At 36.4% G+C, this 118,808-nt stretch overlaps 3 protein-coding genes across 4 annotated transcripts in view; 1 reads left to right on the plus strand and 2 right to left on the minus strand.

Annotated features, from left to right (window-relative positions):
- eral1 (Era-like 12S mitochondrial rRNA chaperone 1) overlaps positions 1-544 on the minus strand; it is a 12,568-nt gene extending 12,024 nt beyond the window's left edge. Inside the window, exons 1-2 of the mRNA XM_056458214.1 lie at positions 294-544; positions 1-79 (exon numbers count right to left, since the gene is read on the minus strand). The exon at positions 1-79 is cut by the window's left edge and continues 83 nt beyond it. Of these exons, the coding sequence (XP_056314189.1) occupies positions 1-79; positions 294-405 (191 nt within the window). The 5' untranslated portion in view covers positions 406-544. The remainder of the gene's footprint in view (positions 80-293) is intronic.
- An 11,876-nt stretch (positions 545-12,420) lies between these two features.
- Positions 12,421-94,276, plus strand: fam222ba (family with sequence similarity 222 member Ba). Of its 2 annotated transcripts, none has more exons than XM_056458212.1 (3): positions 12,421-12,597; positions 73,509-73,725; positions 90,486-94,276. In XM_056458212.1, exons 2-3 carry the CDS (start codon positions 73,644-73,646, stop codon positions 92,189-92,191), a joined length of 1,788 nt encoding a protein of 595 aa, XP_056314187.1. In that variant the 5' UTR covers positions 12,421-12,597; positions 73,509-73,643; the 3' UTR covers positions 92,192-94,276. The 2 variants fall into 2 exon arrangements, with proteins under 2 accessions (XP_056314187.1, XP_056314186.1); XM_056458211.1 differs by lacking the exon at positions 12,421-12,597 and adding an exon at positions 13,898-14,065.
- A 4,507-nt stretch (positions 94,277-98,783) lies between these two features.
- Positions 98,784-117,076, minus strand: trpv1 (transient receptor potential cation channel, subfamily V, member 1). Its single transcript, XM_056458210.1, has 16 exons — positions 116,894-117,076; positions 112,026-112,238; positions 110,513-110,670; positions 109,858-110,010; positions 109,560-109,697; positions 108,671-108,969; positions 107,220-107,390; positions 106,887-107,057; positions 105,739-105,840; positions 105,581-105,651; positions 105,067-105,232; positions 104,885-104,951; positions 102,261-102,694; positions 102,005-102,126; positions 99,063-99,166; positions 98,784-98,977 (listed from the first exon to the last, which is right to left on the minus strand). Exons 2-16 carry the CDS (start codon positions 112,211-112,213, stop codon positions 98,865-98,867), a joined length of 2,457 nt encoding a protein of 818 aa, XP_056314185.1. The 5' UTR covers positions 112,214-112,238; positions 116,894-117,076; the 3' UTR covers positions 98,784-98,864.
- Between the last annotated feature and the right edge of the window lie 1,732 nt (positions 117,077-118,808).

Here is a 118,808-nt window from a genome sequence, read left to right on the forward strand (position 1 = left end):
ACACCTTGGGACACCGTGCAGGCCGGGGTCCAGTGAAAGAGACATTTCCTCACTGTCTGTGGACGAAAAACTGAGCAACCTGTGAGCAAGAAAAAGACAAGACACAGGTAAAGCGAGAGACTGCGTGAATGACGTTGTTGTTGTTGTGGTTTGTCAATGCGTTCGGTTTCATTTCTGGTGGCGAATAATACAAGAAACGAAAAACCTGTCATCTATTATATTTAACACACAAATCAGCACGCCGACATGACATACAAAGACAGTGAACAGATTTTGTGTAATCTATAAATCACCTGATGACACACGCAGATACAGCTGCTCGTGCTCGGGGGTGGCTGTCAGATTGAGGACCGTCGAGAATCGCAGAGATCTGCGTAAAAACGTCTCGCAGCACCGCAAAGTCATCGCTGAAATCAGCTTTCTCTACACACAGTGGATGTTTATACGGTGTTTCGATTAAGTTAACCCTTGTGTAAGGTTATTGTACTCTCCATGTTTGTTTTCGCGTGTGTTGAGGGCGCAGACATGTTGCTTCAGCCGAGTGAAATTGAGGGATGAATCTATATATGTTACACACTACCGCCATCTGCTGTTCAGGCGACATAAACCGACCCCTGGTCTTCTTTGTCTTTAAAAATGATTAGTAATTTTAATACTTTCAGCCACCGCTTAAGTTAAAAGAGCAGGTTATGGGGTAGTAATATGTGTTTGACGGCCTCTGAAATATATTTTGAGGTTGTAGAGAATTGTTATTGCCGGTCTAGTATAAAACAGACAGGCGTACTGAATCAACTCTGTTGTCAGGTTTGCGGTAAACTGAGGCATTTAGGACCAGAGAGCTGAGAATATGATCCCTAATCAGAGCCCCTGGCAATGTGTGTATGTTGTTTTTATCAGCTTAGGTAAAATTATAGAGAACAGATGTGTTTTTCCATCTCCTGTCGAAATCTAGTCCACCAGGAGTAGCACAGTACGGAAAACACTTCCTCTGGAGAGAAGAAAGGATATCAGCTGGCTCACAATCTGCCAGCATATCAGCTCAGAGAAGACTCACAAAACCCACATACAGCACACAAGGAAATGAGGGTTCTAACTAAAGCAGAAATTTGTTTTATTGTGAAATGGCCATGTTAAATGGCAGAATAAGGCACACGAATCAGATACAATGTACTGTTTCAACCACAAAAACATTCAACGTTCATTAAAACTAAACATATTCTCACATGGGATTGGTCTACCACATTTTTACCCTGCAGTCAAAGAAAATTGCACAATCTTTCCATAACAGATTGTTAGAGAAAGTGGGTCATTGAAGGGACAAAATAAGGAAAGAGTTTATAATCTGACATAAAAACAATCATTCTCTAATATTTGTAATTAAAATTATTAACAGGGTATTTTGTATTTATATTATGCTGTTTTACATGAGGGTGACGTGGTGGCACAGTAGGTAGTGCTGTTGCCTCACAGCAAGAAGGTCGCTGGTTCAAGCCTCGGCTGGGTCAGTTAGTGTTTCTGTGTGGGGTTTGCGTGTTCTCCCTGCATTCGCGTGGGTTTCCTCCGGGTGCTCCGGTTTCCCCCACAGTCCAAAGACATGCGGTACAGGTGAATTGGGTAGGCTAAATTGTCCATAATGTATGTATTTGTGCGAATGAGTGTGTATGGGTTTCCCAGTGATGGGTTGCAGCTAGAAGGGCATCCGCTGTATAAGTTGGATAAGCTGGATAAGTTGGTGGCTCATTCCGCTGTGACGACCCCAGATTAATAAATGGACTAAGCCGAAAAGAAAATAAATTAATGAATGTCTTACATGAAAGCATGATGTGACATATATGATGTTAAATATATTATTTAAAAAAACAAGCATGGAGGTCCACCCCAAAATCGGAGGTGTCAGAACCTACAAAAACATAAAGATTAGGTTTTATAAATATTTTGTTAATACTTGAGCTAAATGGTTGCAGATTTGCCACAATATCATGCAGAATAATTGAGATTAACATTTTGTTCTGCAGCAGCAACCATGAAATTTAGGTGAAATTTCTCATTTTTATCCTGCCGAAACATTTATTTTCTGTATTTTCAGAATGCATTTATCCATCTATTTTAATCTTCACCATATAGTTTATTTTTTGAGGTTTTGGTAGTTTTACATTGGCCACACTCAGGCAACCATAAAATCTTTTTCAACTTCAAAACTAGGTCAACATTAGCAAACCCATTTAGATGTGCTACTACCACATTGATGTTTTTGAATAACAATCTCTTCACCACTCATTACAGCCTACATGCGTATTGTAACTTTAAGCATGCGATAAACCACACACACACACACACGCACACACATACACACACACACACACACACACACACACACACACACACGCACACACACACACACGTGACTACAGCTATTTTTCCTGAAGACCAGATTTCTATAGTTTTTTTATTGACCTAACTATCCACTCACCCACTCAGACTTGCAGCATTTCATATAAACATTATTTAGCATTTTTAATAATTGACTGACTGATCCCAACGATGTCAAACCGTGACCCTGTGTTTGTACTCTGTGTACTGAACTCTAATTGAAACTGTTGGTTGTTGGTTAGTCTCTTTGTTCTCATCTGTCAAAATTCTCCTTTTTTTGCATGAGCTCTGTGAAATGACCTTTTTTTAGTCAGCGTCTGTGAGATTTTATATGTCTTCCACTTCCTGGAAACTCAATCCTGCTAATTTAGCCCTCACTTCTAAGAAACCACTTCATTGTTATTGCAGTCTTATGACAATCTGAATATTCATCCAGACAAAATGTGAGAGCTTCTGGAAAACAAGAACAAAACATAACACAATCCTTAATGACAAGTTAAAATGATTCATTTGAGTTTCATAATTACAAAAACAAACCTCATTGGGAGATTTGTAAGCATGATGGGTTTCATCTCGGATGATTTCATGTGCATTATTAAAAAATAGTGCACGTCTCCATTCACATGTAGCTTCTAATGGACTTCAACATTTATTGTCAGAGGTCACAGTGACTTGCAATGTACCACAGTATATGAGAATTAATAGAAATATAATCCCCTTATTTTAATCTTGAGGAATTGTTACATGACAGATTCAAGCACCTTCACGGTAAATTTGAAGCTCCAAAAACATATCACAAAAATATCAGTATTAAACAGACAGTTCATCCCAAAATGAAAATTTACTCATTTACTCTCCCTCAAGTGGTTCCAAAACTTTACAAGTTTTCTTTTTCTGTTGAACACAAAAGAAGAATTTTGATGAATGTCTGTAACCACTAATTCTATAGTAGGGAAAACAAATACTACTATGTAAGTCTGGTTTCAAAAATGTTTTAAAATATCTTCTTGAACTCAAACATGTTTGTGACAAGTGAAGGTTTTGGCTGAACTATAGCTTTAATTCATTTGTGATTGACAGTCAGAAGAAATATGACAAAAAGGGTTTGGTTTCCCGTGGAAGAATGCACAACTAGTAGCTTGTGTGGATTTTAGCAGACGCAGCTGGTGGTGTACATTGAGTCAGTTTACAAAGGTCAGGGTTAGCAGTCATAATCAGGAAACCCAGATCAGCATAAAATGACAGCTTTGTCCCTGTGTGTGGTTTGTGTTGCTTGTGCCATTATTGTTTAGGAGCTGTGGGTGCTGAATAACTGCTGTCATGTCAAATATTTCAGCAGGCCTCGTCATCTTTGGCAGTGAAGACAGATATGCACACTGACACACACACACACACACACACACACACACACACACACACACAGATAGAAATGCCCTGCAGTTACAGCACAGCACTGCGACCTTTCTGCAGGCAAGGAGGAATAACAAAGCTGCGGAGATGTTGAATGTACGACAGGCGTGTGACAGGAGCTGGTAGAGCCATGCTGGGTAGCTGCTACTCAGGCAGAGACGCGGATCCAACTAGCTCAGCCATTGCACATGATTGCAGCACAGCACACAAAGCCACGCAGCCGGGGCATCCTCTGTCACGTCCTCATCAAAATGCGTTTTAAAAAGCACCCACAGGTCATATTTTCAAGCCCTGATTCGAAGTTCGCCCTCTGATTGCAGAGAGAGAAGGACGAAGAGAGCTAGACGAAAAAGAAAGTCAAACTCTTATCAGGATTTCGCAATCAATACAACTTGTCTGTGAAGTGGATCAATAATGCATCTCTTTTGAAACCGCCGATCACGTCAGGGTTGGATATAAAAAGCGTAATTAGGACCACCGTTCCTTAAACATCCTGCCTTGACGTCTTTCAGGGCCGAAGAAAGACACCATTCTGTGCCATTAACGTTGTATTATTGTGTGATGAAGCACACTGCTGAGCACTTCCCCTCAGCTGCCTGCGGCCCTGCGGGTGCGGAATGACTTTTTTATACTGGTCTAGGATCAGCCATCGCAATCCTAATAATTCCACACACAAAAAAATCTGAATTTGCGCGTTAAAAGCTTCATGCTCAATAATATTCCATTATTCCACTGCGCATAGTGGCGTTTTCTTTTAAGAAAGTCTTGTGACCCCAATATGATTTCTGTGCATCTTAAATGGCCTGCTACCAAAGCTGCGTTTTCTCTCCTTCTTTCTTTCTTTCTTTTGTCCAGTGGCAAGGATGAGAATAATAAGCCTTGATCACCATGTTGTTCTGCCTGCTCACCATCACACAATGCCTGGGTAATGATAATCACGATGACAACAGATTTAGAGAGGATGTGCGTCATGTAGAAATGGATGGCATATCATATCAGCATAAAGCATCAATATATCATTTCCTCTGCTCTTTCATAACTGCATCAGTACTATATTGTTTGATGATTGCATTATATTAATGTTGCTACTTAAAGACCCTATAATGAATGGTCAGATATGAAGATTACACGAGTGGAATGAGAGAAACAGGGAAACGTGACATTTTAGATAATGAGAAGGAAGTGTTAATTATTACAGGAATAGTTGATTCAAAAATGACAATTCAAGTAAATGATGACTGAATTTTTTGTTTTTGCGTGAACGGTCTCTTTAAACACTTATCGAAATAAGAGGGTTCTTGCGGAGCTCTTGCATAGTTCACGTATAGAACTTGAGCCCAATAGAAAATAAGAACTAAAGAGTCTGAGAAACAAATTACACTTGAGCAATGCATGCTACTTTATTCTCCAAAAGAGGCATCTTGAAGCTGTCATTACCAAAAATGCCTTTTATACAAAGTATTAAATACATTTTAATAGCTCAGTACCTTCTCCTTATGTCGTTCCATTGTTATTACACATAACGTACGTTCATTTTCAGTTTTATTTCATTTGTATGTTGGGGTTTTTATCAAAATCTGGTCAAATATCATTTTAGCAACACCATTAGAAATATATTTACCAGGAAGACTTCAACTCAATTTTGGAAATAGGCTCATTTTACATGATACCTAAATAAGTTTCACTATTTTTGAATCCATTCAGCTGATCTTCGAGTCTAGCGGAGCACTTTTAGCTTAGCTTGAATATTTTTATCCATTTGTCAATGAATTCTTCCTGACTCGCTCCTTCAAAACACCCCATAGTGGCTGAATAATATTTAGATCTCGTGACTCTGCAGGCAATGGGAGATGTTCAGCTTCACTTTCATGTCCATCAAACCACTCTGTTACCAGTCTTGCTGTGTCCATTGGTGCATTATCATCCTGATACATGACACCCCCTTCAGGATGCAGTGTTTGAACCATTGGGTGCACATGGTCCTCCAGAATGGGTTGGTAGTCCTTGGCAGTGATGCGCCCATCTAGAAAAAGTATTGGGCCTAGGAAGTGCCATGATATTGCAGCCCAAACCATCACTGATCCACCCCATGTTTCACTCTGGACATGCAACAGTCTGGGTGGGATGCTTCTTTGGGGCTTCTCCACACCATAACTCTCCCGGATGTGGGAAAGACAGTGAAGGGTGGATTCATCAGAGATCAATACATGTCTCATATTGTCCACAACCCAAGATTTCTGCCGCTGGCACTATTGAAAACAACATTTGGCACTGGCATGAGTGACCAAAGGTTTGACTGTAGTAGCCCGGCCATGTATATTGACCCTGTGGAGCTCCCAATGAACAGTTTTGGTGGAAACAGGAGAGTTGAGGTGCTCATTAAATTCTGCAGTAATTTGGGTAGCTGCTGTGGTTTTATGTTTTTTGGAAACAATCCAGGTTAGCACCCGAGCATCCCTTTCAGTCTGCTTCCTCTTTCGTCCAGTTATCCCTGTTGGATGTGTCATTCTTGATGGTATGCTGACATTTCTCTGGATAAATGTGGCTCTTGATACATCACAAAGATTTGCTGTCTTGGTCACAGATCCACCAGCGAGACGTGCTGATATGTCACCAATAATGTTGTGTGCATTACAATATGCTTAAGCAAAACTGTGCTAATACTCTGTTAATTAAACCTTGGCACTCTGCTCTTACTGGTGGAATCTGCAATCAATTAAGATTGGCCACCAGGCTTATCAAATTTTGCTATGAAACCGCCAACACGAAATTGGCCAGTGTTTCAGTGTCCAACCCCTGTATATTTAAAGTGTGCATGTTTAGGGGGTGTATAATATAATTCTCTTTACAAACTAGTATAGTGGAAATGAGCATTCACAATTATAAAAGTAATATATATATATTATAACAATATATATATACAGCTGGTATATACTGTATATAATCTAACCTTGACGATACACCATTATGTAAGGAAGGTCTAATTTGATAGATATTCATTCATTCATTCATGTTCTTTTTGGCTTTGTCCCTTTATTAATCAGGGGTCGCCACAGTGGAATGAACCACCAAATTATCCAGCGCCATGTTTTATGCAGTGGATGCCCTGGGAAATACCCATACAGTCTTGCATTCACGCACACACATTACGGCCAATTTAACTTACCCAATTCACTTATTGTGCATATCTTTTGACTGTGAGGGAAACTGGAGCACCCGGAGGAAACCCACACGAACACGGGGAAAACATGCAAACTCCACACAGAAATGCCAATTGACCCAGCTGGGGCTCGAACCAGTGACCTTCTTGCTTTGAGGCTATCATGCCTCTGTGCTACCGTGCTGCCCAGTTTATAGATATGTAAATATAAAATATAAATAGTTTATTAGATACATTGCACTAGTGAAATTCAGATTAAAAAGAAATGTAATACCCTTAGTGGAAACTTTAAGGAAAGTTGGTAGCAATAGGTCTGTTCAGCTTCAAGCAAGGGATCAGAATGTTTTAATCCAGTTTAAGGGTTGACTTCCTGACAAGATATAACTATTATTCCTCCAGTGCTGAGCTGTTTTAGTTGTCAGCACACAGGACATGAAGCAGGAGTGTGCAGATGGAAAATGAGATGTGAAATATATGATGGGGAGAGCATTATAAATGTCAAGTGACTGATGGGATCCACTGTTGTAATTGAGCTGCTTTCCATGGTGCGGCGTGTATGGAGGATGTCAAGTACAACTGAAAGCACAGGACGTACAAAAATACACAGCGAGCAGAAAGTTTGATGTGTGGAGGCATTGCAGGCATGTGGGAACAGAAATGACGGGAGAAATATTTTGACAGGGCTTGTGTGGGATGGAGTCAGAGGCTCTAACGCTATCCATCTTCTGTAACCAGGAAATCGTTAGTGGTGAATACAGAAGATTTCTTGGCCTTCTATTAGCAAAATGATAAATATAGCTGAGATGCATCTGAGAGGATCCACTGAGATCAAAACTTTTTTGGAAGCAGCTTCAGAGTCTGTTCAATTTATTCATGATATGCACACACACACACACACACACACACTCTCTCTCTCCCTCTCTCTCTCTCTTTGTGAAAATTTGCAGCGTCTGAGTATTAGCATAATGGGAATTACATGAGCATACACTACTTTCACCGTGTATTAAATGATTTGGTGGAATGAAAAGAGCCCTGTAGATAAAAAATAGGTATTTAGTGAACTCAAGTATACACCTTGTTAGTGGGAAATGAGTATGGATTGAAGACAAAATGTTTAGCCTTCGTTGGCATGGTGGCTAAGTGGTTAGCACTGTCGCCTCACAGCAAGAAGGTCACTGATTCGAGTCCAGGCAGGGCCAGTTGGCATTTCTGTGTGGAGTTTGCATGTTCTCCCCGTGTTAGCGTGTGTTTCCCTCCAGGTGCTCCGGTTTCCCCCACAGTCCAAAGACATGCGGTATAGGTGAAGTGGGTAAACAAAAATGGCTGTAGTGTATTAATGCGTGTGTGGATGTGAGAATGTATGGGTGTTTCCCAGTACTTCCAGGGTTGTGCCTGGAAGGTCAATCCGCTGCATAAAACATATGTCGGAATAGTTGGCGGTTCATTCCGCTGTGGTGACCCCTGATAACTAAGGGTCTAAACCAGGGGTGGGCAAACTCAGTCCTGGAGGGCTGGTGTCCTGCACAGTTTAGTTCCAACTCTGATCAAACACACCTGCTTATAAATATTTAGTGATCTTGGAGACACTGATTAGCTTGTTCTGGTGTGTTTGATTAGAGTTGAAGCTAAACTATGCAAGACACCAGCCCTCCAGGACTGAGTTTGCCCACCTCTGGACCAAGCTAAGGGAAAATAATGTATGAATGATTAGCCCTCCTGTGGTTTTATTATTTAAGTGTTTAACAGAGCAAAGACATTTTTCACAGTATTTCTTATTATGTTTTCTTCTGAAGAAAGTCGTATTTATTCATTCATTCATTGCTTAGTCCCTTTATTAATCAGGGGTCACCACAACAGAATGAACCGCCAACTTATCCAGCATATGCTTTACACATCGGACGCCCTTCCAGCCGCATCCCAAGGTGAAACATCCATACACTTTCATTCACTACAGCCAATTTAGCTTATTCAATTCACCTATAGCGCATGTCTTTGGACTGTGTGGGAAACCAGAGCACCCGGAGGAAGCCCACGTAAACATAGGAAGAACATGCAAACTCCACACAGAAATGCTAACTGACCCAGTCAGAACTCAAACCAGTGACCTTCTTTCTGAGAGGCGACAGCGCTAACCACTGAGCCACTGTGTCGCCCCTATTTATTTATTTTTGGATTGCTACATAGCAACTGTTGTTCAATTATGACTTGCCTAATTGACTAACTTGCATAATTAACCTAATTAACCTATAGTTAAACCTTTAAATTACTCTTTAAGCTTAGCTAAACAACTAGTAATATATTATGTACTGTCATCATGACAAAAACAAAACAAATTAGTTATTAGAAATATTACATTTGAAATGTGTTAAATGTGTTTCTCTCTGTTTAACAGCACTTGAGAAATGCTTGAAAAAGAATAAAGTTTTAACTTTCAATTGGGATGTTGCCTACATTTTTGAAACAGCATTAAATGAGCAGTTCACTTCCAGAAGAAAAATCTGTCATAATTTACTGAGCACCCTCTTTTGTTTCAAACCTGTATGAGTGTCTTTCTTCTGCTGAACATTCATTCATTTTCCTTCTGCTTAGTCCCTTTATCAGGGGTCACCACAGTGGAATGAACCACCAACTTATCCAGCATATGTTTTACACAGCGGATGCCCTTTCAGCTGCAACCCAGTACTATGAAACATCCATACATACTCATTCACACACATACAGGCAATTTAGTTCCTCCAGTTGACCTATAGCGCATCTCTTTGGACTTGTGGGAGAAACCGGAGCACCCGGAGGAAACCCACCGGAACACGGGGAGAACTTGCAAACTCCACACAGAAATGCCAACTGCAGCCTGGACTCGAACCAGGGACCTTCTTGCTGTGAGGCGAAAGTGCTAATCACTGAGCCTCTGCTGAACACAAAAGGATATATTTTGTAAAACGTTTGGTATAACAGTTGATGGCCACCTTTGACTTTCATAGTAAGAATACAAAATACTAGTCAGCGGAGACCAGTCATTCCATAGCAGTAAATTATACCCCTTTAATTCAGGCAGTTAAACACTGGGTCATATAGGGTCAATTCTAAACGGGTGTCTCAAGTTTAGGCTTAAATACAGTCTTAATTGCGTTTCTTGTCCACACATTTGATGTATCCTGTTTTGTTGTTATCAATCAAACAATAAACTGAGAGATAAAACCACTAGGAAAAAACATTTCAACAAATCTACATGTCTCACAGAAAAAAATATGTTGCCTTTCTTGTTCGTAATCAGCCTATAGAGAGTTCAGTTAAGAAATGTTGGGAAATTAAATTTTAAATTAGAGATTGGATTGTGAATAATAAAAAAAGCCAATGTATTACTGTATTGATTGAAAAGTATTAATTCTACTTTAATAGATTATATTTTTTTAACTGAAAGCATATGGAAGAATCAAGATGCTTACTATAGAAGATATAAGATATTTCAAAAGCTGCAATAAATGGTTCAGTGTTTCATTCTTGATCTCACAAAATGATCAAGAACTGTGAACATCCATATATTTTGCCATAATACCATTCACATGGCATTTACTATATAAAAATATTAGTAAAAAAAACATATTTACAAATGCGGAAACCTCCTCCTTAAAATTCATGTTAAACGATGCAGAACAACAACAATAAGATGTATTCTATCACACCCATTTGGAAATTAAGTCAGGTTGCACTATACACCGATAGGTGGCGACATTCCCACTTCACGTTCTTTTCACCAGAAATCAACAAAAGAAGAAGAGGGCTTCCGGCAAAATGGCGTATGACGAGTGATTGTTTTGTTGAGCTCTAGAAAATATCATTATTTAGTCATTTCCTCTTCTACTATAGCAAATTCACACATTTAAACATCTGTTTCTGTTCTGTTTGAAGCGTCGTCGTCTGTCTGGTAGTTTTAGGAGAATTGTAATATCAATGTGGGTTATTTTGTTCGCATCCGTTAATGATTTCTAAACGAGAGTTTAATTTACGCCATTCCCGTGAATTTTACGATAAGATTTCCAGTTCAGCTCTCAAAATCGCACTGATAAAAACATCAAAACAATGTAATGTTATATTAAGATTAAAGTGTATCAAATGCCATTATTTGGTCAATTGCCGAGTAATTAATCTATTACAAATTAAACATCATTTGATTCATTAAGTATGCTTTATAGTTTAATAGCATTTTAAATACGTAATTAAATTTACGCTAATTTATCTTCCGGGTTTACATCAGGTTCCAGCACATTAGTAAGCAACCACGTGCTTTATGAAGTAGTACGTGTAGTTTGTATGTCAAAATAATAAAAGGCTGTTTCCACTTAGTGTTTACTAAATCTGTTAAGTTTTATTTAATTTGCATATGTTACTTATAAATTATTTGTGCTAGAACCTATATTTTGTTTTGTTCTAATGTGCTGACTGATTTTCTCCGTTCTCAAACCTACAGTAGACGTGAGGTTATAATTGTGGGGAATCTGTTGAAGTGTGTTAAATATAAAGATTCTAGCAAACGGGAACAGAGTGTTTGGTTGATATTCTACAAGAAAATTAATCATACATAAGCTACAGCTTACATATAAGTAATAAAGCAAAATATGGGGTAACACAGTGGCTCAGTGGTTAGCACTGTCAGCTCACAGCAAGAAAGTCGCTGGTTTGAGTTCTGGCTGGGTCAGTTGGCATTTCTCTGTGGAGTTTGCAAGTTTTCTCTGTGTTGGCGTGGGTTTCCTCTGAGTTCTCCGGTTTCCACCACAGTCCAAAGATATGCGCTAAGTGAATTGAATAAGCCAAATTGGCTGTATGGGTGTTTCTCAGGACTGGGTTGCGGCTGGTAGGGCATTCGCTGTGTAAAACATATGCTGGATGAGTTTGCGGTTCATTCTGCTGTGGCGACCCCAGATTAATAAAGGGACTAAGCTGATGGCAAGTGAAGGAATTAAAAAAATATTTTATGCAATAAAACATTCAATCTTGGACAAAAATCTGTGCATTATTTCTAAACTATATTTCCGACAGATTTTGATTTTATAAACTATTACAACACCTAAATTAGATTCCTTGTTACTTTGGAGAAAATGAAATAGATCATTAATCAGAGGAGAAAAGGCTCACAAAGATAGGCAGCTATCATGGTTAGAGAATGATAAACCACGACTATCTTTACAGTAATAGCTGATAGGAAAAATATCAAAGGCACATTACATAAGGCTCATGCTATATTTCCAGAAATCAAACAAGATATGCTGCTACAACAATATTTACACCCGAATAATCAAATAAGCCATATTCAGATTTATAAACAGGTCAAATACGCCGTTTGCATAAATGTTAACGCTGTTCTCTGAAGCGGTGTGATTTATTTATACATGTAATATTTTAGTTTGTGTAACGTTCACATTATTATTAATAATCAATCGAATTTTGCACATGTAAATAAAGAAAATGCTTGGACCGCAGCCATTGTCTGTGACGCGAGCGCTGTAGCGCATGCGCCGGAAGTTGCTGCCGCAGACAGCAACACTGATTCGGCAACGCAGAGCAACAACACTAGGGGAAAAAAATCAAAACACAGTATCCAAATAATACTAATCCAATGCGATGTTCTGAACAATGTGTAATTCCATGATCCAAGAAGAGTAAGTATAGCGTTTAATTGATTTAACGGTACTGCTTTTGCGCACGATTTCTCTATCCATCTTTCCATCAAGCTTTAGAAAGCAACAAAGGAGTCAGCTCTCTGTTTCATGTAGTGTGTGAGAGATGGTTAACAAGCTTTTGGCCTTGTATTTTAGGCCAAAACAAGAGATTAAAGTCAGTAATCATAAATATTAGTGAACACAGAATATCCACTTATGTTGTTGATCTAGAGCAAGCAATGCATTTATTTCAGTGTTTGTTTGTGGGCTATACTACAGTGAATTTGCATGAATGAATGGACGTTAGATTATTATTATTATTTTGCAGCTGTGATTGCATTGTACGTCGGTTTGCTCACGCGTTACTTGCAATAAGCTTGTTTTGTCGGTAAATGTTTAGTTTTTCTAAACGAGACTGCATTTTTCTGGGTGCTTGGTGTTGTTACAGTGCCTTTTAGTAGGCAGACTGCAGATTGCGCATTTGATCCTCTCGGAAAAAAATGATATAAATTTATGGCCGTGACCTTTGCTGAATATCAAAGGCGTTGTCTCGAAATGTCACCGGGGATTTCTCCGCCGAGAAGCAGTGCGGCATTTGAAGCTGGGGGTTTTGACAGCCGACGGCAGATTGGCTGGTGGGTGGAAAGTTATAAAGTCTCTTATCATTAGAGGGTTTATTGTGGTTTGACTGAGATCCTCATACATGCACGACTTTTTCTGAACGACGCCTGACCATTTGGATAGCAATGTACAGTTGCTCTGTCATAAATCTCAGCTGTAGTCTAGCCAGATGGAGTCGTTATTAAGCTTTTGAGTCGACAGAAATCGCACAAAATCGCATGCTTTATGTAACATCGCAGGCCGCTCTTGCAGAAGGATGTAGCCTTTGCTAAATTAAAATGAACAATCAAAGTGATTTACAGATTGCACCTGCTCCGTTTATGATCCCCATTCTTTAAGTCTCGAATTGATCTTTGCGCGAAACTAAACCCATCCAACAAGCGTCCTAAAGTGCATCGTCTGCACAAATATGCTTATGAATTGATACGCCATGTTGTAGACTCGTAAATAAGTGCTGTTTCAGATGAAAGGGGTCGGCAAGGTAACAAAGGGTTGACGTCATGCATCGCATCCGCCCGCATGACTTCCAACTCCGAGTCCCGCCCCTTCTTATTCGGAAAAATAGGACGATTGGACGAACGCCTTGGTAGACGCGTCCTAGTCGCAGCTCGAGCCAATCGGAAGAAGGCTTCCGTGTTGATGTCAAGCGGTGGGCGGGGCTAGTTGGCGGAGAAACCAGTGCGATAGACGCTACCGCTCAATCTGGTGTAGGTGTCTCCACGGCTATTCGTGTTGAATTGGCCACTTTCTGTCGCGGTCCGGGGGATCTCTAACCATGCATTTCGGTCTTGTGGATTGGTGCTAAATGATTTCGTCGAATGTCACCCGTAAATAACTGGATCCCGGGGTAAGACTGAAGCTTATGTGTATGAGCAGACTTACTGTGCTTTTTATTGGCCATATGTTGTGATCTCCGACCGCCTTACGTGTTTTCATGCAGTCAGCAGACTCTTGGCAGCACTGAGCTTTTCCCATCTGTGTAACTGGCAAACAACATGATTCACTGCGATAAACATTCCTGCATTGCTTCCTCGCATTTCTATTGTATGCAAAAGTTTAGCTTTGTTTTGTAGATGAACGTTATACAATAATGGTAAGGTTGCAGACTTTGCATGTAATGTGCAGAATAATCATAACATCCGATTCTGAAGCGTTTATATTCATTATTGTATATTAGTATGTTTTAATTTTGTGGATTCGTTTAAACCACTCTTAAAGAGCGCATTTACCCAAGGCTAGAGGGTGTTTATTTGATTTACGGCTCCAGTAACGTATCTTGTGCTCACTCAGTTAAAGCCAGAGCTTGACATTAGTTACCCACTGAGTGCAGTTTTATATCATTGCGCTGTCTTCTGTCTGCCCTACATTTTCCAAAGGCTGGATAATTAAATTTCAGACTCCTATTTCCAGAGAAACACGGTCTCCTATTCTCAGTACAATTATCGAGCGTGGTGAAGGATCATTTTGACATTTGGGTGTAACGTTTCTCTTTTTCTATCAAAGGCTATTATGTGATTTGCCTTTTTGAATGGATCACAGAGGCAGAGCTTTCAAATATGCATGGCTACTCATACATGAATATATTTTCACTCGTGCATTTCTCCTTTTTCCTGTCACAAAACTCGCTACTTTTTGTCAGAGTACTCCATTTGCTGCCATTGGGTTTGCTGTAATCTGCAGGCTGATTCATAATTTGATTAAACCTTTTTGGTAGGGCTGGGCGATTTGGCCCAAAATCAAAATCGTAATTGATTGAACATTTGAACTCAATTACGATTAATGAACAATTGTTTTATTTTATTTATGTGCATTTTTTTTGCCCCTCATAGTTTACAGACAGGTTTCGTACACTAAATATGTTCACATATTACAAGTGACAGATTTATGAATGAAGGGGACATTACTTGATTTTAAAATAATTGAGGGAAGCACACACTATCTACATATATATATGATAACTTATTGAACATCAACGTTGAACAACTGAATCACGTATTGCCTAAAACCAAATTTTCCTATAAAAAAGTAAAAATAAAAAATAAGATAAAAAAAATAAAAAAGAAAATAAGTAACTTGCGCTTTTAGAAAAAAATTAATTATTTTCAATGTTTTTCATATTAAAAGTAGAAAATAAGCAGTATCTCTTCTGAATAAATATCTCTGGTATATCCTGTAAATAATATTTTAACAGTGCGTTTTCTACATCTTCTGTAAACAAATATTTTAATGTAAATAATAATTTTAATGTAATGGAAAGTATGCCGTCTCAAAGCATCTCTGGCGCAGCTTCCAATCATCGTCAGTGTAGTGCCAAGTAAGGCTCAAGAATAGGTCCATCGTCCTACAGAGATCAGATGTGGCTGCAAACCCTTGACTTCAAACGCAGCAGGGAAAGTAATTAAAAGAATTGACCTGGATTTTGGTCGATTACAGGTTAGTTTTTTATGATACTTGGCAATTTTGCTTAAAACTACTTAGTTTTACCAATTTGAATGACTTCTTTCACTAAAAGCAAAACACGTTGTTCAGCTATTAAATTTATAAAGGCAAATACAGATTTATCGTTCAAATAGCAGTTTGATGACTTGAATATTCATGTAGATTATTATATAATAAAATCATTATTTAATTATATAAATAAATCATGCTTTATTGCATACTGGAAGCTCAGTATCCTCTTAATTTCAGAGCCATTATTCGATTTAATATTCTTACTGCAGACCACTGTATTAGAATAGCAGGGACAATACTGGGAGTTCTTATGTTGGTCCAACATGTTTTTTTTTAATATGTGGTTTTTAAGTAGGCATGGGATTTTTACGGTATGATAAAAATATCATGGTTTCACGGTGTTGTGGTTACTGCTTTAAAATATGCCATTTTTAAATGTCTGGGTAAAAAACTAAAACTTTTTCCCCCTTTGAACATAATATATTATATTTAAGAAACATTTGAAATATTTTGTTACAGTAAACATGTCAGGCTAAATAATGAAAGGGAATCATTGACTTCTGCTGTCTTCATTAGTTTTAAAAACACTGATTTCTTTCATTTAAAACAGCATCTTTGGATATCTTTTCTGCTGGAGATACTGTTGTCCTAAAAAACAAACAAACATAAATGCAAAAACAAAATCTTATATTTATATATGCATCATAGGAACGGTATAGCAGAAAAATTTGGTGGTTTTAAAAAGCAGTAAATCACAGCTGTGCTTGTGTTAAGAACAGTATTGCTTTTGCTCGGGTAATATTGCTTAAATGTCAGTATCAACTGTGTAGTAAGTAACCTCTGCTAATGGAATAACAGTGTGGTCACGATGTTAAAATGTCTCCAGGTGCTTAGTTTTGCAACCCATAGCAACCCGCTAATGCATCTGATAATTAACGCATTCCTCTATGAGTGTGCATGGACGGCTTATGGCTGCGTTCTCCTCTTTAAGTGGTTTATGTTTAATTGACCTGCCTGCGCGAACCCAGAGATAAATAGAGAGGGAGCAGGCTTGATTTTCAGCGTTTGTCTTTAATGTTTGCCATTAATCGTAAGACAGAATCATTCATTATAGAGGAAATGCCAAAGTGGTAACCTGTTTTTATGAATGCCATCATTTTTTTTTTTTATCTCATTGCAGTTAGACGAGATAATGAACATTTTGACCCCTTGCTTATCACTGATCATATGCTCTTATTGAATAACTTTGTGGTATGTGTGGTTAGTAAGTTGTATGGGAAATTCTAGCATGAGGAAAGTGCCTGAAACATGCAGTCATGTGATTTTTGGATTCTGGCTGTTGGTTCATGTCCTTTGCCTGCAAGGCTTAGTGTCATGTTGTAAATACGGATAGTAATTGCTGAGAAGGAGACGCAGACAATTTTGTGATTTTTGAAGATCAGCTGTACGGGGTCCAAGTAAACAGATTTCTCAGCTGAGGGACAAGCAATCACAGCATGTGAGTCAACAGATGATGAATTGCAGTGCACGTTATAGAGAGGAACCCAAGAGGCGGTAGTGAAGGAGATGGAGAGGATGATAACTTATGGGCTGTGTGTTCATCTGAACCTGAATGTGATGATTTATGTTGGTTCATTTTAACACACTGATCTGCTGCAGTTATTATGTGCTTCATATCTCAGGGAAATAATCTAAAAAAATGTTTCTGTTTACTTTGAATATTCTGATTTTTTTTTTTATTTTTATTAAAACAAAAGTTATTGAACCTTTTTAAAAACATCGAAATGACTTAAAACGTAAAAAGTCTGAGAGACATTTAAGTGCCTCATTAAGCTTTTTCAGATATGAGCTCTGATGCAGTTGTGTGTGATTGTAACAGGTCTGCACTGTTTCAATGATCAGTTATTGAAAGAATTGAGTAAATAGGGGATTTTGCACTGGAGGAACTTTTTTCAGTTCCTAGAACTATCCAACACTATTGGAACCACATAGATGTCAGTTTATGCTGATAGGACAAATGTGTGCCATGTGAAATACCACCAATATTTTATAAATATTTTAAAGTGTCTAAGCATTACACAAGCGAGACAATGCAGTATTAGTATAGTTTATTGGTCCTTATGCATGACTCTTTCCCATGGATTCATGCTTTTTATCACTTCTTTAATTAAGCAGTTTTAATTATTCAGTAATTTCAGTCAAATTGCTGATATAAAATTAGCCAACAGTATTAATAATATGAACCACTAACCAACATTATTAAAAAGAAGACTATAATTGTTAAACATCATTTGTGTTTCAGTGTGTCCACTGGGATTTTCTCAAGCTGTGGTGGCAGGCCTTTTACACAGATCTTCCAACTACCTATGGTGTTATTTCAAAGACAAATGTTGTCAGTGCAGTATTAAAAGTCGAGATCACATTCATGTAATACAAGCACGCTAATCTCTTTGCTTGAGCGCCAATTTCCTCTGTTCGTGCACAAAACTTCTTGCACACCCTCAAATATATGCTGCTCAAGTGCAGATTTTCTTGTGTGCTCTCAAATAAACGCTGCTGAAGTGCAATTTAGTGCGTCTATGTAACAAGTATGTCTCCAACATTTATTAGATTTGCGAGGAGTATTTATGAATGTCTCCAATAGACCTACAGAGCGGCATTGATGCGTCCTGAAGTAAAGTGAAACGGATATAAACTCCAGCAAGATAAAGTCATTGTATGCAGAGCCAGAGACCTTTATCTATAAAGTATAAGTATTGAAACTGTGTTCATCCTAACTGAAAGCTACGTCATGTTTGCTGGGCTCACGCATCACGCACGTCAGTCAGTCAGCATGTCACCTTAAAGGGTTAAACAAATAATGCACAGCACATCTACGATTACAGAAAAGTTTGCGTTGTTATAATTCACTTACCTTTTAATATGTTTTGGTGCGATTATAACCCTCTATTAAAAAAAAAAACAGACTGAATGTTTTAAATGAGAAGCTGTAATGTAGCCAAGATAAATTTTGGTGTGGCACCCCACTACAGAGGAATTAATGAAGCGGAAACCATGTGTTATTATAATGCAGCACAGGATATTATTTTAGTCTAAATTGTGCTATATACTATACTTGGTATTTTATACTATAAACAGAGCACCTCAGGTATCCCCTTAGAGATTTTTGTTTTTAATATATTGAAGCCAGCTCAACACACTTGACTAGCCCTCTACTGAGACCGCTCTCCCTCACAGCTAATTAGCATTTAGCATCATTGCTAAACAACCAATACAATCGTCCAAATTTGCTGTGCTGTGCCGATGAGAAGGCGTTGATGCAGGCTTGTGGGTGTGTAGATTCTCATAGCTTGTGGAAATAGCTAGGATCAGAATATTGAGCACAGCTCAGGAGCATGCAGGTATAATATCACAACAATAATATTTCAGGATTTTTGAGGGCAGTCAGCCCAGGGCCCCCCACATTCCAGAGCCCTATGCACTCAGTCACCTTTCCCCCCCTCTAGCGACACCCCTGAATATACATTACCCGCTGCCTTGGTGTGCGGCGTTGTGTTCTTTTTAATGATATGTAGCGCAAGTTGTCATAGGAGATTGGTTCTGCTTTTTGCAGGTTCAGTATCATAACTTATATGTTCATGTCCGCGCGTGTCAGATGAAAACACCATAAAGTCAACCTTCAATTTTTTTCTGCCAGTTTTGATTATGTAACATTTTTTATTTGGCTTGCAAGGAAGCCTGATAGAGCTTTCCATTCAAAGCTTGCACATTCAGCCTGTGTGTGTTTGTGTTGTGCATGCACATTTGCACAGCTGTTTTCCACTGCACGTCACTTGGAGAAAAATGCATGTAAACAGGTCTGTGTCTCATATCTTTCCCCACCTATTGAGAGAGTGAGAGAGAGTTAAACTCCCAGCTGTAAAACCAGGCCACACACACACACACACACATTTTTAGTTCTCAACATCTTTAGTTACACTAGGGCCATAAAGCCTCACTGCCGTCTCTCTCCCATGCCTGCCCTTTATATCACTTCAAACAGACCAAATCTCTCTCTTCTCTACCCTAAAGCAAGGAGCTGTGGCCTGACTCATAAAATCCCTTTGTATGAGGGCAAACTGCAGGTCTGAAGAGATCAGCTGAGAAAGAGACTCCGATAAGCCTGTTAGATGAGAATGAGGCCAATTGGGCCATATGCTTTTAGTGGACAGGTCTGGGTTGTCTTACAGGCCTTCAGTGATTGGGATGCCTACCGGCTTTCTGTTTTGTTTATGGCTGGACTTTGTTTGTTGTCTATCTTGTTAGATAAAGGAAGGGAATGTGCTTGAAAAGGATTTTTACTGGAATTTATGTAACAGTTAGCTCTTAAAAATAAGGGCTTTTTATTTTCATGTATGGTTCCACAAAGAACTTATGAAAAGAATTTATGAAATCTGTCATTTGCACAAACTCTAGGGTTCTGTATGGTGGTAAAAGCTTTTTTGGATTATTGAATTTATTTAGAAAAGTGAAAATATGTTCCTTGCAATATGTTTTAAGATTCCTTTTGTGAACCTAAATGTTTTCTATGGTAAATCTGTGAAAGCCAGTCTTGCTGCACTGTAACTTTAAGTTTAAAGCCATGGTCACACTAGAGTTTGAGGTTGCGATAATCTTTCATATGAGGCTGCGATAATCTTTCATATGATGCTATGAAGTGGGACAGGATAAAACAAGGTGTTTAGACTTAAATAAGGTGAACGATTGCTCCATGTTTTAAATTTCTGTACAGAGAGGTCATGTTTTGATCTTTTTAATTGTTCTCACGCAATCACGTGAATCGTTTTCACAGGTCAGAGTTCACCAAGCTTGAACTTTAAGCAGTGACATGCGAAACTTGTCGCCGGAGCTTGCGTTTCCAGTCTGCCGCATTCGCTTGCATATGAATGGAAGTCGATGGGGCGAAAAGTGCAGTGCAGTAAAACATTTATGAAAATTGGCAAAGAAAACAAGAGATCATTGTGGAGAAGGACATGGCTTTTTATTGTGTATATATTCAAAAGATGAATCAGCACTAAATTACTTCAGTCAATGCAGATTTGCAACAAAAAAGCAGTGACTGATGAAGTTTTACCCATGCCAGAAATCATATCTGTGAACTATCCATAAACAAAACGCGTGAAATCATTATATTGCCATGTTGTCATGTTACAAAAATGATTTAAAAAAGTTTGCATTGCTAATCAAAGGTTGTCTTGAATTTTTAATTGTAATGTACAAAAATGTTCATTAGCACTCCTTACACATTTGGTGGTTTACAGTAAATAAATGTAAATTATATTTAGTAAAAGAAGTGGGTAGCAAAGTTTGTCATGACACCTTTGAAACCGTATTGTTCAACGAGGAAGAATGGATAACATCTGCTAACTGGTAAAGTCATGAGGCGTGACACTGTTCAGACAAAAACGCAGGAGCGCAGTGTTTTTGTCATGTAAAAACCGTGTCATGTGACGGTGATATTCTGCAGGCATGACTGCTGATTTAATGCAGTGACACATTAAAAATAATTGCTCGGTGAAGCTAAATGGCACATAATTTAGTGCAATTTCAGGTCACACCTCATGATAATTTGTTTTATAATACATGTTGATAAAATGTAGGATTAATAACTAAACAAATAACAGTAATTGCAGTCATCATTTTTTAATTCAGTTTTCAACACGATATGTTTAACTAATCCCAGATTTAATGTGACAATGTGTTGTGTGTGTGGATGAGCTCTCAGCAGTTCGTAATAAGCTTTATGCTGAACATCACATGAACAAGCAGAAGAAAATTGGTCTCATGCTTGTTGGAGGAAGTGTTGGGGTCAAAGATGATTAAAAGGGATTTTCAAGCATCAAAACAATAAAGATGTAATATTTACAATAGAGTAGATCGTTTTTTTTTTAGCAATAAATAAAAACAACCATTAACCACGATTTACAAAAGACAGCTACTAAATTAGATAGTAGCATAATTAGATCAAACATTACTTGATGACTTTGTAGACCCCCCCCCCCCCCCACACACACACACACACACCTTTTACTACTGTTAAAATCATTAGGTTTTACACACTTGTGTGGAATAATAAAAAAGTTAAATGCAATAAAATGTATTTGTACATATTGTATGTACATTGGTTATGCTGAACTTGGGTGTTTTATATGAAAGCGTAATATAAAAGGGCATTGTATTTAATTAAACATACAAAGGCCTGCTGAATACTTAATTTTACAATATTTAATACTCTCAATTAATCAAAACTTAAAGGGATAGTTCACTCAAAAATGAAAATTGTCATTATTTACACACCCTTGACCTGTTTCAAACCAGTTTGAGTTTTTTTTTTGTTCTGTTGATCACCAAAGGAGATATTTTGAAGAATGTTGGAAACCTGTGACCACAAACTTCCATTGTAATTGTTTTTCTTACTATGCATGTCAATGGTTACAGATTTGTTCAAAAAATCTACTTTTGTGTTCAACAGAACAAAGTATGGCTGAGTTTCAGTTTCAGATGAACTATCCTTTTAATATCTATCAGTAGGTCGGTGAGTATATGATATTTGTCATTGGCTTTTGTTTTGTTTTGTTGTTGTTTCAGAAAGTATGTTGCCACACAATGACACGACACAATGATAATGAAAAAAAAAACAAGAACTTGACAAAACATGAAATTGAAAAATCGCTACTAAAAACCTGTACAAAATGACTACTGATTTTTCATGTGGCGTTCTCATAGAATAAGAAATTAGTTAATGTTAAAAATCTTGATCTGTAGTTTACAACCGAGACACCACAAACAAAAAGAGACTGTCTCCCTTTTGTTGTGAAAGCAGAATCATGGTACCTGTGAAGGGGAAGTGTGTGTGCGTGCATGTGCTCAACTGATAGGCCAGTATAATGACACTTCTTCTACAGCATGGATTAGATCAGTATTTTGGAAGGGTGTATGTGTGTGTGTCATGCCGTAGAACTGGAACGTGTTTATCCCCTGTGTCAGTGCATCTGTCTGTAAGTTGAGCAGTAGGGCAGCAGTCATCTGCTCTTATCTGTTTACGGCTCTAGATAAGACCTCTGGAACGGGATATCTGACCCTCCCTTCTGTCTCTGCCCTGCTGCATAATGAGGGTTTGCTTGGCAAATTGCATATCTGTCCGGTGTAATCTGAAAAGATGCCATTAGCGTGGCAGTGCACTCATCTGGTGCCCGGACGGCCTGCTGCGCGTTTGGCACCTCTGAGCTCAAGCAACACTGAGCTGTAGTTGAGAAGAGCAGAAAGTGTGATCATCAGATTGAACAAATCAGTCGGGAAGTGTCTGAAGTTTTGTGAGTTTCAGAGTGTTTTTTTTTTTTCACTTCATAGCTAAATGCACAGGCCATCTAGTTGTGTTATACGATTCTGCTTTTACTTTGTCCAGAAATTATACAGTGACTGATTTACACATTCCCCTCATTTATAATATGTATATTTAATATTTATATATAATAAATGTAAATATTATAGGGCCCTTTATTCATGATGATGATGATGATGATGATGATCGTCATAATTATATTCATCATAATTGTTAATAGATTTACTAATGACATATAGCATAACTCAAATGGTTAATTAGGAATGTCAGAGTATAAATATAATAAGAGCATAATTACACTGTAAAACCCAACTGTGACAATCATTAAATGAAATAAGTCAGTCTAATTTATAATAAAATTTTTTTACTTTGGGGCGACGCAGTGGTGCAGTAGGTAGTGCTGTCGCCTCACAGCAGGAAGGTCGTTGGTTCGAGCCTCGGCTGGGTCAGTTGGCATTTCTGTGTGGAGTTTGCATGTTCTCCCTGCGTTCGAGTGGGTTTCCTCTGGGTTCTCTGGTTTCCCCCGCAGTCCAAAGACATGTGGAACAGGTGAATTGGGTAAACTAAATTGTCCAGAGTGCATGAGTGTGAATGAGAGTGTGTGGATGTTTCCCAGAGATGGGTTGCGGCTGGAAGGGCATTCGCTGCATGAAACATGCTGGACAAATTGGCGGTTCATTCCGCTTTGGCGACCCCGGATTAATAAAGGGACCAAGCTGAAAAGAAAATGAATGAATGAAAATTACATTGACTTAATGAAAAAGAGTTATGGTAAGCTGATTATATTCAGCAGGACTTAAAGAGTTATGAATTTAATTAATTCTATATTTTCTGTTAACTGTAATCTAATACCGAACCATTTGAATAGCTATATAGTTGTTTGGACTCAATTCTGAGCTCAATTGAATAACTGAATTTAAAACGTTTAATTTACTAATGCTCTAAATGTTTGAAGACATCAACACAAATAATATTTGTGTAAATGACTCGATATATACAGTGCTTAGCATATATAAGTACACTCCTCACAGATCTCTCTTTTAAATTCATATTTTTAATAGGAAGCTATACAATATTATATTTGTGCATATACATTAGATTAGTCAGTACTGAAGCCAAATCTGGAGCACAAATATAAATACAAATTTAATTAGGAGGAAAAATCAAGAGAAACAAAAAAATTAAAACATTTGTTGAATTTTTGTAGGTTGTAATGAATTTTTGCAATATTTAGCTTGTATTGTATTATCTTTCAATTTCTAAAGATGTTTGGTGACTAAAATATTATTTTAATAACTATATCTGTTTAATAAATCTGTTTTGTTTAAATGCACCAAAATACATCGCCTAAATTCACTGAGAAATGGATACAAATATTCATTTTCAAATGGGGTGTACACAATGACACTGAGCTTTGTATGTAGAGTCATATACACATATATTATTTGTGTTGAAAACTTAAATGGTTTGGCACAGTCGGTTTCCTCAAACAGTTTGATTCGAACGTATCAGTTTTTACAGTGTAATTATCATTTTAATTGATAATTGCATTGGAAAACAATGTTAATTAGGTTATTAGGTTAAATCAGATGTCATAATATTATTATAACTTATTTAGTGTTGTTGGTAGTAATAATGATAATAACATTATGAATGACCTTAGCTTTGCTTAAGTTTTTATTAAGTTGTTGCGTTTTGCTAATTATAGCAATTATAATAATGTATTTTAAAGAATAAATTATATTTAGCTTAGTAATTGTCAACCAAAATAGATAATAGATAATAATATTACAATTGTTATTATTCAGTTTTCCTAATAATGATGGTGATAATAATATATTGCAGCTGGAAGGGCATCCACCGCATAAAACGTATGCTGGATAAGTTGGTGGTTCATTCCGCTGTGGTGACCCCTGATTAATAAAGGTACTAAGCCAAAAAGAAAATGAATGAATGAATAACTTTTTTTTTCTTTAAGAATGTCCTATCTGTAGCTGTGCATTTATCAATCAAAATGTCATAATAATTTAGTTGTTATTCAGTTTTGCAAATAATAATAATAGGTATTATTGTTGTGAGGTATAATTCAAATATTTATAAACAATTGAAATTATTATGTAATAATAATAATGTAATAATAATTTATTATCATTATTATTATTATTTACATTTTGGGGTTTAAAATATAAATGTGAATTAAATAAAATATTAAATGTTTATGATATAATTTTAATAAAAACTGAAGTGTAGTAGTAAAAAAGTAAATTTAAATAGTCCTTTGGTGACATTGAATTAAAATGCGTTTCATCTTTCCTGGATTGTTTCACAAAGAGACAAATGTATAGCTTCTACAGTTTAGAAAATATTGTTGAAAGACACATTTTTGCATAAATCATCGGGGTTTTCATCATTTTGAGGGATTTGAATGTTGTGTTGACAGTCATGTTGACATGCTTGTTCATCTTCATCCTTCATCCGTCCTTTGCCAATCAGGCTGATTTGCATACCCGCAGATAGCCGCGCTTCTATAACGACAGACAGACAGATTGACATAAATCTGGCATATTTTTGCAAGTGTTTTGGACAGAAGCTATCATTTTTTTGGTCTGTTTTCCATTTAAACAGAAGCCACATGGATTTCTGTGCGTGTGTTTCATCTGTGCTTTATGGTCTTTTGTTGAGCGAGGATAATAAATAATACATTTGCAATACATGAATGTGACAGGATGATGGGAGAGTTGATTCCTGCAGGATTAGAGAACAATATGGTGAAACATCAAGAGGTTAATGTCGGGTTACGTGGAGCAGGTTGATTCAGCTGACAGTTGGAGAGATACAGAGGCGAGGAGGGGGTGCGCTGTGGGTATTTGGCATGTCTGTTACATTTTATCATGCCAGCCTCTGCTCTGCCACTCATAAAAGCTCTTTGATGAATGTTCCTTGCCACAGGCGAGTACTTAGTGTCAGCCTTTGCTATTGGTTGCCTTTTTTTATCAGAGGCTGACGCCATTGGCTGTTGAAGTTCAGAAGCCCCTCAGGTCAAACTCAGGCTGTCACACCAGTCAGCCCTGCAGCTTTTCTGGAAATTACTTGCAGCTCAGATCTGTGAGAGTTTGGAAGCCTGCGTTTTTTTATTGTATACATGTTCTTATTTCTGTCCTTTTGTTTTACTTTAGCCCTTGTTTTTTGCTTCATAATAAAAGTGGAAAACACAGACTTTTTTGTGTTATCTTGTGTTTGCCACTAGTCTTGCATGATATTTATACACAAAAAAACCATACATTTTGCAATGGTTTTGGAGATTTAAGTACCTGACCAGTATAGCAAAGGGTTTAGTGTTCAGTTAATTTTGTGCTGTAAAGCTTATAGATTGGTACGTGAAATTTGTTAACGTATTAAGTTTCTAAATAAAATTTGTCTATCAAATTTGCGCCATTAATTTTTGTGCTGTTTAGCGGTAGATGATTTGTGGAAAATTTGATATTATGGTTTTCTCAATGTGTTATGCTCAGATGAACTGTTGTAGAATGAGTATTTTATGATTAGTGTTTCTGATTTCCGTAGAGTACATATGTGACGTTTCAGTTAAAAATACTAAAGAAATAAAGTGTTAAAACTCTTTGAAACTGTCCCTTTTAGGCTTTGATATTAATCCTGCCATTTCAGGCACTGTTGCATTTAAATTCATATGAAGTTGTGATCTTTTCAAAACAGGGCTACAAATGCCTGTGTGTCAGCATAGTGGCAGATTCAAAAACAAGACTGACGTCCTATACACTGTATAAAATGGCCGTGATTTCAACGGTAAATAACTGTAAAAATGCTACAGTACAAATCCGTAACCTGGTTAACGGTATGTTTCCTTAATATATACGGCGAATAGCCTTAAATTGATTAAACAATGTTTATTTCATGACTTTAATTTTATGTGTTTAACCATACTGGTGTTTAGTAGCTGTGTGAATGACGCTGAGCACTTTCTATATACTGATACACTTTTCTGCTTGTGGGAAACTGTGTTTGTGATGATCATTGGTTCATTATGTAACTTCCTCATCACCACCTGCATATGGGTGTGTTAATGTGTCAACTCTGTACCAAAAGATGTGTAGATGTTGGTAATTCAAAATACAGAAATATTACCTGTATAAATTAATAAAATACAGTAGTTGACTGTAAAAATTAGAAATTACTTTTACGGTTTGTACCGTATTTTTAACTGTAAAGTACTGGCAACCACAGCTGCTGTTTTTTTACCGTAAATTTTACGGATTTATTTTTTACAGTGTACTTATGAGGGAGAGATCGTCACTAATGAGTGGGGCTTTCTCCCTCACAATAAAGAACGTCAATCAAAGTAGTTCTGCAGACTGTTTTTATCAAGTGTGACTATAGAAAATAAAATTAATACATTTTTACCATTAGAAGCTGGTTATATTTACAGACTGTTGCAAACAGTCTTTTTGTACATGAAATAGAGTAAGATTATTAGATTATTCATATAATGTTTGAGTGGTTCACCTGGCATCAGAACAAGAACATCTACTAAATTTGGTTGCCTATAATCTAAAGTGCTCACATGGCGCTAAAAACGGTTAACCTTTTAATATATATTACAGTTTAAACATTCAATAAAGATGCAGATTTCAATGTTTTGACATAAAACAAGTCTTTATCTCAGCCATGCCAAAAAAAGAACATGGGCTTAAAAGACCAGTGATTACATACTGTATGGGATGGTTTTCAAAATGAACTCCTGAAAGAATTGTAAAGTTAAAAATAATGCTTTTAATGTTTTTTTTGTATCATCTCTTATTGTAATATGGTTTTATCTAGATTGATCTTGCTATGAAATAATAGCCATAAGTGGCAATAAATATGTGGCAATAAATAAACAACAACAAAAAAATATATACATACTGAGTGCATTCTTCATGTATATCATTCTACACCACAACATTGAGTACGTTTACATGGACACCAATAATCCGATTTTAATATGATTAAGACAATACTCTGATTAAGAGTATACCATGTAAACAGCGATTTTTGATTAATCCGATTAAGGTCATAATCGAACTAAACAGAAATCGAATTAAGACATGGAGTATGCTGATTTTAGTAGCATCATTGAAGTGCAGCACAGACATGTAAACACCTTAATCAAACTATTACTGTCGTGTAGGAGTTTCGCTGCGTTTTGCACCAGGATAGTTGATACACACACGGCTTTTTGTCACTATTCTCTGCACCCATCGAGTCAGTAAAAGACCACAGACACATACACCGCGAAATGCAGAGGTTTTTTCTCCCATTTGGCCTGTGGTATCAAATTTCATTAAAACAACACTCTTCCAGCAGTTCATACTCTCATCCAATATCTCGTTTGTCACAGGGGGCATGCAGGAAATGTTCCTGAATTAGAGTGAAACTACCAAACTGCAGTTAGAGTCAACAAATTAAAAATGAAACACCCAAAATTACATGAAACTCTGGAGGAAATGACGTTAATTGCAATGACGTTAATCGAATTATGTGCTATGGAAATGGGATCATGAAGAAACCTTCAAAAAGCAACTCATGTTAACACCTTATTCAGATTAAGGCAAATAATTCAATCACTGATGTCCATGTAAACATAGCCACTGTTCATTGTTTCAAGCAGGCATGAATATTTGTATAAATTAAAGCGATTAATCAGAATTATTAGTGTTTTTTTTTGTTTTGTCGTTTGATTAACATTAATGACACACGCTAGCAGATTTATTAGGCATATACTGATAAATTTATGACATTCTCCAAACTTTTAACATCCATCTAAAGAATAAATGACTGTTAATATCAATGTTTGTCAAGGTGGACATTTTGTGTGATTTAATTGAATTTCCACAAATTGTCCCTCCCTGACATTTTCATCTTTTATCTAATTGTTATCAAAAATATCAGCTTAATTCCTGTCATTTTTTTGTCCCTTTTTATCTTAAAAATTAAAAACGTATGATGAACATTTTTGTCAACAAAATCAGCATTTATTGCATTAATTTTTGCATTTTCCTTGTTTTAAAATGCCAAAACAGTAGTTGATTTTCTTTTGGTAAAAAAGTAACAATGCATTAATAATTATTAGATTAATATCTGCTTTTTAAAGCTGAAATATTCAACCGTTTAACAAATCTAATTTAACTACACAAATCAACCCATGATCATTTTTTTGTCTACAGTTCATTACCAGACACCAAAATATTGGTATTGATCCAGTCCTTTTTGCCACACATCTGTTAGCACTGAGCCTATTAAAAACACGTCGGAGGATTAGCGCCGTCTGTTTCTGTCACTATCTCTTCATTTCACTTTCAACCTAGCTTTTGTGAGCCTTCTTTCCACACAAAAATCTCTGAAGCCACGTTTAATGTGCATGTGTATTTATTTCACATTGCAAAGTGACGGTAAAAGTCGAAAGAGTACTGACCTGGATGCCCTGTAAACCACTTTGGTTGTGCTGGGCCACCATTATGCCAGCGTGCATGTGTGTAAGTGTTTGTTTAGCATGTATGTGTGTGCAGATTTCAGAGCATGCGTGTTATTTCAGCGTGAGGGATCTAGAGAAGAGAATAGGGGCCCTTTATGTGGCCGGCGAATCAGTGCTCCTGTTAAGACCCATTGTTGAGATTGCTGAATACCAAATGTTGAATGCTATCTCTGCACACAGCGAAATGGACTGATGGCATTATTCTGTTGGTAGAACGAGCCCAGCGGAAGGCACTGCTTTAACCGCAGTGTTTATTTTTTTATTTAGTGAAAGTAGGAGAGAGGGCATGAATGAATAACAGGGCTTGTATGTAATGTAAGAGTGGAGGTGAAGGGTAAGCGCTGACCTTCAGTGAAAGAAGTGCTCGTGAATGGATGTTTGTGTCGAGAGCTGGAAGTAGTGTGTGCTGCGTGTTCATTCTGAGAGAGACTTCCTCTACGTAAGATTAACCTCAGCACCTCTGGCTGCTCCCTTTCCTTCATGTGTTTTTGAGATTGGGTTCGATGGCTGTTCATAATGACGTATTAACTGCGTTTATTGGTTTATTGTGTTATGGCAAAAATGAATCGTGGTTAATCGCATCCAAAATAAAAGTTTGTTTCGACTTCAAATATGTATGTGTACTGTGTGTATTTATAATGTATAAATGCACACATGCATGTAAAGATTTGAGAAACTGTTTAATTATATAAAATATGTATATGATACAAATTCAATATTTAAATATCTATGGGCTGGGCGATTAATCGAAAAGTAATCGAAATCGACATTCAGAACCTATGTTTTTTAGGTCAATTTTTTCAATTACTTTTCCTACCGTGTGTGGAGTCACGTGACCCCGCTCTGTTACGGCTAATTTATTATATTAACTTCTAAATTCTAATTTATACTTACTATATTATTCTGATATTATACCTCAGCCAAGCATATATGTACGGTCTGCTGCAGCCTTCGCACACCCGCACACCTCTCAAAAAAATTTAACTACACGTCACAGCGATGCCTAGCACAAGCTTTGTGATTGGTCAGTTTGGTAGCAGTGACAATGGTGGGCGGTGCGGAGAGCCGTGTTTTAGGCAATGCGTGGTTTAATTTCAGTTGCTCAGCGTTTATGTTCAATAAATATTCATGGATTATTATTTACTTCAATTATTTTAAAATCAAGTAATGCACCCTTCATTCAAAAATCTCATTCAAGTAATATGTGAGCATATTTACTGTATGAAACTTGTCAGTGAACTATGAGGGCAAAAACTAAATGAAATAATCGTTCATTAATCGTAATCGAGTTAAAAAGTTTTGATTTAGATTTTAGGACAAATCACCCAGCCCTATATCTATGTAACAAAATATTTTGTATAGGTTTGTTTCTATCACATATACATGATATATAATACACACACATATATTGTCAAAACAAACTTTTATTTTGGATGCAATTAATCACAGTTAACCATTGTCATTTTATGTGGTGCAGTCAAAGTTGAAATTGAGAGTTATTTTGATGACAGGACGGGTATTTTGGTCTGTTCTCTTAACTGCAGTTACTAAGTTTTCTACGTGGGTATTTATTTAGTTTTTTCTGTGTTTGTGTTTTTTTGAGTCTAAAATGCTGGTTGACTAGCATTTTTTGAATCATCGAGAACCACGGTTTGGGGTAAAGATTTCACATTAAAAATGTGTTTCATCAAACAAGAATGCATTGAGAATTTATTAAAAGGGATTTAAAATGTTTTTTTCGTCATATAACCCTGAAAAAATGTTTTACATTTTCCACAAAAATATTGTGAAATGATAACAGATTTTGAAATGATAACATATTATGGTGATTTTGTACGGCATTGTACAACTGCGTTGGTAAAACTAAATACAGTTTGAATTGGTTTGCTTTTCCATTGCGGTTTAGTAATGCTTCAGTTGTGGGTGGGATTATCTAATATCTACAATACAATACTTCTACAGATTACCTACAAAGTTAAATTCTCACACACTGTGCCCCTTCCTCTCATTTTTGGCCATGAGGATATTCCTCTAGGTTAAGTCTATCATTATTGTACGGGACATGGTTGCTCTGCCGGTGAATGTTAACTTTGCCTTTAATTTTTATGTTTACCAGAGTGTTTATTTCCTTTTCTAGCTGCACTTTCAAATGTATTTTTGTCATTTTCATTATAGTGGGTTTGATATCTCATATAGCTAATCCAGTGGTGCTGGAAGTGATGATTTACTCTGGCAAATCAGTGAATTGGAGGTTTACATGTTACATTTTGGTAATGATACAGCTTGTTTGGAACATCAGCCGAGATGATAAACTGCAAAGAAAAAAACATATGACAAAAAGTCAAAATGTTTTTATCAGGGCTGTTAAAGTTAAGGCATTAATTGTGCTTTACTGTTGATGCAAATAAACTTTTAACAGTGTTAATTAACACATGATTAACGCAGCACAGTTGGAAAAATATGCAGCCATAATGCAGCACTCTCAGAAATAATGGTACAAGAGTTGTCACTGCATGGTACCTTTTCAAATGGTACATATTTGTACTTAAACGGTATATTTTGGTACCTCAAAGGTATATGTTGCTACCTAAAAATTTCAAGAGGTACACTTTTGTACTTTTTAGGTACGAATATGTACCCTTGAGGTATTAATAAGGACCCTTTCCGTACAAATATGTACCTTTCAAAAAGGTACCACCCCAGTGACAGCTCTTGTACCTTTATTTCTTAGAGTGCACCTATTGCAAATGATGAATAAAAAAGCTTCAAACGGTAAAATTATTTACACAACACTGTCTGATGATTCTGTCAACAAGAAAAAGTTATTAGCTTTTATTGTCGATGTGAATTAAGTTATCAACACATCGCATCGAGTGATGCAGAGAACTTCTCTCCCCCTCATCAGCAGACCAATTTCCCCCCATTCATAGAGAGCTTCACTAAGCAATATTTGTAGCACATCTGGCATCAAGGTTAATTTCAATTTGAAACAAAGAGTCAGATCTCAATGGATTTTTATTTTCATGCAGAAAATGTGTGAAGTCCTTTATTACAATGACTGCCGTGTCAACCATCTCAACAAGCACAAAAACTAATGTTGCAACTCACAAAACTTTATATTTTCATTGTTGGTCATTGAGCTGAAAGGCTTTTAGTTCATGCCATAAACAAGATCATGAAATGTACTACCCCTGTAATTGCCCAGTCTGACTCATCCGGTCTCTCTGCTCTCTACATTTACTTTAACAAGATATTCATCCCTCATGCTCCGCTCAAAGCCCTCAGATTCTCGTAAACTTTCCTCCAAAAAGATCAACTGTTATGACAACTGTGAGGCCTCATAGAGACTGTTATCTGCTATGAGGGTTTATTAAATGCAGGCTGCAAGCTAACTAACGTCTCTGTTTACTAGCCTGTCTACAGCACATGGTCTCACTTTCTTAGCTTCCTAATCCTGGAATGTGTCTCCACGCTGGATGCGCTCAGATCAGGAGATCACGTTGCCCTATAATGACAAGTCAGAGTTGAGGAGTGTACAAATGGACAGCCAGGTCAAAAATCGGGTGCTGTTATGCAGAACTGGCCATCTTTGGCAAAGTTAAATGTTAGTGACAGTTTATTCAGGATCAGTGGCAATTCTTTGAGCTTATCAGGGGTTTTCTTTAAAAAAAACCTGTAGCCTGAGGGAAGGGCAAAATAACTAGAGCTTCTCTTAATGTTGGTTCAAGTGTAAACAGTTTAATATTGTTTACTCTACAAATAATGTTAAAGCTACAGCTGAATCCTCCTGCAACCTAATGGGTTACAAAAATGAACATTTACAGAAATAAATCACAGATGTGTGATATACTTGTCAGAATTAGCCTTAATTTACAGTTGTAAAAGGAGTTTTCTGTTGGTACATTTTGTGATATACACAATACACCTAAGGTTGATTGTAAGATTTTTGTAATTGATTTTTGCTTGTAAGAAGGTATTGTTTATGCTCACCAAAAGGGTGCATTTGGGTTGATCAAAAAACAGTAATTTTATTCCTGTTATGTCAAGTTATTACTCCAGTCTTTAATATCAAATGATCCTTTAGAAATCATTCTAATATATATATACACAGTTAAAGTCAGAATTATTAGCCCCCCTGTTAATTTTTTTTCCCCAATTTCTGTTTAACTGAGAGAAGATTTTTTAAAACACATTTTTAAACATAATAGTTTTAATAACTCATTTCTAATAACTGATTTATTTTATCTTTGCCATGATGACAGTAAATAATATTTTACTAGATTTTTTCAAGACACTTCTATACAGCTTAAAGTGACATTTAAAGGCTTAACTAGGTTAATTAGGCCAACTAGGCAGGTTAGGGTAATTAGGCAAGTTATTGTGTAACGATGGTTTGTTCTGTAGACTATCAAAAAAAAATTGCTTAAAGGGGCTAATAATTTTGACCTTAAAATGGTGTTTAAAAAATGAAAAAGTGCTTTCATTCTAGCCGAAATAAAACAAATAAGACTTTCTCCTGAAGAAAAAATATTATCAGACATACTGTGAAAATTTCTTGCTCTGTTAAACATCGTTTGAGAAATATTTAAAAAAAGAAAAAAAAATCTAAGGGGGGCTAATAATTCTGACTTATGACTTATATATATACGGGTAAAAAATGACATAGGTGGGTAGTGTAAAATTGAGCGGCTTTGTAACAGCATGCCCACCAGCCCCGGTCTTCACTTATAAACCTGTTAAGATCCCCCAAAGAGGTGCCATAGCCTCTCCACATACAAACGCCTACAACAGTTGTGATCTCCCAACGAGACTACAGATTTTTGAGCGATGCCTTTTAGTTTTCAGCAGATTTTAGGCTGGAAACAGTCAGCTACATCTGGCAACACTGGTTCTCGGAAGTAAACAAACAGCTGGCGGTCAGCTCACGTGTGATTTCGCGGCCGCAATTACAGTACATCATTACATGAAGACAGAAATAAATTTTTTGGGTGAATTATACCTATAAATACAGTATGTGACACTTTTAACGCCATTTGAAGGTGTCAATGTTGCTGCGAAGATTTGTGCGACTGCCTTGCTTCTCTCCTGACCTTGAAAATATAATAGGCTGAATGGTAGAAAAAGCTGAATTAAGATCATGTGTAGGGTCGAATCGAGATTGTGATCTTTTTTCGATTAATCGTGCAGCCCTAGTGTGTGTTTCATTCAATTGTTTTAAACTCAAGTAATGCACCCTTCATTCAAAAAGCTCTCACTGGTGATATGTGAGAATATTGACTGTACAAAACCTGTCGCTAAACTATGAGGGCAAAAACGTTACAAATAAATAAAATAATCGTTCATTAATCATAATCGAGTTAAAATGTTCAATTAATCGAGATGTTGATTAAAGGCTAAATCACCCAGCTCTACATTGATCACAAAATTAGACCATTTAATTTTAGGATTGAGTCGATCTATACAATTGAATAAAATACAAATTTATCAATAAAATATTAGTTTCTCAGTCATTTATAATAAATCTGAAGATCCTGACTAGCTGATTCAGGTGTGCTTAATACCTAGAGGCTAAACACTGCAGGACAATGGCCTTCCAAAAACAGGTTTGGACACCCCTGAACTACAGCCACATCCATCAAAAACAAGCGTGCAAAAAATGTACTTAAACTAAATGCGAACACGGCAAGCTAATAAATCAGATGTGTTTTCTGAAGGTGGCGAGAGGCGAGATCTTCTCCAGGCTTTCGGGTCTCCCGCTGATTCATGCAGGCAGCTCAGTGGTTCTCAATCTCACGCAGGATCAGACACGGGTCTGGCTCAGAGGACGCTCACTCCCGCGCTCTCCGAAGAGAAAGAGAGAGTTGTTCGCAGAAGCAGGTGCAGAGAGGTGCGCTGACAGACATGAGGGTGGCTTAATATCCTGTCAAAAGATGAAGGTGCCTTCTAGGCTTCTGCCGTCCTGCTTGAAATCTTGCAAAAACAAGTTGATCCGGTGAGCTTTATTACTTTAGTGCGCTATTAATGGATACAAAAAGCTACACACACACACACAAAGGTCTTGCCTGAGAAGTGTAGTGCTTGGGTGAATGAGTGTTGGAGTGGCTGCGGGGGCAAGCAGAGACCTTTTGTCAGGCGTCTCTCGATGATCAATGAAGGGTACACCTTCAGCCATTTCCCTCTTTTGTGTCGCCGATGAGAATGCAGGGTTACTTTAAGAAACCGTCCATTACTAGAAGCTCTTTTGTGTGTGTTTGTTGATGCTAGCTCTTTTTTGTTTAGTGCTTGCGTGCATGTGAAAGCGTATTTGAAGTAGCCTGCCAACCCTATTCATAGACTGATGTATTTCCACAGCTATTAAAATAAATCTCGGCATTTTCCTTTTTGTTTTGCTTTTTTAAGGGACATATCTCTATTTTATTGAAGTCTATTACTATACCACGGAAGCCTGGAAATAAAAAACAAAACAAAAATGTCATTGCAAGATTTTATCAATGCAATTCTGAGTTTTAATATTAGGATTCATCATCTTTTTTTTAATTTTGAGAAAAAATATCTGAACTACGAGATGAAAGTTTTGCTAAATTATGAGTTAACATCTTGCAATTCTGACTCCATAGGCTCCATCATTTTTAAAAGTCAGCTCGGAGCATAAAACGTGGAGTCGTTTGATGAAAAGCCATTCATGTGACCTAGTTTCTGAAATGCGGCATAGCCTGGCTGGCAGTGAGTAAGACCTACACGGGCAGCATTACAGAGCCTGATTGAAGAGGATGAGAGGGAGCTCTGTGTGTGTGTTGGAGAATGAGAATGTGTGTGTCTGCATTCAGTCACGGTTGGGCCATTTGTCTTCCTATAGTTGATGTTCCAGGGTCTCATTGCGTGCTGACTGTCCCTCTGTGGCGGCTTCCTGTAATTAATAGGGGCTCCTGCCCGAAGTCATCTGAGAGCAGGTGTTTCTGTGAAGGGGAGTAGCGTTATCTCCGTGACCCGACAAAAATTCATCCTCTCATATCATCGAACACGGCCTCCATCCACAAATCAGTTTCAGTTTAGTGACTACAGAGAAGGCTTATTAGTGCTGCTGTCAAAGCTAGGGACAAGAATATCATATAGACTTGTTGGTGGATGCTTTTGACTCTGAAACCTTGACGTGACAACGTGCTTCTGCATCTATAGTGCCGTTTGGTTTCAGAACAACTGACTCAGCTAAGCTAGATCTTTTTGATGAATCAAAATTGTGGTTTGTAATCATTCGTGATATCAGAATTGCTGTTTTAACTGTTTGCTTGTTTACATTGTCACTCACTTTTTATCATTTTTCTGATTAAGCGAGGAGCAACACTGACATTGATTTTATACAACATTTCAACAAAACAAGTTTACAGAGATACATTTTTAGACAACATTTAGTCTTCTTTTCCCAATCAAAATAGTTTTTGCTGTGAAGCTGGAGCAGTGATTCATTCATAAGACAGTCAAATCTTTTTGTTTTTTTAATAAATGAATCATTTGCTTCGTACACATCATTTGAATCAATGATTCAATCACTTACTGATTAAAACTGCTCCACACACAATGAGTATGATGAGAATTTGTCACAAACGCTGCCTGATGTTTGTAATATTTTGGACATCATGTGCTTTGAACGGTTTAGTTTGCCCACTGTGTTAACCCATACCTGAGCCGTTCTTTCACAGTCTGAAAATAATTATATTTATTTAAATAAATCTGTTTTCCCAGTGATGGGTTGCAGCTGGTAGGGCATCCGCTGTGTAAAACACATGCTGGATAAGTTGGCGGTTCATTCCGCTGTGGCGAACCCAGATTAATAAAGGGACTGAGCTGAAAAGAAAATTAATAAATGAATAAAATAAAATGTATCTGAAACTCCATTGTGAACAAGAACACAGAATTTTATCAAAGTTTAACAGCAAAAGTACAGACACAGGACACTGACAAATGTTCCTAGTATTCATTCACCCTATCGTGGGAGTATACCCTCACTGGTCACTTTATTAGGTACACCTGACTAATACCGGGTTGGACTCGCTTTTGCCTTCAGAACGGCCTTAATCCTTAAAGGCATAGATTCAGCATGGATTTTGCTCCATGTAGACATGATAGCATCAAGCAGTTGCTGCAGATCCATGATGCGAATCTCCCGTTCCACCACATCCCAAAGTTGCTCTATTGAATTGAGATCTGGTGACTGTGGAGGTTTTGAGTACAGTGAACGTTAATGAGCAGTTGGACAAGTGTACCTAATAAAGTGGCCTAAAAAAAGTAGTTTTAACACTTTTTGTTCTACATGGGAAAACAATTGTATCAGTAGTAAGGCTGTGCATTACTGAAATTAGGGCTGCATGATATTGGAAAAGTCTGACATAGTGATTTAAAAAAAAAAAAAAGTTTTATTATTATTATTTTTTTATTCTGCGCTATATATTGTGATATGAACACAATTTCACTAGATCGTTGAATATCTATTTGGAAAGAATTTCTAATTTTAGATGGACTGACATGATTCTGTGGAGGAGTGCATAAAATACAATAAACAATCTACAAGCATAAAGAAATTCAATAAAGAAAGACATCCAAATTAAATAAACAGCATTTAACTTTTTTCCAAGGAGTCAAACTGTATTCAGGTATAAAGTAATTGAATTATTAAATGTAAAGGAATACTCCATAGTATTCAGTTTATTAACAAAATCAATCGTTGTTAATTTGTCGAAGTTACAAACTTATGTCCTACTGTAGTAAGAAAGAGGGCATATTCACATACAAGGATCTCATTTTAAGTTGAAAGAACATTGTAAAAACAAAGACAATTTTTCATTCCTGTCCTATCATTTTGGTAGTCATGCATCTAAAATCAGTATTCCTGATTCAATTCTCGGCCGCTCAAATGACCCAACACTTTGGCGTTGTTTGTATGTTCTAAAGGACTTTAACAGGCGTTTAATCCATTCACCTCAGTCTTGTTTCACAGAAATGTTTCACTGTTTGAGGCTGATATGTTGAGAGCAGCTTTTAAATCCTAGCTGTGCCCTCAGCCTTTCCAGCCAGAACTGATCAGCCGTGGCCTGCCAGAACCAGCCACTGTAATATTCATGATCTAATTATTCAGGGAGAGGTTAGTGTGCGGAACTGTAACGTGTGATTTAACCTCTTGTCAGGGGCTATAAAAGGAAGGCGGGTTAATCTTTCTGGCAACCGTCTCTCCACCCTTGGGAGAGCGCCTCAATTTCCCTTCCTGTGCCCTGGAGGCTGCAGAGAAAGAGAGGCAGATAAAGCATATTACACACACACACACACACACACACACACGCATATATATATATATATATATATATATATATATATATATATATATATATATATATATATATATATATATATATATATATATATATAAATGTGCTGGGGCATATGCATGCACTTCACACTCAAGGTGTTGCTGACACTCAACGTCTAATGCTTTTCTCTGGAGAAATAAAAATGAAGTGACCTTTGATTGCTGTTGACAGCAGCTGCCAGTCTGTCAGATACAGTCAGATACTCTCATCTGACACCCAAGTTGAGTTCTGGCATATTTTCAATTCTAAGCACTGGCGCAAACCCATTTAATGTAGAATTGAGTTGTCGTTGTTGTTTTTAAAGGGGTGTGAGTTCATCTAGATGAAAAGGAATCACTCCATCAAGGACACATTGTCTTTGTTTGTTTTAATTGGCTTGTGCTTATGACATTAAAACATTTTTGTGTGCTAAATACATAGTTACAGAACTATTCAGTCTTTGAATCTGAAGGGCAGCAGTTAAAATAAAGACTTAAAAGCACCGAAATCAAGTGTTAGGACGTCTCAGTGGGCACAGTTGTTTCAATTACTGAGGAAGTGGAAAATGCATCAAACCACTCAGGCAAAGAAAAGGTTGTTCTGTATTAGAGGGTGGCATAAAATACACTTGTCTTTGCTTGGTATCACTTTACAATGAGATATTCTTTACCTATATTCCAACTACATATTGCAATAATTATCACCCATATTTATTTATTTATTTATTTTACAATAAAAGTTAGTGGTAATTTATATTCTAATAGCAGATCAAAGCTCATTTTTTACAGCTGAAGCAAAGGCTCTATTTCTGGCTCTGGAACACATTGAAAATGCTGAAGAACACAATTTTATTATTTTTTCTAACTCAAAATCTTGTCTTTAAAATATAATTTTTTTAAACTTGAGCATCCCATGATTTTTGACGTTTTTATTAAAGTGAATGAGCTACAGATAAAATTATAATATAATATTACATTATATAAAATATATTAAATATTTTATAATGATAATAATATTTGAAAATTTATATAAAATATAATATAGTTTTCAGCTAAATCCCAGGACATGTTGGACTATTTAAAAATTACAAGCCGACAAAACTGCCTAAAAAACCCTTAAACAAATAAGATTAAGGAGTGCAAAATCCCACCTTCAGATTTAAAGCCACTAATAAAAGGCTACATTCTTAACAACTGGCAAAAAGGATGGTTTCAGTGCCCAAAAACGAAACATTTTGTGAATGAATATGCATATATATTTTTTAAAACTTAATACATGATGAGATTGTTTACAGAAGATGCTGTATCAGATACACAAGACTCACACATGAACATTTACTCAAAGGAGAAGAACCCCCAAAATGTTAATATTGCAACAAAAATCAAACTGTTCAACATATTCTTGTGCAATGTCCCATTTTTTTTTTATCAGACATGACCTGTTATTAGACAACATATTTCATCTGGAGAGACTTAAAATGAAATATTTTTAAATGTGAATCCTTCTAAAATTGTACAAAATAAACCTTAAAAACGGTTTTAGATTTTTATCTTATATATTATCATTATTTATGCATTTTATCTTGTGTATTATTTATTGCTGTTGAGGACTTTTAATTGTCAGAATATGTTTATAATTATAGAAAAGTGTTATTAATAAAATGTCATATGTCATGATGACATAGAAGCTGATATGGCAATAAACTCAAAATTCTCTCTCTAGTGGTACCGAAGGTTGCCGAAGATTCTGTAGTAAGATGAGACCAAGAAAGAGTGTTTTGGCAGCTGTTCAAAGCCTTAGTATGGTACAAGTCTGATATAATCCAAACCTTAAAACTCTAGCAGTGAACTGTTGTAGTTCATCATGTTTTGTTGCTGAAAATAGAGGGCAGTACTGAGAGAGGTTTCAGTTTGCTTAAAAACCTGAAGCTTTAGAGAAGTTTCTTTTTCCAGCAGGACATTGATCCCGAACACAAGGTTCAAATGAACAATATAGTAGTTCAAGAAACACAAGATTAACGTTATGTAATGGCTTAATCAAAGCACTGACCTCAGCCTTTTGTCTGAATTTGTCTAAAAGCAGTGTACAATAGTACAGCTAAACTAAACAAGAGGATCTGTCTGATAGTCGACCAAAACTACACTTTCACTGTGAGCAAACTGCAAAGCATATACATTACAATGCGAATGTTTGGTTTTAGTCAATTTTCATGGACGCAATAAATGAATGAATGAAAGTATCCTGAAATATGCACAATTAATTTGCAGTAGTTTGTTTACTGGATAAATTCAGTCAAATCATTAAATAGTATGTGGGAAAAGTCCCATAAGCAGTTCATTTGGAGTAATATCTATATAGTGTGCTGACAAGTCATATTTGTTTTAGTTACAGCTGAAGCTTTTTTCTTTTTTTAAATATTTAATAGTTTTTCACTCTCAAACAGCTAGTTTATTCTCTGTGAAGCATTCCAGTTTGCTTTTGTATGTGAGAATATAAAGGGACAAAACATTAAAAATGTTTAATAGCACTTTAGGGGTTTAATATTTAGTAACATGAAATGCAGTTGAAAGTTTTGCAATCCCATGTCACATTTGCAGCAAAATCAAATTGTCCTTGTATAAAAAGCTCCACATAAAAGGCCATTTGCTTATATAATCATTCATTATCTTTGTTGTATCGATAATTCTGTTGACGTCTATTGTGTATATATAACAAAACAATAACTAGTACTTAATAAACATGCATATATGGCTGTGAGAACCACAGGCTTGAACCCAGTGAACCCGACTGCCATCACCACCCAGAGTTTAATCCACACTAAAACCTATGCTGCTGGATCCATTTCTCCAGCATGGCGCTCCACAGGGCTCTCTCCACAGAGACATTTCAATCCGATTCATCACGGAAGCACCATTTGTATTCGCTTCACTACCTGCTCTTTATTTCGGCACTGCTTTTCACATACAAACAACAGTTTGGGTTTTCGAAGATTACTATTCAATTATACCTGGCCTCCATAGAAAATTATGCAGGCGCAATTACTGAGAACTAGTGTGCTCGCACAAGCATGAGGATCTCAAATTCACTTCTTTTGTTGGATGATTCACCAACCCACATGCCTTTGTTAGCAGCACTCTACACAATAGCGGACCCACACAAGCCACTGGCCTCTGCCTCCGCATCAAACCCTTCCTGATCTGATGTTGGACCTGCAGCCTGTTCTTCTGAGAATCACAGTCATCTAGGATCAGCACTCTCGCTGAGCTCGTCCAACCCTGTTACTGTGTGATCAGAGAGAAACTGACCCGTCTTATGAAATGTAATCTGACTGGAGGGGAGGGTGGGGGGGATCTTGCCCACTGCTGGTGGTGTTTCAATCAGATACGCTGCTGTTTTCTGCATGCCTGGCTTACCCCACTATATCACTCTCATCACATACCGAGAGTTATGGCGTCTGGAAGCAGCCGCATTAGTCTCTGGGTGGGCTTATGGTTTAGGAGCACCAGGAATGTTACACTTCCAGGTCAGAGTATCACCTCGACATGGGTCAGATCCCTCAGAGGCATTTGGTGGCTCGTGTTAAGTTGAAGGAGGTCTGCAATGCCTTGAGAAAGCTATCCGTTTAATCTCTATGGCAGTTGCTCAGCTGGCGAAGGACCTCCCGCAAATATGTAATTTTGTTCATGGGAGCTCAGTTGTGGAATTGAGTGGTGTGTTTTTTTGTTTGTTTGTTTTTGAGCCATTTTCACACTGAAAAAAAAAGATTTTGTGGATTTATTACGTTTTTTTAAGGTAACTGGTTGCAAACAATTTATATGGGATGACTTGAAACAAACTAATTTGTTTGTTTAAATTCAGTTAATATACATTGTTTGCAACCAGTTACCTTAAAAATAGTAGGTCAAATGAATAATTTTTTTTAAGTGTATAAATCAAATTTTTTGTTATTACTAAATCATCATTTTAGTTTATGGAGATGAATTAAATTGATCAAAATCGTCATCAGTATTTACAGAAGGATATATCAGTGGCCATGCACAATGCAGTTAAACTTGGTTGTCATTTCTGCTTTTAGTTCTTTTTAGCTTTTTTTTTTGACAGATTTCAGAAGATTACAGAGTAACACGTCACTTTCTACAAGAAACTCTACTCCAGAAAAATAATAGTGACATCCTGCCTTTATAAGAATTATGTGGTGTGTACAGAACTGTACTGTACCATCAAGTAACTGATGTCGCTTTTTTGTGTATGTTTCATATGTGCATGTATTCAATGTCATCAGTGACACAATCTAAGATGACAGGGGCCAGATAGAATCTACGGACATTTTTGCTATTTCTGCGGAAAATTTTGAAAAAATCAGCAGATTTCTGCGGAATCATTTTAGGAGTATCATAACTAAAAACTTAACACATGAAATAAAAAACAATACTTTTTAAACTTTTATTTAATGTTTACAATGCAAATCCTTTTAGATCCACTTAATTGGTAAACAAAGCAAGTCTCTCATTTAATATATCTACTAAAAGACAGAACATATTACTTTACAAACTGTATTGTAGATGAATCATATGAATATTTTAATATTAGTATTATTATATCAAAAATAATATATTAGTGAAATTAATTTAAAAACTGGTTAAATATAAATTTACACACATTTACACAAGTAAATACATAGACTCAATGATGGGCTCAAATTTTGCGGATTTCTGCGCGCAGATTTCATGTGGGCCTACTTGTGACTGATGCATTTACTCTTCAGTGTTTTAACTTTCAGCAGTGAAAATTAAACCACACTAAACCGAACTAGACTGAACTCCAACTCTGAAAACTGAGACAGAATTTACATTGTAAAATAAATAAATAGAAATAAAGGTGAATTGAACAATCTATTGCAGGAATAAACATACAAAATTTGGTTTTGAGGGCTTAAAATAGTGTAAATGATTATGATAGCATATTTATCTAATGGAATAAAGGAACAATACTGAATATAAATTAATATGTCCTAAAATACTACTTGTCAACTGATTATTGACCTCAGTTATCTAGGTTAATTTTACATAATTAATATAAAACCTCTTTTGTAATTCTTTAAAATACAGTGGTGATATTTAGGCAGTATGGTGTCATGAACCTCTCACCTGTTTAATGTTGCTGATCTTACTAAAAAAACATCAAATACAAACAACACTGTAAAAAATGCAGGGTTCCACACAATTCCTACATGTTGTACCAACACAAATTGATTCAATTAACAAACAAATTACAACTTTAAGTGGATTGAACATAAAACAATTAAGTTGTCGTAAAGGAAACTCGATAATTGTGTTGTTTCAACTCATTTTAAATGAGTAGTTTAAACGCGAGTCATTTTTTGAGTGGAGCGGACAGAAAACAAATTCAAATGTTTTGTTTTTGTAAAAAATAGGCACAAGAGACTTAAAAAAACGAAAGAATTAAAAAAAAAAAACTTTAAATTTTTAAATATAAGTTATAAGATTTCAAAAACATTAACTTTAAACATTTAATGTCTGTTTAGATGTGACATAAAAAGCAGCAGACTGAGAAAATGAACTAAATGTAAACTGGCTTGATGTACTGTTCGTTCTTGCAGTTTTATAGAATGACAGTTGGTGAAGATTCTTTTGGCAGGCAGATGGTTTATCTACCAGCAGGGACTAACCGGGACATGCTAATCAGCCACTCTTTGACCCCTTAGTTAAGTGTAATTTATGGCTAATGGGTCTAGTGAGGAATGATTACGTGCTGAGATCAGTGTGTCTGTTCGCAGCAGAGCAAATGTTTCTGTACGCTTCACATTGTACCACGGCGTTCTTATTAATTTGCAGCTTTGCTCTTATCGGTGTGCAGTAAAGCGTTGCACTGAATCATACTGCAGCATCACACAGTATCTCATATGATGCTCAAGGATGTACAGCACACTGTTGCAATTTAACAAACGGAAAAAAACACACACAGCTACATAATGAAAAGTCAAATCGGTTCATGTGAAGGCCAAAATCGGTCATGTAGCCGAGTGAAAATAAGGATGAATCACTAGCTCTGTCTGATTACTGTGAACCACTACAGAGAGAGCACTTCACAATCACTGAGGCCTTATTTCTCAAAGACTTCTCTGTATGAGGCCAAAGATTCACAGCTCACAAGATTCATGAGCCCTGACCTGACTGCAGAATTCCCTCTGGATAATTTGATTGAATCTGTAGAAATCAGGATGCGAAAAGCACAGCATTACTTTAAATAGCTCAGTTAAAGGGGATGGGTTACCCAGAAAATACAATTCTGTCATCCTTTACACACTCTTGACTTGTTATAAACCTGTTTTTTTCTCTTGAAAATAAAAGATATTTTGAAGAATGTTGGAAATCTGTAACCATTGACGCTGTAAAATCAGAGCATTTATATTAAATAATAATATAGCCTCTAAAGTCAATGAGATTCGTTAGATTTCAATATTTACCTCACTCAAATGAAAATAAATTTAAAAGAAACACAGCATATTAATATTTAAATGTCTTGATCAAATAAATGTAGCCTTGGCGAGCATGCAGACTTATTTAAAAAAAAAATTGTATAATAGTATAGTAGTATAAACTGCTCATATGTGATTGATTGATTCGTTATGCATTGCAGAACATTAATTTGCAACAATTTAAACTTAATTGAAATGGTTTTTGTAAATTCTTATCCATAAATCAATCACAAAGGAATGGAAAGGTCATGGGAATCTATCAGTTTATCATTGTTTTGATTAACTTTATATTGTTATTCACCATTGTTTTGATTAGTTTATATATTCCCAACCTGGGGGGAAACGATGCTTTAAATTATATATCTCAATAATTATGCTACTGTATACAGGGAAAAATAATATAAATGCAGATTGCTAAATTGAAAAAGCTCCATCATAGATGACCATTATAAACCAAATGCTCGATTTAGCTTTTTTGCATTAAGAGCGCCTGTGTGTATTGTGTGTATAATGTATCAACAATAAGGTGATTTTTATCTTTTGTAGATCATCACAATGTTTTTAGAGGTTGAAATGTTGCAGCAGGAGATTTGCTGGTTGTCTAGATATTTTTATATTTATTGTTCTTTTTTGGGCTCTAAACAAATGGAAACTTGACAGGTCTCTACTTGAATTCTCCAGTCACGGGACTGAAAAAAAAAAGTATCTGTAGTTTTGACATGCTAAGGTCCTGTTTACACCTGATATTAAGATGTATTTTGTCAGTGTGATCGCTAGAGGGTTACATTATATCAAAGACTATAAAATACACAAAACATGCCACTCGTACAGTTTTAAATGAGGGAAAAATATAATGGTCAGTATGGACAATGTAGTGAAGAAAACCTCACCTTCTAATGAAGGAGTCGATCAATCAATCGCTATTGTTGATTCTCCAGGTATGGCTCTCGGTAAGGCTGGGCGTTAAAATCGGTATTGATATTTATTGACCGATGTCAATATCGATAAAAAATTATTCGGTATGTAGTTTCGGTGTTAAGCGCTATAGTTTTATTATAATATGGCTGCTGAGCGTGAAGCAATGCCAATAAGCTTAGGGTGTAAGTTCCAATAAGGGCGCGCGACTTGCACGTCACGCATACAGTATGGGAGCGACTCGCACATGTTGTGCAAGCGGCGCACATGTGATTCGCATGCTTTTTCCAGGCGCACCTTGATGAAAACATGTAAACTTTTCCGAATGCTGCTAGCACACCTCAATTCATGTAAGTAGAAATAACCAATCTGCTTTACACTTTATATGGAGTATACACATTTCTGTAATGGCAGACCTTATTACCTCAGACTAACCCAGCGCACTCAAACACTGCAGTGCTTTTAACTTTTCTTCATAAACTAGTCACCCTCTGAGAAAACGCTTGATGGTCGCTTACCAGAGACGCCAGGGGAGCGTGAGCACAAAGCCCATTGTAATGATCAAGGAAACCAAGTGCTCGCAAATGAGTGCAGTGGCTAGCAGCAGTGAGGAGATTGTAAATAAATAGGATGCAAGGATGTCGTCAGAGTGGCTTTTTGGTTTCTTTTCCTGTGCGTCCCAGCCACTAGCTCCCTATCTGAAAGAGTTTTTAGCATTGGGGGTAATAAAGTCATCCAACTTCACAAATTGTAATATTGCAGTATGTATTTGAATAATGATGGTTGGTTCCTTTACTTGAAAGATTTGATAATCCTAATTTGTGTTGACCGAGTTTGAGGTTTACTGTATCATTATTATTCACACCTTAACACACCTTAAACTATTAAAACTATTTGCCTTTATAATGGTGCTAAATTAAAATAAAGGGGTTAAATAAATAAAAAATCCTAATATTTCTAAACGTATTGATTAAAAAATATTCAATAATTATCGATATCGAAATATATGAATCTTGATATCGTGATGATTTTTCTTTTGCAATATTGCCCAGCCCTAGATCTCGGTCAAGTTTACACACTAGCAAACACACTAGACTCAGCAAATACAGAAGTGGACAAGGCATAATTCAGAAGGTGATATTGTTTAGCTAGTTTGTTACTGATGTGATAGTTGCATAGTTTAATTGATGTAGTTGCATAGTTGAGAGGATGACATCTAATCGCATTCTCCAGAAACAACCCTGAAAGAGCTTGGTGTTATGAACTTGTTCTCTTTTAATACGCATACGGATTAGCTTGGGCAATCTAAAAAAATGCAGGTTTTTAAAATTTTCATTTGAATGTTTATATATAAAAAATTTGACTGGTGTTTCAAGTGTTAAATTTAATCATAAGCTTGGAAAATGGGTTTGGAGAATTTGATGTTTTCCTATTTAAAGAGAATCACAGAGTTTCAAAGATGACAGCTAAGTGGAATGTCTTGCCTTAAAGGGATTTTGACTAATTCTAAGTCTAAAATGTTTTATGCACATTAAACAAACTTTCGAAAGCAACGAAGGACTAGCTTCTCTCTGCCAACTCGCCAAACACATGATTATTGTGGGATGTGTTGTGAAAATTTGCACCTAAACAAGTTATACATACTTTCCTGTGTTAAATCAAATCATGGATTATTAAAAAACAATTGTAGTTTCTACTCTCTCTTAAGTCCAGATGTGTTCATTTATCTGGTTGTACTCGTGTCTCTGAAGGTCTCTTTCAAAAGTGAAGTACGGTGGTGTGATGAAAAAAGAAGAAAGAGAAAATCTAAACACCTGGGGTCTAGGGCTTTGCAATATGACTATAAATATTGTATAGACGAAGTAAAAGTCGTATCATTTTGATATTTTGCTTTATTGTTTATATCATGGTGTCACAAAATATATTCTTTATGCTTTTTTTATCATTTATATTACACTCCACCATGGGCATGCAGACAGAAACATGAACAGCAGTGTGAGAAATCTGGAAGATACATTTATTTATGAAAGATTTTTATATTTTAGTAATATTTCACCATTATTAACAAAACATTTGCCCTGAAGTTACAAATAAAGTGAGAGAAATATATATATATATCGCATGTGAACGAATGTCTGAGAACATAATTTAAAATGTAAAAAAAAAAGAAATAGTCCTTCATATTTGGTCTATATATATATAAATTATTAATTGATTGAATTCCAGAAATGGTACTAAATTGTGACGTATATCATTATCGGGATGTGAAATGACTTGTATTGCTATATGAAATTTTTGTCTTATCGCAGTGGTCACAAGATGTGGTGAAAACCGTAATGCATCTAGGCTGGACTTGTGATCGGATCATTGAAAACTTCTGTTAATACCGGATGGAAACAGGGCCAAAAGGGACGCACAGGGCAGATTTTAAGCTATGTGGTGATCTGTTTTTGAGCGGCAGAGTGCTGATCAAGTTGATTAGCAGCGGCCAAAAGGCTTCTTTCACTCCCGCTCACACATTGTAAGCGACATTACTGCTTATGCATCAGTGCCCAGTTTCAGTGTTAAAGCTTGCACAAGCTGTTCTCCCGTGAAGATTAGAAAACGTTCACCTCCCTGACACGTCGCAAATGCCTGGGTCATTCCTGCAGTTTCACAGCAACTTACCGGCCTGTAAAAAGCTTATCGACCCTGTCAGACGCGCTTCATAAGCTTTGTTACTTCAGGAATTTGCAGTGCCCTCTTTCTTTCTATGGCCTTTGTGTCAACAGCACCGTATCTGCCGTGATTGATGTTTAAGGGCTTATTGAGAGAGAGAGAGAGAGAGAGAGAGAGAGAGAGAGAGAGAGAGAGAGAGAGAGAGAGAGAGAAAGAAGGGCTGGACCTGAAAGTCTGATGTGGCCTCAATCAGCTTTCTGCACACACACTTCTGAACAACCCACAATTGTAGAACGTTGAGTTGAGAACAAATTGAAGGGTGTTTCTGACCATGTCTCTGATAAATGTCAGCCACAAAGACTAAATGTTAAAGAATATTAGAGTATTATTATAGTAATCAACTACTTCCTTCTTTTCTTGGCATTTCATGTCATTCACTTTAATCATCGCAATGTTTCCCCTAGGTTTACACATTTGTGGGGATATTTTGCAGGAAATATTTCTAAAATATATATTTTTTTTTTACAGTTTTTTAAAATTTGCAGCAGTATTTTTGTCATTTCTTGTGCTGTTGTGCGGTGAAAATATACCCACATTTATATATCTTAATTCCTTATTATATTTTGACCAACAACCATTAATCCGTGTAATTTACATTAAGGAAACACTGAGAAAACAAAAAGAGAAACTCAAGTTGTTACAACCCAGTAAAATCTACTGCATCATATTTGATACATTAGGAAATATAAATGATCAAAATAAACAACTAATTAAATCCCTTTAGCAAATTTTTTTTTAAAAATTAAAAAAATAAATCAGCACTAGCATTAGAAAAATTATGATACAATATATTTATTAAATATGATCCTATTTATTTGTTTTGTAGATTTGTAGGCCTACTGTACTACGCAGTGTTTAACCAATATAATTTTATATTTATAAATAGGGCTGCACAATATTGGAAAAATCTGACATTGCAGTATTTTGTTTGCTGCAATTTATATTGCAATATTAATATAATTTCACCAGATGATCTAAATAGCTCTATTTGGAAAGATTTCATTCATATAGATTGACTGGGAAGATCAAGGTTTTTTTTCTATGCAGTGCATCTGCATAAATTTTAATAAACTACAAGCATAAATAAATAAATAAACAGTGCTTTAGGGTTTTCTAGGGAGTCCAACAGTATTCAAGTACAGAAATTGAACAATCAAATGTAAAATGGTGGTCATTGTATAAATAATAATAAACAAAAATCTTTGTTTTAATCTTTAATACATAATCTAATCTTGCGATGTGACTATTGCAGATACACACATTGCGATATTGATGCTCAAACTATATTTTGTTCAGCCCTAAATGTGTAATATATATTTATGAATTTATAATCCACAGCATAATGCTTTCATCATGAAACTAAGCATTTAAATGCTATCTATCTAAAGCAGGGGTGCCCAAACTTTTTAGTATGAAGAGCCAAAAATGAAATATCCGTGGGCCGAAGGTAAATATACCAAACTATATTACATTAAAACTGCCATGGGTAATTTCCTAATTTATTTTATAATATTTCAAAATAAAAAGAAAACATCACTTTAAATCGTATTAACTAATGAAGTATAACTTTTTAAATAATAACTTATTGCAATAAAACTAAACAATATCATTTATAACACAGTGGAGTTCAAAGCTGAATACACTAGTCAAGCAGAATCTGCATTTAACTTTATTCACTCACCAAAGTCTCTGAATTGTCAGGTGACTATGTACATTAAACAAAATCTGTTGATTTACACTATTTAATTAAAGCATTTAACTTCAGTTAGCTTTTAACAATAAAACAAACAAACAAAGGGTTACATTCAATTTGAATTGACAATCTCTAAACCATCCCTCTCATTCTCCCTCTCTTCTCAGATGGGATGGCAGGCCAAATCAAAGGCTACCATGGGCCAACTTTGGTCTTCGGCCCGTAGTTTGGGCATCTAAAGACAGATTATTCGGAGATTTAGAGCAATAAATTATATTTATATGCATTCTTGTATAGTCTGTACTAGTCTAATTACAATTAGGGAAATATAATTTTTACTTTATATGATTTCATTATTTACATTTATTCACCAAATTTTGATGCAAGTAAAACTGAGCTGCTTCTGTATTCTTATTATAATTGTACATTGCAATAATGCCACATGATGCGGGTCACACACTCAAAGCTCTTCACAGCACCTATAGTGGGATTTATACTATTTTACCAGGTATACCAGAGATATTTTTTCTTCTGATTTCCATCTGGTTGACACAACATATTTTCCGACGCTCTCTCTCTCTCTCCACTGGTGGAGTGCGCTCACTTGTGTAAGTGTGTGCATCCAATCAGAATATCACCATTCGCAAAATACAGAGAGCAGAGAAATGTAAACGCACAACCATGTAGAGACTGAAATTACATGCCATCATGCAAATGAGATGGCATAGAGCTATTTTGTTTGTTTAATAAAAGCACAGAGTATAGATCTGCTCTGTAGGAAAGGAATCTGTTGCAATAGGCCTGTAGAAAATAAAATTTAATAACTTTCAAGGGGTGGGAGGTGTCATTGTAATCTAATGGTAGGGAAAACACTGCATCGAACAAGCTTCCAACTGTTTTGGAGAGCTTGGAAGTATTTCTAAATTATTTAAAGGTATTATTTTCAGGAATACCACATATAATATAGGTTTGTCTTTTTAGATTTTTTTAGAACTGAAAACAATTGAAATTTGATCAAATGAGGCAACTATTTAAGGCGTATGTTCAAAATGTCACCATTTTAAGACACAAGGGGGTTGTAAGACAACATCTGACAGTTTTATCGTAATCCAGAGCTAAAGCAGATTCTCGGCTAGTTGTCTTCCATGACAAGACTTTATCTATTTCCTGGAATCTGGAAAGTTGGGCTCAGTTGTGCCGTTTTGCTTGTGTTTGGTGTGTCTGTTCCCATGGTCGCATGCCCTTGTGAAATGTTTGCAGTCAGAAGCCAAGCTGTCTGTCTGTTTGACCATCTCCCCTGTACAGCTGAGCCTGCAGGACAACAGCAGAGCATTGTGGAGTAGACTACAGTGAAGAACAACAAGATAGAGAGAGAGAGAGAGGAAGCTGGCATTTATTCTCTTCTATGTATGTCTTTTCTCAACTGAGTTTGAAAGAGTCTCTCTCTTTCGTCCCATGTGTGTGTGATGACATATTGATGTGTTGCTTTGAAGTCACTGTGTGATAGGGAGCTGACCTTGTGTAAATGTGAAAACCGGAGAGAGGAGCTGGAGTGAAGTGATGACAGAACGCTCTGAGCATGCATGGGAAATTGCTGTCGCTGTTCTTTTGGAGCTATTTTCATTGACGGAAGGAAAATATACAAACTTCAAATGTGGTCACACTAGACTTTGTGTTCCTTTCAATTCCATATACATCTTTCATGCACAAACTAAACTTGAAAGTTTGGTTGTAAAAATTGGTGCATTTGAAGAAACCAAAACAACATGTATTACTTTTTGCAGTAGAATATACTTCTTTTACAATAACAATAATAATAATAATAATAATAATAATAATAATAATAATAATAACAACAACAACAACAACAACAACAACAACAACAACAACAACAACAACAACAACAACAACAACAACAACAACAACAACAACAACAACAACAACAACAACAACAACAACAACAACAATAATAATAATAATAATTATTATTATTATTATTATATTATAATTATTAAAACTTTATTTTAAGTAATCCATGCTTAAAATTAACAGTAAAAAGTATTAAGTTTATATATAGAATCATTATTACTTTGAAGAAGTATAATGGTTTCAAATAGGCATATTTTAGATTGCTTATTAAATGTAACTATTAACTTTCGAGTGTAGAAAATTTGGGGCAAAGTTAGTTTTCTTTATGTTGTCATTGCAAGCTCTTCAAAATCAGGTTGAAATTGTGACTTTTTAAAATCTTTTTCTTTCAAATACATATCCTTAATCATTATCTAATAAATGCTGAAAAACTAACATTATGTTTACATGGACACCAATAATCCGATTTTAATGCGATTTAAGACAATCCTTTGATAAAGAGTCTACCATGTAAATAGCGATTTGTTGCTTAATTTAATCGATTAAAGCCCTAATCGAACTAAACAGAAATCGAAATAAGACATGCAGAGTATTTCTATTTTAGTCACATTATTGAGTGCAGTGCAGACATGTAAACACCTTAATCAAACTACTACCATCGTGTAGGACTTTTCATCACGTTTTGCGACAGGATAGTCTGTATACACACAGCTGTTTGACACTATTCACCTACCAAGTCAGTAAAGGACCACAGACACTCCACGAAATGCGGAGCCCCCGCATGCGGGTATTAAATTCCATTAAAACAGCAGTCTTTATTTCATACTCTCATTCAATACCTCAGTTTGTCACGGGACATGAACAAAATGTTCCTAAATGAAAGTGAAACTGCCGAACTGCAGTTAAAGTTAAAAAAATGACAAACGAAACACTCGAAATTACATGAAACTCTAGAGGAAACATTGGATAGCATGCTGACGTAATATCGAACTATGGATTAAAACGGGATCATGAATGAAACCTTCAAAAAGCAACTCATGTAAACATATTATTGTCTTATTCAGATTAAAGCAAATAATTTGATTACTGATGTCCATGTAAACTTAGTCAGTGTCATTTGGTCATTTAATATTGTTGTTGACAATAAGGTTACAAAGAGTCCAAATGGCTGAGAACCATTGCTCTTGTGTGCGACCTAATATCCTGTTTCCAGTTGAAGGCTAGTGTTACCAATTCTTATCTAATCAAATCAAATGATTGTATAAAAATAAATATCACAATTGAACTCTTTATCAAGTGATTAGTTTTAAAGATAATTTTACATCAAAATACAAATAAGTGAAGTTTTACAAACTCATTTTGAGAGGAGCATGTGATATGATTGATCATGGCTGGCCTCTCCTATCCGTAATCAGCGATAGTCCAATCAGATTGATTCAAGCTTACAATAAATAGACTGATTTCGCCCTACTTTCTACGAATCCCCCCCCCCCCTTCACCCCTTCTCCTCCTTTTCATCCCTTTACCAGGGGGAACTCTCGAAACACACCTGAGCACTTGACTCTGGCACTGGGCTCAATTGTCTCCGAGCTCAGGGTTCTCTCGCGGGCAGCATGCCAAACATGCTAATAGCTTCAAGCAATATCTATGTGTGAACACTTGAAATAAGTCAATACAATGAAATAATAATTATAAATAATGAATAATTACAAATAACAAGGTAATAAGATAAGTAATAATACAAAGATATGTTTTAATATATGAGAGACTTTCATATGGGATCCAGCAAGATATGTCTTGTGTATCTTTTAAAGTTTTTCACAGTCAGCTTTTGCTTTGGCTCTGAGCTCTCTACACAAAGAGCAGCCAGCTCCCACAACGAGTCCTGGCCCAAACTACTTCCTGTAAGGTGTTTGTGTGGATGCTGCAGGTTAGAGGCGCCGGAGCAGCTGTGCCGCCCACATTATGATGGATGAGGGAAGGCTGCGGCTCCAGGAGGCTGGCCATAGATCGTTGGAAGAAGGCGTAGAAGTGACAAATCATGATGAAGAATCTGGGCTGATTCAGTTCTCCTCGGTGTCGAATGCTGGGTTGCATGTTTGGTCTCCAGTATCAGTTGAAGGGCATTTGACGCAGGAACCGTTGAGATGTGCATGTTCTTCTGCTGCACTCTGGGATATTATTAAGACAGCTGTCTGAATGTAAGAGAGAGCCAGAGGCAGAGGAACAGTGTTTCTCCTTGCCCTTTCACAAATCATCCCTCTTTTTTCCCATTTACCGCAATTTATCAGCAGGGCGTCCAATTTGAGATGAGCTGCAGGCGTTCAACGGATGAGCGGTAAAAGCATGAATCTTTTCAGAAATGAAATTGTCTCACTCTGTCACTTTGTTTTGTGAGCCTTTTGTCTTCGTTGTGTTATTGCAGGCTATTGCAGATGTTTAATATATGACGAATGCTTACTAGGGGACATTTTCACTCCCTTGTGGTCTTCGACAGGAGTGGGTATGCCATTGTACAGTTGAAACTTTGATTTTACTGAATAGGATCTTGTGGGATTTTTGTTGGAGGTTTGATGGATGTGAGGTGTTTCTATTACTGTGTTCTATTGCATAAGCAGAGCTGATGGATGTTGAAACAGTTTTCATTTCAGTTGTTTTTTAGTTTTTCTCCCTGAATCCAGTATACAGTGAGAATCTGTACATCTGGCTTTACAGTGCACCATTAAAAGACTAGATTTTTGTCGACTTATTTTCATGCAAGTTGTGGCGCATTGCATAAATTTTATAATGTTCCAAAAAGTGCCACACATACGTGCAGAAAATTTTTAGAAGAACAGTGTTTATTTGTGGCGCACTGCTATTTCCACTTGCTTTTAACCAGTGGTGGAAAGAGTACTGAAAATCATACTCAAGTAAAACTACCTTAAACTAGAGTTAAACTATCTGTTGTAAATATTACTCAAAGTATGAGTAAAAAGTAGCCCTTTTAAAAGTACTCAAGAGAAGTGAGTATTATACCGTGATAGGTTAAAGCGTTTACATGTAACTTGTAGATGTGTGTGTAAACGTAACATTCTGTAGTGCATTTAGTTATTGTTTTTGGTCATCATACATTAAACATCCATCATCTTCTCATCTGTGACATGCAGTTTAAACAGTCTCTGGGTCATTGCGTGTAAAGTATCTTCTTGGACACTTTTAACGCTTCCAAACATTTTGCTGCATGTCTTAAGGTAGTTCAATATGATGCAGTTTACTTTCTATGTGCGATTTTTATTGGACTCGCAGGACTGATTTTTCTAATCCCCATAGACAAGAAATAATAAAGTAGTGACTGCATGGAAAGTAGTGGATTAAAAGTACCGATACATCACTAAAAATGTACTCAAGGGAAAGTAAAAGCACACATTTTTAAAACTACTTAGTAAATTACCAGACCTGAGTAAAACTACTCAATTACATTCATTTGAGTGTTTGTAGTTTGTTACTTCACACCACTGCTTTTAGCATCTCTTTTGAAGACTTTTGTTGAATTTCATATGTGCATTTTAGAGTATTATAAACCTGATGCCTGGCTCCCCCCTCTTGAAATCCTTGCTGAAGATGCAAAATGCACTGGCACTGTTCTTCGCTGCCACAAAGAAGAAACACTTTCAGACTTGTAGACATGTGAACACGTGATGATGTAATGAGCATGATGCAGTTTTAAAGCAGCTGTCACTTGCACTTGGGAAAGTGGACGAATCTTGGATTAGACTTATCGATTTACCAGCAAGTTCACTTTCATCAGATATCATTTTTGGATTTTATTTATGTATCAGAGGAATACAAATAACTGCTTATACCAATATCGGCTAATAATAAATAAAAATGTCTAAAATATTCTGAATTGAAATGCCTAGATGTGCATAAGTGAAGTTTATTTACAAACTAATTTCGAGAGGATCACGTGCTTATGATTGACCCAGGCTGGTCCGGCATTAGCTAACACATGATTTACCAATCAGATGCAAACACACTGTAAAGAACCAGAGTTTCTTACCTTAGTTATCTTCGTCTTGAAGAATCCCCTCATCCACCTCTACTCCCCTCATTCTTTCCTAGATTATCCATGATATGGCGGCTTATTGGTTAACACTGTTGTCTCACAGCAAGAAGGTGGTGTCCTGGTTCGAGTCCCGGCTGGACCAGTTGGTGTTTCTGTCTAAAGTTGTTCTCCCTCTGCTCACGTGGGCTTCTCCTGGGTTCCCTGGTTTCCTCCCACAGTCTAAAGACATGCGGTATAAGTGAATTGATTAAGCTAAATTGGCACAGTAGATGAGCATTTAGTTCTAGACTTCAACATATGTCTTCGGTTAGCTGTCTATCACGCCATAGCAAGTTCCAATAATCAGTTATAAGCTTGGCAATAATTGGGAGGAGATTTTGAGACCTACCTGAGCTCAGACTCTCCTCTTGCCCTACACAATATTTTTTTAACTTGTTCAAACTACTTAATTAAAAAGAGCAGAAACAACGCAATTCTTGAGATTTTATTGGGACAACTTAATTTTTTATGTTCAAGCCACATAAATTTGTTAAAAGTTTTGAGTTAACTTAATCGATTAGTGTTGGGACAACATGAATGAATTGTGTGGAACCCTGCATTTTTTACAGTGAAAGATCTCCTGAGCTCAGGGCTCTCTACCGAGACATACATGCCTTATTACCAATCATCAGCTAAGCGTGAACTTTTGAAATTTAAAAAATGCTCAGTTGAGTTGGATTTAAATATATATATATATATACACATTCTGAATAAATTCCATGCTGTGCATCAACAAAAAAAAATTTTGCCTTAAAATGATAGATAATGCAATAGGATAACTGTACCGATCTCATCTCTCACCATTTTAAATATGTCCACAAACACCCGAGTGAGTCTTCAAAATGCTTTTACATAATTTCCTGCTAGAACTGTCTTACACAATCATTTTTACAAATGTCAGACACCCACTATTAAACGCATGATAACATGACAGAGTTTGTGTCGTCTGCAACTCTGAGGAGCAATTTTTTTAAAACAATAGAATGTAATATAAAGCAAAAACATGCACCCTAAACAAGACTAAAGTGTCAGAGCTGTTCTAGAGTTACTCATAACTAAAAATCATTCGTTTTGTTTCCTTTTGCTCGCATAAGAATCAGTTGTGGTTATGAGTCTGCAGGGTAAATTCAGTGATTTACAGCGTACATATGAACTCCAGTATCTAATGAGAGGCTCTTCTTCTCATAAGCGATTAATCTCTCTCTCTCTTCCGACTTCCAGTTTTAGGACGTCTTTTAATGTGTGATCTTTACACCGAATTTGGCAGCGCTAAATATTAGCACCCATATGTTGCTGAAAACTGAGATTCATCCTTGTTTTTAATGGCTTGAAATGAGTATTTAAAGCATGTGTGTTTATAGCAGTTCCATCTCTCTTGTGCTCTGCTGCATTTTCCTCAATGTTCTTCTTGTTTTGTCATGTCTGTTGGGCTTCACGTTACACACACCTTCTCAGGCATGTCCAGATATAAATAAAAATGCAGGGAGCTTCAACACCTTTTCGTTTAGATTCATTGTTCACACATCACCTCTCTATAAGTGTTCAACACACACACACATCCGCCTAAATAAGATAGATCCTGCATATTGCCTTTTTTGGTTACCTCGTGTACTGTATAAGTTACAGTGGAAATGAGGATTTATATTAATGAATTATTACATACACATCATTTTGCCCCAAAGCTTCCTCAATCTCTTTTATGCACATACACACAGTTGAAGTCAGAATTATTAGCTCCTCCTTGAATATTCTTTTTTAAATATTTCCCAAATGATGTTTAACAGAGCAAAGAAATTTTCACAGTATGTCTGATAATGTTTTTTCTTCTGGAGAAAGTCTTATTTGTTTTATTTCGGCTAGAATCAAAGCAGTTTTTAATTTTTTAAACACCATTTTAAGGACTAAATTATTAGCCTCTTTACGGAACAAACCATCGTTATACAATAACTTGTCTAATTACCCTAACCTGCCTAGTTAACCTAATTAACCTAGTTAAGCCTTTAAATGTCACTTTAAGCTGTATAGAAGTGTCTTGAACAATATCTAGTCAGATATTATACTGTCATCATGGCAAAGATAAAATAAATGAGTTATTAGAAATGAGTTATTAAAATTATTATGTTTAGAAATGTGCTGAAAAAAAATCTGCTTTCTGTTAAACAGACATTGGGAAAAAAATTAACAGGGGGCTAATAATTCTGACTTCAACTGTACTCTTATTCACATCCACTGCTCTGATCTTTCCACACATTTGTTCACACTCGCGCACACACACACACAGATCACTCACTTTCTGCTGTACTCGCACCTTATGTTCAGTGGCTGAATGATCATGACTACAAATGTCAGCGGCTCTCTCAGTCTGATGATTAAATCGCTAGAGGTCACCGTGTTGCTGTGCTGTTGCTTTCTTGTAGGCGTTCCTACTCAGACACTCAGACTGATCACCGTCTGTAATCCTGTTGGAAGTCCCTGCTCATTTGCACAAAGTTTGTTGCAATGCCAATGGTTTCTTTCATACATTTGCCATGTGGACGATATGATATATGGGCATATGTAATGTATATTAGACGTGAGGCAGTATGAAGTCATTCAATTCTCATATGCAAGCTCTCATTGCTTTATGGTTCAGTGCTTGATTGAATTCGGTGATGGGGGTTAATACAAATGCTATTAATATTTATAAAATTGAACTCTGAACGTCAGTCGGCTAATGGTGAATTAATGCGTAGACCAGAATATAAAACTCTTTACGTTTCAGGTGCACATAAATATATTAAAACAGAACCTGCTTCTGTTTCAAATGCACACGGCGAGTAATCAGAATGGGAAATGCAAACAAGGATCATTTAAGTTCAAGACAAAGATCAGTTTACAGCTTTTGGGAATGTGTTGTTGAATCTGCCACATTTTTAAAAAACAATTTACAATTTTTTTTTCTTTCCCCTAGCCCAAAGACAAGTAGTAGTGGGCAAAGTGAGGCTCTGTGAAACACTGAAACAGTCGAAGCAAATGCATCGAAGCTTTAAACCGTTTCGAAACCCGTCTCCACAGATACCTAGAGGTCATTTTTATGTATTGTTTTTTTTATGCATTAACAATTGATATCAAAATATACAGTTGAAGTCAGAATTATTAGCCCCCCTTTGAATTTTTTTTCTTTTTTAAATATTTCCCAAATGATGTTTAACAGCGCAAGGAAATTTTCACAGTATGTCTGATAATATTTTTTCTTCTGGAGAAAGTCTTATTTGTTTTATTTCGGCTAGAATAAAAGCAGTTTTTAATTTTTTAAACACCATTTTAATGTCAAAATTATTAGCCGCTTTAAGCAAATTTTTTTCGATAGTCTACAGAACAAACCATCGTTATACAATAACTTGCCTAATTACCGTAACATGCCTAGTTAACCTAATTAACCTAGTTAAGCCTTTAAATGTCCCTTTAAGCTGTATAGAAGTGTCTTTAAAAAGATATCTGGTAAAATGTTATGTACTGTCATCATGGCAAAGATAAAATAAATCAGTTATTAGAAATTAGTTATTAAAACTATTGTTTAGAAATGTGTTGAAAAAAAATCTTCTCTCTGTTAAACAGAAATTGGGGGAAAAATAAACAGGGGGGCTTATAATTCAGGGGGCCTAATAATCCAGGGGGGCTAATAATTCTGACTTCAACTGTATATCGTTATTGTTCAATATGGAAAAGAATTAATCAAGATTGCATTTCTGCCATATCGACCCGCCCTAGGTGAGAGTTCCTGACTAGCATGCAGAGATAATGGGTCCGAATCCAGGTTGATGGAGCTATATAGACTTTTATTTTTATAAATGCTCTGTTCTTGTAATGTGTTTTAACATTGGTCTGACATCCGAATGAACACTTTGTGAATAAATATGTCTTGTTTTGGTCATAAAAATGTACATTATTAAAATACATAAAGTCATTATTTCAGGGTATTTGCACAAGTCAGGATTTAAACCTGGGACTTTTGAAGCACAGTTACTCTGTGCACACGCACAGTCCACTAGGCTACACGAGATAGAGTTTTTTTGGCCGACCCTGTTAGTCAAACGCAGATTCACCAGGTCTTGAAACGCTTATGAAATGGCCGATGCTTTGAATCGCTTTAGTCACGTGACCTCGGTGTTTCGGATCATGCTTCGGTGCAGTGTTTAGAAACACTTACGTTTCTGTATCTCGACACTGTGTCGAAAAGGCAGTCTCACATCAGTCATCTCTATAGACAAGTACTGAAGGGATAAATAAACTCAAGTTGTTATTTAGGGTAAAACAACACTGTGTGAACCTTCATTAGTCTCACAGTTTTATTACAATTATGTCATCATTTCATAATACCCAAACGTCTGAATTGAAGTGAATGAGACCGGAAGTCTTGAGCCAAAGACATTTAAGTTTCTGCGCCCGCTCGTACCCCATTCAGTGAAAGGTGTCATTCAGACACCGTCAGTGTCAGTGAAAGACTGTTCCAGGAAACTCAAAAGCAGAGAAATGTGCCCAAATGTAGGCTTTTACATTATGTTCTTTCATTCGGTCAGATGCAAGAGCGTCCGGAGAAGCAGAATTTGTATTTGACGTTCCTTGATACCTCTGAAAGCAGCGTTTTTAAAGATTTTGGATTCAGCAGTAGTGTGTTTGACCTATACCTGGAATTTGATTAGGATCACTAAGGCCCAATCCCAATTCTACCCCTTAGCCCTTCCCCTTACCCCTACCCCTCGCTTTGCGTGTTCCTGTGAAGGGGTAGGGGTGTCCCAATTCTCTTTAGTTTAAAGGCATAGTGCTAAGTGGAAGGTGTAGATAGCCCTTCGAACAGAGATTTCTCAGGACCACACTGAAAACTAAGGCGTAGGAAAATTTCCCAGAATACACCTGCCACAACGGCAGCATAGCTGCACCCGGAAGTAAGTAGATCAACAAATTAGTATTTTTTTTGTCATTATTATGAATTTTTCACAACAAACAAGCATGTTTTAATATATTCATAACCGCGTTCGTGATTTATACCATCATGCTTTAAAAAAAAAACCTCTAAAATAAAAAACGCTAAATTTAGCTATTTATAATCTATAATATTAACTCCTGTACAGCAGCCCCACAACATTCTGACTCTCGATGACACTCCAATACCCCGTCAGAAAAGTCTAGTGGCTGGGAATGAGATTTTTACAGTGTCTGCTATAATGTTAGTGTTGTTTTTCTTGTGTTTACATAGATGAATATGGCCACGGTGTAAATGCGCAGTATTATTACGATCTTATTGCCACATTATATGGTCATGATCACATTTCTTGAAGATAAATAACTACAGCAGTCGTGATTGTCTGATCTCACATGAAGCAAGAGCTCACATCATGACACATAATGACATGTGCAGCAGTGGTGTAGTCCTTGCTATACGCACGTATACTCGGTATGCTTACTTTTTGTTTGGGTATTACCACTTCTGAGGATCAATAATTGCATATACCCTCAGTATACTCACTTATTTTTCTATTTTTTTTCACATTGTTCTTTGTTTGCCCCATAAGGATCTGTTCCTGATTCGCCCTAAAATAAAAACCCTAAAATCGCCCCTGTAAAACAGTATTTCACATTTGTCTTAATCGTGCCTACCGTTACAGGGAACGACACTATATATAAAACTAAAAACAATGAGGCAAAGACTACTCATAAATCGCGTAACAATATGCGATTTAAAAGGGTAACTACTAGTATATAATAGCGACAACAGAAGACTAATAGTTTGGTTTAAAACAAGCATGCACGAATGTGACAATAAAAAATAATGGCTGATTGACGTTTAAAGGACCCTATTAAATGTAAAGTAATAAGCCAGTAAAGAAAGTAAGTTAAAAAGCTTTCTTTCCATGTATGCACAGGCTCTATTAAGTTAATTTAAATAAAAGTTAACTAAATTGTTGTAACTATCTTGATTGACTCTTTTTTTCAGTATTAAAATGATTATATAAGCTACATATACTGTATACATACAGCCAATTGCCGAGGCTGCTGGGGGTGGGCACTATTAGCAAAACATAAATCATTAAATAGGATTAGACTATTAGCATCTCACTTTAAAACGAACAAATTTATTTATTTGATTTTTACTTTTTAAATGGGTAGTTTTCCCAAAAAATGAAAATTGTCATCATTTACTCAACCTTTACTTGTTCCAAACTGGTTTGTCTTTTTTTCTTCTGTTGAACACAAAAGAAGATATTTTGAAGAAAGCTGGAAACCTGTAAACATTGACTTACATTGAAAACATTGACAGTATTTGTTTTTCCTTTCATCGTGGAAGTTAAGAGTTACAGGTAACTGATGTTAAAAAAAAAATAATAATAATAATATATATATATATATATAATATAAATATAATATAATAATAATATTAATAATATTATTAATAATAATAATATACATTTATATATATATATATATATATATATATATATATATATATATATATATATATATATATATATATATATATATATATATATATATATATAGCTAATGAATCAAATGAACATTGACTTTCGTTTAAAATTTGGGTCGGATGTAATAGTACACAACCTTTTTTTAGGATTACACCACTGAAGTGCAGGTGTTGTGGTGGTGTCCCATTTCTTAAATTTTGAAGCCCTTCTCCTTACACCCTGTTTCAAGGGCCAAGGGGTAGGGGTACAAAAATAGAATTGGGTTTGGGCCTAAATCACTAATTGCACCCCTCAAGGTTTCATAAATTATTCATTGCCGTTTTGAAATGCCTACAATAATAATAGCATGCACGTTCATCGTCGCAGTTTGCTGTATTGTTCATTATGGCCAAACAAGCATCTAATTATAAGCGAGTGTCTGCTTAAAAGTGTTCAGACGCAGACAATTTCTGTTTTAAGTATTAATAATTTTCACCTTCTATTATCCTTTCATTTCTGCTCACCTTAATTAGAGAGGTGTCAGCGCTTCATTACTTTCTCTCTAAATAGAGACTTCACACATTTTTCTCTCGCTCTTACTCAAGTCCACATTACCCCTCCTCTTTCTTCCTTTCTTTCTTTCTTTCTTTCTTTCTTTCTTTCTTTCTTTCTTTCTTTCTTTCTTTCTTTCTTTCTTTCTTTCTTTCTTTCTTTCTTCTTTATTCTTTCTTTCTTCCTTTCTTTCTTTCTTTCTCATTTTCTTTTTTCTTTGTTTTTTCTTTTTTTCTTTCTTTCTAATTCGTTCTTTCTTTTGTTTCTCTTTTCTTTCTTTCTTGCTTTGTTTCTTTTTTCTTTCTTTTTCCTTTCTTTCTTTTTTCTTTCTTTCTATTTAATTTTTTCTTTTGCTTCTTTTTTCTTTCTATTTCTTAATTCTTTCGTTCTTTCTTTCATTCTTTCTTTCTTTCTTTCTTTCTATTAAATTTTTTCTTTTGTTTCTTTTTTCTTTCTTTTTCTTTATTCTTTCTTTGTTTCTTTCTTTCTTTGTTTCTTTCTTTGTTTCTTTCTTTCTTCCTTTCTTTCTTTCTTTCTTTCTTTCTTTCTTTCTTTCTTTCTTTCTTTCTTTCTTTCTTTCTTTCATTTTCGTTCTATCTTTTTTCTTTCTTTATTGCTTTGTTTCTTTGTTCTTTCTTTCTTTCTTTCTTTCTTTCTTTCTTTCTTTCTTTCTTTCTTTCTTTCCTTCTTTCTTTCTTTCTTTCTTTTTTTTTCGTTCTTTCTTTTTTCTTTCTTTATTGCTTTGTTTCTTTGTTCTTTCTTTCTTTCTTTCTTTCTTTCTTTCTTTCTTTCTTTCTTTCTTTCTTTCTTTCTTTCGTACCATCACACAAACACATGCTATTAGCATTAGCTACAGTCTCTCTGACACAAACACTTTCACAATATCGCTCGCAGCATAAAAATATCCTGTGAAAGTGTTGCGTTCAGGAGATGTGCTTAAGTCATCAATAACACGCTGACATCGACATGCCAGCGCATCCTCCATACGCAGCTACAGCACAATCTATTCAGCCTGCTATAAATTGATGCTCTAAATGGGTCTGCGCTGATGTGAACATTTATTTACAAGCAACGTCTCTTTCTCTCCCTATTGAGCCGCTCTCATATTCAAGGGTAAAGCTTGTCTCTTTTGAAAAAATCTAAATGTATGCTCTCACCCACCGCCCACCTCACGTCCTCCTCCATAGTCCTCATAAATGATAATCTCTCTTCTCCACTCTTCCCCTGAAAAGTCATTTTACTCAATAGCTTTTTGTGTTCCTGGGAAACTATACTTGCGAGCGTCCATTGGATTTCTTTCTCGCTCTCTCGCTCTCTCTCTCTCTATTGTATGTGTATATTTTAGTGTAATTAGCCTGTGTTTTTCCTGAGCGTAAAGGCCGGTGTAGGCAGATTGTCTGAGCTCCAGAGCTCAGCCCCACCAGAGCCTGATTACAGCTTACCGTAGTCATTTTCTAAATAGCTCACTTCCACTCCGCTTTTCCTCCCTCTATCCTTTCTTCTCCTACATACACCCTCCCTCCATCCTCCCGTGCACACAAAGAAAGAGAAAGAGCGGTGGAGAAAGAGTCTTTTATCAGATGCGGTCTGACCCAAACATCCCCAGTCTTTGAGAATCTAGACTCACTTTCCCTCTTCCTGTCTTTCTCTCCCTCCACCAGCTCTGGGATGAGTGAGGTGAATTCGTGTGCGATTTGGCTTGCTCTCAGGCAGTCAGGATTATTCTCATGCAGCTTCTGCTCTGTATTCAGAGGTTTGTGGTCTGCAAGATTTTTTAATTGATCTTAAAAGAAGACAGGGCGACACAGTGGCTCAGTGGTTAGCACTGTCGCTTCACAGCAAGGTCACTGGTTTGAGTCCCAGCTTGGCCAGTTGTGTGTGGAGTTTGCATGATCTGCCTGGGTTTGGATGGGTTTCATTGGCCGTAGTGTATAAGTGTATGTGTGAATAAGTGAATGAGTGTGTATGGGTGTTTCCCAGTACTGGGTTGCATCTGGAAGGGCATCCACTGTGAAAGTTGGCGGTTCATTCCACTAAAGGATACAGGGACCAAGCCGAAGGAAAATGAATCAATGAAAGACTTCATTATAGTTATCAGGGCTCTAAAATGATTAAATAAAAAAATGAATATAATTTATTAATTATTAAATACTTAGAAATTTGATTTGATGCACAAGATACATTTTCTTTTCTTTTTTAAAATAAATGTAGAAAAGAATAATTTTTTGTCGGGGGGAATAAAAACATTTAAAATACATTTAAAAACCTTTTAAAAATCGAATAATTGAATAATCTTCTTAAATTTAACATTAGAAATGACTAACCTTTACAAATTAAACACATACTGAATAAATGGTTGAATGTATTTATTTATTTGTGCATTTAAATGGTTGTGTAGATAAAATGTTTACACGAGGAGGCTTTTCAGTCCAAAACATTGAAGTTAAAATAGCAGCCAGTCGTTATTTTTACTTATAACTAATAATCTCTAAAGTATGATGAATTTTTATGAAAAATGATTAAATAATTAGTGTTTTACAGTTAAACTTCAGTATTTGGTGATAGCAATGCTATTTTAAATGCAAAAATTAGGCAAATAAACATAGTGAATTAAAACTGTTATCAAAAACTGCTAAAATGTCTCTGGTTGGTTCTTTAATCTCTGCGTAGACGTTTTAGTCCAGACAGAATTGGGTGGGTGAGACTCATGCCTCATGAAGAATGAGGAGAAATCAAAAATTCAGGCTGAGAGGAACGGATGAATGATCCATCATAAGTGAACAAATCAATCAAAGAAAAAGGTAGGGCTGCATGATTAATCAAAGGTGATTTTCATGCGCATTCTCTCAGTAAAGCCAGCTTTGTAATCAGCAGTAACTCCAGCACCTTTTTCAGACAGAGACATATAGTTCACTGACAAGCTATGCTAAAAGTCAAAGATGATTTTAATCAGAATAGAAGATGATCATTCTGTGATTTGCAAGCTGTTTGTGACGCTTCTCTGTGAGCTATGGCTAGGCATGTACTGTTGTAAGATTCCAACGATATGATAACCTTAAAAATATCACGGTTTCACAATGAGACAGTATTGTGGTTACTGCGCTACAATATGTTCTTGTTTTTAAATGTTAGGGTAAAAAAACTACTTTTTTTCCCTTTTGAGCACAATTTACTTTATTTTAATACACATTTGAAATGTTTTGTCCCAGTAAACATGTCAGGCTAAATAATTAAACCAAATCATTGACTTCTGCTGTCTTCATTGGTTTCAAAAACACTGATTTCTTACAGTAAAGCCACTGCACTGTTCAACTCTACAGCATGCTGGATGTTGGTTTATGAGCAATTTGTTTTTCAGATGTTTGCTGAATCGTGGCCTTATCAATAGCTTTTAATGTGGAGATACTGTTGCCCTAAAAACTAAATAAAATAGTCGTTAAAACATATAAAAACTTAAATATACCATAGGAATGGTATAACAGAACATTTTTGTGGTTTTAAAACCCTGACTTCTCCAAAGCGCGGTAAACCTTGAAACCATGCCTAGCTATGGCTAATAAAACTAATAGCACATTTAACAACACAGGTTTACTCCAAACTCAGTTGAGTAATGTCTGAAATAAATCCTAATGACTTCAAAGTCATGTTTGAATCAATAAAAGCAGTTAAATCCTCTGCTCTGTAAGCTTTTCAGAATCTCTTCTTTGTGGCGTATTTTAGGGGTGTCAAAATTAATTGTTTCTTCGGTGCGCCGCGATACAGACGCGGACAATTCGGTATTGGTTCAGTAATAATCATAAGCGGTTATTATGTACTGGCGTAATTTCTCATATGTGATATGTCACCGTAGCTTACTATGGTGAGGGAGGCGAGCGCAAGTGTTTACAACGCTCTAACTACTTAAAAACGGAGAAACTGCACAATTTCATTGCATGTGTGTTTGCTGTACACTGTGTTTTATTTCAAGTCTTGCTTTCACTGACACTGAACAGCAGAAGCCCCTATTTCTCTGCGATTGAGAGAATGAAAGTAAACTCCATTTCTCTCTCTCTCTCTGGCCCATTTGACCTGCTGCGTGACTTTTCCTCTTCTCTCTGCTGTTACACTTCTGGATACAGACACGTCCGCTCGAGTTTTCTCCATGGATCTATCATGGATCAGCTGTGATCGCCGCTGCAGTGTTGCCAGATGTAGCTGACTGATTCCAGCCCAAAAACTATCCAAAACCCACCAAAATGCCTATCCAAAACCGCCCAATCTGGCAACACTGCTCTGCTGCTGTTTATCAGTGTCACTCATTGGTGAACAGCGCCTGTGAAGTAAAATATAAAAGTGTACATGGAAAGCATCTTCAATGCACCGTGATGCACAGAGTTATCGAATTGAACCGAAGTGATGGCATGGTAATCGTAACCAAACCGTGAGACCAGTGTAGGTTCACACCTCTAGCGTATTTGCAGTTTATGCACAAGCGCGCCTTCTGGCTTTTTTGAGGAGATTTACTACTGATCACAGAGCTTTATTTCCCTGACAAGATGTACATGAGAATCACAATCTTGATTTAATTTCAATTAATTGTACAGCCCTAGAAAAAGTCAGTATCAATTCAAAGTTGTATTCAGTGTTGAAACACATTGATAAAGTAAGGTCAGTGTAATTGAAGATGAGTATTTTACCATACTATATATTATGAGTGTACCATTGTGCAATTAGATTAGCAACATGCTTTCTTCAACTCCTCTGAAGTCAATACTCAAAAGTCAAGTTTCTCATACTGTGTTGCTAATCAGTCACTTATAAAGCTTCCTCGGAAAACAGCAGCCGATGTAGACAGTGAGGCAGGGTTTGAGATCAGAGCTCTTTTCTCAGGTATATCAGATAGAGAAGCAGTATTGTATGTTTATATCAAGCCCTGCTGTGTTGTTAGTGCACTTGCAGGATTTTAATGAGCTGCTATCGTGACCTTTCACTACATACTAACTCTTTATTTCTCTCTCTCTCTCACTCTCTCTCAGAGCTTTGTCTGGCTGGCCTTGTATTGCCCTGTCAGAGAGTAGTTTGCTGCATAATTGCTTCTTGTCTGAACTGTTTGTCTACTAATCCATGTTTTAATGGATTGTTTTTGTCTGGTGTCAGTGTGTAGTGTGAGGATGCAGTACATGCCTGGTTTTCACCATGAATCATCAGACGTCATCCATCGCTGTTATTGCTTGTGCCGTTTCTGTCAGAGAGGGTGAAAAGTCTCCTAGCGCACTGAGAGCGGTGTGATATGACAGGTGTCCATCAACAGGTGTCATCACACATGCCAAATTTCTTTGTAACCTCACCCAGTCACAGCCCATAGGAAGGTATTATAGATTCAGTGTGCTTTTGAGTGAAACATGCACAGGAAGTAATAAATAAACGTATTTCCTCTCCAAAACTACACTATATTACCAATGACTGCATTTGCACATGATCAAATGAATGCAGTTAAGATGCTAATCATGGTTTCCATAAATGCACCAAAATAATACAAACATTTAATTGCAATAAACATGCATGTAGAGGGTGCATGTGGTTGGATGTACGCAGATGCCTTGTCGTTCACACAGATTCCTAAATATCATAATGAATGTGACATTATTTAAATCTCTAATCTCTGTCAACATGACTAGAATTCAATTGAGTAGGATATATTTTATCCCATAATAAAATATGTGGATAAACTAAAGAGTTATTAAATAGATTTCTTGATCTGCTTTAATAAAAATGATGTGATTTTTCCTCGAGAGATGTGATTGGCTAACTTATATAATACATACTCTATATTACTATATTATTGCTTTATACACAATTGAAAGCCTTTGTTCAAAATTGTTTAAAATTTGACAATTTTATTCAAAATGCTGCTTTAAATTTTAGTTTTTTTATTTTGTATTCTGAATGGTTTTAAATGCTAGTGGCTGTTTTAAATACTCAGGGCCCTATCATATACATATGACACCCGGCACAATAAAGCGCAAGACATGTTTGGCCTGATTTGTTGCTACTTTCAAACCAGCCCAAAAGGAATTTTTCAGTTGTTTCACGTTGCTTGTTCACGTTTCATGTTTCACGTTGTTTAAATAGCAAATCCATTTGCACCACTTTGTGGACTCATGGGTGTTCTGGTCTAAAAAGGAGGTGTGTTAAGGCGCATCGTTGGTGTGTTGCTATTTTGAGGAACTGAAATAGACTGCGCCACTGACCTACTGAAAGCAGGTCTAAAGATCTGAGCGTGTTAGTTATGCGCCTATGCAGGTCCAAATGCTTACACATTGCTTAATACACACAGGATGTACAGCAATACACTAATATCTTTACATATGACAAAAAATTTAAGGATTAAAATGTTACAAACATTATTATTTTCTACATAAATATAAAAACTGCCTCCATGCCTTCATCTCGGGGATTTTTTTTTTCAGTTAGTTCATGACAATTTGTTTAATGTTGTTATTATTATTATTAGTATTATTTATTATATTTATATTTGTTTTAATAAAAACAAGTTTAGATTTGTCCACCTGTCGGGTTTAGGAGATGTCTGCATCACCAAATGGGGCATAATAACAGGATGTTTGTTTAGATATTACTCAGTTTTTTGACAAATACTTCATTATTATTGTTCATTTATTCGTTTGCTGGAAATTAGAACTGAATTTAGAAATAGTTTTGGAACAAATCTTTTGTGCTTTACAAATGAAATTAAATATGTAGGCTAATGGATGTCTTCAGTTGAGTGTGTACAACACCGTTTCCTTATCCATGAATGTTAAGGAGTAAAGCAAAAAGAGAAAGTAAAGAGGCCGAATGGAGGAAACTCGTTCTTTATCCTTGTGCTGTAGATGCTCTGTTTAACTGTTTTCTCGCTAGTGAAGCATTCGATTTTTCCTCTTACAAAGTCTGCCATCTAAATTACAAGTGTGCCATGGTGCTACGCAACCCTTAAAGGCAATGTGAGATGAGACTTGGTTTAATGGTTGATTGGTTTAATGCAAGTTATGCTCAAAACACACCCATAACTCATTAAGAGAATAAGCACAACCCTGTTAGACCATGCGCCAGTGCACAAAGCGCATTTTTCCATCCTTAAAATAGTAAAAGTGGATTCGGACACACCCTTAATGCTTTTGTGCCATGCGCTTTAGACTTTGTGCCTAGATCGATAAAATAGAGCCCCATATGTGTTTGTTTATGATGATTATTTAGTTTTCCCTTCTATTTATTTTCCCTTTTTCTTTTCAGTAAAAAAACCCTTTTGATTCTTTCCCGATCGAATCTCTTATTTGTTTATGTCCTATTTCTCCTCTCCAATGACAAAATAAAAGCAAAAACAAATCTTTTTTTCAGAATCAAGGCTGGAGAGGCAAGGTTTTATGTTTATATAGAGAGGAATACAGAGAGGAATTTTAATCAGTCATACTTCACCATGTGCACAGATCAATATAAAATAACCAAGTTGTCAACAGAAAATCATGTTGCGGTAGGAAAACTGGTCAGGACAATTCCTCCTATTCTGTGCAAGTGAATTAGTTTCTTTTACACACAAGCATGCGTCTGCACAACCAATCACTCACTCTGTTTAATAGCTGAAGGTTCGGTTGTCGGGAATGTTCTCAGTGGTCTGATTCTCGGCCGGCTGAAATGAAAGATTGAAATGTGAAAGTTTAGAGTTTAGCAGAGGTCATGTTAGATCGCAGCACTCATTCGAGAGGACGATGGGTTGAGGTGAGGAGAGAGATGAAGCGCCCGAGGCTCGGTCAGAGCTCTCCAGCTGCTGTGTTTGATGTTAAAATTGAAGTTCAGATTTGATATTAAGTGCATTTTGCCTGCTGCTGTACGATTAGTGAGAGTGGTTTGGAAAGGGAAGGTACGTGATGGATTTTTTTGCTACTCTGAGCACTTTTGGCTGACAGAAAGGATGATTAAAGAAGCATGTTTTGATATCCTGATATCTCAGCCTTCACTTGATGATTTGTTGGTGGAGAAATGATTGTGAATCCAAAGCTTTGAAGTGAACATGGTAGAGTTTATTACTGGATTTGCAACAGAAACTGTGTTTACATGCCGCTTATTTTTTACATATATGTATGGATGTTTTGAATTAATGTTTGAATGTCTTGCTCCTGGCGCACTTGATTAGAAGACTTGCTGAGTTTTAATGAATTCACTGAAAATATGTCTGTCAAACTGACAGACGGTAATTGTCTCTTGCTCCTGTTATCTTGGTAAATTATCCAGAACATGAATGTGAGTGATTAAACTTTGCACCTTTTCTTACACTAAGCTTTTAATGCTCACCGTCTCTTTTTAATCTTGTCTTTCAGAGGGTAAAAGAGACATTTTTAATTGGTTTGTTTTGAAAAGAATCGTGTTTAAACTCAAATTACTGACTATTTATTTTAATGAAGGATAAGGGTCCTTCAGTTCGCAGTCCTCACAAACAATTTGTAGATGTTTTATCAGTTTATGTTTGTACATATTAATTGTTAGCATTTGGCTAATTGTAGATGTGTGAATGGATTGTTTCTGCCTTGTTTTTGGGTTATGGACTGTTCTGTACTGTGGGGCTGTGAACCTTTTTAATCATGTAAATCTGAAAAGCTTTTATATAAACACTGTGTCCTAGCCAAGTCAAGTCTGTCAGCCGGATTTCTGTTGTACTTTATACAGTACGGATTGTGTAAAGCACCTTCACAGAGATCAGAAAATCTCAGTGAAAATAGCAGAATCTGTTATGGAAACTCTGCTATAAGACAGCTCGGATTTTGTTGTAAAGCAACTGTATATATATATTTTGTTTTATATTAATATTTGTATAATTTTATTTCATCTTTATTAAAAATTAACAATTTTTTTGTTTGTAGATTTAGTTAAGATTGACACTAAAAAAGTCTTTTTTTTTTTTTTTTTTTGGTCTACACTGAATGCAGAAATGCTGTACACTACCTGACAAAAGTCTTGTCGCCTATCCAAGTTGTAACAACAAATAATAATTTGTTCACTTTCGTCCTTCGTCCACGACACCCCTCTGCCATCCACCCCCACCCCCAGTATAAAAAATAAAGTCACGTTGCAGTGGAAAAAGAATTAATATTGTGTATGACTCCCATGAGCTTGGACGACTGCATCCATACATCTCTGCAATGACTCAAATAACTTATTAATAAAGTCATCTGGCTGGAATGTTCTTGCAGGACTCCCAGAGTTCATCAAGATTCTTTGGATTCATCTTCAATGCCTCCTCCTTCATCTTACCCCAGACATGTTGCCATTTACTCTGCAGATCTCTCACACGCCCCCATACTGAATGTAACCCAAACCATGATTTTTCCTTATCCAAACTTGACTGATTTTTTTGAGAATCTTGAGTTCATGCGGGTTCGAATATGTCTTCTGCAGTATTTGTAATGATTGGGATGCAGTTCAACAGATGATTCATCAGAAAAATCTACCCTCTGACACTTTTCCAAATGATCAACTAGAAGTCAAGTTATTATTTGTTGCTCTTACAACTGGGATTGACGACAAGACTTTTGTCAGGTAGTGTACATCACCAGCTAATCAGAGCAAATCAGAGGTATAACAATTTTGTGACTTGACATTTTGGACCAATGAGATTTCTGTGTGGGCGGGGCTACTGATTGCAGCACTGCAGAAATATGATGAATGTAAATGACAACATGTTGTACTAGTTTTTGATACAGTGTTGAACATGAACTTGTTGATTAGATACTGAGATTAATGTCTAATTTTTCTCTCTTTTTCTTTCTTCTTTCTTTTCTCTGTAGTGTGAGGAGGAGTGTGTGGCCCATGTTGCTCTAGGAGTGAGAGAGTGAGTGAGTGTGTGTGTGTGTGGGTGTGGGTGGGTGTGGGTGGGTGGGTGTGTGAGTGTGTGTGTGTGTGAGTGAGTGTGTGTGTATGAGATGCTGGCCTGTCTGCCAGGGCCAGGTGATCTCTCCCTTCAGCTCCACCCCCACTCGCAGATGAACACTGGACTTCAGAAATGTAAGTACACAAATACACACACTCCAATAATTAAACAGTATTTTGCAGTATGTGCTGTTATTTTGACTAGTTTAGATTAATTTGTCCCCATCTTAATCCTACTGAATCATTTGTTGAAATGATTCATTCAAAACTGAATGAAAAAGCTGATTCATTACAAGAACAAAACAAGTGTTAATGAATGGATCACTGAATCGCAGACTCACTCAATTAGTTCCGATTAAATCATGAACGAAACTACACAGTATTGCTCTGTAAGGGACAAATGTTCTGCTCTGCCGTTTAATAGAACTAGATTCATTTGCGAAACCAAAAACAGGCAAGGTTGTGTTTAAAATGCAACTCACTCAGTAGGAACTTGTCAACATGAACTTGTCTTTCGAACTGTTGTATAAAAATAATATCTTGTTTGTTCGTATTCATGCACTGTTCTTTAGAAAAACTTTATTTATGATAATAATAAACTATAAAACAAACACCTATTCATGTATAAGCAGTCCAAGCCACTCGAAAAATGTGGAAAAATATTTTTATTAAATATTTTTTCCACTTTTTTATTCAATATTTTTTCCACTTTTTTTTTTGAGTGCCTTGGACTGATTTTTGCTGTTTATTCAGATGAATCCCTTACCCAAAGAGCATCGACACATTATTTAAGCTACTGTAGGATTTTTACCTATACGTGTACATTTTTGCATTCATAAATGCACATTACAGGGTCCTGCAGTGAATGCTTTTGTACTTTCTAAAGTTTTTTTTTTTTCAGTTTTTTTGAAATGACAATTATGAAAAGAACAATTATTATACTCAGGGTTTATGCCGTCATGGAAAACCTGGAAAAGTCATGGAAATTACATTTACATTTAGCAGACATTTTTGTCCAAAGCGTTTGTCTTAAGCTGCGGTCACACTAGAGCTTGTGCTGGCAAAATTTTGTCATACGGCACAGTGAAAAGGGGCGTGTTTAAACAATATGATTAGACATTAATAAAAGTGAGCGATTTCTCCATATTTTAAATGATCTTCTATTGATCTCACGCAATCACCTGATGTGATTTCGCAGGTAAGAATTCACCAAGCTTAAACTTTCGAATGCAGTGAAATGCGAAGTCTATGAAAAAGTGCAGTGTGATCGCGGCTTTATAATAGAAGTAGTTTTACCTACTATTACTAGTTTAACAAACTATTACGATGATCTAAAATTAGTTTGACAAATGTCTGTATATCAAAATGGAGGTTAGTTGTTTTTACTTGTTTTTCTTTTCTTGGCCAAAACATGCTCTCACATTATTAGTGCTGTGTAAGCATCATCTATTTTGCATAGATATAAAAATAAATTGTAACTATTGTGTGTTTTATGATATGCTGTAATGAATTTAAATGTTTCTTATGACTTTCCACGTATACATAGACATTACATGATACATTAGGTCATGAAAATTGACTTGAAAGTCCTAGAAAAGTCATGGAATTTTTGTAGTAAAAATGTGTTTGAACCCTGGAATACTGTTATAGACATTAAAAACACACCAATAGTCCAATTTTTGTCATCCTTCAATCCATTTATTTTTTATTTACTTGTAATAGTTAAAAGGTGATGGTTAGCATAATCTTTTTGTTTTTAAAGATTTATTTATCAGATTTTTGTGACCGTTAACAAACAAAAGTTAAAGAGAAAATAACAATACAAATAGAAAAAAAAAGAACAGTACAAAATTGATTTAATAGGGAGTTCAAAATAATCATGTCCGTAATGCAAAATTATGGTTGTTTAGAGCAAAGAACTGAGAATAGATTAGATTAGATTAGATTCAACTTTATTGTCAATACACATGTACAAGTACAAGGCAACGAAATGCAGTTTCGGTCTAACCAGCAGTGCAATAGCAGCAAGTGCAGGATACAGGTATAAGTTATAAAGTGCAGTTATAGAAAAACTATGGTAATATTTACAGATGGATGTACTATGAACATTATATACAGGTTGTATTAGCTATGAACAGATTTACAATAAATGAATATATGTACAGGATGCTATTAATAGCAGAAGTGTGCAGACAGATAAACATAATTACAAATGTCCATGTGCAGTGGGGATGTACAGTTCAAGTAAATGAATCAGTGCAATCAGTTGTTGATCATAATTAGCATGGACATATTTTGACTTTGTATGTAAAGTTTCACTTTATTTGTGATAATATTTATGACGCAATATAAACCTTTTCATTAAATTGTTATTAAAGCTTCGTAAATATGTAGATTATAAATTAAAAAGGTAGTGATGTTAGGAAAAAGTGAGTGTACTTATTTATACTACAGACCCCAATCCTTCTGCAGAATGCTTCCTTTTTTGAAAGCATGAAATGTGGTTGGATGAAAATGAAATTTACCTTTGGCACAATCCTCATATTTCATGGGTAAACAAAGCAGCTTCCTTAAAAAACTTTAAAAACTTAATTTTTTCATGATAAGGTTGACATTTTCATGGAATTGCTCAAATAATAATAAACCACTCTATAACCTTCATATTGTGCAACACAGTATATGATTTGCATAAACAATATATGATGTGCATTCATTTTACAAATTAAGCATATAAATAGGTCAGCACCGAAAGTTGAGGTTGGCAACATGGTGGATTAAGTAAAATAAATAATTATAACAAAAGAAAAAAAGAAAAGAAAAATTTAAAAGAAAGAGAAAAGCGAAAATATATTAAAGTGAATAGGCTTCGGGGTGGCACATTCTTCAAACTTGTGGTTTTATGTCAAGAAAGAGTTGTGTGTTTGTGCTACATCAGCACTAGTACTCATCTGGAAGGTACAGACTAAAAGTGCAAGAGGAAAACTATTCATTCTACAGTAATTGCTTCATGTTTCAGAGATTTAACATGCTCCAAAAATGGCAACCAAATATTAGAAAATTTGATCACTTAACCTAGAACACTATATTTCATTTTTTTTTTAATTTAACACCAATAAAACATCTTTAATCTTTTGAGTATGGGATGGGGGTTGAGGACACTTCCACTGCAACAACATACACCACCTAGCTAATAATGACAGAAAGGCCATTCATTTGGAAAAATAAAAAGGTAACTCACAGTCAGGGTGTAGAATTCCAAACAGGCCAATTAACGGACAAAGATCAATTTTAATAGATGTAGTTGCTGAAAATGAATCAGAAACAAACTCCCAAAAAGAAAACAAAGCTGGACAGGTCCAAAACATATGAAGTAGATTTGCAGGTTCAACATGGTATTTCATCACTTCGGAATTATGAGGTTCTACCTGCGTTCTAAATGATTTCGAGATATTGAGCTTCAAAGTTTTGCATTCCATACAGCAAACAATATGTGAGTGACAGTTCTTTTTTTCCATACGTTAACATGACAGAGACCCTAAATGTACTCTAAATGTAAATGATCAATATTCTCTTAAATTTGCAAGTTTGGGTAAAAGAAGGGCAAATGCAGACAGAACCTTCTAACTCTAAGAAGTAATTTTTCGCTTGTAATTATAAGGTTCTATCTGGCAGATCATTCATTGAAGCATTACTTTACAACAAATACAATCAGTCTGCTTATTAATTTAATAAAAAAAACATTTATTTCATGTTTTAGGATGAATATTTTTTCTTGTTCAAATTAAGCTAAAGGCTGTGCTAAATATTTAGTCCAGTGCAGATGTTAATTTTATGTAAATAATATGCTCATATTTATTAAATTATATGTTTTTAATGTAAATTTTTTTATTTATATGAAGTGTTTTTTAAGGCTTAAAATCAAATTTAAAGACACAGACGATGAACAAAGAGTTTAATAAACACTAAAAAATGTTTGACTGGCTATATATACACAAAAAATTTTCACATTTAATGCATTACATTTTTTTAATAACTTTTTTTTTAACAATGTAAAATTTAGCATTTAATCTCAATGTCAAAAAAAATGCTTCTAAATCATCACATTGACACACATCTTTTCAGTGTCAGGTTTCATCTCAATTTTGTGTGGCGCGGCATTATTTAGTCGACTTTGTGTTAATCGATTTTGTGTTTCTTTCTGGTCTTTCCTGCTGTTAACGGAGCAGTTCGGCGAAATTAAAAAGAAAGCTGATCATGATTGGTATCCTGTGTGTGTGTTCGAAATGCTGATTGGCTCACAGAAAGAACTTTATGGAGCCAAGCTAGAGTTCGACTTTGTAGATAAACCTTTTTTGTTTTTTAAATAAAAAGTCTTAAAATGTAAACAAGTTATAAAAAAAACATCACATAATGTAAATAAGTTGTGATTTAAAAAGAATATGTGAACAACTCAATTTTGACGGAAATGTCAGATAGAACCTTATAATTCTAAAGTGACGATTTGTCACAGTTTGGATCAATAGCCGAGAACATGCAAGCCAGTTTAGGTCAGTGAACTCTGTAAAGTCAGCATAATCTTGATGCTGCGCTTTACTATATTATGACAAAGAAAGGGGATGACTAATCTACATAAATTAAATAAATTAAATCTTACACCTCATGGTATGACTTGTTTGAAAACTGGATATGATCAGAAATCTGACCAAAAATAACAAGCTTTAAAACATGAAGATAAATCTAAAATAAATGCATGTAAAAAGCAACATAATTGCTACTTTTTTAGTGCTTTTGATCAACTCTTCTATAGAGCAGTCAATCCTTTTTACGTTCAGCAGATAAAAGTAAGTCATACAGGTTTGGAACGACATGAAGGTGAATAAATGATGGCAGAACTTTCACTTTTTGAGTGAATATTCCTTTCATGCTGCTGTTTACCTTCCTCTCCGCAGCCACAAATGAACCAGATGCGCGAGTATCCTTTCATGCTGCGCTTTTTGTGTGTCGGTTTTAATACCTCACATTCACACAGACGTCGTCAAAGGTGACATTTAAGTGCATGTGAGAAAAGACGAGAAGAAAACAGATCTATAAAAGCAGATAAATGTCTGACGAGAGACTAAACCGAGCTGGAGAAAGAAAAGAATTGGAATGAGGGCGGAAAAAAGATGAGTGAGCAGTCGTTTGTGAGCAAAATCATATTTCCAGAGACAGATTGTCAAATCCCAGGATTTTTATTAGGACGGTTTACAAGGGCAGACACCTGCTGAAGCACACCGCTCACAGAGAGATAGATTGAGGCAGATAAGTGGCATACAGAGGCCGAGAGAAAATGAGAGTCAGACAAACAGAGAAACTGAGTCAGTGCAGGGGGAAAAAAAGGATGCGTACAGACAGAATATCTCGCCTTCTCCGTCTGTGGGCAGACATCCTGTCAGATTAGCTCTCCATCAGGATGACAAATTATGCTATGGAGACGCGCGGCCGGGGGAGAGCCGATGGCCCGCAGACTGATGAGTCTCACATCGCCTCAGGAAGACCCTCATCAGGCCGCAATTACCGAGAGGCTGGAGAGACGTATCTTTAACTGCAGGAGTGAGTAGGAATCACAGAAAGACGCATTTCGGACTATAGTAGAAATACAGGAAGAGATGGAGTCGTATTAATTACTACAGGAACTCAAGGTAGGAGAGAGCAGAGTATGGTGATTGGGCCTGATTCAGACAGAAGCAGATTTGTAATTCGATGGGCACAGTAAAGTTAGATCTGGAACTGCAGGCCTTGAGTGATTGACTGTGAAGAGAGCAGGGGTACTCAACAGACGGCCCACAGGCCCAATTTTGTGGCCCACGTCATGCTGTTTTTTATTCAAATGTGTGCTCAAAAGTAGTGCAAATGTTTGCATCATTTAAATGCAGTCGATACTCCTGAAGCGCAGGAGATGCCGAATGGCACAGCTGGTGTGCGTACGCTCATAGAAAACAATTTAGAATTTTTATTAGAGTTTCAAAGACATATCTAGTGTGCGGCAGGATTTAAACTTTGCATTTTGTAAATGGCAGATGGTCCTCTTAGCTGCATGAAAAAACCATAATAAAATTGTAAAGCAAAAAGAAATCCAATAGCTTGAGCTGTCACAACGTCATGAGTTTTCTTTCACGTTGTAATTATGAAATCTGGACAGTGCACTGTGAACCTCTAGTATTGTATAATAATCGTATATATTTTTTGTTGTTTATTTGTTTGTTTGGTTATGATTAGAAGTTTGTCTGTGCAGAATTTAACCAGATTGAGCAGTAAAAATGACTGACTAAAAGTAATGTATTACTAGAACCATCAATACTATAGACCAGTGGTTCCCAAAGTGGGGGTCATGGGACAATGACAGGGGGGTCGCTTGGTGATTTCAAACGTCAAATAAAATTTATAAAACCGTTAGAGGTACAATATTTTAAACATAAGCCACAGAAGATAAAAATAGTAGTTTTTAATAGTAAAAAACAACAACATGCAAATGAAAAACCATCAGCCTTTAAACAATTTTTTATAGGATTGGTGTGTTTACATTAGACTAACAACACAGCGATTTTAAAACGGCAGGTTAAACTTTCTGACACCTTTATGGCAATCAAATACATTAAAAAGAAACGCAGGCCACAAATGAATATTGAGAATGATCTCTGATTAGCAATCTCCAAAATTGAACCAAGAATAGACTTGTGTTAAAAACACCGTGTCCACCAGTCTCTTTAGTTGAGGTTAATATTCAATTAAACAAATTAATAAATGACTGTAAAAATCATATGGTTGTTAGACTGTTGCATTTTTGTGTGTTGTCAATATGCTCGTCTTTATATAGGCCTTTTGGGGGAATTTGGGGGTCGTGAGTCACTGGCATTGTTATTTTAGGGGTCGCGGGCTGAAAAGTTTGGGAACCCTGGCTATAGACTATTGTATAGAACTATCAATACTATAGATTGTTACTATGAAGTAGTAATAATAATAATAATAATAACAAGAACAACACATTTGTGGAATATTATAGACTGATTTAATTATTAAATAATTGTTTTTATGTACCAGTGCCTAGCCATGTGGGAACATACTGCATAAAATTATATTGTTTAGTATTATTACAAAATGAAGTAACTATGTTCTGTTTTTCATTTATTTTATAATGCCATTTATTCCTGGGGTAGCATGGATTTGCAGTCTTATTTTTAGTCCTAAATGTCACATGATTCTTCAGAAATGATTATAATATTCAGATTTTTTGATTACAAATGTTACAAAAACATGCATATATTTGAGAACATTTAATTGCTTGCTGTTTTCCAGTACATCAGGACCCAAATAACAGTTTCAAGCTTGAAAATGGTTTATGTGTGATAGAGTTTTCTGGTCAACTTTAAACTTTAAAGTCAACTTTATATATTGACATATTATTTCCCATGAAAATAACTATATATATATATATATATATATATATATATATATATATATATATATATATATATATATATATATATATATATATATATATATATATATATATATATATATATATATATATATATATATATATATATATATATATATATAAACATATAGAGGCAAGGCAAGACATGTTTATTTATATGAACTTTCAGCAGTGAAATTTAAACCACACTGAACTGAACTAAACTAAACTCCATTATTGAAAACTGGACTGACACAGTTTCAATTTACTAGAGCTTCTATGTTAAGCTGCTTTGACACAATCTACATGGTAAAAGCGCCATAGAAATAAAGATGAACTGAATAAATTGAATATAGCACATTTCATACACAATGGTAATTCAAAGTGCTTTACAGGAATAAAAGAAACAAGTATAAGAAAATAAAAACAACAAAGAATAAAAATGATCAAAAACAGATAGAAAAACAGTAAACAGGTTTTAAAAGAATAAAAAAAAAAGAAAAGAAAGACATAATAGTGTGATAATCGTGTAGAGGGAATATAATGTGCCAAATTAAGCAGAGTTTTATAAACCTTTTGTCAATAAAGGATATGCTTTAATAACTCTATCAAAATAAGAGCTTGATTCTTTAATCAAGTATTGATTTTAGTATTGTTGTGCTGTAAAAAAATAATTATGAAATATTTTCACATGACTATAGTAATGCATTACTTAATATATGTAATGTTATATTTAATGATAAAAAGAAAAATAACCCTACAAACAAAATAACCCTCTGCAATGTGGCTCTCATTTTCCAAAGCCTCAGCCACTATATCTGTCCCAAGTGGCAGGATGTTTTCTAAAATTTGGTGAATGGCTGAATTTCGCCAAACACCACAGTCCAGATTCCCTCCACGTGCAAACCCCCAATATGAAAGATTCAGAGAAGCCCCAGACACTTAAAACAGCGTGAATTATCTAATTTAATGATGCATATGCTGGTTTAAACGTCCCATGGCATGTCATTAACCGACCCTTTCATATTCATGTGCTCCCTGCTGTGGTCCAGATGTTACTGAAGCACATCTGGCTCTGGCACAGATTCCCTCAGGGAGATGCATGCAGGAAGAGCCAGAATACACCTTGGAATGCAGGATTACAAGCAATAAAAGTAGATTGGGGCAAAAGACAGTCTTTTGTCTAAATAGAGAATGGTTTCTTCCTCTGAACTCTTTTAAAGGAAGCAGAATAGAAGGTGAGACGAGCGGGAAGAGATGGCTTTAGATAAGAAGAAAGAGATGAACAGAAGCAGGAGGCTTTGCTTCTCCTTGAGGAATAACCCTATATAAGACAATATAAGAACACCCACTCGGATCAGCCGACTCTTGCAATAAAGAGAGTTTAAAAGTGTATGTGTGTGTGTGTGGTCCTAGTATTCATCACATTGTGGGGACATTCGTCCCACAAAAATACCAATTAGGTACAAAAATACCAATCATTTTTGACTTTGTGGGAATCTTTCTTTTTTATCTCAATGGAAAAAAGGCTCATAAATTATATGTAATGAAGTTTTTTGAAAATGTAAAACGGCAGAATGTTGGTGTAAGAGGACAGGATATGCCGTTTGTTCAGTTTAAAAACCATCATGTCTATGGGAAGACCCCATAAAACATGAAAACCCAATGATGTCTGTGGAGTGAGAAGGTGTGTATGGTGTGCTTAGACAGAAAAGGCTGACAATAGCTGTGGAACAACCCTGTTAGTCTGTAATGGGGCTCCTGGGGTTTGGCTGATGACTGTGATCCTCGAATCACAGTTGATGAGAGACAGAGAGTGAAAAAACACAGTTTTAGAGGGATATTTCAAATGAAAATAAAATGAATAGTTGTTTTTCAACTCAAAACACTAAAGCAGTAGTTACAGGTCGCTGTTCATACTGCTGTTTTGTATTCCAAGTTAGGTGTCTGTAGTTTTTTTTCTTCATGTTTTTAAAACAAGTCTAACAAAGGCTGCATTTATTTCATCAAATATTTAGTAATAATTTGATATATTTTAAAGTTGATATATTTTTAAATGTAAAATAATTGATTCATGTATAATGTATTTTAAATTGTAATTTATTCATGTGATGCATTTTCAGCATCCTTAAAACATTCTTCAATGTCTCATGATCATTCAGAAATTTACAAACCATGGTACTTTTTTCAGGAATCTTTGATAAACAATATTGAAAGGGACCTATTATACTAAAATCTGTATCATAATGTGTTTAAACCATTGTGTGGCTACTGGCAAAATCAGTTCATTCTTTTGATTCTATTGTATAATTTATCTTTTGGGAATCAATTGGATAGTTGGAAGCATTGCTAACAAAATGAAGGACGATTGACAAATATCCGTAAGTAGGGCAGAAACTGATAGCTCTGATATTTGATTAAAGTTTATGAAGGAAAAATAATTTTGTCAAATTAATGAAGTGCGCAGATACATCGATTATAACAAGCACTACTAAATACATAGAAAATAATGGTCACATTTTACAATAGGTTCATTAGTTATGCATTTACTAACATGAACTACGTATGAACAATAGTTGTACAGCATTTAATAATCATAATTCAACATTTACTAATGTATTATTAATATCCAAGTTCATGCTTGTTGACATTAGTTAATGCAGTGTTTCCCAACCCTGTTCCCGGAGGCGCACTAACAGTACATATTTTCGGTGTTTCTCTTATCTGACCCATTAACTTCAGGTTTTGGAGCCTCTTCCAATGTTCTGATGAGTTGATTCAGGTGTGTTTGATTAGGGAGAGGTTGAAAATGTGGACTGTTGGTGTGCCTTCAGGAACAGGGTTGAGAAACTCTGAGTTAATACACCATGAATTAACATGAATTAGCTATGAACAACTGTATTTTCACTAAAGTCTTAATGAACTGGAAGCTGCGATCATTATTTTTTTCATATTGTTACAGTTCTTAGAGAAACGTAATTTTAAATGAGCAAATAGTGGCCGTGGCTTGTTTTTTCTACCACGAGCTGAATAGATGTAGTAAAGTAGACATTTCTATCGGAAAAGGGTTTTAGAAGAGTTATTACAACCTGCTCACCATTTCTGTTTGTTGTCAAAACTGACAGTTGAACCAGCATGATTAAATATGTTAGCAACTCCTAATACCTCAAAATTCCGTAATATGAGAATTTAACCGAAAACAGGAAGTGCATTTTCAGATTTCAATTAAAGTATAAAAGGGCAAACTATTGTTTTTTTTCTTAATGACATGCGCAGATGAATTGTTCACCACAAAACTAGCAATGTGAGCTAACAAAATCATATGCTTAGTTTTGATTTCTTGGGGACTTTAAGTAACGTTAATTAACATGAACAAAATGTATTGTTAATTGTTTGTTCGTGTTAGTAAATGCATTAACTTACATTAACTAAGAGAACCGGAAACACTTTAGTTTAGGTCACAGTTCGCAGTATTAACAAACCATTAATTAACACCACTGGCTTAATAAACTTCTAACTAGCTGGTTATTAATAGTTAATAAGGTAGAAGTCGGGTTAAGGTTGTGAGCAGGATTCAAGATGCAGAATAAGATCATACTTTATAACTACTAATGAACAATTAATATCTTAATAATAGGCAGGTAATAAGCCAGTAGCTAATAGCATGAAGTGTGACCTAAACTAAAGTGTTACCATACAACCTTGTTTTAAAGTGTTACCAAAATAACTTTAAAAGCGACAAACCAAAACGGCACCCTAAGAGTGGCAATTTCACACAGCTATAAAAATTGATCTGCTTGTTATTTTGAGCTAAAACTTCACTTACACACTCTAGGGACATCGGAGACTTATTTTACATCTTGTAAAAAGAGACACAATAGGTCACCTTTAAATAAACCCATTTTCACTTGAAATAGAAATATTTGCAACATCATAAGTGTGTTTAATGTACATGCAAAACTTTCAATCATATCAAAAGAATTATACTAGGGCTGTCAGTGGCAGAAACATCCTAAATGCACCTGGTCTGACTGATCTGTACGCTAGAAATAATGTCAGCAAGAATAGAGAAAGTGTGGGGTTATTTTAAAAATGGTAAAACATTGCTCTAAAAAGGTCACCCGCAGACTCTTCAGGCACACCATGGTCTCTTAACATTAATAAATGTACTAGTTCATTAAAATGTAGTGTATAAACACTATTATTGACAGTGAATTGGGAACAGAAAGCCATAGCCATCGTTTATTTGCAGGATAAAGTGCAGCTTGAACGTTCTGCTTGTTATCTCCTTTTGTGTTCCATGTTAGAACATTCTTCCCCTTAATTAAACATCCCCAGGAGAAGTGAGTCAGATCTGGCACTGAGTTGGAGACATTAAAAAGCCTCAAGGCTTTTACATAGATGCTCAGTCCAATCGCACATTCAAATGTCACTTTCCTCTGTCCTGCTCTCCTGTCCTCAAAATGGATTGCATGACTGTCGACCTGCATGTTGTTGTCTAATCCTAGCAAGATTGACTCCTCATTATCACCGGCCGGCCTCCCCTGGGATGTCACTCAACAGGGGAGAACGGCTTCGGCAGAGAGAGAGAGAGAGAGAGGGAGTGTGGAAACAGAAAGAAAGAGAGCGCTCCCTTGTGAGTTATTAGCATAATGACTCTCCTCTTCCGCTCTCCTTGATCTAGTCCTGCGGTGGTTCATTTATTGAGCCCAGCGTGCCTCTTCCTCCTCCTCCTCTTCCTCTGATTTTCCTCATTCTCTCTGCTCTCGCTTTAAGAGGTGAGAAAATGTGGGCTGCCGGTCGGTGAAGGCAGCTGACACAGCCTGAGATTGGCAGGAAAGCTATTTAGCTAAGAAATGTCAGGGGCCATTTTGTTAGTCAACAGCCCACATCGAGGGAGAGGGAAAGTGTGGGGGGGAAAAACAACAGAAAGACAGATGAGATGAGTGAATGGCGGGGTGGCTGGATGTTGTATGAGGTGTCGAGGATTGTGTTTCAAATAAACAGCAACATTTCACAAAAGACTGAATGTGGTTAACAGGAACAGTTGTGTCAGTGTGTGCCTATTGATGTCTGTGTTTGTTAGTCAGGTTTAGTTAGCGTATTAGGCTCGCTGCTTATTAATAAGTCTGCAGATTTTGCGCTTGCAGAATTAAATAAAGCCCTACAGATTTTCCTAGGAATTTAAATGCCCTTCATTCATTTTGACGCAGACATCTCCTGCCATTCAGTGTTTGATGATGCTTTTAACTCTGGCTAAAGTGTTTTACTCTGCTCTTTTTAAAGGTGTATCTGGTTATTTCTGAATCTTTAGTGGCACCAAATGGAGCTGTTTAATTAAAAATGACTGGCTGCCAGATTATAATGTCTGCAGAAAACAATGGGAATGTTTGTTCTGACTGCCTCTGTAAAAAATGAAATGAAAAATACTAATATTCATATGCAAGTTTGAAAGTGTATTTTGCTTTCCAAAGTTTATTCAATCAAATATGCATTGAACTTCCTGCTTTACCAAACCGTTGATCATGTTTTGACCGTTTTAAATAATGACTGTTAAAATCATTTAAAGATTGACTGTTTTGAATAATGGTTTACACACACAGCATTGTTGGTTTAGAAATAAAAATCAAACAAACATTATCCTGTTGCACAACTACACTCGATTTTGGTTTTATTGTAAAAAAACAAACAAACAAACAAACGAAAACAAGAGAGAGTGTTAAATGAGAATCTGAAAAATTTTATGGCAAACTCCAAAAAAATAAAGGTGATTTAGTATTCAAAAATGTTTTTTTATTATTGGTTGAATTGATGTTTTAAAATGAAATGTTTTATTGATTGTTTGAATTGCTTGACAGCCGCGTATTAACATGTCTCCATAGTAACGCGTATAATCATATCAACAGGACAGGATGTGCACAAAGTTTTAAAAGATCTGTTCAGCTCTCTGTGATCATCAATCATCATCAAATGTGATCAAGAATGAGTTTTACAAGATTAAAACGGTTTTAAAACAGTGTATGTTTGTCATGAATTACAGTGATTTTACTGCCTTTATCACCACAGCCGCATGTCAGGACAATTATAAAGGAAGGCGCTTCAATCCCGGTTTGAGGACGTTAAGTCAGTGCAAAGTTAAACGCGTGCCCTGTGTGTGCGTGTCTGTGTGTGCGTGAAATTTGTAACTACATTGTGTGTGACTGATCGAAAGGCTTGACTTTACCCCACAACAAATACATTAAATAATCATTACTGTAGTATTTCTCACAGATATGAGATCTGCTTCCTTCATGTCTGTCACTGTGCTGTTTATCTGACGCAGCCGAGGCGGACATTGAGCCACATTGACAGGCATGTGGGAATGGTGGGTGGGGAGAACCAGCATTAAAGGCATAGGCAACAAAAACAGTGTTCAGAGCTGAAAATTGAACATTCTGAAAGGTAAAATAACTAACCTGATGGCTGTTTTGAGCTGAAACTTTACAGACACATTCTGGAGACACAAAAGACTTATCTTAAATCTTGAGAAAGGGGTAAAATAGGTGCCTTTTAATGCACCCTTGCTGAATAACAGTATTTAACAGTAGTGCATATGTTATTTTGGTGCATATACACATTTTAATTCGATCTATTTCAAATAAATAAATCTATTGTAAATTTTTGTTGGCACTTACAGGAAAATTAAATGAGCTTCAAATCAGCGGTTTCATGTTAAAATCACAAACGAAATACTTGTTGTTTGGAACATCAGGATCACTTTTTTTACATGAAAAAACATGTTTCAAAACACGTTTCATGTGTGGCTTTTACCATGAATCACTTTTCTGTGACGTTTTTTAGTACTTCAGTTTATTTAATGTAGGTAACTGAAGGTGAAATGGTGTTTATTATAAAGCGTTTGGTCAGATGTGTGAGGTGTTTGCTCAGCCTTTGAGCTGCTTGTCAGGGCAGTGTGAGCTGTGAGCAGTGACTGAATCAGCTCAAGCTGGATGAAAGAGCTCAGTCACAGTGCACAGGCTGTCTATCCTCTCACTGCTGATGAGGGGGCCAGGAACGCATAGAAATGCATGCTAATACTGTGTGTGTGTGCATGTGTGTGTGTGTGTAAACTCCATGTCAGTGTGAGCAAGGAAAGTGCAGGTGGGCGCACATCAGAAGTCTCTCTCTTTCTCTCCATCTATCTTTTCTCCCCTCAAGTGATGAAAGCTTATTTTATACAAAGACCCCCTTTCAGCAGCCAGGCAGCGGCTTCACAGAGAGCACTTATCATGCTCAATTTCTTTTTTCTCCATCCCTCGCTTCCTTTGTTTTTTTTCTGTCTGTCTCTCACCCGCACTCCTCTGTTCTCATCCCATCGAATCAGAGGTGTCCTAGCAGGTGAGGATGTCACTCTCAGGAGGAGCATCATTGTGTCAAGGAAAGGGGATTGTATTGTGAGCAGAGACCTGCAGACTTCTGAATGTAAAACCAGTTAAATAATTCAGCTCATTAGTGTTTCCCCCCTTTTATGTTCACCTTTATAAGCATTAAAAGACTGTGATCCTGAAGAGAAGAATGGCTTTTTGTGAAAGACGCATCTCGCCAATTAGATGGCTTATGTAGTGCTCGGAGCATGTGAGAATGAGATGTTTATCACAAGACACACGCATGCTTGCTTGCTATATTTATGTGGGGCAGGGAAAGACAGGTTTTAATTTCTTTTTCACACTTTGAGACTAAACCTGTAAGAGAATCATGCACAGACACATCACAGAGGTGCTGTTAAATATAACAAAGGTACTTAACCGTTATTAGTGTTGTCTGTCTGGCAGTATCCGTGTGTGTGTGTGTGAGAGAGATGTAGCAGATCACACCCTGGCACACATGAAGTATGTTACATCTGGTAGTGATGGAGAGGAAGTGAGAAAGTGAACATTCACCTACATCTGTTTGACATGTGGCTTAACACCACACCACATACAGTGCTCGGCATAACTGAGTACAGCCCATTTTGAAAATGAATATTTGGATCCATTTCTCAGTGGATACAAGAAATGTATTTTGGTACATTTAAACAAAACAGATTTATTAAACAGATATTTTTATTCAAATAATATTTTAGTCACCAAACATGTTTAGAAAAGATAGATAATACAATTAAATTCAAGCTAAATATTGCAAAACAAAATGACAACCTATAAAATTTCAACAAAATTTTTTATTTTTTGCTTCTCTTGATTTTTTTTTTCTTATTTTTAAATTTGTATTTATTATTTTTCTATAACATATAAATTTGGGTGTGCTAGTTTTCAGACCATTATCGTAAGTTATTTTGTTAGATAAGCTCCATATTTGGCTTCAGTACTGACTAATCTAATGTATATGCACAAATATAATATTGTATAGCTTCCTATTAAAAATATGATTTTAAAGGAGATTTGTGAGGGGTGTACTTATACTGTATATGCTGAGCACTGTAACACTCACGGTTTCTGTGAGTTGCTCTTTAAAATCAAATCAGTTTGTGAGAATAGACTTTTTTTTCTGTATTGTGTAGCAAAATAATATGAAATTGTATAATAATTATATCAAATATTTCAAGCATTGCAACAAAGTGCCACATTTAGTCGCAAACACTGAGTTTTTACGAATATTTCTTTACTGATAACATTGTTTCTACAAGAGTTAGAAGCATTATTATCAACCTGTAAATAACTTTATTATAATTATTGTATTATTGCAGTTTTTGTGTTTTACAGTAATAGGGAAGTCATCAAACCTATGAACAAAATACTTTCAAATTAATGTAAATATGAAGTAAAGATTTTAAGGATGTCAAGATCTTAATATAATATTTAGTGATTCAGAGAAGTGTGTAAAGCAAGGGTGTCCAAACTCAGTACTAGAGGGACAGTGTCCTGCAGATTTTAGCTCTAACTTGCCTCAACACACCTGCAAGATATTTCTAGGAAGCCTTGTAAGAGCTTGATTAGCTAGCCCAGGTGTGTCTGATTGAGGTTGGAACTAAACTTTGCAGGACACCAGCCCTCCAGGACTGAGTTTGGGCACCCCTGGTGTAAAGTATTTTTTTTTGTTTGTTTTTTTGCAGACTGCAGAATCCTGTTAATAAACATTTCAGATTTGTAACATTAACCATGCTTTTACCTAACTCTCTGATCATATTAATGCATCCTTGCTGAAATAAATTATTTGGGGTGGGGGGGAACCTAAATATTCAAATAGCAGTATATTTGTAGAATGGAGGCCTGCCAGTTTTTATAGCCGTTTTCCCCATTGTATGCTGAAATTGAGATGGAGCTCAGGTTTGTGATATTATCTCTGTTCCTCTCCTTGGTCTCCATTCTCTTACTGCCCTGCTGTGTGTATAAAATGGCTAGATCATAGTGACTCACAGTCCTTTTCAAAGCATAATGCATTTTCTTCTTTTTTCTCTATATAGGGGACACTCCACAAAGGATGAGATCTGCTCAGTATCCTACCCCTGCGGAATTGGATGCTTATGCTAAAAAGGTTGCCAACAATCCACTCACCATTAAGATCTTCCCCAACAGCGTTAAGGTCCCTCAGCGAAACCACATTCGTCGAACAGTCAACGGATTAGACACTGCTGGCCCCCGATACAGTCCCTACCCCTCTTCTCAGGCCACTGCCAAGACTGGTCTCCTTGCCATCGTCAAAGTGCCCCTTGTCAAGGGCATCATCAAGGACTTTGACGGCACACGGGCACGTCTGCACCCGGAGGTGATAATGAATGCCACCGGCGGCCCTTATGCAGCCACCTCGGCCAGCACTTTAAACCTGCACCACCCATCACAGGCTCCACCTAGAGCATCCCAGAATCTGCAGGGGCTTCCTCCACACCCTCAGAATCTCCAGACTTTGCAGCAGCAACAGCCTGGGCCTCCACACCAAGGACTCGGACACAGACCTTCCTCCTCCATACCACCACAACATCAGGGCCTTCCGAGGCCTCAGACTCTTTCCCATGCAGCTTCTTTAGGCCACCATGGCACCCACCCACCTTCTGCCATCCTGCTTCCTCAGCAGCATCTACAGAACCCCCCTGCCAGTCTGCAGGTGGGTGCTCGGAAGTTACCGGTTGCAGACGCCCCTCCTAACGTGACTGTTTCTACCTCAACCATTCCATTGTCCATGGCTGGAGGGCTCCATCAGGGCCGTCAGGCAGACTTAAACAGCATAGTGCATCAGATTAGCCAGTTCTGCCAAGCTAGGGCTCAGGGTGCCGGTGCAACATCGATGTGTGAAGGGCAGATTGCCAACCCCAGTCCCATTAGCCGAAATCTGCTAATCAACGCAAGTTCTCGAGTGTCGGTGCATGCAGGAAACCCTAATGCACTCGCTCCCGGGCTCATGCACCCATCCTTTGCTATTGGCCCTCCTGATAAAATGACTGCTTCTGCGCCAGTGAGTGCGGCGCCTCCACATAACATGGGTGCAATGAACCATATGTATCACAGTGATCTGAAACAACAGCACCTACAGCATCAAAGCCATCAACTGCAGCGAAACCCTCAGCATCCGCACATGAGGTCCTGGACACAGCATCAGCTCCCTCACCTTCAGCACATCTCAGAAGGTGGCGGACACCCCTGCAAACCCCCGAGTCATGACCCTGGCCTCTCCTGCAAGGGCATTACCTATCCCCCAGAGATGAGCATGGGGCAGCCTTATGCCATGAAGCCCTCCACCCCTTCGCCGCCACTTGCCAACAACAACAGCAGCAATGCTATGCCTCCAGGCGCGGTGACACACTACACTAATGGGCAGTACTACCACCAGCCACCAGTTTGGGGCAGTATTCTTCCCACACCCAACAGTGATAGCTCCGGATCACAGGACCTCCCGGTGTCCTTCCACGGCACTGGCACGGGCAATACCAACCCCACCCCGGGGATGGACTGCGGCCCCATGGGAGGAGCGGCCCATTACCGATTAGTAGGGGGTGCCTTAATAGGGCAGACTAATCTGATGCAAACGGCAGATTGCATGGGAGGGGACTTCCAGACGCCCTGCTTCCGAGATCAGAATCTCATCCTGATGGGGAAGATGCACAGGCCACCCCCTATGGGCCGAGTAGTGGTCCCCCCCTCCGAGACGCAAGGCCAGCACCCAGGGTACAGATAAGCTTCAGCCCACAAGCCTCAGACACAGTCTCTCCTCAGTGAAGTCAGCCACACACACGCGTGTCCTCGACATCTTCTGTTAGTCTTAATGAAATTACGAGAGGAACCTAATGAGCTCAAAACCTCAAGAATGATTGTTGATGAAAACAAAGGAAAAAAAAACAAGATTACAACCGTGTCGAATGAAGAGCAGTGTTTTGTGCTATTAATCTTGCAAGTGATCAATTTTTTTTCTTTAAACAAGTGCTTTTTTAAGGCACTAAAGGGAATTTTGTTTCATTTCTTGTGTCTTGTCTGTCTCCTACTACCCGGATCTCAAGTGCTCCTGGGTTATTTATGAACATCTTTCTTGTGTTAGTTCTTTCTTTATGAAAAGTGTCTTGTGAAGTAGATCGCTTTCAAGCTGAGGGCATCAAGGCTTCTGTGCATTGGACGACCAACTTGCTTTCATTTGAGAGGTCTTTGTTTCAAGCCTGCCTTATAACATCAAGATGGCTGACAGGCTCCGAGCACTTCCCTCTTCAGCATGACACGTTCTTTGTCCTTTCTTTCTTTTTTTCAGTGTTTGAACTATGCGGGAATATGCCAATCACTGGTCCCTTCAGACTGTTCCTAGGTGAAAGCTCTTTTCATGTGTTCCCTTTGCACAGGGCACTTGTGTTTCTATATTTTTAGAAATGAAAAGGATTTGCTATGGGCTTTATGGATTTGGTGTGAAACAGGAACTGCTTTAGGCTTGTGAAAGTCATCACTTAGTTTTGCTGGACGCATTGCAACTGGCAGGAGTCTTAACAGACAGCATCTGTATACCACGCCTCTTTCAGTGATGCAACCAATCAGGTGTCGTTTTGCATTTTAAGTCACTACTGTGAGTGAAGTTTGAATTATGATTGTGAAAGATGACGTCTTTCCTCAGTAAAGCTCTTAAGGCCGGAGGAGAGCTTTAATGTTAAAGCTGTGTACTTTTTCCTTTTACCTGATCATTATACTCCCTTTTTTTCTTAACATATGAGAAAATACTACTTGAATTGTATAGATGAGTTGTGCCGTTTCAAATGGGTCGTATGTGGTATAGCTGTAAGTGGGTTTGCAGGACTAAACATACTACTGAAGGTGGTGTCTGTAGGCTTGTTACTAATATTATAATGTAGAAACTAACTATGTACCAAATCGAGGGTTTCTGATCCTGCTTTTTCGAATTCATCCTTTATATTAATAATGTAAAGTAGGAGTTGCTACTGATTCTTTTGTGGAGTGTGCTTGAATTGACCAAATTGATCACTTGCAAGATCATTTGTGGTTAAATTAAGGAGGACGTTTTAAAGGAGGAAAAGTCAAAAAGGTGAAACAGCAGGTGAATTGCTTATTTTATTGTACACTGGCTTATCTACTGTACTGCTGTCATTTTAAAGAAGTGTAATAACTGTGTATGAATGCGGCTGCATATGGATATGGACTTGGTGTGTGAGTGATGAATGAATTTGTGTGAATGTGCGTGTGCGTGCTGGTGGGTCAGCGTCTCTGGACTCACTGTTGGTTTGCCTCCCCTTAACAGCCCTCATGAAGCCTTAAGTATTTGGTCCTTGGACTTTCCTTTGACAACAAGCATGATTATTATAAAGGTATAATGAATTCTGATTTTGACAAATAGACTATAAAGGAACAGCATTTTTCCTTGTTTATTTTTATTAACTCGAGCTTTTGTTGAATAGAAAAGCAATTCTTTAGAATTACTTTATAATGTAAACGGAGAAATAAAGAATATTTTATCGTCATTATGTTTTATAGCTGTGTGTAGTTTTGGGCTGTAACAAAGTCTTTTTATTCCACGTTTCAAAGCTTCAGTTTTGCAATTTGTGCTATTTATAATTCTGAACTAGATTTTTTCCTCATTATTTAAATCTTTTTTTTTTTTTTTCATTTTGCAATTGCTGTGAACTGGAGGAAGCTTCTAGAAGCCTTCTCAAATCTGTCACTCTGTGGCTGTCGATTGAATGAGTGGGAAGAATCTGAAGAATGAGAGAGTTGTGCTACTCTTTTTTTGTAATATTGTAATAATAAAATAAAGTTCTAATTTATGCTTTCACGAGTGACTCCGTTTCAGTGATTGCTTAAAAGCTGTTTTTGATTTCATCCTTAACCTGCCAAACATTACCATAATCAGTGTTTCAGGTAGGATGACATGACTGTGTATAAAGCTGTTGCAGGAAATACCTGATCATCCCAACCTTAAAGGGCACCTATGATGAAACAGAACTGAACAGACCTGTGTGTAGGTATAGTGAGTCCACAGTCATAATGGAGTGATATAAACACAATAAGTCTCTTTTTTTTAATTTCCTGATGTTAAAATAGGATCCAAATCCCTGCAATTTTGGGGCCCACCGCAACGTGACGTAGGAGTGCTGTTTCCCTGCCCACCAAATTGATTGGCAGCCACATATTAACATGTTTTTGTAGTAACACGTATAATCATATCAACAGGACAGAACGTGCACAAAGCAACTGGGATTAAAAGATCTGTTCAGCTCTCTGTGATCATCAATCATCATCAAATGTGATCAAGAATGAGTTTTACAAGATTAAAACGGTTTTAAAACAGTGTATGTTTGTCATGAATTACAGTGATTTTACTGCCTTTACTTCACCACAGCCGCATGTCAGGACAATTATGAAAGAAGACTCTTTAATCCCGGTTTGTGGACGTTAAATCAGGTTTATTTTGTATATTAACATAACAGATATCCATACAGCAGTAGATATTAACGTGTATCCTGTCACATTTGCTGTGAAAAAACAGTCCAAAGTTAAACGTGTGCACTGTGTGTGTGTCTGTCTGTGTGTAACACTGTCTGTGTGTAACACTTTGTAACGACATTGTGTGTGACTCATTGTTGCAGCAAGGCTTGAATAAATTCCACAACAAATACATCAAATAATCATTGAGAGTTGATAATTGATAATATCACTGAAAGTTCTTACTGTAATATTTCTTACAAACGTTACATAAGATCTGCTGCCTTCATGTCTGTCACTGTGCTGTTTATCTGACGCAGCCGAGGTGGAGATGGAGGCTCACTCTGACAGGCATGTGGGAACAGTGGGCTGGGAGATCTAGCATTATAGCCACAGGCAACAAAAACAGCTACATTGTGTTCAGAGCTGAAAATCCAACTTTCTGAAAGGTAAAATAAATAATCTGATGGCTGTTTTGAGCTAAAAATTGAAAAAGGGGTAAAATAGGTGCCCTTTAAAACTCAAAAGCAGTCTTAATATCTAAAGTGGGAGTGATATTAATTGGGCTCAAAATTGCATTTTTAAAATTTATTTATTTATTTATTTTTGGTGATGAAAGAATCTGGTTTGATATTAATGAGCAAAACTGTATGCAGGCTCTAATTCAGGTTAAGCAAACCAACTGAATATTTACTTCTGTCAAACAACTGAAGAACTGCCTCTGCCAATTGTAATTTGTTAAACTGTAATGGCGTTGAAATGGCGATTTATTCCACTAAGGCGACCCCTGATAAATCATCGACTAAGCCAAAGGAAAGTGAGGATATCCAGATAAGGTGCTAAAGTGTGTTTTTGGATGTAGAGTTTTTTAAAGAGCTTTTCCAAACTATCTTTGGCGACACACACAGGTGATGTGGAATTATGTTTTTGGAGACTAAAACTTGCAATTTTGCCCCTGATGGTTGAAACATGCATTTTCAGTGTTTTTGCTGTTTCCTTGCAGCTTTTTGTCCTTTTGTGAAAATTTTGGAGCAAGCGGCTTTTTTGGCTTTACCCATTAAGATGATTGACTGAGTGAGGTTGGCTTGTGTGTTTCCTCGCATATCCCTGTCAATCAGGAGGTCATGGTTGAGCAATATCCTGTTCCTGGTCACCCAGAATAAATATCAAAGGGAAATGTTTCACAAATCAATTCATAGTGGTGCCAGAATAGGGTCTAATATATTTAGGCCTAAACTGTTAATCATTTATTCATTTGCTTTTCAGCTTAGTCCCTTTATTAATCTGGGGCCGCCACAGCGGAGTGTACCACCAACTTATCCAGCATATGTTTTAGCAGCCGCAACCCATCACTGGGAAACACACACATTCACTATGGTCAATTTTAGCATACCCAATTTACCCATAGCACTTGTCAGGGAAACTAGAACAACCGGAGGAAACCCACGCAAACATGGGTAGAACATGCAAACTCCACACTGAAATGCCAACTCACCCAGCCGAGGCTTGAACCAGCGACCTTCACGCTGTGAGGCGAACATGCTACCCACTGCGCCACCGCATTGCCCTAAACTGTTTATTATTTGATTATTATTATTAAATTGTATTCGATTAAATGAAACAATTTGAAAGAATATTTAATTAAACAAAATACAAAAAAAAAATTCTTTGAAATGGATATTAATTGAAATCAAGTTTATTTGCATCACTTTTCATATTTCTAATCGTTTACAAAACCTTTACAAAGTGTTGGGTAAAAAGTAATATATTACAATTTTGCGTCTACCTTATCTCTTTAAAAAAAGTTTTTAAAAAATGCTAATTACAATAAAATAACATAGCACATATATATTCACATTGCGTCCTTACAAAGTAACTAACACATTTATTTACGTTTTTAAGTGACTACAGATTGTAATATATTACTTTTTTCCCAACACAGCACAGAATAGGCTACACATCACTCAAAATACTGAATAAACATTACTTTCTTAAAAGAGGGAAATTTGTAGACCCATGAACAGCTGAATCGGTTTTCACTCAAGTCATATTAGACAGAAAATCTGATCCCGCCGAATGAGGTCCCTTCCCCGCTCTCTGTAATGTTTGACGGTATCTTGCTTTATTCGATGGATCTGTATATAAATTAGATGCAGCACCGGAAGTTACACAGACAACGTTTCAGCTCTGCCATGAACACTTTCTCCAGAGAAAATTGGACATCACCCCATCTCTGAACTTAATAAACGCTGCGCCATTGGCCCAGGAAACAAATTCAAGGGACACGTTGTGGACGCATTCAGTAATAGTGAAAATAGCAGTAAGTTAATGAGGATTCATCATGTCTTAAGCTTATTTGCGTCGTCATGTCACGTGATGCTTGTCAGTCGTTCAGTTGGTCTGTTGTGCCACATCTGTTTGAACCATGCAGGACCACAAGATGGCGACATACACAAACAGACGCACGTCAACCTTATAATGCTTTACAGTCTATGGCTTTACTTGTTCATCACTAACTGCATAATGTTATTCATTATATGTAAACAGTGTATGTAGGTATAACACGTTATATCGATGCATAAAGCAACGGAAGTCTACAACCACCAACGTTCAAGCTTTCTACATTGTGTATGTGAGTAGCTATTTCTTAGTGTGTATAGAAACACGAAAGGCCAGAGAGACATCAAATGCTATTTTTAAGGGTTGGAAAATAGGCAGCAGACTATTTGGGACACTTTTATGTCTCTCTCTCTCTCTCTCTCTCTCTCTCTCTCTCTCTCTCTCTCTCTCTCTCTTCCTGTGTGTGTGTGTGTGTGTGAGAGAGAGAGAGAGAGAGAGAGAGAGATTAAGACTTGAAAATTATCCGTTTCTCTGGATTTTTGGATTTATTACTTGTTTATTAGATGCTTTGACATTTTGAACAAAAAATACTGTCATTATTGTAAGTTGAAACACTGTTGTTGAGTTAAATTGGTCTATAAACATTGCACGAATTTGTTATTTCCCTACTGAAAAAAACTACTTAAACCAGCTTGGCTGGTTTTAGCTGGTCGACCAGCCTGGTTTTAGAGGGGTTTTGGCCATTTCTAGCCTGGTAGCTGGTCAGGCTGGGGGATGACACGCTAGAACCAGGTTGACCAGCCTAGCCAGGCTGGGAGCCCAGCCAAAACCAGCTATGTCCAGCTTAAACCAAGCTGGTCATTTTCCAGCCTGACCAGCTAAGACCAGGCTGGAAATGGCCAAAACCCCTCTAAAACCAGGCTGGTCGACCAGCTCAAACCAGCCAGCCAGCTTAGGTTGGATAAAGCAGTTTTTTTTTTCAGCAGGGTTTTAATTATTATATTAACTAATGACCAATATAACGAATAACTAATAACTTTAACTTATTTTAACTTTGACTACAACAACAAATATGTTTATTCAATGTGTTTGGTCTTTGGGGGGAAACCGGAGCACCCGGAGGAAACCCACACGAACACGGGGAGAACATGGAAACTCCCCACAGAGCCGGGGCTCAAACTAGCAACCTTCCTGCTGTGAGGCGATTGTGCTACCCACTGCACCACCGTGACACCTTACAAACTCGTATATAAATAAATCATAAATCCAGAGAGAGTTTTTAGTTTTGTAAAAGCTCTCCTCATTTATATTGTATCTCTCTCTCTCTCTCTCTCTCTCTCTCTCTCTCTCTCTCTCTCTCTCTCTCTCTCTCTCTCTCTCCCTCTCTCTCTCTCTCTCTCTCTCTCTCTCTCTCTCTCTCTCTCTCTCTCTCTCTCTCTATATATATATATATATATATATATATATATATATATATATATATATATATATATATATATATATGTATGTATGTATGTATGTATGTATGTATGTATGTATACAGCTCTATAGACTTGTTGGAATGGAAGAAGTTGCTAAATTGACTTCAGTATAAAACATCAGACAGAGCTGGAGGCCTCAGCAAGTGGACTGAGCTCATGTGCTTCTCTGGCTTGTGCTCTTTGTGTCTTCCTGCGTCTACTGAATGTTTGCAGGACTCCACGGCTGGGCTCTGAAACCAATACACATATTATGATGAAGAATACTAAAAAAACAACAACACAGACACACACAAAGCATTGTTCAGGCTTTTCTACCTCTCTGAACGCTAGCTGGAGTAGGGTCTTTTGTGCATTTTCCAGGATCCTCGTTTATTATACCCATGTTTCTGTTCCACTGGGTCCAGTTGACCTCCTCCACACTGAAAGCAAGACGACAGGTTACTGTTACTGCTTCACTTGTTTGTGACAGAAAACACAGATCAGCACAGGGTATGTGATATTTATGTTGTACTATGTGTACGTTTGCATATTAAAGGGATACTTCACCCAAAAATGAAAATGTATTCTATTTACTCACCCTCGAGTGGTTCTAAACTTTAATGAGATACTTTTTTCTGTTTGACTCAAATGGAAACTGATAAAAATTGACTTCCATAGTAGGAAAAAAACAAATACTGTCAAAGTCAATGGTTATAGGTTTTCTTTTGTGTTCCACAGAAGAAAGAAAGTCAAGCAGGTTTGTGACAAGTGAAGGATGATTAAATGATGAAACAATTTTCACAAAACACATGTTTTGGGTGAACTATCCCTTTAATATTGTTTTTTTTTCATAATGTATCTTCAGTTTTCATTAAGTAATTGCAGAATTAATAAAAGTGATAAGTAACACAACACATTTAACATGGTGTTGAAGTATAAAAACTTTTGCTGTACTTCAGAATTTCTTATATTTAACACTTCTTTTTGTGTAGTAAATATAACTATTAAAAAATCTATAACCTTACACAAAATGTAATTTTACGCATAAATACTTGTGTATAATGTTGTATAATAATCATTGTATAACTTACAAAACAAATAATACATTCAAGAAATGACATTGCCACCGGACGACACAGGTTGGCTCAGTGCTTAGCACTGTCGCCTCACAGCAAGAAGGTCGCTGGTTCGAGTCCCAGCTGGGCCAGTTAGCATTTCTGTGTGGAGTTTGCATGTTCTTCCTGTATTGACGTGGGTTTCCTCTGGGTGCTCCGGTTTCCCCCACAGTCCAAAGACATGCACTATAGGTGAATTGAATGAACTAAATTGGCCGTAGTGTTTATGGATGTTTTCCAGTACTGGGTTGCAGCGGGAAGGACATCCGCTGTGTAATACGCTGTGGCAACCCTTAATGAGTAAGGGATTAAGCTGAAGGAAAATTAATGAATGGATGACATTGCCAGAACTACCTGTGCACCTATAATATCAAACATCTCTTCTTAGTTTTAATCCTAATGATTGTACACATTATGGTTTTAACGTGGTTAAATGATTATTTATTGCATTATTTTAGTGTCATGTGGGTTACTATGCCTCTGGTTTTGTATTTGTGTGAATGAATAATACAATAATTAAATATTTATAGAAAGTACTATTATCTTTTTTGCAATGTACTGACAGTGACTATCACCGCATTTTGATAAGAAAACACTAATTTTTTAAAATTTTTGTTAAAGGAAATCAACTAACAATGAACATCTTTGTTTATGCACAGTGCAACAACTAATGTTAATAATATTAATAATTCATTAGTAAATGTTGAATTAATATTAATAAATGTTTTGTAAGTTTTGTTTATTGTTAGATCATGTTAGAAAATACATAAACTAATATTAACTAGTGAAACCTTATTTTGAAGTGTTGACCAAAAATAATCTACCAACAGCAGTGGTTAACAGAATAATTCTGTAAAAAAAGGAAATATATTTAGTAGATATATTAAATATATTTAAATAGTTTATTTATTATTTATTGTCATGTCATGGTAATATACAACACTAAAATCTTAAGATGTTATATAAATCCTAATGTATAAAACTGGTAAGGAAAACTAATAATTAAGAATGATTAAAATCTTAAATGTTAAGTAAATTTCCTCATGGAAATGTTATTTTGTGGCTTTTTTACTCATGATAAGATGGCTTCCTCTTTACTATACACTACCTGACAAAAGTCTTGTCGCCTATCCAAGTTTTAGGAGCAACAAATAATAACTTGACTTGATTGAAACTAGTTAATCATTTGGTATGAGAAGTGGCTTATATTAAAGGCAAAGGCCTCTAGATTACACTTATTTTACCTAATTAAAATATGATCATGCCTTGATTTTTAATGATTTAATTAGGACAGTAAGGTCTGACTTTGCTTAGACAAAAGTCTTGTCACTTGTCACAGAAATAATGTACAGTATAGAATATAAAGTCATGGTGCAGTGGAAAAATAATTAATATTGTGTATGACTCCCATGAGCTTGGGCTACTGCATCCATACATCTCTGCAATGACTCAAATAACTTATTAAAAAAGTCATCTGGAATGGCAAAGAAAGTGTTCTTGCAGGACTCCCAGAGTTCATCAAGATTATTTGGATTCATCTGCAATGTCATCTTACCCCAGACATGCTCACTAATGTTCATGTCTGGTGACTGGGCTGGCCAATCCTGGAGCACTTTGGGCTTCTTTGCTTTCCGAACTTTGATGTGGAGGCTGAAGTATGAAAAGGAGCGCTATCCTGCTGAAAAATTTGCCCTCTCCTGTGGTTTGTAATGTAATGGGCAGCACAAATTTATTGACACATCAGGCTGTTGATGTTGCCATCCACTCTGCAGATCTCTCGCACGACCCCATACTGAATGTAACCCCAAATCATGATTCTTTCTTTAAACTTGGCTGATTTCTGTGAGAATCGTGGGTCCACGCGAGTTCCAATAGGTCTTCTGCAGTATTTGTGCTGATTGGGATGCAGTTCAACAGATGATTCATCAGAAAAATCGACCTTCTGCCACTTTCACAAATGATCAACTAGAAGTCAAGTTATTATTTTTTGCTCTTACAACTGGGATCAATGACTTTTGTAAGGTAGTCTAAAAGATTTACATAAAATCTGCCTGTAAGAAATGGCAAAGTGTAGTTACTGCTCTTTTGCTGTGGACAACAGATATGTAAATGTCAAATACAAGCAGCCTTGTATTGTTGTCTTGTTGAAAGTGCCAGGGTCACCTGAAGCACCAGCGTCGATCAGGCTCTTGTCCTCCGCCGAGGTCCTTCTCTTCCCCTGAGCGCAGCTTTCCCAGCAGACACTTGGGAAGGATCCACTCCATGTCCAAGGTAGTGATTGCACGCTGTGAATAACAATTATATCTATTGCCAAACCATGCTCTCTTAATCATTTCATGGATTTACATGTTCATTACAAAAACCTTTTGTGAATTTTACCATTAATTTCCAAAGACTTGTTTGTGCCGTCTTATTTTACCTGCAGTTTCCAGATGCTGGTGCTCTCCACGGACATCATCTCAACACTTTGGTTCATCAGAGCGATCAGCATGTTCAGCATCAGAATGTAAGTCATCACTATATACACAATCAGTAGCACGTAGAAGACCTCCTTATATTTATAATGATCGGTGAACTCTAGATCTCCCATGCCAATGGTGAACTTGAACAGCTCCAGAGTGGTGAAGTAGATGTTCTTGTACGTGGGCTTCTTGCAGATTTCATATTCGTTATCTGCAGTCAATCCAATTCGTCCCTTGCCGGCCCGGGCTGTGGTGGGTTGTTGGTGGGTCATACGACTTTGAGGGTTGGAGGAGTCTGGTGTGGGGTCCAGAGAAGGCAAGTCTTCAGAGAGCCTAAAATCCCTAGTAGAGCCACTGTTGATCGATTCCTGGTCAAGGAGAGTCACCAAAGCTGCCGAGTAAAAAACAAGTCATTAACATACGCAAACAAATGTTTTGAGTCTGTAAGATTCTTCATATATTTTTTTAATAAGCTAACCAGTGCTGCATTTATTTGATCAAAAATACAGCATTATCATGATATAATATTACTCAGGGTTTCCACAGCTCATTGAATTTTAAATGGTGTTTTCCAGACATTGAAAATCAGGGAATGTTTATATTGTTTGTCTGTGAGGGATTTTTTTGTGTCATGTTTATTGACACATATTATATTTTAGTTTCTATTTAACAAAATTTCTTTTTCTAAACCGTATTTCTTATTGCAAAGTTTTTTGCATATTGTTATGGTAAGGATATTTTTCAGCTCCTTTTTATTCCTTTCGCGCTCATATACTGCCAGTCATATTCAGTCAACAGACTGTACCTGGTAACTAAGGTCAGGATTATATATAAATATTAAGAGCTTTGGTTTCTAAATGACCTCTTCAAAGATTGTATGTTAAAAAGTAGTTGGCAGAAAAGATAAATGTAAATGTTGTAAAACTACTGTCAAGATATCACATATGGGAGAGGGAGCATTCACAGCCATGCAAACAGTGCTACTGCGCTGTACATGCACTGTAAAAGAAATTCTTGCTGACTTTATATTTTTTTATTGTTGAATTGAATTCGCTTTTTTAGTCATCTGAAGCTTTCATCAATCTAATTGACTAATAAAATTTAATATAAACTAAGTAATAATAATAAACTAATGAACTTTGTATAACCTATGAAAATAATTTTATTATTTACTATAATTATTATATTTTAAAAACTTAAAGAAACTTAACATTTGTTGTCTTGACTTTTTGTTATGTCATTTTTGTACAGTGGAGTGGCTAATAAAGTCATCCAAATTATTATTCAAGTTGATTGCTTTTAATACTAAGTAACTATTAAACATTATTTGAATATTATATTATTAATATAAAATAGCACAACAGCAGCCTATTTTCTGTTTGTTCTGTTTTATGTCATCATTAGTCCAGTGTTCAATGACATGAGTGTAAGAAGAAGATATTGATTAAACTTATTGCAGAATATCTACCTCGAGTCAAATATTTGGCTTAAAGTTAAACCTGATTACAATTTAAAATAAGTGCTAGTATTTTAAAATATAAAAAATATATGATTTATCCCCTTCCTGTGTTGTTGTGGGTTTCCTCGGGGTGCTCCGGTTTCCCCCACAGTCCAAAGACATGTGGTACAGGTGAACTGAATAAGCTAAATTGGTCGTAGTGTATGAGTGTGAATGCAAGAGTGTATGGGTGTTTCCCAGTGTTGGGTTGTGGCTGGAAGGGCATCCGCTGCGTAACACATATGCTGGGTAAATTGGTGGTTCATTCCGCTGTGGCGACCCCAGATTAATAAAAGGACTAAGCCGAAGGAAAATGAATGAATGAATGAATATGATTAATCCCTGTGATGACAAATTTTAATTTAACTCATCATTAGTCCATTTTTCAATGACGTTAGTATAGGAAATAATGAGAACTGTTATTTAGTTATGCCTAGGTATATCCAGATTTTTATTCTATAGCACCTTTATTTTAATGCTGATAAACATCATGCTGCTCACTTTTATTTGGAAACCATGATTTTCAGGATTCTTTGATGAATATAATTTTTTTAAAGATCATAGGAGTCTTCACTATTAATCAATTTAGTGCAAACTTGCTAAATAAAAGTTTTAAAGTCCACGTGAAATCAAAATTTACAATGTTTTGTTTTTCCACAGGCATTTTTACAGTGAACAATTATTGAGTGCAAGTTAATCCACTGAAAAAAAAGTTTTGTTTTGTTTTGTTAATGTTCAATCAAATTCTGACCATCTGCTTTCACATTTGGAGTGGTGGTCCTTCTGCTGACATCAGCCTGAGGGCTTCAGTAGCAACTGCATAGAGATATTCTTAGCCACACCCCTGTTACAACTAGTTTGCTTTGAGGCAGAGCTATGAGGGAATATTGCGAAAGAAAGCTCCGTCCCCTACTCAATGTACCATTTCAATAAGCACATTAACATACTGAAATCAAAATATCTGCAACTTCGGACTTTAAACTACATTTTAAATGCAAGACTGATGTGTTGTTTCTAAATTTGAAGTGAATTCAAAATAAAAGTCAAATAACATTCATGAATATATGAAATGAAGGATGATACCTGCTGAGAACCCAATTAGAAACACCATGTACACGACAAGGAATCTGCGAATTTCTCCAAGAACCATCTGATAATAATTAAAGAGTGTGAGAGTGTATGCACATGTATATTGTAACAGTACTTTACTGTACAAGGATGCATTAAATATGTAGTCAAGTATACAAGAAAGGAAATGGCCTTACCTTCTGTATCATCACATTGTAGATTCCTAGATTTTTGGACCCCCTGGAGAAGTAGAGTAAGTTTATCCAGCTCAAGGCAAGACAGAGCACTAGAAAGGCCAGATATTCATAGCGGCCATAACAGTACAGTAGAGCACTTGCCAAGAAGAGCAAGCCCTGCACAAAACTAATGCATAAAAAGAAAAAGAGCATTATAAAACAATGCATGTACTTACTGATGACTTTTTCTGTACTACAGATAAAAAGACTGCAGTTTAGCTGGTTGCTGTGCAAATATAAATTCAAAATAATCTGCACACATCCAACATCAAGGATCAAGCCATGAAACTAAAAACTGCAGCATTTCAATCAAACAATGTCTCTGTGGTGGTTATATTTCATTATCTTCATATATAATACATTAAATTAGTTGAATTATCAGCAAAGAATTCAATCATATTAATCTACAGTGGGCTATTAATGATGAAAAATTTATAATCGGACTAAAATAAAAATAGAGAGTAAAGGGACTCACAAAAGCTGATCGGTGTATCCATCTATAATCAGGGATTGAAATCTTGGACGCTTCCTTACCATATCTATTAACTTAAGAAACAGGAATTCATTTTAAAAATGTTTAATTATTGAAAGTTAATTATGAATTGTTTTAAAGCAAGAGCATTAGATACACACCCCTCTAATAAAGAAGTAAAATGCTCCAGTGATTGTTATGACGTGTCCTGTCAGAAGCAGATAGCCTTCCCTACCCTTTGCATAATAATATGGAGGCTTTGTCTGGAAAAAAACAGTGGGGTTAAGACATGGCATTAAATAGTAAAATAATAACAGTTTACAGTTCATACACAACATAAGATTATAGATACTGAGCTGAAATAAGGTCAGTGAGTGTTATTAGTCATAATGACTTTTTCCATGTAAGTTTTTTTTTTTTTTTGACAAAGTGTAGACCAGAGTGGCCAAAACTTGGGCCCAAAGTTGGCCCATGGTAACCTTTGAGTTGAGTTCCTACATGGGAAGAGAGTGAAAATGATAGGGAGGGCCTTTAACAGAGATCGTAATTTCTAATTTAACTTAATTTTTTTTTGTTTGTTTTATTCCTGAGCTGCAAAAAAGCAAAATGAAAATAAATGTTTCAATTAAATTCCTTGTGAATCAATCCGATTTTTAAAAATATAAATACTGTCACTTAAAGGAGGGGACAATGCAGAAGACATTGGTGAGCAAATTAGGGCAAAAAAACAGGTGCACCTTGACTAGTGTAACTTCATTCTGTTATAAATGGGATTTGTTTTACTGTAATAAGTTAATTATAAAAGTTTTAAATATGTACTGCATTAGTTAATATAAAGAAATGTTTTCTAGTTATTTTTAAATAACTAATAACTTAGAAAAATCACCAATGGCAACTTTAATGTAATAGAGTTTGGTATATTTACATTTGGCCCACCATCCTCAGTCAAGTTTGTTTTTTGGCCCTTCATCAGAAAAAGTTTGGGCACCCCTGGTCTAGACACTCATTTTTAAGTCTAGCATGTGACATGATGCCTCTACTATAAAGCTGCAATGAGTAAATGTTTAAAAGGGGCATGATTAGGATGTTGCCCACCCTTCTTGAAGTCCCCACCTCCAGGCTGTACACTCAAACAATGACTTTTTCCTGCTTGTTCAAGCTGCTTATTTAAAATCAGTTGAAGTAACACAATTCTTATCATTTTTATTCCACTTGGATTTGTAAAAACAATTACGTTAACTTAATCAATTTGTGTTGGACAACATGAAGGAATTGTGTGGAACGCAGCATTTTTTTACAGTGAACCTACTTGATTGGCGTAATCCTTCCCTTCTTCGTGGTAAAAAGCTGAAGCAGTGAAGATGAAAAGGTAGAGAACGTAAACAATGAAGTTAAAGAAGAACATCCGATGTGCAAATCGATCCCACTTCTCTTCTATTAGTCTGTTAAGTGGCTCAATTTGGAGCATCTCCAGGCGATTCTGAAATGTAATGGAAAAACAAAAACAAACAGGTTGCTATCAACAGCATTTATCTCTATCTGTACAAATGCTTAGAAATGTAATGAGTTACTTCAATGATTTGAAGCAGTAAACATCTAACTAGAGTTAATTAGAATCAAAGAAGCAGCATGAGAGTCTCACAGGAATCTCACTGCCATAGACAACGATCTCGAGAGCGGAGTTTTTCTCATAGGTGTCGAGGGAGGAGAGGTCATACAAAGACGAGCACACTGGACCATAGGCCCACTCCGTGATCTTTCGGGACAGATGTCTGCAGCCCATGAACTCCCGCTGCACAATGTGCTTAAACAGCTAGTTAAGAAAAAAAAACAGTATGATTTTGTCAAACAACCTATGCTAATTAATAATATTTTCAAACATTGGCTAAGACTTTAAATATAGTATGGTATGTGGTATATAATATGAATGTGAGTAGTATACTTCTTTCTTACACTCGTCATTTGTGGGACATTCCAAACTAAAGTAAACATCTGAATCACTTCCTGAAAGGCCCTTTCATGTATCCATTCATTAAAGGAACATTCAATGATGTACCCTACACCTTTCAAAGCCCCTCAAAGAGGGTAAGGTATAAGGAAGCTCATTTCCATATATATTTTGCCCCAGACATACTTCGATCCACATATTGTCACTCACATCTTGTGGCCTCAGCAGATAGTAAAGTGTCCATTAGAGGCACACTTCAGCATGTAGCAGATAAACTGGGACCTTCTCAGATAATGTTTTTCAAATATGGTAAATTTGGAGGTACTACTCGGCTCACATACTGTTTATCACATATTATTTAGTAGGTCAAATTCTGATTCCTGTCAATCTGTGCTTATGTGATTTCAGATGCAGCAGAATTTGTGATCCCAAGGTCACAAGTTGGAGTTCCTGTACTGGCAGGAATTTTTGTCCAGCACTCTCTTCCACTCTCAATACCATGACTGAGTTGAGGCACCAAAGCTGAACCCCAGTGGTTCACAGTGCACTGGGTGTGTGTTCATTACTGTATGCAAATACTTGGATGGGGTTATATGCAGAGTACAAATTTAGAGTATGGGACACTGTCATTAGAATGGTTGGTTGGTTGGTTTAGTTCAGGACTTTATCAACATTTTATCAAAGATTTTTTTGAAACTCCTATAGGAAAAATGTATCTGGAACAAGCGCTGCTGAAAATAGGGACCGCATTAATGCACTCTGTTGGATGTTGTACATAAAATCAAAAGCCAACCATAAAAACCATTTTCCATAAAAATAGGGTATAGAGCATTAGAGCAACAAGGTTGGATAAATGATAGCTGAATTTTTATTTTTGGGTGAGCTCTTTAGAAAACGGTTATGACGGTCCCTGTAGACCACATGACTATGAATCAGTTTGGTGTCTGAAGAAAATAGCATCTTAAATCACATGAGGACTGCTCATCCCTACAAAAACGGGAACATCCAAAAACAGAATGCAGAACTTAAAGCATGCAGACTATTTCAAATGAGTCACTTCTGCAATAAACCTTGCTGATTTGCTAACCATAGCTTTCATATTCTAAAACATTTGAAATTCAGAAAACATCAGAAAAAATAGTTACCCCTAGTCTTCCCTTTTTGGCAGCAAGTGTGATTGGGGTCAGTCCCTCGTTATTTTCAATTTCCTCCAGCTTGGTCTTGGGGTGAAGTTGGTCAGCTTTGATTAAGATGTGGTCATACATGGCAATGACGAACTCTGTGTTTTCAGAACTATTATCAGCTACGGATACTAAAGCGTGAAGCACGGTGTTTCCATGATTGTCCCTCTCCCTGACATCCACCGCCTGGTGAGGGTTTTCCATAAGAAAGTCCACAATGTCTTGCTGATTAGTGCAAGCAGCCAGTGACAAGGGCAGCTCACCTGTGGACAAAAGGTAAGCTTGAGTATCAACAGAAATGAGTCCCAATCATTGAGAGCAATAGACCCTTTTCACATTTCTGGGTTTCTCAGTAGTGGAAGTCATCATAGTTGGGAAAACTTTGAGCGCATTGAATGGGAGAATACAACAATTTTTTTTTTACAATCTTATTTGCTGAAATAATAAAAGAAAAATTCCATGATGGTGTTATCAAGACTTTCAGAAAAAGGAAAACAATTGTGTGAGACTGATGACGACAGCCAGAAGAGAGAATAACATCAAATGTACTGTCCTGTGCCATAGACGTTGCATTAGAAACCCCTCACACAAGTGGTAATTTGTTTTTTGTCATCTGAAGCAAAGATGATATTATACATTCATAAATACATATAAATGTTCATACGTTTTTTTAAAATATCAAAACATTAAAAACTTTCAAGGATTTAAGATGCTGATGACAGTTAACGTGTCATAACAGGCTTGTGAAAAGGGTCCATAAGTAGAAGTTGAAAAATTTGTGCATTTAAAATGAAGCATATCTTTAGTTTAAATAGTTCAATCTAGAAAAGCTCAAGCTTATCTTATAACCTACCAAAATAGAAGCACATTTTTTGATTGGGCTGAAAGAATTTCCCAGAGGCCTTGGCATGGACATCGGCCCCCTTCTTAACCAGCATCTGCACAAATTTCATACTCCTCCTTTCAATCGCAACATGAAGTGCTGTCTGACCTGTGCCAAAAAGACCAGTCAATACCAATGCAAAATGCATGCGCTGGACAGCCTGTTAAATAGGATCAATATTTTGCTGATTTATTAATTTAAAAAAACCCATTTTAGCTCAGCATGTCTAATCATAATGAAGCTGCAGTGTGTAAAATGAAGCTCTGACCTTTGTAGTAACTGTCGGTGTAAGCAGCATTGATAAAGTTCTTTAAATCTCCCATTTTCTCTGCAATGTCCAGCAGTTGTTCAATAGTGTCATTCTCGCCTTGCCTCAAATTTAAAAGTGCTTTCAGCAGGGCTGTCTTTCCACTGGACTTATCTAAAGAAAATAAATTTATTATTGTTTTTAAATATCAGTCGTGAATTCACAGTACTTTGTATTTTTTGTACATTAACATTATAAAGTTTGGGGTCGGTAATATTTTCTAAATTAATAATATTAATTACTATCAGTTTATGGAAATTAGTTTAAAGACATATATAATATAGCAAAATATTGCTGTTAGATTCTGTACATTATTAATTTTTGTTTATTAAAGAATCCTGAGAAAATGAAAAATATTTTCCATAAAAATATTAAGCAACAATACTTTTTAAACAGTAAATGTTTCTTGAGTGCAAAATCTGAGGATTGAAATGATTCTGAAGGATCATGTGACAATGTTGACAAGTGAAAATAAAGCAAGAATATGCAACTTTCGTAAATATTGTAAAATAGATATTATACACTTATACAGTTTCTGTTTTTCTGTGTTGTTGGTGATATAACACTTCTTACAGACCCTAAACTTTTCAGTGTATTTGTTCTTGAGCACAGTTACATTGTGAGTCGGTGAGTCGTTTCATATTTTTGTTGAGATACTCATGTAAACCCTGCATTTTAGACACCTCGCCACTGGACACAGCCTCGAACAGCCTCTTGATATTAAACCTGTCATTGTCCCGTTGAGCTGGTTCATCCTTTAAGTTTCTGATTCCCCTGTGTGCAAAATGTATTAGTTAAATTTAAGGTTTCTCATACATTTCAGTAGTTTAATCAAAAGGGTCACACACCAGACAAGAAGTGCTGTGGCATTTCTTTAAACACGTTGTTTACAATGAGTGTGTACACAGACACTCACTCTTCTCAAAACTTGATAGTAAGTGCCTTGATAGTAAGTGCCAGATTTCTTAGCCATCACTTTTCAATCAGGTTAAGATCAGGGCTGCCATTTTATTAATAAAATAAGGTGATTGGGTGGTGAATACAGGAAAGCAACAGAATGTTGCAAAAGAAGATTCTGATCAACATTTGCATTCACTGCCATGTAGCTGTAAAAGACACCAAATTTCTGCTGCAGAAAACAACACCAAACCATGACACCTAATCCTCCACATTTTACTTCTTTACACACTTTGGGTCCATATTTTCCTCATTGGACCCAATAAATTAAAATTTCTTTCATCAATAAAGTGAACTTTGGACCAGTTCTCTGTTCCTTGGTAAAGGTTAGTCTTTTATAATAAGGTTAGTCTAAAGGTTTGATTCTGTCTGCTGGCGAGAGATTTGGTTACTGTTGGAGTCCAAAAAAGGATCCAAAAACATTGTCAAAACATTCAGTGGGAATTCAGTGGTTCATCTCTAATCATATGAAGCTCCAAAAACATGTAAAAAAAAATAATAATTTGTTCACCAATGTGTTCCATATCAGATGAGGTTGCATGTTTACTATGGGCAATGCAATGCTAACGGGTTGCATTGCTGACTCTAATGGCAATTTGTCATATAGTAAAACATGTGCACCGTGAGGACCCTGATGATACGGGATAAATGATATAGATGAACAAAGTCATATTTACAGTTTTTATTTTACACACAAAAGTGTTTTTGGAGTTTCATATGATTACAGTTACAAGTTTTGAGAATACTTTTGCTCTCAGGACCATTAATGGATTTAATCTAAAACATCTTAATTTGTGTTACAATATTGAATAGAGGTCTCAGGGGATTGGAATGACATGAGGTTGAGCAATTTATGACAGGATTTTCATTTTAGGGTGAACTAACCCTTTAAAAATACTGCTTTCACAATAACCTCAAATAGCATTAAGCAGTAATCTTGAAATGTAGGTAATTGTCAATAGTCGTCTAATTTCTGTTCACTTCACTACAGCTAAAACTGAAAGCGTGTGAATTTCTCTTTCCAAACACATCAATTCCACTTTTCCAGTTTAGTAATTATAGTAACATCTTGAACTGCCGTCTTGAATTGAATGCAATGCAGTAACTCTTGAGTTTTCCTAGACATGGGGCAGCACTTCCTGGTGTGTGACCACCTTAAGGAGCCTCATTACCTATCAAAGTGCAAGTTAAACTTAATTGTGCTAGAGGGTTCCACCACATCATCCACGTAATTGGAGTCCATGGGCCTCTTGTCTTTTAAGCCTTTTTTCGTCTGTTTGGCTTTTGTCCTCTCCTCCTCTGTCTGGTCATCCGTCTCCAGAGAGAACGATGAGACACTGCTGTCCTTTGGTTTACTCATAGTGACGCCTCCTTAGTCTCACAAACTATAAAATGCATATAAAAGTGAAATAATTTAGCAGATTCAGGAAATTAGGCTTCAAATACATTCAAGCAATTCCTTGAAAATATGAGCCTGACCACAAACGCAAATGGGACATGAGTCTAACTAGCTTTAAGATGAGAAAATGGACTTTGATGATAGTTTGTTAAAAGTTTCTTCCTTTGCGATCAATCCAGTCACTTTAATAAATGAATTTAAAAAATAAATGTTAGTATAATGTGACTAAGAGCCCCTTCTGAAAGCCAAGAAGCCACTTGAGTGTTGTAATGGGTCATCTCATTATGTCTTATTGTTTTAAGAACCATTAAAAGAGGTAGGGTGCACAAATGATCCCAATTGAAACTCTGTGACAGGAAGTCAGAGGAAAAGCAGAACTATGTAGAATAGAAAAAGAATAGAATAGAATAGAAAGAGCTTCTGCTTAGGCCAATGCAGTGGCGCAGTAGGTAGTGCTGTCGCCTCACAGCAAGAAGGTCGCTGGTTCGAGCCTCGGCTGGGTCAGTTGGCGTATCTGTGTGGAGTTTGCATGTTCTCCCTGCGTTCAAGTGGGTTTTCTCTGGGTGCTCCGGTTTCCCCCACAGTCCAAAGACATACGGTTCAGGTGAATTGGGAAAGCTAAATCGTCCGTGGTGTGTGAGTGTGTATGGTTGTTTCCCAGTGAAGGGTTGCGGCTCAAAGGGCTTCCGCTGTGTAAAACATATGCTGGATAAGCTGGCGGTTCATTCTGCTGTGGCGACCCAGGATTGATGGAGGGACTAAGCCGAAAAGAAAATGAATGAATGAATGAGCTTCTGCTTAAAGATGCTTATCTAAAACAAACACTTAAAAACATATATAAGACAAAGACATGTGCAATTAATAAGTTTATACATGCATACGTGTGTGTGTGTTCATTCACTCATTTTCTTTTCGGCTTAGTCCATTTATTAACCAGGGGTTGCCACAACGAAATGAACCACCAACTTATCCAACATATGTTTTATGCAGCAGATGCACTTACAGCTGCAACCCATCACTGGGAATCACCCACGCACTTTTGCACACACTCACATACACTACAGACAATTTAGCTTATTCAATTCACCTGTAGCACATGTCTTTGGACTGTGGGGGAAACTGGAGCACCCGGAGGAAACCCATGCGAACACGGGGAGAACATTTCATTTTTAGAACAAGGCTGTGACAAAACAAATGTGGAAAAAGAGAAGTGCTATGAATACTTTCCAGATGCATTGTACGTACATATATACATGTGCTGTATATAAACACAAATACATATTTCCATATACAACCTTATAATATAGAGAGAAACTTTAAATGAATTAAATTATATTGTTATACATTTATGTGCATCTTATTGCTTAATAGGAACGGCATAAAAAGACAAGATGTATTGGAGGTGTGATTGCATAAGAGAACATAGACGCAATAAAAAAAGAAAAAGAAAAGAAATTCTTTGGATTTATGATGCATTTATTTTTTTGTGAACTAATGTTTGTTTTATTCTCTAAACTACTGATTACATTTTGTCAATTTTATTGCATAAAATAACAAAATAAAGTCAAGAAATCAGGTGGAATAACCCAGATTTTTAATCACAACAAATAAAACGCTAATTGAACTAAATGTCTTTTATTTTTATTTTTTAATAAAACAAATAATAACATTTTACTCAAACTAATATCTAATAAATCCAGAGAAACTGACCATTTAAAATTGTTCTTTTAACTTATTTTTCTATAGTTATATAAGCCTATATATAACCTGTGATAATTTACACAATAAAAGAACTAGAAACATAAAAAGGTATGCCATTTCAGTTTTATTTTAAGAACTACTCAAATAGACCTTTGCGCCATGAATTATTGATATCTCTCCATGCTGCTACATGCTATATGATTCCATCCAGAGCGAGAGCCATGATTGTCCCATCAAGGAAATCTTGTTCAGAGAGTACATGAAAATGCTTTTCTGACAGAATGCCTCTAATGCACTGGATGTGCTGTGATTTACAATATCTTAGCTTCTCTGTAAATGCTTTCAAATAACATTATTACATTCTGTTAATGGCAGTGAGAGGAAATAGAGTTATTAAGAAGCTGCATTATACTGTCATTGGGTAATTGTGGTAGTATAAAAAACACCCTTCATTTTCTAATGGGAAAATGTCCATAGAATCAAGCTGTTCACTCAAAAAGCTCATCTCTATTTTGACTGTGTTCCTGAGCGTACATGTGATCTATCTTGTGACATTTTCCCATGCATCTCTTACAAAGCTGGTTTTGTGTCTAAAAGAGTTCATATTTGCATGACTCTTTAAAGATTAAGACCACAGATTTTTAAGATGATTTTCAATGAGGCTAATACCAGCATTAACATTTGTAATTATGCTTGGATGCTGTTTCACTTTCTTCTGAGACCAATCACTTCACTTATTAAAATGTTGTATTGATAGCACGTGCTGTGAGAACAGGAGCAAATGTATCACCTCAATCTATTTATTTTTTTACAAGTGCGAGTTAAAAGAGGAAGGGCACAAAAACCATTCACATGACAGGAAGTCACGGTATCAAAGGAAATGTAAAATTAGTTTCAGTAGTCATATATTATACGTGTACATTGGTCGAAGGCTAAAAGTGTTTCAAAGCATAAAAGCAACAAAAGAATAATGTGGTTTCGTTTTTTCTCCATCAGTTAGAATGAGTCCTGTTGAATATCATTACAAATTAATGACTGTTTGATTTGTTTCATTTGAAGTTTTTTTACTGTACCACTATCCTTAAAAACACCATGTTTACCTATTTCACACCATGATGTTTTTATTTATTTAAAATAGAATAAAATTTGGTATATGAGCGCACATTTTTTCCTAATATAGTTAATGTCAGGATAAGCATGTTGTTTCATTTTTAAATAAATTAGTAGCTCATTCACTGACAGAACTTTACTTCACCCATATTTCGGCATTATATTTTCACAAGAGCTGTTTGAAGTTCTCCTGTAAAATTTGTATTCCTTTAAAAATAATTTCCAAGTGCTGTTTAATGTAGAAGTGTTTTTTTTTTAGACCTTTTCACACATAATACTTTTAATAAATATCTTCTTTTGTCTTTGCCATGATGACAGTACATGCTGTTTTACTAGTTATTTGAAAAGATACTAGTATTCAGTTTAAAATTTCTTCTGAAAAACTGCTTTTATTTTAAGTTTTTGTAAATTTCTGTAATTTAACACGTTATTTTACGGTAAATTTCTGTAATTTAGCCGCCGTTATTTTACGTTTTTTTCGCGGCACCCCAGCTGCCAGAACAAAATACGTAAAATTCCGGATTTTTTTTTACAGTGTATGTAAAATCATGTTTGTATATTTAATTTGACGCATACCAAAATGGCCAGTCATGATTTTTCACCTATTTATATTTGACATATCTCATAATAAATACTGATGTAATACAGCAATTATTAAAATGCTAAATTTAATTAAACTGCTAAAATAATTAAGTAGCTGTAATTATGTCTATACAGTACATCTGCACATATAGGACATACAACAAACACAATAGTTAGTCATAACATAGACCTCATTCATAGAATGAATGAATGGGATCGGAATGAACCGCAACTTACTCAGTTTTACGCAGCGGATGCCCTTCCAGCCGCAACCCAGTACTGGGAAACATCCATACACTCTCACATTCACACACATACACTACGGACAATTTCATTCTGTCATTTTTTTTCCGGCTTAGTCCCTTTATTAATCAGGGGTCACCACAGCGGAATGAACCGCCAACTTTAATCAGCATATGTTTTACACAGCGGATGCATTTTCAGCCGCAAGCCAGTACTGGGAAACACCTATATATTCTCATTCTCACATACACTTTGGCCAATATAGCATACTCAATACACCTATAGCGCATGTGTTGGACTGTGGGGGAAACCGGAGCACTCGGAGGAAACCCACGCAAACATGGGGAGAACATGCAAACTCCACACAGAAATGCCAACTGACCCAGCCGAGGCTCGAACCAGCAATCTTCTTACTGTGAGGCGACAGCGCTACCCACGGCTACACCCCGTCACCCAAAATGCATCAAAACAATCTTTGATTTTACTGCATATTACAGTAAACCTATTTAAAGCAGGGCTACAACATATTCAGTCAGTATGTAAAAACACTCTGCTTTGTGGGTGAGGCGTCATTGTTAGGGAGTCTGATAGATATTCAATGGACAAATTATATGCTGTAATGTTGTTTAGTACCTAATAGGCAATTGCAATCTGCTGGCTAGTGTTACTTACTAGAATATTATGACATGGCATCTCTGTAAATGGGATTATATAACATTAGAGCGGAAACTGTACATTACACAGACACCAAACTCAACTTATTATGTTGGCAGATTCAGCATGCTTTAGATTGAGCAAAAACACAGTCCATCATGTTACTGTCAGATTTAAAGAGTCAAATCCTAAAACTGTGCAGCTCTTATAAGGATGGACATACATACATACATAAATAGATAAAAAGACAACAACAACACACTAAGCATTACTGCATTAGCCAAATATGAAGTGATTTGAATTATTAATACAGTAAACCATTCAAATGTAGGTATGAAGTATAGTACTCACCAATGAATTTGTGATTTGTAGTCAAAACAGACAGATGAAATGGGTGAAAAATCTCATATCAATGTTTCCTTGTGAGTAACTTGGCTTGAGGTGTGTTCCCTTGAGCACTGACGAAGACACTGATGGCTGGTTTTCTCTCAGTCTCAGAGAGGAAGCGAGAGTAGGATCTTCTGAAGCTGCTGAGAGCCTTACAGAAAGGCGTGTTGTATTGATTTTTAGAGTGTTGTTAGGTATGCTTTGCCTTGTCCACGCCTCATCCAAGCTCCTATGTAATCCACCTCTACATGAAGCAAACAATGCACTTTCAACAAGCTTCTTTTTTAATACTTTATTTTTATATATATCTTAAACTAAAATATCTCAGTGATTAGCACATGTTTGAATAGAACCAAGCACAAAGACTCAAGCTCTGCTTCTATTGAGCAATTCTACTTTCTTAGCATGTTTGGTTTCTTGTATGATACTGGAGGACTGAGGCTCTTGAATGCTTTTTATAACATCCGTGGTTTAGCTGATCGCATCACATCAATAGAACTGCAAGTGCATGTGTGGTGAAGAATTTGCCCCTTCGATACAACTTCTTCCTGTTTATCTCATTTGAAGAACAGAAACCTGAATTATAACCATGAGAAGTGCATGATAATTCTCTTTAAGCTCAATGATAGCAAAGGAATGAGAAATAAAAAGCTTTGCTTTAGACAGAACTGTTTATTGACATTTGAAATGGCACTGAATATTGTAAACAGAATGTTTTGTGATTTCAAGGCACCGTTCAGTCCTTTAACGGGATTCAGAATTCTCACCCTTCTCCAGTCCCAGATCTTATTTTTCAAATAATGTCCAACAATGTTTTATTCTTCATAACAATGTCAACGACAAACACATATTCTTTAAATCAATTCTAAAATGACATAGTTCTTTTTTAATTTACAAGACAGTGGGCCGAACAGTAGCTTTATAATGACTGTAAATTAGGAAGTAAAGAGGATTTCCGGCAAGATGGCGGACTGAGCAGTCAACCTTTCTTAGTTGTCATATCCATGTCCCAAGTTTAGTCCTAAATGATTTAAATACTTTCATCTCGTTAGTTTTGAAGTCTAGAGTCGTTATACTCGAAGTTGTTTGTCTCAAGTTCGTATATGTTTTCCTGTCAGCATCTGTCTGATTAGCTAGTATGGAGGAACACGGTTACTTGATTGACTCTGAGCATTCCAGTAAAAGTAAACGGGGCACTGACTCAAACTCTGCCACCCCGTTAAAATCTCAAGGTGGAAAAAAAGGCTAAAAAAGCGTTGGAAATGGATCCAAATTCATCTGATGCTGGGGTATCTAATGTCGCTATTTTAGAAGTAATAAAAGCCCTCGATGTTAAAGTGGATGAGCAGCATGAAGACATTAGCACACAATTGAAACAACACAGCGCCATGATCGCCAGTGTGGCAAAGGCGGTACAGTTGAATGCAGAAGGAGTAAAGGAGTGTAAAGGAAAAGTAAACACGCAAGAAAAGCAGGTGGAGGTTCTCACAAGAGAAACAGCAATTTGAAAAATTGAGTTCTAGAACAGGAAAGATACAAGTGAAGATGGTGCCTTCGCATCAAAGGAATGAAAGAAACACCCATTCGAGAAGAGGTGATTCAGCGTCTAATAAAGATTACACCTGAATTTTCGTCCAGCGTGAGCGAAGCGGTGGACGTGGTGCATCGAGTGGGGAAAATAAGAGGCTGACTGGGCCAGAGAAGTGATCGTCCTCTTTGCGCGAAGAGGAATAAGGAAATCTGGAAGAGAACGAAAAACTCAACAGTGTGCAAGGATGACGAAAGAGGACAGAGAGGCAAGAAGAGCGCTATGGTTGAAAATTGAGCAAACAAGAAAAGAGGGGAAGGCAGCTGGATATCGGGGTCCTTTTGCTTACAT

Source organism: Danio aesculapii, chromosome 5 (genome assembly GCF_903798145.1).
Source record: "Danio aesculapii chromosome 5, fDanAes4.1, whole genome shotgun sequence".
NCBI classification, from domain to species: Eukaryota; Metazoa; Chordata; class Actinopteri; order Cypriniformes; family Danionidae; genus Danio; species Danio aesculapii.

Excerpts from the sequence above, each read along its gene's own strand:
- fam222ba (XM_056458212.1), top strand. The coding sequence starts at position 73,644 with ATGCTGGCCTGTCTGCCAGGGCCAGGTGATCTCTCCCTTCAGCTCCAC. Across the intron at positions 73,726-90,485 it reads GAACACTGGACTTCAGAAAT|GGGACACTCCACAAAGGATG; the intron begins GTAAGTACACAA and ends TTCTCTATATAG.
- trpv1 (XM_056458210.1), bottom strand. The coding sequence starts at position 112,213 with ATGAGTAAACCAAAGGACAGCAGTGTCTCATCGTTCTCTCTGGAGACG. Across the intron at positions 109,698-109,857 it reads CACCGACAGTTACTACAAAG|GTCAGACAGCACTTCATGTT; the intron begins GTCAGAGCTTCA and ends TTTTTGGCACAG. Across the intron at positions 108,970-109,559 it reads AAAAATGTGCTTCTATTTTG|GTGAGCTGCCCTTGTCACTG; the intron begins GTAGGTTATAAG and ends TTTTGTCCACAG.